At 47.2% G+C, this 144,179-nt stretch overlaps 1 protein-coding gene, 2 long non-coding RNA genes and 2 pseudogenes across 11 annotated transcripts; 3 read left to right on the top strand and 2 right to left on the bottom strand.

The window, feature by feature from the left end:
* Positions 1-28,967: 28,967 nt before the first annotated feature.
* Positions 28,968-37,023, bottom strand: LOC149327554 (uncharacterized). Its single transcript, XR_016286578.1, has 3 exons — positions 36,168-37,023; positions 29,579-29,747; positions 28,968-29,152 (listed from the first exon to the last, which is right to left on the bottom strand). It is a non-coding gene; the product is annotated as an uncharacterized LOC149327554 (long non-coding RNA).
* A 200-nt stretch (positions 37,024-37,223) lies between these two features.
* Positions 37,224-125,145, bottom strand: LOC149327550 (uncharacterized). Of its 5 annotated transcripts, none has more exons than XM_089562432.1 (5): positions 124,908-125,145; positions 112,577-112,752; positions 47,887-47,987; positions 47,731-47,786; positions 37,224-44,894 (listed from the first exon to the last, which is right to left on the bottom strand). In XM_089562432.1, the coding sequence occupies exons 4-5, from the start codon at positions 47,780-47,782 to the stop codon at positions 44,782-44,784; spliced, it is 165 nt and encodes a 54-aa protein (XP_089418558.1). In that variant the 5' UTR covers positions 47,783-47,786; positions 47,887-47,987; positions 112,577-112,752; positions 124,908-125,145; the 3' UTR covers positions 37,224-44,781. The 5 variants fall into 5 exon arrangements, 2 of the variants coding, with proteins under 2 accessions (XP_089418558.1, XP_089418557.1); XR_016285946.1 differs by having other exon boundaries at positions 37,231-39,665; positions 44,648-44,894; positions 47,731-47,987; XR_016285947.1 differs by lacking the exons at positions 112,577-112,752; positions 124,908-125,145 and adding an exon at positions 51,817-52,406 and having other exon boundaries at positions 47,731-47,987.
* LOC149327553 (uncharacterized) lies at positions 49,226-51,266 on the top strand. 5 transcript variants are annotated; one of them, XR_016285950.1, is made up of 4 exons: positions 49,226-49,241; positions 49,829-49,976; positions 50,355-50,519; positions 50,884-51,263. It is a non-coding gene; the product is annotated as an uncharacterized LOC149327553 (long non-coding RNA). The 5 variants fall into 5 exon arrangements; XR_016285951.1 differs by lacking the exon at positions 49,226-49,241 and adding an exon at positions 49,509-49,527; XR_016285953.1 differs by lacking the exon at positions 49,226-49,241 and adding an exon at positions 50,089-50,238 and having other exon boundaries at positions 49,576-49,976; positions 50,884-51,266.
* LOC149327552 (uncharacterized) lies at positions 99,353-99,958 on the top strand (annotated as a pseudogene).
* LOC149327551 (uncharacterized) lies at positions 101,126-102,185 on the top strand (annotated as a pseudogene).
* Positions 125,146-144,179: the final 19,034 nt, after the last annotated feature.

The raw sequence follows: 144,179 nt of genomic DNA, 5'->3' as shown, positions 1-144,179 counted from the left end.
TCGGCGAGAGGTCCCGAGCGGGAAATGAGCGGAGAGATCGCCACCGATTCGGGCAGCAGAAAGGTGCGTAGAGTTTGGCTCCCGGGTGCCCCGGCCTTTGCCGGGGGGCCCAAGAACGCGGGTGCTTTAACGTGCGCATCTAGTATGTATGCTTGAGTCCAGGCCCGAACCTCTGGAGTCGTGTAGCCCGCCTGTGCGGCTCCGACGCGCTCCGGATTCGGGAGGGCCTGATTTGGCTGGTTCTCCGTCATCGCCGGCCATTGCCGGTGACGACGCGCGATGAGCCATCGATGTGCGACCTGCGTCGTCAAGATGTTCTCCGCGTATACCCCCTCCTCCCTCGTGTTTCGTTGCGCGCGATTTAACCCTTTGGTTGGCCGCGCGGCATGCGATCGCCCTTAGCTGTGCTGTCCCGCGTGTATATAGTCTTTGCTTTGCGCGCGCGGCTCCGCGGGCCCGCTTTCGGGTGCTGCGGCGAGGCTATGGGTTGACTGAGGTCTGGGGATTAGTGCAGTGTTATGTAATGCAGCTTACTGTGTAATAAACACTTGTGCTCTCAAATAACTGCGCCTTCCTTCCTTCGGAGCGAGAGCGCAGGCGTGTACCAAACGCTGGCAGTGCCCTCAGCTTGCTCCGGCCCGAACCCGCGATATGTGGGCGAAGTGCTACCTAATTAGCACACCGTCACTCGGGTGCTGACAGATCCCACAAGAGTGAACCCTGCGCAAGGATATACAACAATTCTGGACAGAAGCATTTTGAAACGAGAAACCATTTAATTGCGTTTTTTTCCTATAACGTAAGATTTCACTATAACAATCAATATATTCGCAGGTCACCAGGCAGCAATCTTCCATGTCTTTTTACCGTTTCTATTCTCGTCAGTAGCGTTCTCCATTGGTTTGCTATTGAAATCAAACTTTTCGATGCGATCGATGGAAATATTGTAAAAGAAATGTCTTTCTACATATCAAAAGAAAGGACCACTACTTTAAATAATTCAATAAGAATACCTTGCCGTTTTCAAAAATTTTTATCCACCTTTGTTGTTCATACTACTATCCTGATTGACTTTCTGAATATTACTGTTCTCCTCTCGTATTTGCAGTTGACGCAGAGGAGCAGCATATATGACCATGTGTGCATGAACGCTCGTCCAGTGGCTGCCGTCGTTGGAGCCGTGGCTTGCCTACCACCCCGGCATTCTGCAAGATTGCCACATGCTGCTTCAACCACTGGTGTGGATGGCCGATCAGTAGCCAAACTGGTCCAATGGCTCCGATGATCCCGAAAAGCAGTAGCCAAACTGGTCCAATGGCTCCGATGATCCCGAAGAGCAGGAGTCAAACTGGTCCAATGTCTCCGATGATCTCGAAGAGCAGGAGCCAAACTGGTCCAATGGCTCCGATGATCCCGAAGAGCAGGAGCCAAACTGGTCCAATGGCTCCGATGATCCCGAAGAGCAGTAGCCAAACTGGTCCAATGGCTCCGATGATCCCGAAGAGCAGGAGCAAAACTGGTCCAGTGGCTCCGATGATCCCGAAGAGCAGTAGCCAAACTGGTCCAATGGCTCCGATGATCCCGAAGAGCAGTAGCCAAACTGGTCCAATGGCTCCGATGATCCCGAAGAGCAGTAGCCAAACTGGTCCAATGGCTCCGATGATCCCGAAGAGCAGTAGCCAAACTGGTCCAATGGCTCCGATGATCCCGAACAGCAGCAGCCAAAATGGTCCAATGGCTCCAATGATCCCGAAGAGCAGTAGCCAAACTGGTCCAATGGCTCCGTTGATCCCGAAGAGCAGTAGCCAAAATGGTCCAATGGTCCAATGATCCCGAAGAGCAGAAGCCAAACTGGTCCAATGGCTCCAATGATCCCGAAGAGCAGTAGCCAAACTGGTCCAATGGCTCCGATGATCCCGAAGAGCAGTAGCCAAACTGGTCCAATGGCTCCGTTGATCCCAAAGAGCAGTAGCCAAACTGGTCCAATGGCTCCAATGATCCCGAAGAGCAGCAGCCAAACTGGTCCAATGGCTCCGTTGATCCCGAAGAGCAGCAGCCAAAATGGCCCAATGGCTCCGTTCATCCCGAACAGCAGTAGCCAAACTGGTCCAATGGCTCCGTTGATCCCAAAGAGCAGTAGCCAAACTGGTCCAATGGCTCCGTTGATCCGGAAGAGCAGTAGCCAAACTGGTCCAATGGCTCCGATGATCCCGAAGAGCAGTAGCCAAACTGGTCCAATGGCTCCGTTGATCCCGAACAGCAGTAGCCAAACTGGTCCAATGGCTCCGTTGATCCCGAAGAGCAGTAGCCAAACTGGTCCAATGGCTCCGTTGATCCCGAAGAGCAGTAGCCAAACTGGTCCAATGGCTCCGTTGATCCCGAACAGCAGTAGCCAAACTGGTCCAATGGCTCCGTTGATCCCAAAGAGCAGCAGCCAAAATGGTCCAATGGCTCCGATGATCCCGAAGAGCAGTAGCCAAACTGGTCCAATGGCTCCGATGATCCCGAAGAGCAGTAGCCAAACTGGTCCAATGGCTCCGATGATCCCGAAGAGCAGTAGCCAAACTGGTCCAATGGCTCCGATGATCCCGAAGAGCAGTAGCCAAACTGGTCCAATGGCTCCGATGATCCCAAACAGCAGTAGCCAAACTGGTCCAATGGCTCCGGTGATCCCAAAGAGCAGCAGCCAAAATGGTCCAATGGCTCCGAGTGGCTCCGGAGCAAATGCTCAACTCCTGCGAATGCGCCTACCACACTCAGGGCTACAGATGCAGCCCGGAGTACGAGGCTTTGGAAGACGTATTGAATTACGGCGAGCCGTGTTGCTGTACATTGGTTTGTCTGCTCTCCTTCGACGACCAGGAGCCTGGCGACGGGGACAACCACAGAGGCGTTGACTAGGAAAGGCTTTCATTTCTTATAAATATATTTCGCTTTTTTGTTGTTGTTGTGTTTAATGGCACATAGGCAGCTAAGGCCATCATGCGCCAAACACAAGGTATAGGAACTGTTTTCTGTGAGATTTAATAAAAATGTGGAAGCTCTCACTGGTGTAAAGGGCCTAAAAATTTATCTACCTAGTAATAATGGGGAAAACGAGATTTAGGAATGGCTAATCGTAAAAGCGTTAAAAAGGTCAGTAGCCGCTGCGGCCATCCTTGGCTGGGCAAGGATGCCGAGGATCCTGACCAGTCAAATAAAAGCCTCAGCCCTTTCCTCACGAATGAGGAAGTGGCTGAGGGACATCATGTGAAGCTATAGGTCACGATTTATATTTTGTTGAGAAAACCTGCTTCAGTTAAAAACTTAAAAACACAAGATATGTCCACAATTGCATTTTCGCCTATGAGTAACGCGGGATGAAAGGGAATGGATTGATTATAAAACAGTGAAAGCACTTTTTCCTTAGTTTTCCGAGTTTGGAACATGAAAATAAAATGTGATTAACTGTAAGTTCACCTCCACATGCACAAACTGGTTTATCTTGTTTCGTGAGCAGAAAGTTGTGTGTAAGGTGCGTGTGACGTATACGAAGACAGCAGATAATTACTTCTTTAAAGCGTTCCTGGTGTACACATGACTTCCATTCTCCTAAAACTGGTTTTACCAAATGTAGTTTATTGTTTTTTTTCGCTGTTCCAAGCAGATTGCCATTTTTGCCTTGCTTTAAGATTTACTAAGTTTATGCAGTCTCGATACGGCACACGGACATTTTTAATTTGCTTGTCACGAGCTTGGGCTGCGCATAAATCTGCTCTCTCGTTACATTTTATCCCGACATGACTCGGGACCCAACATAGTTTTATGTTTTGTCCTTTAGCTGTGGATATAACTATGTTGTGTATGATGTCACCAAGTAGAGGAGTGACTGCATTTTTATGGTGGAGAGCTGTAAGTACGCTTAGGGAGTCTGTATAAATGATACTGTTCTTGAGGTTCTCGTTTACTATTTTTTCTATGGCAACACATACGGTTTAACATTCGGCAGTGAAAACAGATGCACACTGTGGAAGTCTTACTGTTACCTCCCAATTCTCCTGTACTACTGCGCTTCCTACATAAACATCTGTTTTCGAACCATCAGTATAAAATTCTGAAAAGCTATTGTATTTTTCTTTTAGTGCAAGAAATTCTTGTATGATATGTTGTTGTGGAGTTTTCTTTTTACGGAACTGTGTTAGTGTGAAGTCGCAAACTTCAGGAAAATTGTACCATGGAGGTAGTGGATCCCGTCTTTGGGCAATGTCAGGCAATGTGTCCTGTATATTGAGGTTCTGGCATATATCTTCGAAACGCAAGACCAGTGGCCGGATTGCATGAGGTTTGTTGGTGAATATTGTTCTAGAAGGACATCTCGTTACAACTGGATAGCAGATATGTTTTGGTAGAGATCTTACTTTAAAGACATATGCACACGTTAAAGAAGTTCTTCTGATTTCTAGTGAGGGTTCATTTGTTTCTGCATATAGGCTTGCTATGGGAGATGTCCTGTATGCGGCGCATGAGAGGCGTAGGCCTGAGTTATGTACTGGATCTAATTTTTTTAAGTATGATGGTCTTGCTGAGCCGTACACGATGCACCCATAATCGAAGGTGCAGAAGACATGTTCTATCAGAGCCCCAATGTTTCCTAGAGAGCACCTTGAGTATGTTTAGAGATTTGGAGGCTTTCTTTTTCAGTGTGTTGATGTGCGGCAGGAATGTCAGTCTTTTATCAAATGTTACGCCTAAAAATTTATGTTCTTGCTTTATTGGTATCATTGTTTCATTTAGGTGTAGGATGGGGTCATTCTGCAAGCCTCTTCTGAGTGAGAAAAGCACTGCTACTGCTTTTTGTGGGCAGAACTTAAACCCGTTTCTGTCTGCCCAAGCAGCTATTCTGTTTAATGTGAGTTGTATCTGTCTCTCACAGGTTGCTAAGCTGGATGAAATGCATGCAATTTGAAGGTCGTCCACATATACCGAGTACATCACGGTTGTAGGAATTATTTTTGCTATAGAATTCATTTTTGCTACAAAAAGCGTAGTACTTAAAATACACCCTTGTGGTACGCCATTCTCTTGAACGAATTTTTTAGAAAGTGTTGAACCCAGACGTACTTGAAATGAACAGTTAGATAGGAAATCTTTCAAGCAGTTAAGCATCCTTCCACGAATACCGAGGTCTGCTAGGTCGCGGAGAATCCCGAACCTCCAGGTAGTGTCGTAAGCCTTTTCCATGTCAAAGAAGACTGCCAGACAATTTTGTTTGTGTATGAATGCTTCGCGTACTGTATTTTCAAGACAGACGAGATGGTCAGTTGTTGAACATCCTTTTTTAAAGCCACATTGATGGACGTCAAGAAGTTCACGGGATTTGAGAATAAACATTAACCTAATATTCAAAACACTTTCGAAAGATTTGGCGAGGCAACTTGTGAGGGCTATGGGTCTGTAGCTACCAGCAGAGGTTGGGGGCTTTCCGGGTTTGAGGAATGGCACAATAACTGCGTCTTTCCAAGCATCTGGTATTTTTCCCAGTTTCCATATTTTGTTGAAGAAAGAAGGCTTCGGAAAGGTGTGACAGCATCTCGTAATGTATTTCATCAGGGCCGGGTGCTGTCTTTTTTCCGGCTGACAGTACTGCATGGATTTCTTCGAGTGTAATTAAGTTATTATACGGCTCATTCGAAGTGCCACTAGTTGGAAGTCTGTTTTTCAGCCATGTTTCTGTACTTCAAAAATGACTCCGTGTAATGCGCTGAACTAGAAATTGTAGAAAAATGTTCTGCTAGAACGTCTGCCTGCTCTTCAATACTTGTTTGTGTACCTGGGGCAGTGAGAAAAGGTATTGTGAAGGGGGAATAGCTGCCATTTATTTTGTGCACTTGCTCCCACATTTTCTTTGATGTGATAGAACTATTTATAGATGATACGTAGTCTTTCCATGATGCTTTTTCAGCGTTTCTATGGATATGCCTTGATTTGGCTCTTGCCTTTTTGAAATTTACAAGGTTTTCGTATGTTGGGTATCTACGGAAAATTCCCCATGCTTTATTTTGTTCTTTCTTTCCTGTTTTACATTCTTGTGAATACCATGTCTTATGATTCTGTCTCACTACGCCCGAGGACTGAGGAATAGATAACCGCGCTGCAGTAATTATACAGGTTGTAAACATATTATTCAGTTCGTCAACGCCCAGATCATCCGAAAAAAGTTTTTCTAGACTGGCATTTTCTCTGAACAGTGCCCAGTCAGCCAAGTGTAACTTCCAATGGCGAGGTTTGCTCGGGATGATTGATGGTGGAGATGACAGGCTGATTTCAACAGGCAGATGATCGCTCCCATAGGGGTTGTCTAAAACATCCCATTTAAAATCGCTAAAAACAGATGGAGAACTAAAAGACAAATCTAAAGCACTCATTTTTCCTGAGCTAGGACAGCAATAGGTGGGCTTACCGGTGTTTAGTAGGCAAATATTATTAGATAGTATAAAATCCTCAACGACATGACCCCTGCTATCGGTTTTATCACTGCCCCAAAAACAAGAGAGTGAGTTAAAATCTCCCACTACCACATATGGCTCCGGCAGCTGTTCTAAAAGGTTCTCTAATTCATGCTGTGTTACTTCGAGGTGTGGTTGAAGATATATGCAACATAATGTAATAGTTTTGTAAGCAACCACAGTGGCTGCTATGGCTTCAAACCTAGTTTTCAGTGTGAGCTCTCGAGCCGGACCTCCGGGTTGCACAATGATGGCTACGCCTCCTGAAAGTCTGCTCGCGCCCTCTCGGTCACGACGGAAGACAGTGTATATCTCTTTAGCAAATTTGTGTGACGAGGACCTAAATTGGTCTCTTGTAGACATAAGGCGATAGGAGCGTGTGCTGCTAGTATGTCTTTTATGTCACTGTAATTATTTAGAAATCCTCTACAGTTCCATTGTATTATGAAAGCCATCTTAGTTTTGTGTTTGTACTGATTAAAAAACTAGATCAAGTTGTTTATGGCCCCGTGACTCGGGGCCTGTCTTTTTTTTACCGATCCAGGGAGCTCCGCCGACCGTCCGACGTGGACGGCGAGGGGCTGCCCGGGGTCGTGTCCATCGCCTCTGTAGAGGCACTGGACGACCGTGCAGGAGGCACATTGATTTTTGAGTTTGACCTCGACCTGTGGGAAGAGGTCTTTGGGCCCGCCGACCCGGGGGTCTGCGTCCCCTCCTTTGGGGTAGGCGGAGTAGCGTGAGCTACTCCACCAGACGGCGCGGATGGCCCCGCCCCAAGCTCACTACATGTGACCTGGACGGGTGCGGAAGCCTGGTGTGGTGCGCCGCGCCCACGCACCACATCAGCGAAGTTTGTTTTTGCAGTGAAGGAGAATTTGTTTGTCTGTGAGTATCGTCTTCTTGCTTCTTTGAAAGAAATGTTTTCTGTAGTCTTGAGAGTAATGATTTCTTTCTCTTTCTTCCAGGACGGACAAGCCCTGGAGTAGGCAGCATGGTCCCCTTCACAGTTTGCACACCGTGGGTTAGCAACACATTCTTTGGATTGGTGGTCCTTCGAAGAGCATTTTGCGCAAGTTTTGCGGCCGCGACAACTCTGTGAGCCATGGCCAAATCTCTGGCAGTTGAAACATCTGCGTGGGTTGGGAATATACGGTCTTACATTTATTTTCAGGTAGCCTACTTCAATGGATTCAGACAATGTGCTCATGTTGAATGTCAAGATCTTCCGGATCTTGATCCGGTGGACATCTATCACTTCTTGGTCAGTAATTCCTTCGAGCATTTCCTTTTCAGAAAGGTGGACAAAATCTATTTCTGAGATGACGCCCCGTACAGTATTCAGAGACCGATGTGGGGTCACAGAGACAGGGATGTCCCCAATGGATACAATTGTTGCAACTTTTGAGTGTTGTATGCTGTCGCGCAGTTCAAGAAGTAAGTCGCCACTGGCCATTTTTGACACCTTGTAGCCAAGGCCTAAGGCATCCGTCAAGCGTTTTGAGACCTGGAATGGGGATATTATTCTTGCTTGCGTTTCTTCTGCTTTGCTATGAATGACGTGAAATTTTGGAAAGGATACTTTTCTTTTTTGAAAAAAGTCGTCTGCTTCGGTCCGCCCTCTCTTGAGAGAGCGATCAGGTTTTGAAAGGGGGGGAGCCATAAAAAATTGATGTTTTTCGGTCATGGTGCCAGCCACCCACCATGGAGTCCAACAAGGGGACGCGACAGGAACTTGAAAGAACGTCCTGCCCACGCCAGCTGTACACCTTAACTATAACCTAATATGACTCAACTCAGGGTAGTTTGTCACACACGGTTAACCCTCGCCGCCAGGAAAAAGAGGAAAAAAACGAAGAAGAGAGGAGGATACAGAAAAGTTGTAAGAAAGGAGATAGGACTGTGAAAGATGGAGAGGGGAACAGGAAAAGGCGACTGCCGATTTCCCCCGGTCGGGTCAGGCCGGAGGTGCCGTCTACAGGAAGCTGGGGCCAAAGTGGTGTGTTGCCTCCGCCGAGGGGCCTTAAGGGTCCAAACGCTCGGCATCGGCTCAACCACCAGGATCCCCTTTTCCCCGGACACGGCGATGCCACGCACGGCTAAGCGCGGATGCTCGGGTCCGTGGTGACGCATTGTTCACCATCATCCCCCTGCGGGGATGTCCCTGCGGATGCTCGGGTTAACCCTGTGGTGTCGCCACTCACCAACATCTGCATGCTGCAGACGCCCCCCTGCGGGGATATTTCGCTTTTTTGAATGGAAGTGGCTTTTGTCCTGTCTGAATTAACTGTGCAGTAAATTCCTGTGGCCGGTAAGCATTGTGGAGTCGCAAGCTCTCCACCCAGCGTCTGCGCAGTAGAATACACTGCGCCGCCAAAGGAAAAGGGTGTTTCTTTTGCAAGAAAGTTCGAATTTATTGACAGTGGTCTGATCTGCCTACGGCGGCCATTTCTAAGGGCCCTTGAGTTGAAGCGCCTCCGTCAATGTTTTTCCTACTGCTAAAGGGAAGCCGAAACAATTCTGAAGCAGCGGCTGAAATTGCATGGCATGCAGTATCATCTGCCATTCCAAAGCAGTGCCCATTGCAGTAAGCTCTCGGAACCCGGTGCCGGGAGTGTTGTAAACTTTGTCGCCTGCTTTATGATACAGGAGGGGTTGTTGATTGTGCGAATATGTGCGAGTCCAAGCTGTTCGACACTGCTAAAACAGTTGGCCATTTTCTAAATCGAGTTGTGAATCCGCCAGAAGCACTGCGCTACACAGCAAGAACGTCCACGAATGGCACCACAACGGTACCGGCAATAAGTGCCTTAATGAAGAGCAGCTTCCAATTGTTACAGCCCTCTCCGTCCATCACGTCTTCAGACGTCACTACAAACTGATCTGCTGTGCGATGCTTACAGGCGGGCACGGCGAACTAAAACAGCAAGCGATACTGGGCGAGCAAAAGTTGCTAGACTACTTTAAAGCGATTGGCAATGCCGGGAAGCAGGAAAAGACACCTGCAATACGGACCCCGTCTCCTCTACTTCCTCCCTCCGCACACCAAGCCCGAACAATGAACGAACCATTTGGAGAATACAAAATTCACGAAGTGAATAGAAAATCCGGCATGCAGAAAGAGTCAATATCTTGTGACTGCTATAGCGGTTGTCAATGGGCTCCAGCAACATCAGCAGGATGATCTAGGTCTCCTCCCCCTCCCTCCCACACACTCCTCCGCACCCCTAGCCCGAACGATCAACGAACTACAGCCGCATACAATTGAAGGATGAATCGCAAAATGCCCCCTCGAAGGTACCCCTCCAGCCAATGGCATCTATTTATTAGTCTTTTTGACCGATTCTCTAGCTTTGCTATCGTGAAATCGCAAGCGGTGGCAGAAGAACGGGGAGTACCCAACACAAAACCTCCTCAAAATCTCCCAAAAATAACCCATCGGGACATTTGGAATCTCCCCAGGAGGTGCTCATTTTTTCCGAACACATCCAAAAAACGTCCCCACAACTAGCGATGTCCAAAAAGTTGTGCGTCCCATGGAAAGCCCCAAAAGGTTAATGCTCGATTTCTCGGCTCTGGTTCAATAAAATTATTCCTCCTTTTTCATGCAGCCTGTAGGCATCCAAGCGCACATATTTGCCAAATTTCAGGCGCGTACTTACTTTACAGGTGATGTCATTCACCTGTCCACTTGTGTGAATGCGTGCTGGCTCGGCCGTTCCACACTGTGAAATGTCCTACCATTTTACACACAAAGGAAATATGAATTCAAAAAGCCACCCCATCTTGCCCATATAAGAACAAATAGCAGCACCACACAGAAGTCATTTCAGTTTACTAGCCGTATTCTTAGCACGACTTGTCAAGTGCGTCCACAGAAATTTTCCAGGGGGGGGGGGGGGGGGGGGCACCTGAAGTCCGGGGATGGGGGCGCCGGTAGGTTAGCACCAAAAAGAAACTAGTGCATAAATAATATCCGTAATTCCAGGGGGGGGGGGGGGCGACCGCCCCCCCTTGCCCCCCCTTCCGGACGCCCATGCGACTTGTAGCCTATTGTCCATACCGGCGACAGCACTATACACCACCACAATCGAAATGCAAGTCAAAGAAAAACAATACAGACGAATTGAAAGTCCGTGCTGAACAAGACTTCCAGTCAACGGCGCAAATTTGAATGAATACAAACAGCAGACGCAAACGTTTTAATACACAATTTGTACTACATAGCACTAAGGCGCCATGCATATAATGATGGCCCCTTTTTTCTCTAGCTGTGAGAAATCTGCAAAATGAAGAAAGTAAAACAGAACATGGGCTGGAAGTTGATGCACCTTAAACAAGTATTCTAAGGGCTACAAAAGCAGATATGCACACGCAAAAGCAAACGTACGTAAAGAGCAACTTGGATGACAAAACAAAAGGCGAGATGAGCGTACGCTGCAGACACGCAGTTTCAGGACATGGATTTTCTTCAAGTTGAAACCCCCCTCTTTCGGAACAAGCTTCAGCGACATGTTATCAAAACAGAAAAAAAATAGTTCTAGCAGGCGAAAAAAAAGAAAGTGCGAAAGGGCCCTGCAGTATGTTTAAATAAAAAAATAAAATAAACCAACATACCTTGACAACTTTGCCTACGGAAACCCAGGGATGAAATAGTAGGCTGCAACAGCTGAAACCATAAATTAAACGCAGCCTTCTGTCCTGCGCCTTCTCACAGCACAGCGAACGCTCAAACATACGCGTTACACCCTCGTAACGATCCTGGGAGTTTTATTTTCTTGTGACTAAGTGTGGGGATAAGACTGCTTGAAGCTAGGCGGGAGGGGGGACGTCTTGAGGCAGGTGCGGTGGCGCGCTGCATCCATGGTGCGGCAGACCGCGCATGCGGCACAGCCCGGCGTGGGAGTAGAGATCAAGGCACGATTAATCCGGTGCGGGAGTCAATATAGCCACGCGAACACTGCACAAACTACACCGCTGCGACAGGATGGCTGGGCGGTGGCGAAGTAGGTAGAGCAGGCTACTCCATGGGCACTCGCAGAAAGAGTGGTGGGTCTCCGAAGGTCGTTCCCGCCTATGATCGTAGTTGAGGGCCACGCTTCCACCACCAACGCGCTGCAGTCGTCGGAGGCGCTGAGGAATGCAGGCGCGTATGAGGAGTCGCCTATAGCCACGAACTCCGCCGCCTCGAACAGCGGCATCAGTAGGGCCGTGAAGCTGCGCAAATGACTTGCGATGCGCCGCCGCTGCATCAGTTCCAAAAGGAATGGTATGAGCACGCCGAGATGCGCGGGAAAACTGCCGTGAATCCGTAGCTACGAAGTCCACGACAGCCCAGTTGGCGTAGTGATAAGAGCAAGAACTGCCGCGCGCTGGGGCTTGTGCTCGAACGGCTGAGGCAGCGCGAATAACAGCGCGCAAAATGGCTTCCGTCCAGCGAGGAACCACGGCGTACTCGAGATCTCTCACAGTAGAGACATTTACAGCAGCTGAGACGTTGGGAAGAGTGGGCCGGTTGACAGACCTAGCGGGCACAGCTTTGTGGCCCGCTACTAAATCGCTCTGGAAAAAAAACCCACTTGACATTTCTCGCTTGAACTGTCCGCGGGCCGACAGCGCGCCCCGCATAGTAGTGACGTGCGAACAGACAGACGGCGCACCTCACAACCTGAGGCCCGAACTCAGAAAGCTTCCTTTCCTTCCTTACACAAGTCCTCTTTTCTATGAATTTCTGATCGAGGAAGCCAGCTTACTCTGAAAGCTGTCCTGACCTCTTCTCAAATAGGGGACGCATGTCGTGCGTCTGGGACTGAGGATTCCGTCACAACATTAGGCGAACGCCCTTATTCAATAAAAAAATAATTAATCGCACAAAAATTTATGGCTTTGAAAATGGCTTGATGTTGGATGTTGTCAAAAGCTTGCTCCACGTCGAGTCCCAGTAGTGCCTTGGTGTCTCGTGTGGGGCGATCCAATAGACTTTTCTTGATTCGTAGCATCGTCTTGCGTTGAGACCCGGCCTGTAGCCTATCATATTGTCGGAGAAGTACTCCTTTTCTTCTATGTATGTCGATAGTCTACTCAGGATGACGTGTTCGGCTAGCTTTCCTAGGCAGGACATTAGTGAGATCGGCCTTAGGTTCCCAACAAACGCAAAACCTCCTCAAAATCTCCCAAAAATGACCCATCGGGACATCTGGAATCTCCCCAGGAGGTGCTCATTTTTCCCGAACACATCTAAAAAACGTCCCCACAACTAGCAATGTCCAAAAAGTTGTGCGTCCCATGGAAAGCCCCAAAAGGTTAATGCTCGATTTCTCGGCTCTGGTTCAATAAAATTATTCCTCATTTTTCGTGCAGCCTGCAGGCATCCAAGCGCACATATGTGCCAAATTTCAGGTGCATACTTACGTTACAGGTGGTGTAATCCACCTTTCCACTCGTCTGAATGCGTGCTGGCTCGGCCGTTCTGCACTTATCCGTTTACGTGAAATGTCCTAGCATTTTGCACACAAAGGAAATATGAACTCAAAAAGTCACCCGATTTGGCTCATATAAGAGCAAATAGCAGCGCCATACAGAAGTAATTTCAGTTTACTAGGTGTGCTCTTAGCACGAATTGCATCCTGTCGTCCATGCCGGCGACCGCACCATACACCACCACAATCAAAATGCATTCATGTTTCAGTCAAAGAAAACAATACAGACCGAATTGAAAGTTCGTGCCGAAAAACTTACGTTCAACGGCGCAAATCTGAATGAATACAAACAGCAGACGCAAACGTTAATACACAGTGTACATAACACTACGGCGCCATGCATATGATGGCCACTTTTTTCTCCAGCCCTGAGAAATCTGCAATATGAAGCAAGTAAAACAGAATACAGGCTGAAAGTTGATGCACCTTAAACGAGCATTCTAAGGGCTTCAAAAGCAGATATGCACATGCAAAAGCAAACGTATGTAAAGAGCAACTTCGGTGACAAAAGAAAAGACGAGATGGGCGAACGCTGCAGACACGCAGTTTCAGGTCACGGATTTTCTTCAAGTTGAAACCCCCCTCACGCTTAGAGACTCGGAGCAAGCAGCAGCGACGTGTTATCAAAACAGAAAAAAATATTAGTTCTACTAAGCGAAAATAAAAAAAAATGCGAAAAGGGCCTGCAGTATGCTTAAATAAATAAATTAAATAAATAATTAAAATAAACCAACATACCTTGACGACGTTGCCTACGGAAACCCAGGGATGAAATACAAGGCTGCAACAGCTGAAACCATAAATTAAACGCAGGCTTCTGTCCTGCGCCTTCTCACAGCACAGCGAGCGCTCAAACTACGCGTTACACCCTCGTAACGATCCTGGGAGTTTTATTTTCTTGAGACTAAGTGTGCGGATAAGACTGCTTGGAGCCAGGCGGGAAGGTGAACGTGCTCAGGTACGTGCGATGGCGCGCTGCATCCATGGTGCGGCAGACCGCGCATGCGGCACAGTCCAGCGTGGGAGTCGAGATCAAGGCACGATTAATCCAGTGGGAGAGAGTCAATATAACCACGCGAACACTGCACAAACTATACCGCTGCGGCAGGATGGCTGCGCGGTGGCGAAGTTGGTAGAGCAGGCTAATCCATGGGCACTCGCAGAAAGAGAGTGGTGGGTCTCGGAAGGTCCTTCCCGCCTCAGACCGTAGTAGACGGCCACGCTGCCACCACCAACGTGCTGCAGTCGTCGGAGGCGCTGAGGAATGCAGGGTGCGTGCGAGGAGTCACCTATTGCCACGAACTCCGCTGCCACGAATGCCGCCTCGAACAGCGGCATCAGTAGGGCCGTGGAGCTGCGCAAAGGACTTGCGATGCGCAGCCGCGGCATCAGTTCCAAAAGGAATGGTGTGGGCACGCCGAGGTGCGCGGGAAAACTTCCGTGAATCCGTAGCTACGAAGTCCACGACAGCCCAGTTGGCGCAGTGACGAGAGCAAGAACTGCCGCGCGCTGGGGCTTGTGCTCGAACGTCTGGGGCAGCGCGATAAGCGTGCGCAAAATGGCGTCCGTCCAGCGAGGAAGCCGGGCGAGCGACGGGAGGCCATTACCGCACTTCAGCTAGACAGCGGCGCAGCGAGGAGTGCCGATAGTCGGAGACGCCTGGAGGGACCACCACACAATTTTCAAGTTGGGCGCAAGCTGGGAAAACGCTAGAAGACGGGAAAGATGTTGACCGCCGCTGCCGGCGGCGCGATGAAAATGCAGACCGCCGCCGCCTGCCTCCAGCATGGAGCCGACGGCCCACGTGCGAGAAACGCATGCACCGAGAGAGATGCGGGGTTAACCGCTTCCTTCGGCTGTTCGAATGAAACTGCCGTTTCATCTCTCAAAACGACGAGTGCAAGAGCAAAACCTTCTCTCTCCGCAGCTTGTGGCGCGAAGGAGAGAGAAAAGAGAGCGCGAGCAGTCGATTTTTATTTCTTGTTGAAAATCATTGGTCCCAAAACGTTATGCCCAGTTACATTTCTGGGACGAAAATGCATTAACTCGCTTTTGTTGCTGCTTAACACTCCAGAAAAAACGTTTCTAGACCTTTAGTGGGAGCACTGCCTTTTTGCTTGTGTTTCTATGTCGTGCCTCTATGGTCTGGAAACGTTTGATAAACGTTGTACTGGGACTGGGACATTCCATCCTTTTTTGGAGTTTCTGAGGAGGTTTTGTGTTTGTTGGGTTTGGGAAGCCCAGCGGCTTGCCCGGTTTTGGGATGAGGACCGTGTTGGCATGTTTCCACTCTGCAGATAAATGGCCAGTTTTACAGGCTTCGTTGATCTGTTCCGTTAGGAACGTGACCGAGTTGTCCTAAATTTCGGAGAGCCCAATTTGTGATACCATCGGGCCCTGCTGCGGAGTTACTGCTGAGTTCGTGAATTGCGAAGCGTACTTCGCTTTCTGTAAAGTCCGTATCTAGCTCTGAGTTTGGGGCACCGTCATAATTCTTCCTTTGTACTGGGTAGCCCCGATTTAAGCGGTAAGTACCGTTTGGAAAGGTCATCCACAAGGGCTTCGGCAGTAATGGCCGGTTTGCTTCGCGCGGTGTACTAATTTACTTAGCCTGGGACGCTAAAGACCCTGTGGCCGGTCGTCACGGAAATAAGAGTTTAGCGGTAATTGTACTGCATGAAGCGACCGCTTATTGCCCGAAGCCATCGCGCAGCGTGTCGCGTCTCCGTACTTGTGATCGAGATGCGATCAGCGTCACGGGGAGAGGAATTGGCGGAGAAACGGCTGGCTCTCGATCGTAACCTCAACGCGTCAGTGTCGCTGGAAAGCTTTACCTGACCGTGTCACTTCTTCAGGTGCATAGAATTTAACGCTACCCTTGGTTACGTTTGCAAGCGGCCGCGCACGAAACGCGACTGCGAATCGCGTCAAGTGCAACGCTATGAGCGGGTACATCATATTATCAAAAGCGTCAAATGCGAAAACAAAATAGGGTTTCCCGTCAGTACTTAAAGAAAAACAGGCAGCTAAAAGTCCACTGTCAACAGAAGCATGTATTTCACAGTGTTTGCATTTCACTTAATCTGAATAGGACATGGAACTCATCTTTTGCTTTGTGAACATTAACTAAGTCTGCCTGCAAGCAGACTTCACGGACTTTATATAAAAGCACCTCACGAATGCGTGGCATAGAGTGGCAGGTACATAATTTCATTCAAATAAAAAAAGGCTCTCAATAATGCTATTTGATTTCAATGTTTGAAAAGGCCCTCAATTTCGTTAATTCTGTCTAACAATGAGCACACAGCACTTACCAAGGGCATATAGGCAGCTACACCACTCGTGTGATGCAAGTACGCACCAAAATGTGAGAGGTGAAACAAAATTTGTCATGCCCATCCCTTTGCTGTAGGACAACAGTAATGCATCTTACAGCAGCACCAGGCAGCTCCTTTCAATGCAGCAACATTCCTTGTAGAGGGCAACGTGTGATGTCAAGAGAGGTGAAGTCGGCTGGAAAAAGATATCTTCATATATGCTACTCAACATTGGGGAACGGGACGAATATAGAGGGGGATAGTGAAGGTGAAGGGTGATGCCGCATTACAAACAGCTAATCCAGTGTGCAAGACACTTGCTTTATTTGCTTCATGCAAGTTATTGGTTTGGTTTATTGGGGTTTAACGTCCCAAAGCGACTCAGGCTATGAGGGACGCCGTAGTGAAGGGCTCCAGAAATTTCGACCACCTGGGGTTCTTTAACGGGCATGCAAGTTGTTATCATAGCATGCACATACACGTGCATTATCTATTGCACATGCCATATCAAGCCTGAACATGTCTCAGGGTGAGGTCAAGGAGCTGAAGGAGAATAAAAACAACGGTGAGTTAAGGAAGAACAGCAACACAAGAAAAGCACAAGCATGCACAGCAGCAAGATAACACACAAAGGGGGCAAGAAATGCAAGGCTAACATGGCCCATTGTATTTGAGGGAGGCAGCATCACAGACAAGCAGTGGTATTCTGGAAACAGGTCCATTAATGCAGCATGATAACACTGGATGATGTGGATTGGTTTTGGCAAGCCCTGCGCACTCCACGAGCAATCTACAAGAGGCCTCAGTCATGTTTCTAGCCTGATGTGCAAGTGCATGTCTTTTCCTCTGAGCACACTCCTGACCACATACATATCAGGGCCATTGTTGGTTCTCTTTGAGCAGTGGATCACAATGCCGTTAGGCAACATTTACACCATACACCGATGCAATAAAGACCCTGTGATGCCACTATTGTGCACTGCAGGAGAGTAATGCTCAATGAAATGCGTTCACTCTCAGTACTTTCCTTTACTGTGAACTAAAATAGACAACCCTCTATGTACACTCAAAATATGACATCTACAGTTCAGTGAAGGGCACCATACCAGATGTAGGTGCTGAAATGTCGGCAAATGTGTGAAAGGACACTGAGGACTAATCGAAGTTGCTCTGCAACAGTAGATTACCACATTCCAATAACAAAGGGCCTACTTGTACTGAGAACAAAGCTTGCATACAGCTCAGAGATTATTTGTTCAAAGAAGCAGTTCAAAATTACCGTGGTGAACAGCGTTGGCAGGAAGGCTATTACAGCCCTTGGTTGGTGATAACTTTATTAGTCCCACTTCAGTGGATCAGGTGAGGGTGGGTGAAGGGGTGTTGAACAGGTCGGTGACAGTCCTCAGGCAACTCTAGGTGACCAGGCACTGTTTGGCTGCGGTGACCTCCAAGGCCCAGCCCATGATGCAAAGCTGTAGCTCTGCCTGTGAGCTACGCAGAGCAGCCTCCCATCGCTCCTGTGATTCCATCCCTTGGAAAGGAGGTTTCGGTTTGTTTGGGCAAGCCTGATAGGTGCATTTAAAATCTGCTCTGGTGCTCGAGCATAAGTGACAGGTTGGAGATTTCTCCCCTCTATGTATCATTACACTCCACTGCATGAAAAAAAAAATAGAACACTTAAAATGCTTCAAAAGGGTGGAAATTTGGGCTGGTTGGTGCATGATCTATTCATCACCAATATAACAGAAGCTATTCATCACCAATATAATGATAGAACAGGTCGCAAAATGTTGATGAAATTGGAGTCATTGCAAGTGCCTGTGCATAAAATTTAAGCCACCTGAAACATTACATTGGGTGCCATGTGCAACCAGAAAAGAAAGGTATGGAAAGCCTGCACACACCACTGTCAAGGAGAGAGGCTGCAATTCAGCAGAAAACCCAGTGTTATCCAGCCGGCATTGTGTCAAAAAACAAGCTGCATGCGTGGATGTCCGCTGTGAAAGTCACTGAAAAGAGGATTTGTAATCTGAATCAAACGTCAGCACATGTCTGAAACCACTTCACGTTATAAAGTAATAGACTTTACGTACAGAAAATTAATAAATTTCTCTCTGCCTCGAAACCCATGACCCCTGGATCGCCAGCCAGGCACGCTACCAACTAGGCCGTGTAGGCACATTGACTTTGCTGAGGTACAAAGGGGGGGGGGGGTGATGTGTGGGTGCTGTTGGCTTAATTTGAAGCCTAGCAATGAAATTACTGCAGTGAACTAGAGATGTGCCAATTAGTGAGAAACTAATTACAGTAACATTATGTAGGTGAACTGCAGTGTGGAAGAGTTCAAAGACAAGAATTGTGAACCTGTGTTGAGGCAACTGTGATAAATGTGTGAACACGAATGAACAACAGTGACTGTGCGTGTGAAAAGAAACCGCTGCAGGGAGCCATGAACACTGTCGTGTCATACCCATGAATGCTGAGCTTAAGTGTGTCCCTACATTTCTGGGGAGCAAGACAAGTTGCATTGCCTCTTAGGTGTTGCAATTTGCTTAAAAAAGGTGAGGTGTCTTTTACATGCACAGTGAAAAGTTTGTGGAAGCCATTAATGGCAAAATAATTTATTTTCATCACTGAACTTCATGCATCCTAGAATTCATTATGCAGCCTAACTGCGAATCATTACGTAGTGCAACAATACATACTGACGAATATGTCTCATCTACAAAGATAAGAATTTTTTTGGGACAGACTCGTCTTTCATAAACGTTTGACAGTGATGTACATGCACATTAGTGTTGCCTAGTTTGCAAACTGAAGTAGCTAGCTGAAGTAGCCACCTTTGCTAAACGGAAAAATTGCAGCACGGACACTGATACGGTCCAGTCACACTAAGGGTGTAGAGGGTAAACAGGTTGTCTAGGATTTGTCTTAAAATGACCAAACAGCAACCCCAACTTATATGAATCAAAGTGCAAGGGGAGTCATGAAAATGGGATCTAACAGTTTCACTGGGAGGACAGGTGGGCAGTGACCTTCCATTCAAGGTTACATTCAAGGTTGATAGCGCAGCACAGAAAAAGATCCCGGACCCGGGAAGACTGCCTGCATAACCCAGAAAGATCAATAGCATTTACTACTACTACTACTACTATTATGATCCATTTCCAGCTAACTTATTGAACCGGATCATGCCCTTCCAGCTACAAAATGCCATTTGGAGTTCCAGAAGAGGGCAAATACGGGCTGGTTGGTACATGTTTCACGAATTGGAAAAACAGAGCAGTGAAAGACAACACAAGAGAAGGACAAAACACCAGCGCTTGGAGCTTTATTATTGAAACACAAATTATGTCCAGCTGCATAATTTATACTTCCAGTTACCTTCAACTGAATTAATGTACAATTTGTAGGTTTTCGTCAGGGGTACAAATTTGAGCTAGAAAATGGGAATGGGTACATGTGTCAGAACGCTGGCCAGGCCTTGCATTTTCATCTGGGAAATTGACCGTGAAACAATTGCGTGACTTTTCCTTCAGGAAAAATAGCTCACTGCTGTATAACTATGTGCAGCACGTGAAAGAAGCAGTCGAAAGCAAGCAGACAGAGGCAACCAAATGCCATGAGGCAAAGCATGTTGTGATGTTATCACACAAACAGTGCCACACAAGACGTGTTGCACCCTGAAGAAGAGATGTTGTAAATAACTAGAGACACAGCGACCATGCTGTATGTTGAACATGTTCTGGACTGCTGGCTCTCAACAAACACCAAAGCAAACAGAAATGCATTGGTGAAAGCATGTCCAGTCAACACCCTGGTGCTGGAAGGAAAACATTTTGGTGCCTTCCTGTCCTTCACTGAACTTAAGCACCAAATAAAATGTGCGTTGCGTACAAGCAGAACACATAGGGAGGCACCACACGAAGGGACGGCACTTCTTCACAATCACCAAAGCATGTGTTGAAGCACGCACTCAGCAAGTTGGCAGATGGTAGGCTGAAAACACTTGGGGCATTTCCTGACTCACACAAAACTGCAGCACCAGACAAAAATGATTTCTACTGTCATGGATACCACCAATATGGTCCTATTCAAAGAACAGCACCAAAATGATGAAAACTTCACCAGCTTCCTAGCAGTATGCTATCAAACTTGAAGCAGAGCAAATGTACACTGATTACTTGTGGCATAGCTACACGTGACAACCACGGCAGTGAGTTCAATTCTCGCAAGCAGCTGCTGATCATACACTTCCTGTCTGTCAGGTAGAATCCAAATGGTGCTGTGTCCTCCTCCTTGTTGTAGGTGTTGGTACTCCTGCTATTACCACCACTTGCCAGTGGTGTCATGGTCCTGCAGCTGAGTGTGGATGAATATGTTGTGTTGCACAGTGCAACCTCCGCCGACCTTCGCAGAGAACTCTTGACCATGGCGTACGATGACCATGACACCTTTGCAGACACATCATGTAATCGTTCAGGAACCCGGTATGGCCACCCAGCTAGGCAGCCAGTCCAGCCGAGGGGTGAGCGAAGATGAATCTGGCATCCCGGTTCCCAAGCACACGAGACCCCAAGGTGAGAATGGTCCGCCACATCTGCATAAGATGCAAACCATCACCTGCACGTTAATCAACGCTGTGCACTGAAATCTCCCAACGAGCTAGACATTGCGTTTCCAAATATGTGAAATTGTTGAAGCCGCAAGTTCAACTATATTCTAGTTTTGCGTACAAATGTAAAATACGCTGACTGCAAAATCAATCATTAGTATCAAAACGAAGTGTTGCCAAAGTACTTGATGGCACATTTCCCAAACTGATGGATACAAATAATTAATAAAGTCTTTTTATACTCAAGAAAACCACCACAGAATGCACTGCAAGGAAGGGCACAAGTTTAACTGTTTATGACTACCTTGAGTTGTTTAATATATGCATGCTTTTGCATTTTGCACCAATCGAAATGAGGCTACCTTGACATTGTGGTCACTGAGAGAAATTCAACGCCACAGAACAATACTGCGTGTCACGCACACCTATCTCCGCTGTCACCTGAAAAGTACAGACATGATTAATTTACATTATTTTCATATGTGGTCTATTTACACTGTTCTTGCTTGCTGCATACACTATATATAAATGCAATCAGATATCATTAGCCGTACGCAATCTTACTAAAGGCAAACACGTTACCCCTTAATGCTTGCCCCAACACACTAAGCACGTGCTCACCAGTTTGTGCGGGATCCATCGATGACCCGTTTGTGTGAAATCTCTATTCATGTGCTGCCCGCATGGAAATCGTCAGACTTCGTGTGAGCTGGAACCTTCACTGGCAGGAACAACACACCTGTAAATAAAGTGTACAAGAGTCATACATGTTTGTTTTTCGCGCGCCCTAAGAGAAATTATTTTTTTCACCCTCCTACGGTCATTTCCACGTGGCTGCTGTGTAACTGATGATGTAACACTGTTATGAAAATTTTTCTTTGAATCGAAATCACTTTTGTGTGCATGCTTCACTAATAATGCTTAAGCCAGGGTATAGTATTCCTTTAGAGTTTCACGCAATTTTTTTTTCACACTTCAGGAAACGACGCCTTCCAGCTGATTTCACCTATGCTGCCTTTCACATTCATCAACACCAAAAACAAAGAAATCGACCAACGTACTAGCATGCTAGACTTTGTTTTCTCAACTTGAGCTGTGTGCAAAAACTGAAAACAGTATGATGAAAAAAGCAACGCGAAATGCCGAATAAAAATTTCGGAATGAGAATGACGCTACACACACACGGATGTCTCGTCGAGAAGCCCGACACATTCCTGGAGTTTGTTGCTCGGCCGCGCGAACACCTGTCGTGTCATCTGCTCATCACGCGTGCAAAGCCCATCCGTTCTGCGATGTTTCACAGCTGGCGATCGCCCCTCAGAGCTCGACAGTTCGGCACTGCTTCTTGCCGCAATGCATCCTTGCAAAGCCACCACAACATATGCCTCGTCAGGTGATTGCACAGACGAGCTTTCTAGTCAGAGACAACTCGAAAGCATCGCAGTGACCTCGAAAGTCGCTCACCTTTCCCACTTCTAGGGTTTAACAAGCGACGAATGAATGCAAGGAGCAGCAAATCGCAGCGCCGGCACCGCCATTCGAGCAATTTTCGCGCTTCACTAACCGCACGGACAGATGATTTCTCACTTCGAGGGAAGGGTTTGCAACGGGAGAGCAGTTAGCGCCCCTATGCGGCTGTACGCTTAAGCCTTCACTATTAACGCTCTCAAGGGTTGCTTATTTCAGATGTGCTCTTATAACGCCACACCATTACATTGTGCAATCAAAACAAGACTTTTGTAAGCTTTGTTTTGTCTTGAAATAAATATCCGTTAAAGTGCGGCTACCTAACGCCGTATAAATCAGCTTTCACTAACTCATTTGCATGATTCGGGCACCTTTCGCCGGGCGAAATGATGGCGGCGAATTTCACCCATTTTTTGCAATGGCGGCACAACGAAAAAACGTGATGAAACGTCATTCTGACATCACTGCAACATGTGTGCCTATCACGTGATTTACGTGATATTGTTCCAACCAATCAGATTTTAGGAAGTTGCCATTTCCGGTGTGCAGCTATTTTCTCAAAATTGGCAAGTCGAGCGCAAGTGCTCTTGCACGGACCACTTGTAGCTTCTTTTCCCTTCACAATCACATATATGTACCATCCGGGCACCAAGAATAGCGCTACGAAAATGCATTTTCAATGCCACGTCAAATCGACGTCACCGCGAAAAGTGCTCGTGTCACCGACCCTGATTGACACGCCCATTGACGGCGACTGACACTTCTGACAGCCAATCAGAGAGGCAATATGGCGCCGACAGGCGAATGTGAATATCGAGAATCGGGCCCCTGCTGAAGCTGTTGCTTCTGAGAAAGCAAGATGAAGAAAAAAAGAGAAGGTTCTGGGTGCATCCAGTATGGCAAAAGAAGACTGAAGGGGAGTATCATACTGCGGCGAGTACATTCTTGCGTAGTTTTGACGTGTCTCTGCACAACCACACAGGCTGCGTGGGGCATGCCTCGATGCACTGTCTACCGACTTTTACGTTATATAGAGAACATTATATGTGCTGTGTGACACAATCGAGAGTTACAAAATGGTCCGCAGCGCGCGATTGAGGTCCGCAAGCAGGGAGCCCAGTGACCCATCACTTACAAATAACAAAGCTTAAAAGAGGTTTTCGTGAGAAAAAAAATGCAATCTAGAGCTCAAAAAAGTCTACTGTATATGAATAAGTGCCGAGAGAAATTACTAAGTTGTTTTAAACTTAATTGTTTTGCTCTCAGGCAGCATTAAAGTTTCAACAAATTCCAAACGGAGACAAGACCACAAGTTGCCCCACTGGTCTACCATGCTTTACCATAGTAATTTTGCGGAGGTTCACGGCATTAAGCTACCCTGACAACGATTATTTGGCACTGACATAATGTGCACTGTATCTGAGTTAGTTAGTTATATGGGGTTTTATGGCACATAAGCAACTATGGCTATCATGCGCCAAACACAAGGTTACCGTATTTTCCGGTGTATAAGACGCACCCGCCATATATGCAGGCTGTAATTGGAAAAGTTGGTATATAAGACGCACTGATGTATAAGACGCACCCCAATTTACTCTGTTAGGCTAGTAAGGATTAATTAAACATGCTTGTGCGACCATCGCCAAAATGCACCGTACCTGTGAGAGGTTATTAGGTTATTAAACAACGAAAAGTAATCGAAAAAAGGTAACACTCCCGCCATACCCACCCACGTTCTTGGAAAAAAAAAAAACGAAAGAACTCTCCTTATGCCCATAACAACATTACATTTTTACTTAAAACCTTCGAAGTCTTAATCTTCGGATGCGCTATCAAAAAGTCTGCCCATTTCTGGAGGCAACGCGCGTGAAACATTCTCTTCGCACTATGTACAACCTTTGTCAAAAGTTTAGAGCCCAATCGGGTTGCTTCTAAGCACTATTGTGGCGCTCCTGGAGCACTTGTGGAAGTCCTACGCATCGGAGGGAGCAGGACCAAAAATCTTCTTACCTTCAGCAGATCTGGGACGCTGAGGTCGCATTACGAGCAAAGCAATGCAGCCCAGAAGCAAACCCCCTGGGCTCTAAACTTTTGACAAAGGGTGTACGTACTACGTACACGCGGAGCAAAGAAAGTTGCAAAGGGTAAATAAAAAAAAACACCGGCTTGTCTTGACAAAGACGATAAGCACGATTGTCACCACCTTTTGGCATTTCATTTCTTTTGCTTGGGGCCTCCGAAATGGCCGCATATTTATGAACCTGGAAGTAGTCATCCTCGCCGTTTCACGATAAAGTTCACCTAAAAAGGTTCCACACCGCAGTCCCGGTATGGAAGTATTAACAGTGTTACAACCGCATCCATCATTGGTAGTGATATATTTCGGTGAAAAAAGCTTGCACGTGAACCTGAGTAACTTCTGAACTCACAAAAAAAAACAAAAAATTCGCATATAAGACGCACCCTTGTATAGGACACACCAGCAAGATTTTTGAAAAAAAGCCGCGTCTTATACACCGGAAAATACGGTAGATGATTTTAAGTGTATAGAGGTTGCATTATAATAGGTTTAAAACATTGGCTTTCTTTAGAAACTTACAAACAAGTGAAAACTCGACAAGTGTTTGCTCGCCTAAAAGCAATGCAGGATGAAATGGAATGTGTTCATTGTAAAATACCGTAAAAAATTTTTTTCTAAGTTGTTCGAGATGCGAACAAGAGATTAAAATGTCATTTACCATGAGCTCCTCACCACACATTTCACACAGGTTTGTCTTTTTTTGCTAATAAGAAGCTATGGGTGATGTGTGTGTGACCTATGCGTAAACGACATAAAATTACTTCGATAAAACGCTCTTTACGGCGGCTTGACTTCCATTCTTTTAAAATGGGCTTTAGAGTATGCAGCTTGTTGTTTCCTTCATTTTTCCAAGAAGCTTGCCATTTGGCTCTTAGTTTGCTACGTACTAACTTCATGTAATCCCTAGGAGGCAAATTCACATGTTTTATTTCTATGGTTCTGGCTTGTGCAGCACACATGTTGGCTCTCTCATTATCCCTAATACCAATGTGACTGGGAACCCAGCAGAATTTTATAACATGTTTTTGTGCTGTGACCTTTACTATATTGTGTATGATGCTCCCTATCAGTGGCTCTGTGGGATTTTTGGAGTTTAATGCTGTAAGGACGCTCAGTGAATCTGTATAAATGATGCTGTTTTCATTTGTTATTTTCTTTACTGCAACACAAATGGCATAATGTTCAGCGGTGAAAACTGTAGCACGTGAGGGCAGTCGTACTGCCTTTTTATTTTTTTCTTGTATTACTGCGCTTCCTACATGAGCATGAGTTTTTGACCCATCAGTATAAAATGCAGTATAATTTCTGTATTTTTCTTGTAGTGCTAGATATTCTTGTATTATATGGTCGTGTGGTGTACAGGTTTTCCTGAGGCGTGTTATTGTGACGTCACACACTGTGGGGAGAGTACCACGGTGGTAGCGCTTCGTGTCTTGGGGCAATATCTTTGATTTCATTTAGTATGTTCAGAGCTTGACATTTTTCTTCGAAGCGCAAGAGCAACGGCTTAATTGCATGGGGCTTGTTGTTGAAGAGTATTCGGGATGGGCATTTCGTGACAATTGGGTAACAGAGATGTTTGGGCTGAGAAAGGATTTTGAGGATGTATGTACAAGTTAGTGCAGTTCTTCGATCTTCTAAGGAAGGTTCATTCGTTTCCACATACAGACTTGCTATTGGAGAAGTTCTGTAAGCACCGTAAGACAACCTTAAACCAAGATTGTGGACAGAATCTAGTCGTTTTATGTAGGATGGTCTTGCTGAGCCATATACTATGGACCCATAGTCTAACTTAGAGCGAACCAGAGAACGATATATATGTAACAGGGAAGCCCTATCAGACCCCCAGCGTTTTCTTGATAGTATTTTCAGCACATTGAGGGCCTGGGAAGCTTTTTTCTTTAAGCTGTTTATATGTGGCAAGAAAGTGTTTTTTATCGAAAGTTATCCCTAGAAATTTACGCTCTTGTGTGAAAGGTAATAAGGGTTTGGTTTAAATAGAGTGTGGGGTCAGCCTGTAGGCCCCGTCTCAAAGAGAACAGAACCGCTACTGTTTTCTGAGGGGAAAATCTAAATCCGTTTCTATCTGCCCAGGTAGCCAGTTTATTTATTGTTATTTGTATTTGCCGCTCACAGGTAGGTACGCTGGAAGACGTGCATGGTATTTGGAGGTCGTCTACGTAAACTGAGTACATTACGGATTTTGGGATTACTTTTCCTATGGAGTTCATTTTGATGACAAATAAGGTCGTGCTGAGGATGCACCCTTGGGGTACACCAGTTTCTTGAAAAAAGTCTTGGAGAAGGTTGCACCTAGGCGGACTCTGAATGTGCGATTGGTCAGGAAGTCACTCAGACAGCTCAGCATCCTGCCGCGGCTACCTAGGTCCGCTAGGTCACGGAGGATACCGAACCTCCACGTGGTATCGTAAGCCTTCTCCAGGTCGAAGAAGACCCCGATACAGTGTTGGTTGTGGATGAACGCTTCCCGGACTGTTCTCGAAGCGGACAAGGTGATCGGTTGTGGAGGGGCTGCATAAGTTCAGCTGATCCTACTGACAACAGTCTTCGAGCGGTCGTTGGGCTGTTGATATTCTGAAGTTTCACATTGCACATTGTGCATATGTTTAGAGCATAAAGCTGCTGCATAAGCACAGGCTACACTTCTGTAACAAATACACTTGTAACAAATATATATTTGGTGCTTAGATAAAGCAGTCAGTGCCACGTAAACATAATGGCTTATTTTTTTCTTTCAGAAAACATTTTCTGTGGTGCTGATGGCCGTAGTTGATTGCAACTACAAATTCACAATGGTGGATGTCGGAGCACCAGGGCGCTTCAGTGACGGTGGTGTTTTCAAGGCTTTCACATTTGGGAAATGCCTTGGTGACGAAACACTAGGAATTCCTGGCCCTGCAAAGCTACCAAAAAGCACCAGTATGACGCCTCACGTTTGTAGGCGACGAAGCTTTTCAGCTCAGGCAAGATTTTATGCGCCCATTTCCAGGGAGAAATATGGACTCTGAACACAGGGTGTTCAACTACAGGCTGAGCAGAGCTAGGTAATTCAGACTTGAGTGCTTTCATATGGTTGAACTTTTTACATTCACTAACAGCGTTTTGCAATGAAGCCTATTGAGACTGCTGTTGCTTAGTCTTTATCTCTGGCATTGTGGACATTGACGAATCAATTAAATTTATCAGTTATGCCAATGATTGTTCCATACTTATGCCCAGTACATATGCAGATGTGTTGCGAGAGAAATGCCAAGACTTCCTTGTAAAGTTATCCTCGTGACCACAGTCAAACGGACTGATGGTCAATCCGTCGAATACAATGGCAATCACATTCTGAGTAAAAAATAAAGCATATCAACTAATCCATGCCATCAATTACAAAGGCCTGAATATCAAAATAGTTGAATAACAAATCCTAGCAGTTGTATTCCACCTAAGCCTAAGCTGGGACTAAGCGTGCTGGAAGATCAATGTTTTGTTAATACTGGCCTCGTGATAAATGGACTTAGAGTTGACATGTCTGCAGTGTGTTCCTTAATGATCCAACTACGGATGTTACGTTAGTATATATCTGAAGCTAAAATATTCAGTGCAACAATATTTCTGTGCCTTGTGCATGCATTTTCAAGTTGCAGACTTCATAGCTGGTTTTGTCTTTTTTCTGGTGTTTTTGTGGCTGTTATTTTCAGTATTGTGTAATACAAAAATTTCTTTTTTATTTGCAGACGCATTGTGGATAATGCTTTTGGCATTCTTGTTGCCCGTTGGAGGGTTCTCCTCAACCGCCTCAACCTTATTCCTCATAATGCAGAGTTGGCAGTGCTGGCATGCTGCGTACTACACAATTTCATGGCTGATACTTCAGAAACGTATGTACCAGCCGGCTATGTTGACACAGTCGACGAGTTTGGAAACATTGTCCCTGGCCAGTGGAGAGATGAGACAAAAAAAAATTATCTCATCGAGTTGGAACGAACCAAGAAAAACTTCTCACAAAGTGCATCAGATGCTCACATTTTTGTCCAGCACTTCATGCACGAAGGCTCTGTGCCATGGCAGTGGGCACATGCGGGGGTTCAGCCACCAGCAAACAAAGGATGATGTGGAACATGAAAGCTCAAGGAACAGCAATTTTCTTTTTGACGAGTAAAATTTGGTGTTTGCTTACATAGTGTCCGATCATTGAAGTTTTGCCTTCTGCTTCCCTCTCCGCTTCATCTACTACAGGCTAATGGTTGCTAGGTAAAGGAAACTTACTGTTCTTTACTTTTCACTAGAGACTAAAAAGTAGATGAACGGGTGGGTAAAAAGATTTAGCTCACTCAGACTGGTTGTTAGGCATCAAAAAATGACAGAACATGAACGCTACAATGTATCTTTTATTCTCTTGTTGTGTATTTCCTCAGTGATGCCAACAGGTCAATTTCTATATCTGGCCGCAAGCTTTTCGGGCATGCACGCATTCTTTTTGCGACTAGTTGTCCGAAAATTGCAGGTTCATCTTCATCTTGTTTTAGAAGGCTTTCTATCTTCTCAATTTCTTGAGCATTGCGACTTTTTTGTTCTTTTCTGTGGCCATGGAGTGTGCAAGTAGGCACATTCATTGGGAACAAGAGTTGAGCTCCTGCTGCTTATTTGTGGAGTGTCCACTACTTCCCGGGGAGTGTCTTCTGGAGAAATTGGCTGACAGTCTGTAAAGTGTGAAAAAAAATCAATATCACGCTTTTCTCTTAGCAATGTTCATTCATTAGTCATTGCAGAGATATATATTTATGCGATAGTTTATAGTGACTGTTCTATACGCTTGGACAATAAAAGTCTACTCCCCAGTGCCTTCGTTGTAGACTCCCATTAACCACTCTTCAGCGGTGGCTTCAGGCTTGTCGCTCCTGCGGAAGTTGCTTCTTGTGCTGATTTCAAGAAATAATGAAATATTACTTCTCAGTCTACATTCCTTCATTTAAAGCAAAGCTGTTTGCACTACATTGCTGTTTTCTGTCAACAGATGTGTGACAAAGAAATTAAGACTGTACAATGTCATTCGTTTCATTCACCTTACAGAACGTGCGGTTATTCAGTCATGCACATATACAGCTGTGTTGTCGAAAGTCACAAACCTGCCCATTTCCACTTGGTCCTTCAAGAACATCAGTGATTTAAAATATGTCCACTTGACCTCCGTGGATTCGCTTGCGCCAGAGCCACTTGGAGCCCCCACCCTCCATTTCCTGTATTATTTTGTGAATGTGTCCCTGAGGCCCTTAAATCGTGCCTGTGCACTTGAGCCTGAAAAAAATAAAAATTGAAGTCATATTTACAAGCATGCGGCTGTTGGTGGGTCACAATGTTTTGGCACCTGACACTGTGTCTGCCTTAAAGCTTATAAGGTGAGTAGTTGAAGTGATCAAGTTAATTAACGTGATAATTATCAAGGTAAGCATACAAATTAATGAGCATATCATGTTTTCAGACAGCTTCTTTGCAATTCCAAACGCGCTCGCACACAGTACGTTTATTCAGCTCGTTTGGTCTATACTGACGCTGAATTCAGATGACACACATGCATATCAGAGCCGCGTACACGCGCGGCTGGTTTTTAATAATTTGCAATGCGTACGCCCACGAAAACATCGTCCGTGACTTCACCACCTTTCGCCGCTTTATAATCCGTTTTGCAGTCTCAGATAGCTGCCCCGACTTACAATAAAGGACAGCATTGCAACCAAATATGTCCTCTGAGAAGTCTTAGTACAATTTGCGAAGAGCTTTCTCAAGCCCGACAGGGCACCGACAGTTTGCGACGATGTAAACACGCCGCACGTGTCGGCCAGCTAGGCGCCACAGAGGTAAATAATGTGTCAGGTGGCGACGAATTGGTTGGTTGGTTTATGGGGTTTAACGTCCAAAAGCGACTAAGGCTATAAGAGACGCCGTAGTGGAGGGCTCCGGAAATTTCGACCACCTGGGGTTCTTTAACGTGCACCGACATCGCACAGTACACGGGCCTATAGAATCTCTCCTCCAAAGAAATTCAACCGCCGCGGCCGGGATCGAACCCGCGTCTTTCGGGTCAGCAGCCGAGCACCATAACCACTAAGCCACCGCGGCGGCAGACGACGAATTGATTAGTTTGGCGCCTGCCATTAGATGAACGCTTTTTCGTTTCAAACTCCATAGAAAGGAATCACCGCGGCTCGACGTGAACGTAGAAAATTTACAGTCCACGCTGATCTGCTCATGTCAACGAAGGCGCCGTGAAATTTGACTTACCGTCAGGGTCAACTCCAATCGCTGCCTCAATCTCCGCCACATGATGGCTTTCTTCCGTGCATCTTTGTACTGCATGTCGCAGCAGTTCCATAATACTGGTCGCATTAGACGGCCGATTAATTTACCACTGTACTTGATGCGCACAAATTTGGACGCCATGTTGTCTGTGGTCGGTCGCAGAATCAAAAGCGGCAGGCGGAAGCTAGATGCGGGAGCAGAGCGCTCTCATTGGTTCGCGCTGACAGCTCGCATTCGCCGCTTCCGGTGAGCGGCTGACCACCACTGCTTGGTCGGCGGCCGCTTGCAGGTTTTTCGCGAGGAAATGGCTTCATGTGGGCCGGGCTTTACCGAGGCCCATCTCGCCCGGAAGCTAGATGCGGGAGCAGAGCGCTCTCATTGGTTCACGCTGACAGCTCGCATTCGCCGCTTCTGGTGAGCGGCTGACCGCCACTGCTTGGTCGGCGGCCGCTTGCAGGTTTTTCGCGAGGAAATGGCTTCATGTGGGCCGGGCTTTACCGAGGCCCATCTCGCCCCAATGGGACTTCGCTGCTCTTCTCGAAAATCCGAGCTGCTCATCTACCACCCCCCCAAAACCAGGGCGCCCGTCCAACGGCTGGCGCAGGCACCACACTCCATGCATAGAGTTACACGAAAGGGATGGAAATTGCATACTTACGGTTGGCAAAATACGAATTCTAGGACTAATCATCGAAAGTAACGGGTCCAACTGAGTGATGCTGGACAGCATCACGATCAAGATTGCAAACGCGATCCGAATGTTTCGGCGTATCATGAATAGGCACAGAAGATTGAGGGAGGACAACGCTATTAGAATGGTCCACGCTTTTGTACTCTGTCACACCACATACGTGGCTGCGATGCTCAACTGGAAAAAAGTACATCGGAAAAGGCTCGAAGTACACAAACACCGAGATTTCACGACAGCGTTGGGGCTCCCTGATAATGCCTCCACTGATCTACTCTTACAGCTAGGAGAGCACAATACCCTTGCTGAAATCATCGAGGCACAGCACACGGCACAGATTGTACGCCTATCAAGCACCAAAGCGGGCAGAGAGATTCTCGTCAAGCTCGGCCTGAACACCATAGCAGAAAGGGGCAACATCCTGCAGTTACCTAAAGTCATGCGAGAATCAACTAAAGTGTCCCCCTTCCCAAGAAACGTACACCCGATCCACAATCAAGGAAGAAGACTCGCCCGCGCCGAAGCCCTCGCTGCGCACGCGGCAAGGTTTCCAGACCAGACAGCTTTCATGGATGCAGTGTACATACCGGGAAAGCATGCCTACTCAGTAGCAGCAGTCGACGGACACGGGCGAACACATAACTCACTTGCACTTTGCACCAAGAAGCCAGAGGTAGCTGAACAAGCAGCGATACCACTAGCTCTCAGACTCGAGCTTCACAACTGTATACAGCGACTGTAGAGCAGCCATTCGAGCTTTCGCCAAGGGCGGGATAGACAAGATGACGCTATGGATCTTAGGCGGAAGTAACATCACCGATCACTACATTGTATGGTTCCCGGCACACATGGGCAGCTTAGGGGGCAGCCTGCGGAATCTCAACGAGATCACACAAGAGGCGGCAGGAGGACTTATCGACCGCGTCCCTCCGGTTTCCCCCGCTACTTCACATATCGAGTACAAGCTCACTAAGCACTTTTATCTAAGTAGATGAGCATTTCCCCTCCCGGATAAGAAATTAAGCAGCAGCTAGTCAGTCACGTTACGCTTGCTCCAAACGAACTCATACCCCAACCCTTGGCACACAAAGCACATCGACCCAGACTACGACGGACATGTGTGTGAACAGTACAGTGAACGTATAGACTTGAACCATATGCTGCGTGGTTGTGCATCAAGTGACACCTACGCCAAGAACAAGGAAAATTGGGACAAAGTGCTAAAAAGTGCTTCACTACACGACCAGCTTCGGGCTGTCCAGGAGGCCCGCGTGGCAGCGGAGAGCTTCGGGCTCTCTGCGCTGACGTGGGAGCTGCCCTCTGCACCTGGCGCCTAGCCGAGTGTCCTTCGGGACCCCTAGTGATAGCTCACATTTCGTTCCACAAAAGTCCTTACATGGTCAGCAATCGTAACACTGTCATATACTTGCTCATTGCAAGAGGTTTCACCGCTAATCAAATTTTCAGCTCTATTAGATGCAGGCTGAACTGTATGCTTTCACAACTGTACAGCCAGCCAACTCTTCAGTTAGCGTGTGCGATGGCCACTTTTTCTGCACTCCTGCACTTTATGATGAAGCGAACTTGCGGAACGCTCAATATTGAGCACAGGCTTAGTGAGCCTGTGCTTAGATTTGATATTTTCACAAGCTTGCTCTGTCATAAGCTGCAGGAACATGCAAAACCTGGCCGTCATACACACCAGCTAAAGATTTCGCCAGCTGTACAACTGTACAGCTTTGTTGATCACAGCTCCCTTGTACAGCTTTGTTGATTACTTATACCAAGGGTGTCAAGCACAGCAGAATGCTCGTCCTCAGTACCATTTGGAGCACAGTGCTCAACTCAGCGTTTTGTTTCTGGAGTCTTCTGGACTGCTGCAGCCGCTTGATCTGCTTTCGAGTCTTTACATCCTCTGAGGTAAACTTTGTTGCACGTGCTCTCAAGAAAGCTTTCTCCGGAGTGTCACTCAAAGCAGTACTAAAATATAGTCATCTTTTACAATTACAAGATGCTCGGGTCCAGCTTCGTGTACTTTCATCAATGGTGATATGTATGTGTGTCACCCCGCACCGCGAGGGTGACACACAAGTCACAAAACAGTGCCACTTGCCCCAGAGCAGTGACCTGAATGAAACAGGCATTTAGAGCCCACATGGCCTCTTCCTCCAGCCGACACCCCGCCAGGGCCTCGTTCAACTCTTTTACTGTCCAGGTTTCTCCTCGGGCGCAGGCGGTGACTGGACTGATCGACCTGGCGCCGCCGCAGAGCGACACTCCTTCTTTGATGATGCAAGAGACGAGAGCCCGACAGACGCCCGCTGCTGCGCCTCCGGCGTCTCGTCTCCGGTCGAGTTTCCCCAGTCGGCCAACCAGGAGGTGAGATTGGGGCCCGGCTTTCGATCCCCCTCGAGGGTCATGGTGTGGGGCCGCTCGAACGAGAAGAAACCGCCCGCTCTGGCTCCGGTGCCCGTGGTCAAGATGGACAACCAGGAAGTGCCGTCAGTGGAGGCAAACAACATCAGCCTCTCACGTGTGTCAGCATCCATAATCGCCATCCACATGGTGGACATGGTGGTGTATACAGGGTACAGTACCCGGGAGTCCCCGGGCCCGGACTGCCACCAGTCTCGGGAGCGAGGGATGCGGTGCGGAGCATTGCCCGGTCTGGGTGCCAGGGCGGGTAGCAGAGATCCAGAGTAGTAGCTGAGTTGGTAGCATGCCCAAAAATGTATAAGTCGGTCCTCCCACCATTCTTCCTCCATGAGACTGGCTCCATCGTTGGAAGCCACTCGGGTGGTGGCGCTTGCCTCGGCCAGATATGGTCCGTCCTGGCCAGGAGGAGGGCTCAGCTTTGGTCCCTGCAGGAGCTGGATGGCCGAGGTCCCCTCCACAGTGCGGCCTGTGACCACGAAAGGCGCGGCGTCTTGGCACGGATGAGAGCCACACGTACAGATTTGAGTCCGGCATGGGGGTCGGCAGGACGTATTCAGTCACAGGCTTGTAGTCAACACTGACGACCTGACTCTCCCAGTAGGTTGGTGTGATCTGGTACGACAGGTAGATGACTCCCGTAGGTCCCATTAGGACCGACGCGGCCGAACACTGTTCAAGGTGTGTCTTCGGGATGCCAACTAGTCTGCGCACTCCTCGCACGCGAATGCCAAACACTCCCTGGAAGAGCGAGATGTCACCAGAGCCCGTGTCGCCTTCTGCAATGCTGATCAGCTGCTGGACTGACAAGCGAAGAAAAGTGTGCACCAAATTCCAGGCGCAAAATCTCCTCTCGCCAGCCGCAAAGACAGATGCCTGCAGGTAGTCGCCGCCCGGATAGTGTTCTTCGGCCCGGCCGTTGCTGTGTCCCTCATAGGCCAGGAAACCCAGTGCGATGCTGTTGATGGTCGACATGCGTGTGCCCGTGCGTGTGGCATAAAACTAACACCACGTTTTACGCCGCGCAGCACACTCAGCGTCACAAATAAATAAATAATAAATGTGTTAAGTGTGTTAGCAAGAATCGTGGGTGCAAAATCAAGATGGTCCAGTCAGTCATGGCCCCTCACCACATGCGCTGTCATTAGGTTACAGTAATAAGCGCATGCCAGAAATAAGCCATTGATACACAGACACACATGCAAAAGCTTCGGTGTTGTATGTTATTTTCAGAGTAACCTTGCCTGCCTGTCTTACACTTTCTTGCTGTTCAAACAGAACTTGCAGTTTGTGGGCGCAGCATTGTCTGGACAAATTGATGTTCCAAGGACATTATATATGCTGCGCCATATTAAGAGAAGTATAAGGCATACAGGCAGATTATTTGTAGTGGCAGCTTCTAATTTTACTCACATCGTGTCCATTGTCCGAAGATTGATACACATTCCTCTAATGTTGGCACACTAAAGCCGACCTTGTGGGAATCCTGGTTTCCCGCCGTTGCCTTTGCGCGGCTGTTGCCGTCTTCCCGCGTTGTTTCTCCTCTTTCCCTTGCTCCCACCTCAGGCGGTGGAGAGGCGGCTAAGTGACTAATCACTGTCATTTGGCCACAGCTCCGCCCCGGCTTCCCAAGGGTCTTTGCCACTGGCGCCTTTTGATGGGATTTCGGGACCTGCTTGGGCGGCCGCGCGCCGTGCGACTGTCCGAGCGGAGCCCAGAGAGAGATCCCTCCGAGACAGCATAAGGTGCGTACGGTACTGTTTGGCCGTGCCGGCCTTTTGCGTTCGGACCAGTGCATACTAGAGCTCGCCAGCACGGGTCCTCTCACCTGCAGCGGCTCGAGCCTGTCCAGTGGGGTCCAGCAACCTCCGACAGGCGTACCTTGCGTTGATTGCCCACTCTCTCTCGCAACCGGCCCAACGGTCGACACGAGAGAGAGATCACAGCACTGCCGCAGGGACATTCTCCTGCAGCAGCGTGCTAGTGGCGCGCATTGCTCTAGTCGCCTCATGCGAGCAGCGGAGCGTTGCTCCTCGCGCGCCCTCGGGACGGGGTGACTTTTGAGTGCGTGTGTGCCTGCTGGAGGACGACGTGAATAAACGTATCCTGTGTGAAAAAAAAAAGCAACGCCAACACAGACGCATATTGACTATGTACACCTCGGAACGTTGGAACGAAAACAGAACGAACACACAGGAAACAAAAGAGGCTAAAAGGTGATTAAAACAAACTAATAAATAAATAGATAAACACACAAGGCTGGAACTGAGCGTGCAGAAAAATATAAAGGAACACACCGTGCTTCACCTGCGTAGGGCCCGGCGTGAAAGCTCGCCAGCTATCTGCTCCCGACGTTCAGCTGAATTGTAGGAAACCTCCCAGGTGAAAAAATTCTAACTGGTTCGAGCTGGTTTCAACTGGAATCGGCTGGTTCCAGCTGGTCCTAACAGGTACCAGTGCAGCCTGGAAATGGAGCCAGCCGGAACAAGTTGGCCTGCAAATGGTACCAGATTGAACCAGTCATTCTGGAAATGGTACTAGCAGGAACCAGTTGGTCTGAAATTAAAACCAGCTGATCGGAAACCTTGTAGTCTGTAAATGGAATCAGACTGCGAAACAGAGTAGACTGGGACTCGAGCGTGGGATTTATGTGTGGTTCACATGAGTTGATACCCATATGAGGTGCTGGTTCTTTATAGAAATGACCTCTGTCCAGGTGGTATCCGACCGAGTGTGCAAGCCTGTGAATCATACAAACTGATGCTTACTGTGGAAGCCCTGAGTGCTTTGGCAGAACAAAGCAAAGCAAAAGCTCACAGTGATAGCTCACATTTCATTCCACAAAAGTCCTTATAGTTAGCAATCGTTGCACTGCCATATACTTCCTTACTGCAAGAGGTTTCATTGCTAATCAAAATTTTCAGCTCTGCTATTAGATGCAGGCTGAACTGTAGCTTTGACAACTGTACAGCCAGCCAACTCTTTAGTTAGCATGTGCAATGGCCACTTTTCCTGCGCTCCTGCACTTTATGATGAAGCAAACTTGCAGAACGCTCAATATTGAGCACAGGCTTAGTGAGCCTGTGCTTAGATTTCATATTTTCACAAGCTTGCTCTGTCATAAGCTGCAGGAACAAGCAAAACCTGGCCGAAATACACGCCAGCTAAAAATTTGGTCAGCTGTACAACTGACACATTCACAATGTGCTTGTGAAAAGATTTCACTGATGAACTGAATTGTGCTATGTTTTGAATACTAGTTTCAACACAGATGCATTCATTTTTGCTGATTGTGCAGTGTGGAAAAGAAAAGTGATTAACATTTGCATGTGTAAAAGATGCAGAACAGCCATGAAATGCATATTGTTTCTTCATGGAGGAATGAACATTCAAACTGTCAAATCATAAAACCATAAATATGCAGTTTATTTCAAGGCAAAGAACGGAGATGAAATACTGATATAAAGACATTTTTTTAATGAATGCACATGAATTGCATGTAACCATAAACAAGCACTGTTTAGAGACACTGAAGACAACTTTGTCGTTTCTGCTTTTTGAAAAGATCAATTCTGTGGTTATTTCTGGCTATGCCGATTTTTTTTTTCCAGCAAAGATGTGTTGCTGAGAAAATATTAATTTAAAAATTTTCCGGCCACATCTTTCAAAGTCACGATTTCAAAGCTGGAAAAGGCTTCATGATCATTGCTTGGAAGTGAGTTGACGTGAACCTATAGGATTTATGGCCTGAAAACTGTTTTGGGGCATCATACTTTGCTTGTGAATTGGCCAGTAATTGAGAGATCTGTATTTCATTTTACCTTTTTTTTGCTTAAGAAAGCTTCGTTTTCAGTGCAAATAGCGTCTTTGCCACTGGGATGGCCGATAAAGGCCAACATGAATTTGTCCTCAGTGTCCCTCCAAAAGGAGATGTGCAGATACCATCCAACAAAACTGCAATCACTCACATCAATGACCAGTCACTGCAACTATGTCTATTTTTAAGAAGCATGTGTTCAGAGGAAGTTTGCCACTACCTCACTAGCGTGAAAAACTTTTCAAATCCTGAAGCTACACACAGCAGCCAATGGGAGAAACAGCAGATGGTTTCAGATCTATTTCCATGACAAGGGTTGTGCAACTTGAGTGTGCACCACAAAGCATGCAAAGCTCCCACAAATACTAGCAAGCATGTGTTCAGTGGAAAGTAACTTCGGACACTGTGCTAGTTGCTCTATGTTGGTGCAACGGAAGTGAATTTCTTGTGCACTTGCATATTATTATAGTCAATGCTACTTTACAGCACTGTACATCAGCAAACCACAGTGGTGGCCGAGTGGTTGAGCATCTGCCTCGCATACGGGAGGTGTGGGGTTTGATACCCAGTGCCGCCGGGTGCCCACCGGTGATACAATGGGTACAAGCTTCCCCTGGCCTGGTGCTAGGCTTAATTGGGGTGAAATGCTTGGGAAATGGGTCGTTCACCCCACTTTCAGAAGACGAAAAATACGTTGCGTCATGGCGCTCTTTGGCCGCAGATGCCCTTGCGCCATAAAAATTCACTATCATCATCACATCAGCAATCACTGGCTCTTACATAGGGCCTTAAATTTAAGTGGTATGAAAACATATGATGCACTTCCTTCCATGAAAACACGTGGTATGACACCAGGCTTTATTTCTGTAATATGTTCATGTTACGTCAGTTCAGCCCTGAGCATATGCATAGTCTTGTAGGCTGGAGTGGTAAAGAACTTGTGTGCTATCACAAATGTTTTATAATCTCCAGCCACATCACTGAAGCAAATTATATGCTTGATTTTGATGCAGGCTCCCGATTCCAGCATTGCCGTAGTGGAGTCAGTCATGTACGGCCTTTTGTACTGCTCGCTGTGGAACACACACTGAGATACTGCAACCCAGTCATGTTCCACAACAGGACCGCATATAATATGACCAATCTGGCCTTCAACACACTGCAAAACTTCTTGAGAAGCCTGTCTCGGCTTGCCAAGTAGCTGAACAAGCTTTTGGCTCAAGGCATATCCTTTCGTAAAAACTCTTGCATCTCTGTACTAGCCAGCACTTTTAGATTGTTTAAAGAAGTGGTCATCATGAGTCGTTCAACAATCTGCAGTGGCACACTCTTGGATGATGTCACCAGCTCTTTCAGTTACCGAATATTCGACTCAAAGGCAAAACATGAATGTGCCCAGAGTGGCCTCTCGGCCACCACACTCTTGGGCAAATGCAGAAGCTGGTGGACATTGAATGTCAGTTTTTTCACCATAAATTGTGTCTCCACGACAAATTTAACTAGACACTGCGTGCTGTGGGTGACACCATCACGTTACCTTGTCTTGGAGCAGAAGTGAGACTCCCCTTAGCAGTAGGGCAAAATGCCTCAGAAATTTTGACCTCAAAATGCCATCTAGACATGGAAGGGAAAAGCAAAGCAGCCACTGATGACACTCAATCGCTTTCCAGTACTTACGTACTGTGAGCGAATGCTGCAGTCTGTAAAAACACAGAAGTTTCAAGCCGCGAAGCTTTCTGTGCAGAACCTCAGCAAGTGCCAGTTCACCAATGTAATATTCTCCTGGATTTGACAGCCGAAGGTCTGTAAACTGGGGTAAACACAGAGATTACATCAGAATGCGGCAAGTTAAGCGAAGCTGTTGGTCCCTTTACGCCTTTCACAACCATATTTTTTGCTGCTGCCTCCTTCATCTGTTCGATGGTCTCATCTGCAGTCCTATCAGGCACTGGGTCACCAACAGTATACTTGACTGTCCCTGTTTCCAAAAGCAAGAACAGAATAACAGGCACAAAGAGAAATTGGAAAAGAGCTTGATCAGTATTTCAAAGTCTATGCAGAAGTTCAAACAACTATGTGGGAAAAGAAGCAGTTGTGGTAGCTAAAAAAAATCACCAAAATAAATTTCAAAAAGAATGGACTGCCGTTCAACAAACCTAGGCCTGTGGGCAAAATGTTCTCACGCGCATTCTTTGGTGCACTAGCTTTTCAGTGCCGTCGTCTAGAGAGGTAGAATAATCTTAGCGCTTTGCAACATGAAAAACGTGATACTGAGAATTGAAATTACATTCTCCATTACCATTAATGAACTGAATGCAGCAGTATGAAATAAAACCTGGGGGTCATGGGGACCACTTGGTAAATGGGGTCTTACACTGAATCTCTGCAATGAGTCAAACTGTTGTGTAGGGCTATGGAATAATTTAGACACCTAGAGATTTTTTAGATGTCTAGAACTGCAAAGCACGCAAATGTTTTTGCATTTACTCTCAATGATGTGCAGTCACCACAGCCAAGAGCAAATCAACAACACTGAGATAGGTGTCGGGTGACCTAAGGAAACAAATTAGCGCACACAAGAATGTGAAGATGCAATAGAATGGCCACGACTACTGAAGCAAAATGCAGTTATCGTACCAGCTTTTCCTTCAGTAGTCGTAAAGCCAAGCAAACAATGTATGCCAATATCTTGGATAAGCATCTGAACGATGCTCACTGCAAAAAAAAGGCTTATGCAAAACGAGGAGCAGAAAGTAGGTAGAAGTTCATCATTTCTTATGGCACAAAAGGGAGAAAGTATTTTATGTGTTTATCATTTCTATGCTTCAAGACAAAAAGAGGCACCTCTCCACATCTAGCTCGTCAGGGGACGACAAATCGCTATGTTCATTGTCGGAGCTGCGGCAGGCAGTTGCCAGCAAAATATATTGAGAAGACGGCCCGGAAACTGGAGGCAAACAAAGAATTCTTGAAAAAGCAGGTTGACTCTCTGCTGCGATGCCTCGAGAGCAAAGGGGATTAAATGAAAGGGCTAAGTTATGCCCTTTAAACTTTCACCATAGTGTGATTAGCAAGCTGGCAGATTGAAAAATGAACACCCATAATTTACAGTGCCTGTCAGTTGTTTAAAACTTATATGAAAGACTGGGTTAATTGCTTGAATTTATCTTATGGTATGGAGTTCACTCGGAATTCCTTGTATCTCATCACCCGCACAATCTTATATTATCTTTGATGTACAAGATCAGCCTGGACTTGTGTAAATGAAAGTGTACTTGTGAACTTTTTCTGTATGGCATTTTTAATTTTATTGAAGCATGACCAAAAGTGAAGTCATTTCACACTAAAGCTCATGGTCATCGCAGAATGATTCAAATTTAATCGGCGGTGCCAGCAAGAGGGGAGTCCATAGCAGCATATGCAATGAAGTTGAGGCGATTGGCAGCTTCATGTGAATTCGGGGAATTCCGCGATGAGGCTCTGCGAGACCGCTTTGCAGAGGGCCTCTGCGACAGCGCATCACAAGCCGAGTTGCTGAAGAGAAGCGAGTTGGCGTTTTTGGATGCCTGCGACATCGCGAAAAGCATCGAGCTAGAGCGGAAGGAAAGTCTGGAATTTCAACCGACGGGTGTGCAAAGTACAGTCGACGCCGTACGTCATAAGCCAGGTGGTGGGAAATGGCCACAGCAGCGTGCAACTTTATCCGGTGCAGGACTAGCAAGGGACCGAGTGTCTGAACCGCCGGAATGTTTCCGGTATGGCAGCGCACGAAGCATCGAACCGCAAATTTTGCAAGTATCGCTGTCGTGCCTGAAAGCATTACAGACACTTGGCGAAAATGTACAAGTTCAAGTGTAGAGACTCAGCAAATGCGGTGCATTTGCCGAGTCTAGCTCAGGAGGAGGCGGATTGTGACCAAGTGTTGTTGTACAACGTCTATTCTAGTGCAGAACGCCCAGCGCATTATGAAATCTGCCTTAAGTTAGCCAATAAGAATGTTAACAGACAAATAGACACGGGTGCATCTGTTTTCATTGTGCCAGAAACACTATACAGGAAATTCTGGCCCAGTCTACCTAAAGAGCCTTGCCACATAAAGCTGACGACATACGGAGGGTCGCCGCTAACAGTCACAGGGAAGTTGACAGTTCTAGTCGAACATAATGGTCAACACAATCGACTTCCGCTCATTGTTGTTCAAACCCACAACAGTAGCGACACTGCATTGTTAGAACGTGACTGGCTGGAGGCTCTTAAGCTAGATTGGTCAAGTGTGAATGGTGTGTGTTTAGACAAAGTTGCGACGCTACTTGAGAAGTACGTAAAAGTGTCTGAGCCCACTCTGGGGCTGATCAAAAGTAGTCCAGTCAGGCCGGTTTTGAAGGAGGGGAGCAACCCCATATTTTGCAAGGTGCGACAGGTGCCATTTTCTTTGACGGAAGCTGTGTCACTTCAATTGCAGTCTCTTGTAGACAGGGGAGTGTTAGCTCCTGTACAGAAAAGTGACTGGGCGACAGATGCTACCAGACAAAAGAGAAAGCTAACGAGAGAAGGCGGTCATGCAGATCATTTGAGGAAGGTGACCATGTGCTCATGCAAGGACTACGTCCAGGGGAGGCAAAGTGGTTGCGGGGCATTGTAGAACAGCGGTACAGTGCATCCACCTACAATGTTAGAATAGGGCAGCAAGAGGTTTGTGCATGCCGACAACCTACGTCCGCGTTCGTTTCAAAGTGTTGAAGCCGGGCCGACTGAGTATCCTTCTGTGCCTAGTTCAATGTCCGATTCTGTACCGGAAGGGTCATCTGCTGCGAACCCTTCCTTGGCTATGCCTGAGCCACAAGATTCATCAGCACCACAGCCTGTCCAAACATCTACGTTGCCGGGACAGAACGCCAGTTCGCCTGCATGGTCCACGCTGCCTGCACCACTGCTCCGGGAGCATGTGCCGTCTCCGAACACGCTACTTCTTCGGCGCAGTGCTCATTCTCGGAAGCCTCCTGATCGTCATACCCCATACAGCTTGTGTAAAACAGTTAGGGGGGAGGAAATGAAGTGTCATGTGATCGCATTGTGAGCGACTAGAATGTAGTGTCGCGTGCTCCACTGTGATGTGTGATGATGCAATGCTGAGGGGTGCGTTGCTCTCTTGTTAAAAAGGCCAGTGAGCAGATTGCTCGGTGTTAGTCTTCATCTGTACGGTCCAGCGTGCCGAATAAACATGTTGCTTAGTCGTTCTGCCGCCGCTTCGCTCACCGCAGCTACAACAGTTAGCGTTCCTAAATGTACCTGTTCTTTAATAAATGTTAGTCTCTATGTGTATTCCTCTGCTATCTTGCTTATTCTGTCAAAAGTAAAGTGCTTTAAGGTGTCCTTGAAAACGACGAGACCCTTGCCAACTGCACTCTGTTTGAAGCTGTGTACCTATGCCACCTTCTGAAATTTTGCCTGCAGAGCAATTACTTCATTTTTAATGAGGAGTTCAACAGGCAGGTGTTTGGAACCGCCATGGGCGCTTCAATTTCGGGTACTTGCGCCAACCTTGCCTTGGAAACCATCGAGGCACTCGCCCTTGCTTCTTTTCCTCATCGCCCAAAAATATTTTTGCGCTATGTAGACGACTGCTTTTGCGTGTTGAACCAGGAAGACGCACCTGCACTACTACATCATCTGAACTCCATCCAGCCAACCATCCAGTTTACGATGGAAGAGGAGAGTTCCGGTCGCACTGCCTTTCTCGATGTTTTAGTACCGCGCACAACGAACAGCCTCGTGACAATGGTCTACGGGAAAGCCACACATATAGGCCAATACCTGAACTTTGCCTCTGCGCATCCGGTTGGACAAAAGCCCTCCGTGGCATCAGCGCTCTTCACACACGCGCAACGCCGATGCTCATCCCCACAAGTGCGAAGGAAAGAAGAAAAAAGGACAAAAGAAGAACTCTAGAAATGGCTACCCAAGGCAAATTCTAAACTCGCAGCAACGCCGATCTTCAAATCCACCCCTGGCACCGAAGAAAGAGTGGAAGCGAGCCGCCATTCCCTATGCGGTTGGCGTGTGCGAAACACTGGCAAGAATCTTCAGTGATTACGATGTTCAAATCTGCCACGTGCCTACAAACAAGCTCAGACAGCAACATGTGCAAGTGAAAGACAAGTTAGAAAGCACTAGATATACCAGGGTTGTATACAAGATTCCTTGCCAGGATTGCAACGCAGCCTACATCGGCAAAACTGGGGATTACAGGAGATGGTTCAGGGAGCATAAAAATGACGTTGCCAAGGGGCGCACCGAGGAAAATGCCTTGGCAGATCACCATAAATGCACCGGTCACATTATCACCTGGGATGCAGCCAGTATCATTTGCACCAAGAAATCATTATCATCCCGCCTACTCCTAGAGTCATTCCATATCCAATCAACTTCGTAAACACTTAATCGGACACATGGGCCCATGCCTGCAACATACGCATGCTCATTAAAGTGACCTTCACTCGTATAAACACGGCCAATCTATTTTTCGTTTTCATATGTGTACAAGGGATCCGTAGGGGTCCCGAAATATCATTTATTTTTACCCTATTGTTCTTCAATGTCTTGGTGAGGGTTAGATTTTTCAGAATGATTTCTCTGTCATATATAAGGAGTTCAAAGGAAATATATAAAATAGCTGCTCAAACGAGTTACTTAAGCTCCTTATGTAATTAATAAAAAAATTGAAAGCTTTTTTCATGTCGTAATGAACATGAAGGCCACTGTAATCGAACAATGAACATGCATACACTACACACGTGCACAATTGGCAAATTAATTTTCAGACTTTGAAGATCGCATCTGCATACCTAAGAAACAGGTAAATTTAAGCACCTTGTTTCGCTTTCACTGCACACATTTTATGAAAATAAAAGCATGTAGTAATCATGCTTCATTTGGAAAAGTGGGGTGGGTCTAATTTACCTGCATGCTGAAGACGTGCTGTTGATATTTCCATCATCAGCAAAGAGTAGACTCCTTCAATCAACAGAGTTGCGTGTTTAAAAAATCGTAGCCACAAAACTCCTAGGCAGTAGAATAGTAGCCAATGTTTCCATTCAGTGGCCTTCCAGAAACACCGGTCGACCAGGGATCTCGGAAGCCGTGTGAAGCTGTGAGGTGGCCGGATGCTCAAAAGTCTCTTGTCCAGCGGCTACAGTTGATGCAGCAGCTGCAAAAAATAGCGAACAATATGCAACTACGAGCAAGCCATATAATTAAGCATAAACCATCGCATTAGGAAAAACTACATTACAGTGTGCTGTAACACAAAGTACGTGCTGCTGACAGTGATGTGGCATTTTAAGGTCTCGGCTTCACATAATCTGTATGTTGCATACAACATTGCTTCTTTTGATCGACACAAAAGGTGCTAATGGGGCATGGCAATGACAGGCTAACTGTCACGCGCAGTACAGCTAGGTGCCGGCCTGAGAGTCGATCCCTCCGGGCATGCTCTTCTCATAACTGTGTATACACTACGATACTGTAGTATCATGAAAACAGCTTGAAAAGAAATAAAACATGCTAGCAAATGGTGCTGTGATACCGTCCAATCGTGAATAGACCTTTCCACAAATTGCAGCGCCGCGCCATCCCCTAGCGGATCCGCGCAAAGCATGATGGGAGAAAGGAGCGGTCGCCGCTCGCGTTGTCTGCTGTCAAGCGTGTTACTGTGCTGTGCCGCCATGTTCAGGCGTTGTGCGTCTTCTCGTGCGCGTTGTAAATGTTGCAGCGCACTGCTGTGCTGGTTATCTCTTAGTCTTTCTACAATTATGTGGGGATTTTTTTAGACATTCGACATGTCTGCAGATTAGAATCGCGGTGGCGGTCAAAGGTGCTGCGTGCCCGGCTGTAGTAACAAAACGAGAAAGGACATCAACATTTCATACCACGTATTCCCCAAGGACAAGAAGCTGAAGCTAGAATGGGTGCGCAGGATAAATCGACAAGGTTCGCAAGGGCGATTTACTCTGTGGAAGTCTTCGAAACACCACAAAATATGTGGTACGCATTTCAACACTAGCGGGCGAAGGGATACATGGATCGTCTCTCCACGATCTTTCCACACCGAATGTGTGCGGAACGGACGCCTGCTGTGATTACGCAGAGCAATGGGCACATGCGAATCTCCAACTTCGGCTGGTGACCGGGGCAGAGGGCGTCGCGACTAGGTACGGCCAGGACGCCACAACCGGCAGCCTGAAGGCCGCCCGCAATGCTGCTGCATAATTTTCGTTTTTTTTTTTTTGGGGGGGGGGGGGGGCTTTTATGAATAATGTTATTCACCACCACCATGGGCACATGAGCGGCGAGGGCTCTGTGTATACATGCATTGGGAGAACGCCGGTCTGCGTCTGCTGGTGCTCGGCTGGTAATCCGTGGCCGCGGAATGCAACATCCGACTGTGTCACGCTTACTGTGTCAACCAACTGTGTCATGTTTAGCAAATAGCTCGTGTTCTGTCTAAGGGAGTGCTTGAAGCTTATATATTACAGCAGTGAACATTTACCGCGTCAGCATGAAATTTCCCCAGGAGTGCGCCGATGAGGACAACTGCACTCATACTGTTGTTTACATCGCTGCGTACGAACAGTTAGTATTCGTTTTTATGACATAAAACGCAATCGGCGCTTTAGTTCTATTAAGCAACCTGTTTTCTTTTTTACCGGCTGTAGCCGTGCTTGTTTACGCAGTGCGATAATGTGTGGGAAGCGATGGTGCGATCGCACGCCTGAGAAACACTTAACAACCGCGGGCTGTTGACATCGCGCAGGACCGGCGCTTCTCGTTTTTTGTCCCGGCTTCCTCCGACGTGACCAGTACTTTATTTTAAACTACTTTATCCAGAAGTATGTTTGGCGACCGTTCGCTTTAACTGAAACGGCCTAATTTGTCATCCACAAGCTAGCGACGGCGACGACTGCTGCTGGCCGTAAAGCACGGCTCGGCAGTCTGGGTCACACCGGCGTTTCACGTTCATCATATGCGTGCCCAGCGATGAAAGCAATAATTAATTTCAGGTCACTATTGCCAAAACTACACTCGGTGACCATTTTCATTCGCTAAAGCTAGTGATTCGCTCATCACAACCGCCGCAATCACAGATCATATCCCACGGACCCGCTATAGGCCTAGTGGTCGCGGAAGGGAAGGGAGTCGTCGTCGACTGAAATTAATTTGGCAAGCGCTTATCGCTGGTGACTGTTCAGGTGTGCACATGTGAAATATGGCCGTTCGTTTCGCTCATTTAGAAGCGCGAACATATTTGCACTGCCGCCCGATCACCGTGCTTTCGCTCAGCCGCCGATCGGATTCGTCGGTGTCGTTGGCCTGAAAAACGTGTCCCACTGCAATCATATTATAGTAAACTAGATATTTCACTATAATCACATGCTGCTGTTGACCGTGATAGTGTCGTTGTCGGAGCAGTGTGACCACCGCCGTCGTCATCGTTGTACAGTCAGGCCGGAATGAAACGCGAACAGAGCATGTCTAGAAAACAGAATATTTTACCTCCCTACTTTCAGCTGAAGTGTACAACTAGCCTGATTCATGTGTCTGGGCAAAGGGCCTACTGAAACGCATAATCGAAAATAGGTTGTAAAGGAATATCTCTCTGCAAAGCAGAAATGTATGACATATGCGTGTTCGCGTTTCATTCCGGCCTGACTGTACACTGAAAACGAGCTGAGGCTTTCGAATGCGCTTGGAAGGTTTCGTGTAGCACCGCGCGCGTCCGTCGAGTCCGAATGTCATTCCAGTTTTCGAATGTCATTCGACTCAGATGTCATTCGAACGTTCCCGTGTAGCCCAGGTATAAGAAACAGCGATGGCGACGAGATGGCAGAGGAAGGCTTTCCGGTGATCAGGCGCAGTCGGAGAGACGGAACGAAAACACGCGAGCGCCGCGGCGCTCCGTTTTCCCAGAGTGCTTTGCGCGGCCACTTGGTGGCGCGGCGGAATTTGTGGAAAGGTCTATTGAGGTTGGTAAGTGGAATACTCACCGATGTAGAAAAGCTCATGAGAATTCGTCGAGTCCAGCCAATACTCTATCATCTACCTGGCAACGGCAAGCAAGACACAATGCATGTATTCCACTGACAGGCCATTGACAACGTCAAAATTTTCCAAGTTGACCAGAGGCGACATCCCCTTCAGACCATTCACGTGTACACCATGTTCCAGGGCCCGGTCCACATCTTCAAGCATACCGGCTGCCGTCCTTGGGTTCTTTATGCTGACCTCACGGTAACACCGGCACCTGAAGAAAATTTGAAAGTAAAAACTGAAAGAAAAATGAGGAGATATGCATACCTTGACGTAAAATGAAGCCATCATTGTAAATGGTTATGGCTAACAAGTTCAGTTACCTTAATGATTCCAACAAAATCAAAGCGAACTCTTGATGTGGCATCCCACGAAACACATAACGTCTTACGATCGTCTCGGAACAGCTTCAAATGACTACAAACGTCTTGCGCTGTGTTCAAACGTCTCATAGATGTCGACAAGAAGAAGTTTCCTCTGCGACGTCTCTTAAACATCTGCAGTCAGACGTTCGCTGTGAAACTTCTGTGAAACATCTGTAGTCAGATGTTTTCAGGACTTGTTTCTAACACGTGGAACTTGAGACCACGTCAAGGAGATGCGCCAGCAATCAGCAGAGAGTTGCCACCGTGGATTAAACATGCTGTAAACCACGGCACATAAATTAGATGGCTCTCCTGCTTGACGTTTCGAAGAACAGGCGCGCCGGTGCAAAGACCGCTCTTAGTATTGAACACAGAAAGCGCGTTTTCTCCTACGGAGCCCGAATCACGTTCCACATCGAGTGCAGCTAACCCGCCACTCGTAAGGCTGGATTTAGGTAACATATAATGGCCCTGAAAGCCGACGGTAGTTACGCGAGCGAAAAAATTTGCTTCATGCATCGAACGCCTCTGTTACGCCTCGGCTAACTGGCGGCAGCATGCGGATTGACAGGCCCAGCGCACGCTGCCTTCGCCGCCTTCCCGCCGCCTACGCCGAGCTCACTCGCGCGGTTTATCGCGCAGATCGACCGCGCGCTATCTTTTCGTGGCGGCGTATCTTGGAGGCAATCTTTCTTGAGTCACGCTGTCACGCCGCAGCTTGCTGTTCGCTGTTTGGTGTCGCTCCGCAGGGTGGCGATGCAGGATAGTTTGCCAAAGTGGTTTTAACCGTTTAAAGCAGAAAAAAATCTTAGTGGAAGCTGCAAGTGCTTAGTTTTACTTGAAAGTATTAGATTCAATTTGTTTTTTGGTTCTTTGATGATTTGTTTACTTTTACGTTTAGAAATTTAGTACTTCATTTGGTCATTTGGCGTTGCAGAGGCTAGCGATAGCTACGCACGCGAAGCGGTTGCTGCGCACGTTGTAGCATGTTTCGCTGCGCACTTCTTTCCGCGCTGGTTGGCACTTCACGCCGCTGCAGTTTGCATTTTCCCCCTTTTCTGCGGTATCGTTTACTACCACTGTTGCACTCGTTTTCCGCAAAAGTAAGTAACGTTCCATTTCTCTTCTGTGGTGAAAGCGTCGGCTTTGCCGGCTAAGCCACTAACGCGCCTGATTGAACCTTTGGTTTACAAATCACAAAACAGTATCTGCCAGTGTTTTACATACCAAAGTGCAGCGTTGAATGTATTAAAACAGGGCATTTGCATGTATTTGAGCTTTTGTTAAGTAGATACTGCTAGGCTGCTCTCGCATGCGAGTTGCTTTCTTTATCAAGGCGGTGACAAGGTGAACGTGACAAAGCTTCAAACCAACCAGCTTTGTTTAAGCGTAGGTTGATAAGGCGCGGATTTTTTCCCACACATTGATTAAAGTCTGTGCTCTATTGCGTTCTGGCAGGGTTTTATTCTTGCCAAGGACTCTCATCTGGCCACCTGTGTGCTCCAATTCTCCTTGCTGTGATTGCCGTCAGTGAAACTCGCGTTAAAAAGGCTTTGGTTATCTTAACTGCGTCAAGCTTTTATTTCGTTGCGATTGAGAGCCCCAGCACAAAGGTAGTTTACTCAGTGGTGCTGCTCTGTATGTGTGCAGGCTGTTTGACAGTGCAGTGAAGTACTACGGCTCTGTGCAGGCATGGCAGCTTTTATTTTTTGGAAAACCATTGCACCGTGCACAGCTGGCGTTGTCCCTACTTCACTGTGTACATTTCGTTTTGGGTACAGGCTGTTCAACAGTGGTTTTCAGAGGACCTCCTTGCCTGCTCAACTTCTCAAGTTTTGGTAAGCACGCTTTGCAGCTGACACCTTTTCTTTCACTTCATGATTTCTTGTATAGGTCTAGGCTCTTTGCTAATGTTCATTCCACAAGCCCCATTATTTGTTTGACCTTTAGAACTCCAACTGTTTGCCGGAGGAGCAAGGACCTGGTCTAGTTTCACGCAAATTAATAGCAGCACCTTGTACTTGGTTGTTCAGACGACTTGGCCGGGAGATTGTTTCAGTTCTGAGGTGGGAATCTGGACTAATGCTCTTGTGCAGTGGTGTAAGTAATCTCTTGCCTACTGTTCGAGCTTCATCGTACAGATTAGAAAGGGCTTCTTTGGCAATGCAGTGTTAGGAACCTTATACACACACACTTTTATTTGCCTTATCTTTCAGATGTGCCCTGTGTGGCTGTCAAGTTAAGGTCCAAGATTTAACACATCTCTGGTGTATACTGAAGTGATGCAGGCATTACCAGGACAGCAGCATCTCTGCTATGTTTTCATGCGACGGTGCAAGATGTCAAACATCAACCACTTTTGATTCAGCCACATCTTGCAGGTAAGAGAAAGCCTGTTTGCAAGATGCAGCTTAGGAGGTTCTATGAGTACAGTGTGCATCACAGTAAGGCAGTGCACTTGCTATTGACTGCTTGGCTTTCAGTGTCCATGCATGCTCTTTGGATTTCGCTTCTGTTAAAGGCCTCCACAGTGATTGACTTCTTGAGTTTATGGTGAGCCGTAGCACTCTGCTGAAATGCCGCTTGCAGTGGCATCATATGCATCTATGTTTTTAATTAGCTTATTTTATTGCCTGTGCTGTCACTCCTTGCCATTTCCTGGTCTTATTTGCTTCCGACTCCTCATTGGCCATTCTACATGCACCTGACTCTAATATTTTACTCTAATATTTTTCACTTCTGCAGGCTGCTGAACAGAGCTGGATTTGACTTCCCCTTGTTACCGTCTAGTTGGCATCCTCCTTGCAAGAAAAGCGATTTTTGGAACACCTAGCGAGCTCTTCAGTGCCATCCACATCACAGCAACTTGCTCATCAACGCATCCGTTGTGAACAAGGCCTGGGGCCGAATGAATTTTTGATTTAACAATTGGTTGCTGCTCGACACTTTCCCGCCATCCAAGTGCTTACTGTTGTAACGTCAGCCAAACCAGTGAAGCTACCTCCTCCGTGGCTACTAACATTAATTTCCTGATCCTTTTCTTTTTTTGTGTGTGGGTATGCACTGGATTCAATAAAGAGTAACGCAGTGACTGAAAAGTGTGCTAGCACATGCATTTATGCCTCATTACTACAGCCATACATCCCTTGTAATGTGGGCTCATTGCAAATCAGCTTTTTCTTTTTTTGACTGGTGTATACCAGAAAAATGAACTATAACATTTTTAAAGCTTTAGAGGGTTTAAACGCAGCACTGAAATCAGTATTGAAATACGTAAAATAATCCAGGCACCCATTTCGAAAAAAAAAGGAACGTCTAAAAAAATTCTATAAAAGTTCTACCTCAGAAGTTTTCTAGCCGTATACAAGCGTAGCGTTAGCAGAGCTAATAGAGGGCTAGTAAACGTCTAAGTCTAAAAAACTGCTTAGCTGAAACTTCTTTTAGATGTCAAGCTTTTCTTTCCAAGACTTTTTTTAGACGTCTATTAGCGCTTTTTGTGTTTCGTGGGATATTACGGTTTTGCTGCCACATATGCATGTTTGTTTTGTCCTTAGAGCGTTTCCTAAAAGCGCTTGTGTATCACTATAAGTGGGCGCCTGCATGGTTGATGTTTAGACAGTGATGCGTGATATCATGCTAGTAAGATCTCTCATCATAGTCAAACAACGGAAATCATACCTTGAACCATTTCTCCGCATGCTTCTCACCATGGGCAACCAAACCTTCCGTTGAACTGGACGTAGTTGGCCACTGCAGCCCAAGCAGGAGCACCAGCGTGCAGAAATCACGTGGGCAGTTGACCTTATGGTTTCTTGGCCACATGTCCACAAAACCGTCCCAACGCATGCAACAGCTTCTACACATTTGTCAATGAAGACACCCATATTTAGATGCTACAGGCCGAACCAGACTAGGCAGGACTGGAGATTTTTGGCGACGCTTTGGAGAGTTGCAAGGCAAGAGGTTAAAAAAAGCAAGGCAATAGGTTAAAATTTATAGTTTATCGAAAAAACCAGCTTCTCTTAAAAAAGCTAAAAACGAAACTTTTATCTAGAAGCTTTGGAGGAAGCTCACTGATAATAAGCTGTATCGGCCGTACGAACGTCTTTGAGGACTTGTACATCGGGCTCCCATCAGTATTAATGGTTGTGGGTTCCTACGTGGACACAGGCCACCACCCACCGCGGGTTCGAGCTTCGCGCGAGCCAAGGGCCCCGATCAGCCGTCACCACACACACACTGGGACACCGATGCGGCGCACTCAACCTCCGCTGGGAGGAGAGCGATTCGCCGCAAAGAAATAGGCCTCCAAGTTCACAAAGGAGACGATTATTCACGTCGTCCTCCAGCAGATACACACACACTCAATCGTCACCCCGTCCCGGGGGCGCGCGAGGAGCAAGGCTCCGCTGCGCGCACGAAGTGACTCGAGTAATGCACGCCGCTAGCACGCCGCTGCAGGAGAATGTCTCCGCGGCAGTGCTGTGATCTCGCTCTCGTGTCGGCCGTTGGGCCGGTTGCGAGAGAGAGTGGGCAAACAACGCAAGGTACGCCTGTCGGAGGTCGCTGGACCCCGCTAGACAGGCTCGAGCCGCTGCAGGTCAGAGGACACGTGCGGGCGAGCTCGAGTATGCACTGGTCCGAACGGCAGAGGCCGGCACGGACAAACACAGTAACGTACGCACCTTACGCTGTCTCGGAGGGATCCCTCCCTCTGGGCCCCGCTCGGACGGTCGCGCAGTGCGCGGCCACCAAAGCGGGTCCCGGAATTCCCGCCAAAAGGCGCCAATGGCAAAGGCCATTGGGGAGCCGGGGCGGAGCTGTGGCCAAATGCCAGTGATTAGTCACCTAGCCGCCTCTCCACCGCCTGAGGCGGGAGCAAGGGAAAGAGGAGAAACAACGCGGGAAGTCGGCACAGCCGCGCAACGGCAACGGCGGAAAGCCAGGATTCCCACATCCCCCTCTCCTTAAATGCCCTCCTACCCATCGGCAAAGCACGCGGCCAAAATAAAGAAATCAATACAGAAAAAAAAACTACACTTCAGTTCCAAAATAAAGAAATGAATACAGAAAAAAAAAACTAGCTACACTTCAGTTCCAAAATAAAGAAATGAATACACAAAAAAAAACTAGCTACACTTCAGTTCCAGCCAGAATAAAACAAAAACACACAAACAAAGGAAAAACAAAGGCAAACAACACTTGCATACGCTTCAGTAAATCAAAACAGCTTGCAGATTATATACACGGTACACAAGGCGATGTGAATTCAACTGTACAACTATGTGACAGGTGGATGCAGCCTCAAAGTTCGATGGCGCGGCCCAATGGGCCGGTCGGCGACTCACCGCTCGCAGACTTCAAGTTGAACGGGTTGGGAGGGCCGACGACTGATGGCGGTCTTCTTTCCGTTGATGTAGGGTGCGTTGATGACGACGGGGCCGCGGCAGAGCACTGACCTCGCGCCCTTGGACACGACATCACGTTCGGGCACAAAACAGTTAGTGCACCCCCTTCACGCCGGCTTAAACGGGCGCGGATGTTCGGCGGCGTCCTGATGTGTAACCTTGGCCACAGCGAGGGGTCCTTCTCATCCTCGCGCTCACGCAGAAGCACACAACGGCACAACTCACAGGCGTCGCCTTGGCTCATGGTTACGCGCGCACACAGTCACAGCCATAACCACGCATACACCGGCAAGTGCGCGGACGCTGGTTGGCGACAACGATCCCCTCATCAGAAGCGTCCAGAGGCGCCGCGGCGAGGGTCAAAGGGTGCACTTTCCGCCCCCCATCGCCCCAAACGCCCCGCCAATTTCCCCTCCATACGGGCCGCACAAAACTCGCACCGCGACACACGGCTCCTTAACGAGCCAACCACCCACAGTCGGGCCAGAAATGAGAAAAGGCGCGCTGTACAAACGACACCGCTCTAGTCCAAACAGTATGTTGATGAGCTGTAGCAAGTCATCAACGGCGTCCCATGGCAGCCCATGTGCAACCATGAAGGCTAAAATTAAAATCATCATGATGGCGGCCGCTTTTGTTGTTGAGGAACCGGGAAGAGTGTCATCTCCATATTCATCTAGAGTAGCACTGAGAGTTTCTTCATAGTGCATGGATTCCAGCTCATTTAAACGTACTTCCCCTACTCCGGCACTACAAGCGCTTTCGTTGTCTTCGTCAAGCAGCACTGAAAACGTGCCACCATCGCACGGACACGGTGACCACCGGTAACAGCGCTAGAGGCTACAGAAGCTTCGGCAGTATCTTCGTCTGTTGTTGGTTTGGTTTATTGGGGTTTAACGTCCCAAAGCGACTAAGGCTATGAGGGACGCCGTAGAGAAGTGCTCCGGAAATTTAGACCACCTGCGGTTCTCTAACGTGCACTGACATCGCACAGCACATGGGCCTCTAGAATTTCGCCTCCATCGAAATTCAGCCGCCGCGGCCGGGATCGAACCCGCGTCTTTCGGGTCAGCAGCCGAGTGCCGTAACCACTGAGCCACCGCAGCGACTCTTCATCTGATGCGGCTGCTTCATTACGACCTCTAGCCACTGCCTGTAGCGATGCGTCGATGCAGGCACAGCAAATTCGTGATCCTCGTGCAGGTGTTCTTTTCGCCTCTTCCTCTCCGAGCGCTCGCACATTGTGTAGAGTTAAAAAAAACACCAAAAGTCAAAGCGCAACTTGTTCAAGTGAAGATAACATGAACCATCGATAACGGCAAACCCTACAACAAAAGGTACAAATCAGAAATCGACCGGAATCTTACTATCGAGGCACGACAGGCTAATTAAACGAAGCCAGCACTTTGAAGTTTGCTGGGCTACCGAGACAGAGTGCACGAGATGTGATACAGCGACACGCACCAGCGCCGAGTTGCAACTGAACATTAAAGGAGTATAGAAAAATAAATTTTGGGTGCATGTTTTCGTATTTGTAATGATGTGTAAGGCATTAATATACACCGGTTACCACTTGGTATTCTCCCTGCTCTCTCCCTGTCTCATGCTGCTTCTCATTTGTCGTCATTGCTCTTTGTCTGCTCAGCCACCTCAGGCCTCGCCTGCATTGTTTTTGCCGCATAGCTGTGTTTGCAAAGTTGTGTTCGCATTTCATCGAAATCAGCCCATGGTCGAAGATGACAACATCGTCATACACGTACCTTGAGTGCAAGGACGGCGGAAAAGCTATCGTGCATGTTTCAATGGTGACGGACTTCGCACCAAAAGACGTGTGTGAAGTGACGAGCAACAGGAAGATTTACTGGCGGCCAGGCGATGGCGGCCACGATGGCGAAGAAGGGTTCTACGACGGCGATGTTGTGATTCTAGGATGTAAGTACACATTTGAAATGTCGGTTTTCTTATACCACTACCTTACTATTTCAGCCAGCTCAGGCCTCGCCCGCGTTGTGTTTGCCGCATAGTTGTGTTCGCATTTCATCAAAATCAGTCCATGGTCGAAGATGACATCGTCATACGCGTACCTTGAGTACAAGGACGGCGGAAAAGCTATCGTGCATGTTTCAATGGTGACGGACTTCGCACTAAACGACGTGTGTGAAGTGATGAGCAACAAGATTTACTGGCGGCCGGGTGGTGGCAGCCACGACGGCGATGTTGTGATTCTAGGACGTAAGTACACATTTGAAATGTCCATTTTCTTATACCACTACCTCACTAGCTATTTCAGCCAGCTCAGGCCTCGCCCGCATTGTTTTTGCCGCATAGTTCTGTTCGCATTTCATCGAAATCAGCCCATGGTCGAAGATGACAACATCGTCATACGCGTACCTTGAGTACAAGGACGGCGGAAAAGCTATTGTGCATGTTTCAATGGTGATGGACTTCGCACCAAAAGACGTGTGTGAAGTGACGAGCAACAGGAAGATTTACTGGCGGCCGGGCGATGGCGGCCACGACGGCGAAGGAGGGTTCTACAATTGTGATGTGATTCTAGGATGTAAGTACACATTTGAAATGTCCATTTTCTTATACCACTGCCTCACTAGCTATTTCAGCCAGCTCAGGCCTCGCCCGCATTGTTTTTGCCGCATAGTTCTGTTCGCATTTCATCGAAATCAGTCCATGGTCGAAGATGACAACATCGTCATACGCGTACCTTGAGTACAAGGACGGCGGAAAAGCTATCGTGCATGTTTCAATGGTGACGGACTTTGCACCAAAAGACGTGTGTGAAATGACGAGCAACAAGAAGATTTACTGGCGGCCGGGCGATGGCAGCCACGACGGCGAAGGAGGGTTCTACAATTGTGATGTTGTCATTCTAGGATGTAAGTACACATTTGAAATGTCCATTTTCTTATACCACTGCCTCACTAGCTATTTCAGCCACCTCAGGCCTCGCCCGCGTTGTTCTTGCCGCATAGTTGTGTTCGCATTTCATCGAAATCAGCCCATGGTCGAAGATGACAACATCGTCATACACGTACCTTGAGCACAAGGACGGCGGAAAAGCTATCGTGCATGTTTCAATGGTGACGGACTTCGTACCAAAAGACGTGTGTGAAGTGACGAGCAACAGGAAGATTTACTGGCGGCCGGGCGGTGGCGGCCACGATGGCGAAGAAGGGTTCTACGACGGCGATGTTGTGATTCTAGGATGTAAGTACACATTTGAAATGTTGGTTTTCTTATACCACTACCTCACTATTTCAGCCAGCTCAGGCCTCGCCCGCGTTGTGTTTGCCGCATAGTTGTGTTTGCATTTCATCGAAATCAGTCCATGGTCGAAGATGACAACATCGTCATACGCGTACCTTGAGTACAAGGACGGCGGAAAAGCTATCGTCATGTTTCAATGGTGACGGACTTCGCACTAAACGACGTGTGTGAAGTGACGAGCAACAAGATTTACTGGCAGCCGGGTGGTGGCAGCCACGACGGCGATGTTGTGATTCTAGGACGTAAGTACACATTTGAAATGTCCATTTTCTCATACAACTGCCTCACTAGCTATTTCAGCCAGCTCAGGCCTCGCCTGCATTGTTTTTGCCGCATAGTTCTGTTCGCATTTCATCGAAATCAGTCCATGGTCGAAGATGACAACATCGTCATACGCGTACCTTGAGTACAAGGACGGCGGAAAAGCTATCGTGCATGTTTCAATGGTGACGGACTTCGCACCAAAAGACGTGTGTGAAGTGACGAGCATCAGGAAGATTTACTGGCGGCCAGGCGATGGCGGCCACGACGGCGAAGAAGGGTTCTACGACGGCGATGTTGTGATTCTAGGATGTAAGTACACATTTGAAATGTCGGTTTTTTTATACCACTACCTCACTAGCTATTTCAGCCAGCTCAGGCCTCGCCTGCGTTTTTGCCGCATAGTTCTGTTCGCATTTCATCGAAATCAGTCCATGGTCGATGATGACAACATCGTCATACGCGTACCTTGAGTACAAGGACGGCGGAAAAGCTATCGTGCATGTTTCAATGGTGACGGACTACTTCGCACCAAAAGATGTGTGTGAAGTGACGAGCAACAAAATTTACTGGCGGCCGGGCGGTGGCGGCCACGACAGCGATGTTGTGATTCTAGGACGTAAGTACACATTTGAAATGTCCATTTTCTTATACCACTACCTCACTAGCTATTTCAGCCAGCTCAGGCCTCGCCCGCATTGTTTTTGCTGCATAGTTGTGTACGCATTTCATCGAAATCAGTCATGGTCGAAGATGACAACATCGTCATACGCGTACCTTGAGTGCAAGGACGGCGGAAAAGCCATCGTGCATGTTTCAATAGTGACGGACTTCGCACCAAAAGACGTGTGTGAAATGACGAGCAACAAGAAGATTTACTGGCGGCCGGGCGATGGTGGCCACGACGGCGAAGGAGGGTTCTACAATGGTGATGTTGCGATTCTTGGACCTAAGTGTGCATTTGAAATGTCGATTTTGTTATACCACTATCTCACTAGCTAATATAATATCATTCAAACTGAATAGTGTTAGCATCAAATATCATTAATGAGCTGGCACATGGAAACATTGAATTTGCTGGGTTAAATGATGTCACAAATTGAGGTAGTTAAGTGGTCAATCGCATTCGATCTCGTACTTCAATCATGTCTCGAGACGTCATGTACGCAACAGAAACAAGGAAGGAGAAAGATAATGCGCACACCACCAATGTTTCAATTTCTTTTGTCCACTTCTGCTAAAAAATGTTAATTTTGGCAATGGCAATGGTTTTAGTTAATTTTCACAATGTAGGTAGTCAGTCGTGGATAGCCATTCCTCTCGATCCCGGCAGCGGCCGAGAACAAAGCACGGCCCTGCCAGCGAGCGTCGGTCATTCTGGGTTCTGTTTTCCTTGTTGGCCGACGTTCCGCGTACGTTTAGCTCGATAGCGATGTTGCTCGAAATTGTAATTTAGCTCCTCACATTTAGGATGTCAGCTGCACGTTTCGTGTTTCTTCACGATAGACTGTGTTAGCCATACTACATGTATCTTATAGTGCCTAGAATATTAAGCACCATATCGTTTGTTTACATTTATTGAATATTTTGTGTACTCACTGCCATTGCTTTTGATGGACAAAGTGCAGCAGCGTGATCGTGTAGCTGCTGGCTGCGCCCCCGTATATAATGGGCACGAATTTAAAAATTTTAACCAGCCATAGGTATTTTGCAGAGCGGCGAAAGGCGATGGTGGAGAGGGGGAGCTGAAAATCCCAAGGCTGCACCTTATAGCTATCAGAGACCACAACAGAAGGTACCAATCAAGTACATACATCTGGAAGTATTCATGTGATGTCATGGATATTATTTGGTGCCCAACTCCCAGCTTAAGAGCGCAGGTTGACGGAGGAAGGGCTAAGCCAATTACACACACACTGTAGCCTCTTGACGTGCTTCATGGACACCAAAGGTATTGTTCCTGGAAGGAGGTGCTTGTTGAGATGCCAGCTGAACAGTAGCACTGCTAAGGAAACTGAGCCTCTCCCTCACTCCTCCTTAGATACCTGCCTGCCGCAAATTTTTTTCAACTACCCAGAGCCTTCAGCGTCCCCTGACATCTCACGGCACACAGGCGTTTTCACTTGTCTTCACAAAAATGCAGCTGCCGCGGTTTGAATCAAAAATTAGTCTGTAGTGGTTTGCTTTGATAGAAGGGCACCCTGTTGTCTCAGCTAGGCTGGATGAAAATTAAAAAAAAAAAGAAAATCCAAGCATTCTTTTTGAATTGGGATCAAGTGAACATTGTAGGGAGTAGAGTATCTGTCAGTGTTTTCTTGTAATTCCTATTTTATGAATTAGTAGATCCTAGGCCCAATCCCCGCCATTGCAGCCGCGCGATTCAATGGGAGCGAAGTGCACAGTGATGAATGAGCATGTGACGTTGAAAAACCCCAAATTGTATAAATTATTCTCCGGCGGGATAAATTACTCCGTAGCCCGCCACTGCGGCGTTTTGAAGCCCACCTGGCGTTTGGGACGTTAAGCCCCAAAATTCACTTTATGGATTAGTTGATAATAATTCACTCTTCTAATATGGGCCCCGCCGCGGTGGCTCAGTGGCTACGGCGCTCGACTGCTGACCCGAAAGACGCGGGTTCGATCCCGGCCGCGGCGGCTGAATTTCTATGAAGGCGAAATTCTACAGGCCCGTGTGCTGTGCAATGTCAGTGCACGTTAAAGAACCCCAGGTGGTCGAAATTTCCGGAGCCCTCCACTACGGCATCCCTCATAGCCTAAGTTGCTTCGGTACATTAAACCCCAATAAACTAAACTAACTCTTCTAATATGGGTTTGAAGAATTAGACCAAAAATTTTTGCTTCCGTGTTCTGTTCTTTCAGATGATGCGCTAGACGTTAGTATACATGAATTACATTGTGGTGTTCGGCTACAACCACTAAACGATTTATAATTGGATTTCTTCTTTATGCTGTTTCGGTTTTGCTCTCATCAGCCATTTGATTGCTGCGACATGTTTCAGTCATGTGAGGCATGAAAAAAAAAGGCAATATAACTGCTGATGCATCGTACCAGCTGTTGAAGCAGGCTTGTTTAAGTGTTTTAGAAATTAAAACAACAAATAAGGGATATTCAAAATTCCGCAAGTGCGCTTTCCCACATAACTATGTTGCCCCAAACAAGATGGCCGACTTCGCTATAAAGGAACTATGTGGGCTACAGGACAGGAGCTAAAGGTGTGCATAGAACGCAAGAAACGTATTTTGGAAGAATCAAACAAAAAACCAGTCTTTCTTGCTTTGTTTCAGCTGGAAACGCATGGTCAGCCATCTTGTTTGGGACAAGATTGTTATGCGGAAAAGCGCACTTGCGGAATTTTGAATATCCCCTATTAAGGATTATACCTTAGTTTTTTAGCAGCTATCATTACCTAAACACACACTGTTACTTGTCATTTTCTGGGTTTGGTTTCATCAACCAAACGATAGCAAAGCATCAAGAAGAAATTGAATTATAAATAATTTAGTGGTAGTGGTCAAATACCACATTGTGAACCATCTGTATTTTAAAGGCAACACATCCTTTGCAAGAAGAAAACATGCGACTGAAATTTGTGTCTATGGTCCTATAAATGCTCAATTAAGATTTGCAAAGTTGTTGAGCACCATGATAATGGTGTGGAATAGATGCTTCTGAAAACTACCCTCTGCGTTGTGTTGGGTTTAATGACACATAGGCGGCTAAGGCCATCATGCGCCAAGCACAAGGTATTGGAAATGCTGCATAGCATAGAAATAAAAGCCAGTGAAAATTTAGAAGAATTATGGGACAGTTTGCTCCATGTGCCCAGATTCGCTGCGCCTGCAGCACTCCTATCTTCGACTTCATAAAGGGGCACTTGTGTATCCCTTCTGCACTGCACACAACAAGGCTTCGCATTGCTGGTGGTTTCGAGCTATGTGCTAGCAGCCGTTGGTGGTCAACATATTTCGTCAGAGGTCAGACTACCTCAGAAGCAGACAGTTACCACTCACTGCTGCTGCTTTTGACTGTTGTCAATGGCGAGTAGATTCCAAAGTTCTGCTAGCCAAAAAAGGCCGTGAAAGTTGCACTGAGTGGCTTTCACTTCACGCTATGTAGCTGCCAATAGCAATGTTGTGTTCCTTTAGCGTTACAAGGGTTTTAATTCACACTGGTTACATTCTTACATCAATCAATGGCCACACACACCACAGCTCGGCAGCACCACTGTCAGTTCACACAAATGCACACGTAACCATTGCTACTGGGTCGGTGGCTCCATCTGCCGTAATGTGCATGACACATATGCATACACAACAGGCAGAATCAGGATGACAACAATTGGTGGCTCTACTTTGATGTAACAAATCAGTAGCTGCTACGCTGCTTTAACCCTTTCAATGCCAAGTTTTTTTACTCACAGCTGCACACACTCTGCCGGTTTTTTTTTGCAGGTTACTTTCCTGGAAATATTTTGCTAGCAACGCACTAAAATGCTCTGCAGGACATGTAGACATGTTTATTTACGATAATCTTATAGATATTAGTTGTACTGAATCAAATCTTCCAGCACCAATCGTGCCTGTCTGATTTCCTCTTACGTGGATTTTTCGGTGGCGGGGGTCTTCATCGCTGTCATCACTCGACAAGGCACTTAGGTGGGCTCCTTCCTCGTTTGGACACTGAATTCATAAGCAGTTTTGAATTTCTTCCTCCGTCAAAGCGCGGACGAGTCTGGCACACTGCCTCACATGGCTGCTGTGCTGAAACCAAAACGAAGCTAGGTACTCGGATGTGGAGACATGCGCGCCATCTGTAGTGTAAAATTTACCCTACAAGATTTATAAATTTATGGGGCTTCTTCATAGATGACGCTACATGTAAGCATCTTTTTTTACACGAGTCATGTGGCAGGCTGCTGTATGTTTTATGCACGTCATGCTCTGATGAAAAAGCACACAGCAAGTTTGAGTAAACAGTTGCATCTACAAAACAGCGGCCAATTTCTGTTACCTCTTGCTCTTTATTTCCATCTTTCTTAGTTGGCGTGGTCATGCCCGGAAAAGCGGGTGTTTTTCATCGCAAAAGGAAAATGTACTTGCAAAGCTAGTATCACGGCTCGATGCAAGCACGCTCCTGCGGTGTGCTTTCATGTAAATGAAGAAGTTCATTCATGCACAAGACAGCCCCAGAAATGGGGCAAGCCAACTGGACCAGGATGTGTTGCATCTCTTCCCTTGTGAGTTAACAAAGCCTTCATGCCTCCGAAAGCATCACTAAATGCATCGATGCTGAATACTTTGGAGATTCTTTCCAGGCAGCAGCAGTATTGTTCACCTCTTTTTAATACTGAATATCCAAAGTGCCACACCTTGACACTGCACTTTGATTTTTGATTCTCTTCTTTATTTATTAAAGTCCCTCTCTCTTTGATTTTTGAGTAAAACATTAAGCTGCTCACCCGTTTTTCTTATCTTCCATAACAGGTCTAGACACAGAGGTTGCTAATGCACAACCTGCAGATCCCAGCATTCTGCTCAATTACCCCAACATTGTGTACCCTCTGAAAGAAATACTGCAACTGCAGAATTCAAATGCTGACATGATCTGCAGTGACGTGCTCAACGGCATTGTGGAAACAGTGTTGACAACACTGGAAAAAGAAGTTTTGAAGGACTTACTCGACCCAATGTTGAAAAGACCTGTAAACAGGTACCTCGATATTATCAATGAAAAAGAAACTCAAGTGCGAGATTTTCTACAGAGTTGAGCCCCGAAAAGGCTCAAACCTACATTAAAAAGGTGGTCATTGAAGGTACCTCAATTGACTTATGCCTGCTCACACTGGGTGAGGCAAATTGTTCACGGTAATTAAATTATAGGTACCTCAATTGACTTATGCCTGCTCACACTGGGTGAGGCAAATTGTTCATGGTAATTAAATTATAGTACAAGATGGCAAGCACATCTTCCATACATTAGATGGCTTTATGTTTGCACCTCTAACATTTTGCAGATGGCATGAAGAGCGCTCGGTTCACGTCAGCAGCACAAAGGTCCACACGATCAAGTCTAAAAACAGTAATGATGGTATGAAAAAGAGCTGCTCGACAACTGGTCAAAACATCATCTCACAGAAGCGCTGCAATACACTACGTAATATACTCAAACAGCACTGAACGTTTAAACAAAATACATACGCAGTAATTTCATCAGTCACAAAGTTGCACCGCGCAAACATGCTGAAATTCAAACCTCACCTTTGTAATTTATTTGCACTAAGGTTGAGCATGCAAGTATATTTCACCAGGCATCAAGACAGAAGCGATAGGATATAAAGAGCTTCAAAAAAAAGCTCAGTGTACGTATTGCACAGGTAAGTTATATTGTTTAAGATGGCATGAGCTATTCCTTGTGTGCCCAGTTTCCTATTATGCGGCCATTTCAACTCAAGTGCCGATTCCAATTCCTCATTTATCTAGACTGGAGGACTTGTGCTCCAAAAGCAGCCATGGCTGTGCTGCAGCCCAGATAGACGTGAAAATTGATGGATAAATTGTGCTAACTAAAATTAAATGCACGCATGAGTACAGAGACAAACCGTTTATAAGCTATGAAGAAAAGTGCAGCTACCTTCATTATTTGACATTCGTTGAGGATGTTACTTAACTAAAAAAGACGTGTGCATACTACACACAAATTCAAGTAGAATTGTATATTCTCAATCTCCGAAAGGCCCTACTCATGTATACACCCCAAAGCATTCCGTGTTGATTAAGGTGAATTGAGACGAGGTCTTCCTCTGGAATCTAATCCCTAAAATGGAGTATTTTTATTTCAAGCTTCTAATTAATTCTTTGTTCTAGAGTACAGTGATTTGTGTATTTGCCTTGTTTTGTTTCCTTGCTTTACATATCTTCCTTTTTATAAGGTTTTGCATACGTGCTTTACATTTCTGCGCTGTTCAAGTCGAATGACATGTAGACTGTGATAGTTGTTCATATTAAGGTACTTCGTACTTTATTTTTATTTCAACAGAATTTGTGTTGTAAATAATTGCAGCTGTATCTGGCCTATGACTATGACGAAGTGTTGCACTGCACAGCTGCTAGTCTGTGTGGTCTAAGTGACCTCATCTACTTTAATAGTTAATCTATCGAGTGTCATGGTAGACCTCATCGCCTCATAGAGTCGGCAAGATACAGCCAAGCCCTTGCGTGCCTTCCAGAGGAACTTTGAGGGGCAAAGGAAGACAACATTTACAATTTTCATTATTTCATTTCATGGTTGTGGTGTACTATATGACATGCATTTGACTGACGGCATGCAGAAATGTGCGGTAGCTGCTGCTTGGAACTAGACTTTTAGAAGCAACTCTGATTAGTTTAAAGGATGAAAAAGTAGACATCTTGCAGTCTCCCTTTGCCCTTTAAGGCAGTACTCACACTTGTTCCTCGTCTAGCTGAAGTACAAATTTTTCATTCTTGTCCCATGCAAGCATCACATAAAACCAAAGTGACGAAAATGCCCAACTGGTAAACTTAATGACTGCTGAGGGATAAAGAATCGCCTTTGACTTTTTTACTCCTTCAGGCATTTAGCGCTGTGATATTGAGCACTTGTGTCAGATGAATCTGCCACATTTTGTTATATGAGCCCTCAATTCCACTGATAAAGATAGATCTCTGCTTCTTTGGCTATTGTAACAGATGTTGAACACATTCATCTGAAGAACTTTTTGTGCTTTGATGGATGCAAGATTGTCAAGTGCATGGTTCTGGCACTCAATATCTGTTGGCTAGTTGTGGGAAACATTTCATCTGCTTAAAGCGGTACCAGCTAGCACCAATACCTGTACAAATGCACAGTATGATATCACCACCTTTCGTCATGGTAGACTTATTTCAGAAAAACATAAGCGAAATAAGCGATAAAAGTTAATGACAAGGTTCATGTTCAAGCCCCATCAACTCGCTCACTACTCAGCTCAGAGTTTTGAGCTTGGTTTTCTTGACACAAACAGACTGTGATAAAGATTCCTGCCCTCTGTAATACGCCTTTCATTTTTGTGCGAACATGCAGAAAAATAATGAATTCCTGAAAATACTGCTACACTGGCAGTTTCTGGCTTTGGCCAAGGCCTCATAGACAGGCAGAATTGTCTTTATGCAGAAAGTACAGCTCTCTTCTCCGGTAGCAGACCGTAAGTACCCTACCCATGTCAGCGTTACTAGAACTACGGTGGCTAGATGAGTTGGTGTGCCGACCGCCAAGGGAGCGAAGTTCCGCGCGCCTCCACTTCATGACAAGCGCTGCTGTTCTCTGCCCGGTGCTTGGGTGTGGATCGTCTACTGCTCGTCGCGTTTGCACTTGGCTTTTCTCTCACCCCTATTTTGGCTCACAACGTTACTTTTTGTGTTCACTATCACTAGGCAATAGGGCTGAAGCAGATATTTACTATTTGGCAATGAAAAGGTAAGAGAAAGCAGGTATTTTATTCTCGTTTCCACCGGCTCTAGCACAATGCAGTTCATAACAGACCCAGTGCTTTATGATAAAAAAGAGGAAAAGCAGCTTACAGCCAGCTTAAAACTGGCAAAGAAGAGGCCTAAATTTTCATTGCTTTTGTGCCGTGGTGTCCCAAATGGTTTAAAAAATGCGAGTTCTCCACTACGTCTGCTGGTAAACAATTAGGTACAGCACTCCGCCTTGCATGTGAATGCAACTTCAAGAAGCAGATCATCGAACAGAACTACACATTTGCCAATGAGGGTAATACTTTTACACTATCAAAATCATGTCCTCCATAGCACATGATATGCAGCGCAAATGCTATGGGTAGTGCTACCGTATTTTGGGAGCCGGCGCACCTGTTCAAGCTGTGCCCGTGGCCACATGCCAGCCTGCGTGAAAATGGGAAGCTTTTCACCACCTGTTGCTTTGGACAGCTTCGCGATTTCTTGCACATTATCTCACTCAATAAATGTGGCAAAGAATAGGCGAGTTTGCCTGACTGCTTGGCTTTTTCCCGCAGCGAGGGATTACCCAAGGAATTGAAATTAGGGGGGGGGGGGGGGGGTGGAAGTACAACAGAAGTGGTAGTCATTTTTATTTTCGCATTTTAATGAAGTATACACTTCAAATTCACTTAGTTCAGATTCCCCAAATGTTATGGGATGCATCGACGGGACTTACACCGAGATAAGGTGCCCAGCTGGGGAGGATAGCCTCGACATATATAAATAGACACTACAAAAAGTCGTATGGGGCAAGCTTTCTGCAGTGCTGAAGTTCATTGACGTGTTTCTTGGCCACAAAGGTAAAATGCAAGATGCAGGAGCATTTTAGTGTTGTTTTGCTTTGGGAAAACCTCCTGAAGTTTGTGGAAACAGATTTTCATATACTTGGCGATGCTGCGTACCCTCTAAGGAAGCACTTGTTTTTGACCCCATTCAGGGATACAACTTGTGCCTAAGTTAAACATGTGTACGCATCGAAAATGCATTTGGTCTTTAGAAAGGCCATTCCAGACAGCTTATGCTTCTGGAGTTCTGGTCTTGCCTGCTGTGTTCTACATAAGCAGTTCAAGCAGTGTTCAAGCAGGAGATCATGGCCATGATTATGAAGAACGTTCTGTTACAAATGCGAGTAAGCCAGACCCCAGATCAGTGCTGGCCTCTATAGACACAAAAGCTGGGGGAACAGAAATGAAACCAAATTGTTCGGTACCTGCAGACCATTCAGTAGGTCAGAGAATAATACTGCATCTGCCTTCCATTTTTAATGATACTCTACTAAGGTTGCCAACATCAGTACTGGAAACAGATCTTGAATTTCCCTGCTTTCCTTGTTGCCACTTTTTTTGCACTGCCTTTGTCTGAATTCTTGTAAGTGCATTGTGTGTATAAGTATGTTGTTGCATATAACTGATCAGGTAGACAACCAGAAGATGACTGCCTACTACTGCCCACACGGATTGTCGCCGCCATGTGTCCCCCAGCCCTGTAGACGGCCGCTCTGACGATCTGAGGGAAGGCCATCAGACAGTGACTGCCACCAGCGAATTCCCCGCTCTGTGCTGCGGCCGCTGCCACCAGTTGGCCCAGGCATATAAGGGCCCCTGCCAGCAGACTCATAACAGTCCAGGAGGAGATCTGCCTGTTTTGGGGCGTGGTCTGTGTAGTGTGTGTGAGTTCTGCAAGGTGGCACAACTGCTTCCCCGGGTTCAATAAAGCCTGAGGGGTCTTCGGCTTGCTGAGCGGTGGTGTGTCTCGCTCGGCATTCGTGCTTACAGAAGCACATCCCGCTACAGTCTGCAGCAATCGATGCCTGGACCTTCTCCTGGCCAAGAGGGGTCTGCTTTGACTCCAAAGTCCCCCTCACACACCATATTTTAAGTCGATTTTATTAAACTGACCATGCATGCGTGCACTGGGCCCAGATAGTGACTGCCACCGCTTTTTTATACATGCCGAGAAAACAAGCAATTAAATATCATTACCTATTTCGCATGAGATTGCGAGCTTTTTTTAGCGTGAATCGTGATTTCCATCTTTTTCGAAGAAGAGTTTTCAGGGACTTTCAAGGGTTACAAAAACTCAAGGACATTCAAGGGCCTTGAAAATTGGGTTTTCAAATTCAAGGGTTTTAAGGACCTCTACGCATCCTGTGTCTATAACAGGGGCGCTGTTCTTCTGAAGCCGACGATTTCGTTGGCTTTTTTGCCGCCCTCCTAGCACTATGATATGGTGCTGAATAAATTGAATTCAAAAAAAGACTCAGTGCCAAAAAACAATCGCACGGAGAGACGGTTCTCTTTCTGTGTGATGTTCTTTTGACGCTGAGTTTTTGTGCTTTTGTTGTCAACACCTCCTCTTTATTGTAGCATCATACTACATAAGACGCATATCGATTATTGTGTGATGGACATATCGTATTACTTTATCCATGTTTTTCTGGCTTCAGTTTGCATATTTTTTATATATGAACAGGTAATTTTGGTATTGTAGCATTTTAAGGAAGTAATCGTTTAAAATTCACTTACTTCAGATTTCCCAAATGTTCTGGGATGCATCGACAGAACTTACACCGAGACAAGGTGCCCAGCTGGGAAGATAGCCTCGACGTACATAAATAGGCACTACAAAAAGTCGTATGGGGCAAGCTTTCTGCAGTGCCAAAGTTCATTGACGTGTTTCTTGGCCACACCGGCAAAATGCAAGATGCAGGAGCATTTTAGTGTTGTTTTGGTTGGGAAAAACTTCCTGAAATTTGTGGAAACAGATTTCATGTACTTGGCGATGTTGCGTACCCTCTAAAGGAGTACCTGTTGACCCTATTCAGGGATACAACTTGTACCTAAGCTAAACATGCGTACGCATCGAAAATGCATTTGGTCTTTTGAAAGGCCATTCCAGAGAGCTTATGCTTCCGGAGTTCTAGTCGGTAAAGAAGGCAACATTGTTTATTCTTGCCTGCTGTGTTCTACACAATCAGTTCAACCAGTGTTCAAGCAGGAGATGATGGCTATAATTATGAAGGACGTTCTGTTACAAATGCGACTATGCCAGACCCCAGATCAGTGCTGGCCTCTCTATACACAAAAGCAGAAAAAATAATCATCAAACAGCTGGTGGAACAGAAACGAAACCAAAGTGTTCGGTACCTGCAGACCATTCAGTAGGCCAGAGAATAATACTGCATCTGCCTTCCATTTATAATGATACTCTAATAAGGTTGTCAACATCAGTACTGGAAACAGATGTTCAACTGCCTTGCTTTCCTTGTTGCCACTTTTTTTGCACTGCCTTTGTCCGAATGTTGTAAGTGCATTGTGTGTATAAGTATGTTGTTGCATATAACTGATCGGGAAGATAGCCAGAAGATGACTGCCTACTGCCCACAAGGACTGCCACCGTCACGCATTACCCGGCCCAGTAGACGGCCGCTGTGTATAAGTATGTTGTTGCATATAACTGATCGGGAAGATAGCCAGAAGATGACTGCCTACTGCCCACAGGGACTGCCACCGTCACGCATTACCCGGCCCAGTAGACGGCCGCTGTGTATAAGTATGTTGTTGCATATAACTGATCGGGAAGATAGCCAGAAGATGACTGCCTACTGCCCACAAGGACTGCCACCGTCACGCATTACCCGGCCCAGTAGACGGCCGCTGTGTATAAGTATGTTGTTGCATATAACTGATCGGGAAGATAGCCAGAAGATGACTGCCTACTGCCCACAAGGACTGCCACCGTCACGCATTACCCGGCCCAGTAGACGGCCGCTGTGTATAATTATGTTGTTGCATATAACTGATCGGGAAGATAGCCAGAAGTTGACTGCCTACTGCCCACAAGGACTGCCACCGTCACGCATTACCCGGCCCAGTAGAAGGCCGCTGTGTATAAGTATGTTGTTGCATATAACTGATCGGGAAGATAGCCAGAAGATGACTGCCTACTGCCCACAGGGACTGCCACCGTCACGCATTACCAGGCCCAGTAGACGGTCGCTGTGTATAAGTATGTTATTGCATATAACTGATCGGGAAGATAGCCAGAAGATGACTGCCTACTGCCCACAGGGACTGCCACCGTCACGCATTACCCGGCCCAGTAGACGGTCGCTCAGACGATCCCAGAGAAGGCCATCAGAAGGTGACTTCTACCAGCAAATTCCCCGCTCTGTAGTGCGGGCGCCGCCACCGGTTGGCCCAGGCTTATAAGGGGCCTAGCCAGCAGACTCGTAACAGTCCGGGAGGAGATCTGCTTGTTTCGGGGCGTGGCCCGTGTAGTGTGTGTGAGTTCCACTAGGTGGCACCACTGCTTCCCCGGCTATATATCTGGGTTCAATAAAGCCTGAGGGGTCTTTGGCCTGCAGAGCGGCGGTGTGTCTCGTTTGGCATTCGTCCTTACAGAAGCACACCTGCTACATGGTGTCAGAAGTGGGATTGCGAAGCTACTGATTTGGCACTCTTCGGCTCTTCACCATGAACGATGCCGCCACAGCCTCACTCAGGGCAGTGCTTCGGCCACCATCGCTGTTCGACTTTGACAGCCCAGGTACCTGGCTGACATGGCTGCTGCAGTTCAAGGACTTTTGTTGAGCAACGGGACTATGTACCGCTGCACAGGAAGTACAGGTGCGTTCCATACTGTACTGCATGGGGCCGCAAGCAAGAACGGTTTTTGCATCAACGACGCTAACAGAGGCCAACGCCAATGATATAGCAGCGTCAAAAAGCCGTTCACTGACCATTTCGTCCACATGCTCAACAAGTTGTACAAGTCTGCCCGTTTTCATCGCCGGACGCAGCAACCGGGTGAGACCATTGATTCATTTTTCAACGCGATCCGTACCACGGTAAAGCACTGCACCTACTCGTCGTCAGCTACTGAAGATAGGCTTGTGCGCGACCGTTTCGTTGCCGGTTTGTTGGACCACGAGCTTTCAGACATACTTTGTCGAAGCCCAAAGTTCAGTTTGCAAGAAGCATTAACTCAAGCATGTCAGCACGAAGACGCTGATAACAAACGCAGAATTCATGACTCAGTAGAATCGCCTTCACTCGCTGTCGACGCAACGCGCATGCGAAAAGGGAAGCTATCATGACCAACTCCTAATGACCAACCCCTCAGGGTCCGACAGCCCTGCCGAACCTGTCGCCAGAGAGGAGCCACCCGAAATGAAGCCATCCGGTAGCAGGTCTACTACTGCAGGGTCCACCACCTCAACTTCGTCTGCTTCATTCCTGTGTCCCGGTTTGGAAGAACGATACGGAGGCCGAAAAAACTGGACTTGCGAGGGCTTGTGTTGTGCATACTGTTCCTTCTTAAACAAGGGGCGATGTAGTGTGTGTGTGTGCTCCACTAGGTGGCACCACTGCTTCCCCGGCTATATATCTGGGTTCAATAAATCCTGAGGGGTCTTTGGCCTGCTGAGCAGCGGTGTGTCTCGTTCGGCATTCCCGGTTACAGAAGCACATCCCGCTACAGTCCACAGCAATCGATGCCTGGACCTCCTCCTGGCCAAGAGGGGTCTGCATCGACTCCGAAGTCTGCCTCACCCACCATATTTTAAGTTGATTTTATTAAACTGACCCTGCATGCGAGCACTTGGCCCAGACGGCCGCCTCGACGATCCGGGGGAAGGCCATTAGATGGCCACTGCCACCGTTTATTTTTTTAATTTTCAGAAAGCATTTGATCTTGTTAATCACCAACTACTTTGTTTTAAGCTCGGTAAACTGAACATCAACCCAAACATTCTTTCATGGATCGAAAGTTTTTTGCGTAACAGAACTCAATTCGTCACTGCAAATAACGCTGATTCCTCACTATGCTCTGTTACCTCCGGCGTGCCTCAATGTTCTTTACTCGGGCCGCTATTGTTTCTAATATACATTAACGACCTGCCAATTTCTATTAACTCCACAATTAGGCTCTTCGCAGATGATTGCGTTATTTATCGAGTAATCAAATCCGCTTAAGACTCATCCATACTTCAAAGTGACCTAAATAAGGTATCTAATTGGTGTAATAGTTGGCTTATGAGACTGAATACTAACAAGTGTAAGGTCATGCGTATTTCACACCGATCTGCTAACGAAAATCTTATTCCCTACAATATTTCAGGTTCTCTCTTTGAGCAAGTTACCGCATATAAATATTTAGGGGTTCATATAACTTCTAACCTTTCATGGCAGGCACATGTCGATTATGTTGTTAACAATGCTAACCGCATGCTTGGCTACTTGCGTCGTAATTTTTCCTTGCTCCATCTTTCTTCTTTAAAGCTACTACTCTATAAAACCTTAGTTAGATCGAAATTAGAATTCTGTTTGAACAGCAAGAAAGAGTAAGACAGGCAGGCAAGGTTAATCTGAAAATAACATACAACACCGAAGCTTTTGCGTGTCTATATGTGTATCAATGGCTTATTTCTGGCATGCGCTTATTACTGTAACCTAATGACAGCGCATGTGGTGAGGGGTCATGACTGACTGGACCATCTTGATTTTGCACCCACGATTCTTACTAACACACTTAACACATTTATTATTTATTTATTTGTGACGCTGAGTGTGCCGCACGGCATAAAATGTGGTGTTAGTTTTATGCCACACGCGTGTGCCACACGCACGGGCACACGCATGTCGACCATCAACAGCATCGCACTGGGTTTCCTGGCCTATGAGGGACACAGCAACGGCCGGGCCGAAGAACACTATCCGGGCGGCGACTACCTGCAGGCATCTGTCTTTGCGGCTGGCGAGAGGAGATTTTGCGCCTGGAATTTGGTGCACACTTTTCTTCGCTTGTCAGTCCAGCAGCTGATCAGCATTGCAGAAGGCGACACGGGCTCTGGTGACATCTCGCTCTTCCAGGGAGTGTTTGGCATTGGCGTGCGAGGAGTGCGCAGACTAGTTGGCATCCCGAAGACACACCTTGAACAGTGTTCGGCCGCGTCGGTCCTAACGGGACCTATGGGAGTCATCTACCTGTCACACCAACCTACTGGGAGAGTCAGGTCATCAGTGTTGACTACAAGCCTGTGACTGACTACGTCCTGCCGACCCCCATGCCGGACTCAAATCTGTACGTGTGGCTCTCATCCGTGCCAGGAGACGCCGTGCCTTTCGTGGTCACAGGCCGCACTGTGGAGGGGACCTCGGCCATCCAGCTCCCGCAGGGACCAAAGCTGAGCCCTCCTCCTGGCCAGGACGGACCATATCTGGCCGAGGCAAGCGCCACCACCCGAGTGGCTTCCAACGATGCAGCCAGTCTCATGGAGGAAGAATGGTGGGAGGACCGACTTATGCATTTTCGGGCATGCTACCAACTCAGCTACTACTCTGGATCTCTGCTACCCGCCCCCGCACCCGGACCGGGCAATGCTCCGCGCCGCATCCCTCGCTCCCGAGACTGGTGGCAGTGCGGGCCCGGGGACTCCTGGGTACTGTACCCTGTCTACACCCCCATGTCCACCATGTGGATGGCGATTATGGATGCTGACACACGTGAGAGGCTGATGTTTGCCTCCACTGACGGCACTTCCTGGTTGTCCATCTTGACCACGGGCACCGGAGCCAGAGCGGGCGGTTTCTTCTTCTCGTTCGAGCGGCCCCACACCATGACCGTCGAGGGGGATCGAAAGCCGGGCCCCAATCTCACCTCCTGGTTGGCCGACTGGGGAAACTCGACCGGAGACGAGACGCCGGAGGTGCAGCAGCGGTCGTCTGTGGGCTCTCGTCTCTTGCATCATCAAAGAAGGAATGTCCCGCTGCGGCGGCGCCAAGTGGATCAGTCGAGTCACCGCCTGCGCCCGAGAAGAAACCCGAACAGTAAAAGAGTTGAACGAGGCCCTGGCGGGGTGTCGGCTGGAGGAAGAGGCCATGTGGGCTCTAAATGCCTGTTTCATTGAGATCACTGCTCTGGGGCAAGTGGCGCTGTTTTGTGACTTGTGTGTCACCCTCGCGGTGCGGGGCTACCATTATACGCCTGGCTTCGTTGCGGCCGTCCTCGCTGGAGCGGGCCTGTGGGGCCGACTGCCTCCCCCATGTCTCGAGAACCTGTACAGGAAGAACACATCTCTCCGGCCACCGCAGCGGATGAACGCGTTGTCTGTCAGTGAAGTGTGTGCGCGTGTGCGTCGTGAGGTGCGTCCTGAAACAGAACTGATACCATCGCGTCCTGACGACTGGGAAGATCATCTCGACCTACTTCTGGCAGATCCTTCAGACGACAGACTTGCCATTGCCGCGTTTCCCCCCCGCACCAAGAACGACCTAGGCATCGGAACATCAGGCTTGCCGACATGATCTTCTTTTATATAGAGTTCCCGGAGTATGGAGACATCCAGACCCTGCTCCAACAGCTGAAGTACTTTGACTACGTGATGGTGTGCAACTTGCTCTTGGGACGAATTGTATTCCATGGCACCCGTTGGTGGGAAGTGTTGAAAGACTCCGGCTGCCTGGACGCTGGCTCTGAGCATTTCAGACTCGCAGGGAAGACTCTTTCTGACATCGTGAAAAAAGAAACTGTCGACATGGGGCCCAGCGAGCGTGTGAGGTTCTACGAGGTTGCCAGCTTGCATGGTGCCATGTCACCTCCCGTGCCAACCTGGGACCCCATCGAGGAGACAAGAGAACTTGCTGAGTCCAGGAAGAACAGACACGGACTGTACGGACACAATGAATTCGGCCAGGATGCCATCCTGAACTACATCCACCGCCTCGCCCATATCGCAGGACCCAAGATTGAAGAGTTTTAAAGAATGGATCGCCAGCGGCTGCTGGGAACGTGCGGGCTCGTCCTCTGTGGGTGCGGTGGAATATGAGGTGGATGGCAAGGCCGAGAAGTACCACTTCAAGGCTAGAAAGAATCTAGTCCTGGACATCATTCCCGTTGAGGACCTCTACCAGGAGGCGCTGACATGCAAAAGCCAGGAAAATACTGCACTCATAAAGTATGAGTCTGCAAAATTCGTATAGCTGTCTTCCCCCTTGCTTGTTTATTTGGGACAGGCATGGCTGTACAGCCTGGCCGGAACATATTATAAAGCATGGCCTGGCAACACACTGGAAGAGGCACCAAACGAGGAAGCTCACCGTAATGAAGACACTTACCACAGGCTGCGTCAGGGGTGGTTCGCACTGCCCTACGACTTCAGTCGCTTTGACCACCAACCTACTACTTCGGAGGTGCTGGCCTTTCATGATGTACTGGTGACACGTGCACTCATGGAGGCAAGACCAGAAGACAGAGACCATGTGCGGCAAATCACCTCGAACCAGAAAGAAGGATACCGCAACGCCACCCTGAGATCCCTACCCGGCGTAGGCAACCAACAGACGTTCAAGGTCACCGGCGGCCTAATGTCAGGACTGCATTCTACCTCCAGCGTGGGCTCCGATTGGAACCTGGCCCTGGGCAAGACAGGCGAGCGCCTGCTGAACTCTTTACGCCGTGACGATGCCAAGGTGAAGACGAAGCTCTACGTCAGAGGGGACGACACTCAGGTCTTGTCTCAAAATTGCCGCGACGTGCTGGGCACCAAGCTGGCATGCAACGCTCTGGGGGCTGAGGCGAACGAGTCGAAATTTACATAGCCGCCGTGGACGCTCGGAATTCCTGCGGATCGAAACGTCAGATGGGGCTCGGGGATATCCCTGCCGCACAGTCCCTTTAGCCGTTCAAAGCCGACCTTGGAACGCCAGGCCATTGGGCCCGGAGGCGGTGGTGGGCCATGTTGCCAAAGTACTTGCCACCCTGGCCAGAAGACTGGAAGATCCAAAACATCTGCTGAGGTTCAGAGAGTTCTATGTCCAACGACTTCTGAGACTTAACACATTTGTATACGTTTTTTTTATCAATAAAGCAATGAATTTTTAAGCGTGTGAGTGTCCTCCATGCCAAGCTGAGGGAGCTGCTGTCAGATCTCTTGGCTTTGAACTTGGGTTGCCAGCAACACATTGCTGGGGTGATGGGCTCACCCTCATCAACGAAGATCGCGTGCTGGAGACAGCGTGAAGCTGGTGCTCTTCCAGCGCTTCGCCCACTGGGGCGCGCTGGGGGGTGCTCTCTTTCTCGAGGCCCGCTTCCAGGTATCCCTGAAGCGCATCAAGCACGTCCTGCCCGCCATCCACAATCTCTATGAGCTCCTTGATGTGGCACTGGTCAGCGGGGTCCAGCTGGAACAGGGGCGCCATCTCACTCATGGGACTGCAGCTGGCAGCACAGAAAGCCAGGGCTAAAAGGGCCAGCACGGCACCCACTACCAGGGTCACTGCTGTGCCCACCCTTTGCGCCATCTCCGTGCGTGAGAAAATGTGCCAGCAGCAACCCGTGGAGGTCACAGAGGAGCTTCTCAATAATGGTGGACGCCTGTCTTGGGTCCACATTCTCGGAATTGACTCAGGAGTCCAGGGAGGAGAGCTGGTGAAGGAGCTGCAGGCCAACCTGCAAGTCAGAGATGGTGGCCGGCACCTTGATGTGGTAGCAGGCCAGCGTGGCGGAAGCCGGGAGGTCGATGGAAGGCTCTTCCGGGCACGGCGAGACCCCGTGGCTGCTCCCAAAGTTAAGAGTCTTTTGATCCCAACGGCGGGTCTGGAGGAAGTCGCCACCCCCGAGTGCTCCGTGTGTGCTCTTCGCAGCGGCGGACCGAGGCGACCAGGCGCTTGGCGAATTCGGTGACTGGAGGCTGCCCAGCAACGTCCCCGTCTGATTACGAAGCAGAAGAAAACAAAGAGTCCCTCGCGTTCTTGCCAGCAATGGTGAGTCCAAGACAATTTTCTTGCTACACATAAGTGCAACTCCTACATATCACCATTGATGAAAGTACATGAAGCTGGACCCGAGCATCTTGTAATTGTAAAAGATGACTATATTTTGGTACTGCTTTATGAGTGAGACTCCGGAGAAAGCTTTCTTGAGAGCACGTGCAACAAAGTTTACCTCAGAGGATGTAAAAACTCGAAAGCAGATCAAGCGGCTGCAGCAGTCTAGCAGAAGACTCCAGAAACAAAACGCTGAGTTGAACGCTGTGCTCCAAATGGTACTCAGGAAGAGCATTCTGCTGTGCTTGACACCCTTGGTACAGCTAATCAACACCTCCTCAAAAGACAGATATCCAAGTGCTCTGGCAGGGATGCGCTGAGGCAATTTTCACCTGACCTCAGTGCATTTGCACTGACAGTCAATTTCTACTCGCCATGAGCATACAATTATGTGAGAGAGGTCTTCGACACCTGCTTGCCGCACCAAAGAACACTGCAGAAGTGGTATCAGACCGTAGATGGCAATGCTGGCTTTTCAACTGAGGCATTTCAACTAAGGCTCTGAAAATGAAATGCACCGAGATGAGCAGCCGAGGCCACCAAACTGTACGCAGTCTGATGATTGATGAAATGTCAATCAAGCAGCAGGTTCAATCGAACAGGGGCAATTCTGAGAGGTTCACTGACATGGGCACAGGAGTTGATGGTAACTACGTGCCACAGGCAAAAGCTGTTCTTGTTGTAACGGCAGTGGCCATAAACGAAGGGTGGAAGCTGCCCCTCGGATACTTTTTTTGTAGATGGTCTGGTCGGCAAGCAGTGCGCTAACTTAGTTACACAGAGCCTGCTTCTTGCCCATGATGCTGGGGCAATGGTTGTAGCTCTAACATGCAATGGAGCTCCAGCAAATATAGCCATGTTGCAGGAGCATGGATGCAGCTTCAGGAATGTAGACCAAATGAGGACAACATTCTGTCATCCTGCCACCCAAGGACCACAGGCAGCATTTCTTGACTCTTGCCATATGTTAAAACTTGTCGGAAATGCTCATGCACACAAAACAACTTTCACTGACAACAATATGAAGACAGTGGCATGGCAGCATATTGAGTGGCTACACACACTGCAACAGAAAGAAGGGCTTCACCTCGCCAACAAGCTGCGCAGAGCACATAAAGATTGGGAGAGGCAGCCTATGAGGATCAGGCTAATGGCCCAAACTATGAGCATATCCGTGGCCAGAGCCCTAGCTGAACATTGAGTGCTCCAGGTAGAAGGTTTTGCTAACTCTCGGCCATCTGAAGATTTTTGGGGTGCATCAAGAATACTTTCAATGCGTTAAATTCAAGGAGCATACACCAAAAGGGCTTCAAGAAAGCTTTAAATGAGTGAAATTTCCAAGATGTTTAGGCTAAGTTTAAAGTCTCCATCATTTATCTTTCATCACTGAGGGAGTCTACCAGTGGCCACAGGATGATCGAGGCTGCACGAAAGACAGGATTTTTAGGTTTTGTAGCAGGTGTGAAAAGCTTACTCACACTCCATAATTTCACTGTCATGGAAAAGAAAGACTTCAAATACATACCAGTCCAGAAAATTTGTCAATACCACATGTAACTTTTTTCCAGACTCATTAGATCACACGGAGGACATGACAACCCAACTACTATACAGTTTCATGCTGCTTTCAAAAAAATAGTAGTTCATAATGAGCTCGCTGATGCAGCAACAGGGAACTGCTTACCTCTGGAAACTACAGCAATTTTTGTCCAGCGGTAGTGCTGTTACTGATTCAACAAGTGGGACAATAAATACGTCAACAGACAGGAGGCGCATTTTGGATGCTGACACTGCTACGCAGCACCCGGAAGCCAGCGATCACAGCGATATCTCACATCTGGAGCATATCACTGAATGGGGAGACAGTAGTAGCATACATGGCTGGGTACGTTTCACACACGTTTCATACTAAGCTGATGTGTGAACAGTGCACAGAAGCACTGCTTGCATATTCGCCAAAGGGTAACACACATTCTTTCTACATAGCCTCTTTTTTTCAACTTTAAGATATTGTTACCTAGTCTGGGGCACCACAACTGCTACTAACCTTGCTAAAACACACAGGCTGCAAAAGAAAGCTGTGCGCATAATCTCAAATGCTGCTTATGATGCCCACACCAAGCCCATTTTTGAAAACTTGAACCTAATCTCATTACCAAATCTTTATAATTCAGTGCTTGCATCACGCTATCAGACCTCGATGAAAAATAATGATTTTTATCTCAAGGAACTTGCAGAAATGAAATTACGGCACGCTGCTTATAACACAAGGAGCACAGAACAGTGGCAGTTACCATATACACGAACCAATTACGGTCGCCAGATGCTGCGCTACACCTTACCAAGTGTATTAAATGCTGCCCATATCGCTCACTCGTAATCAATGTGCTCTGAAACTTCTCACCACACTTCTGGGATTTTTATTTCTATATGTATTTTTTGCGAGTTTTTCAAATTTCCTAGCTATGCCTTGCCTTGTAACTAGTCTTTTTCGCCTTTCTTGTATCTTGTATTCTTGCATTGTATTTTTTGTATTGTATTTTTGTATCTTGCATTCTTGTATTTTCCGCCTTTCTTGTATCTTTGCTACTTGCACTGTAATTCCTGCCTTGATGTATCTTTGTTTCTTCTTTTTGTTGTACATGAAACAAGAATGTACTTGCCTTTCTTTTCTTATCATGTCGGTTTCTGCGTCGCTCCGCCATCTGCAACGGGTGCAGGCCCTGTCAAGCCTTTTTCAGGCTTTTTGCTTGCCCCCCCTTAACGTCACACCTGTCTAGCGGACGTTTGATGTTGAAAATAAATTTGACTGACTTTCATTCAGAGAATAAGTATAGGAGGGCTGACCTACTCATCAGAGAGTAATTAAAATCTGTCACAAATCTGAGTCTCTTGTTAGATTGGCACTGCACATTAAAAACCTGTCATCAAAAACTTTGTTAAATGATCTTGTGCATGAAGTTTTGGATTCATTCCAGTGAACAGAGCTGTTCCTGGAGTTTCATGACCACATGTTTGGTAGGTCTCCACTTGAAAATCATTGTCCTTCTAGTGCAGAGCGTTGCAGTTTTTTAAACATGAAGCTGTATCATGCAAGCAAGCAGGTTGCAGAAAGCTTCCAGGATAGCCACGTGCGACAAATTTTTAGGAAGCTTACAGGGTTTGAAGAGACACTGAGGAGACCTGTATCAATATTTTTTTGTTAGGCAAATCCGATAGGTTGGCATTTCATGGCTTTGCTATCGCTGGTGCGGCAGCGAAAGATGCATTTATTTCTAAGAGATTTGAATTAGAAGTTGAACAAGTTTTTCCCGCCACTCTGATTCAAACCCGCAACCGTCTGATGACGACATACGACAAAGTGACGTGAAACATTATGTAAACGCAGCCTTCGTGACTTCTGGCAGCTAGCAGTGCGGTCTAGCAGCAGCCGAAGTGAATGCTATCTATCGGCTGTCGCTACCATTGCTTCGTTCACGTTTATACTGCCGTTTTGCCAGCGTCATGATGGATCCCGTTCCCAAACCCAACAACAAAGTTCTCACAAAGAACTCCGGCCTGCACTTCAGCAACCTCAGCCCCACAGAGCGTACAATGCTTTTGAGGGCTGAAGCGGCTGGTGTGGTCAGGTATCAAGAATGTCCAAGCGCTGAGGACCCGGCATTGTCGGCAGCACCTGTCATCAACCGGCATTGTCGTCAAAAAGCGCGGTGACACACACCATGGCTGCTCTGGCTTGTCGTATGTAGCGTGCAATACTTTTACTGAAACATAACATGGTGTCAGAAGTGAAAGTCAACGCCTAGTCTCCGCAACGACTCCGCAACAAGCAGCACAACATGGCAGGCGTATTTCTGCAGCAACCGCCACCGTTTGAGCCGACAGACGACCCAGCGACGACCTGGGAAGAATGGCGTTCGTCGTACAGCATATATGAGCAAGCTTGTGAGTGCGCAGCTAAGCCAAACGCAGCTAGGAAAGTCTTACTTCTGCACGTTCTTGGTTCACAAGCACGACGAATATATCAAACGTTCCTGCCACCTCCAACGCAACTAGACGGACAACCGGTGGATAAAGTTGAGTACGTTCTTAACAAGTTCGGCGCCCTTTATAAGCCTTACAGGAGTGCTACTCAAGCCACCGCCATTTTCAACTCCATGACCCAGCAGGTGGGACAGTCAATTGACGACTTCGTAGTTGAACTGCGAATTCAAGCCAAGCGCTGCAATTTCGGCAGCGTAGCGGATCGACTTCCAGGGCATTCCCGGGCATTCATTCCCGAATGTTATTTTGACACTAGATCATAGTGTCAAAATGTCAAAAGTGTCTTCCCGGCAGCCGAAACCCTCATAGCGAGGCTCTTGGCATAGACCGTACAGTAGCAAAGAGCCCCGGTCTCCTCCATACAAGAAACGAGCTCCCATGGCGAATGGGGAATGTTGACAGTGCACGCCACTCTTTCATTGCCCTCCAGCTTTGCTTTCTGGCGGCGGCTGGGAAGACCGGTAGCGGGGCAAGCTTTATAAGAGAGGCCAACAGTTGCTTCGCTCTCTTTCGGCTGACCCTTCACCCTGAAGGGCATGTTGGCACACTAGAACGAGTACCCACAGAACTGTGAGCCCAATAAATCCCTTTGCATCTATGCTTGCTGCAGGTCTGTGTGACCACAGGCAACGGAATCGTTCCTAATGCATAAGCGCGAACACAAACCGCCAAGGTTCAGTGCATGTGAGAGATGCAGCCGTGTGGAAAGGGTCATGCCTGCTGTGCCAGGACCGGCTTCGGAGTCGCCGCCTCGCTTGTGACCGAGGAACAGGAACATGCACCTTCACCACAGGCCGCAATATTGTTACCAGTGAACTGGTTACTGTATAAGTGGACTCGACTCGTGCATGATTCGTGAACGACGAAGTGGCGGTGCGCTGGACGACAACGACGCTGACAGTGTGAAGCTGGGCCCTTGGAGTCTCTGAGCTGAGTGCTGGCCATCGCAGCGCAGCCATCAATACAGACTTCCCCGTAACATCCCCGTAACAATATGAGCCTGTTTCACACGAAGAGGGAAACTGGCAGAGTGTGACCTCCATGTTTTTGACAACCGCTGCCGACGAGATCCTGTGAGAATGGCCGGTACCAGACGCATGCTTGGAAAGAGCAGCAGGCCGTGCTTATTGTGTATGTGCCATTACTGCCGATTCTCCGCAGCTGTCGGCGGCAGTGCATCACGAAGCCTTTATAGACTGGAAGAGCAGGAAGGAGAATGTCGAGCCACACGATTGGCCAGCTTGCAAACACACCAATGGAGAAATAGCAGGAAACTGCATGGGCCATGCCAATGGGGTGAGCACTGCCGTACATATGTGGGCAGACTGAGCCGTATATTGTTTTTTCGTTGCCTTGAGTGATGATATGTGGGGTTTAATGTCCCGAAGCTGCACATCAATCAAGAAAGACACCATAACAAGGGGGGGGGGGGGGGGGGGGGCAGATTGACCAATTACAATGAATTGTTTGTTAAGTTCCTGCTCACACTGATGCGACTTCAGGCAAAATGCATAAAAAAATAAATTGCAGAAGGGGTTTATTCAGTGAAGCTGCCTTCAGTAGCACACTATTCTGGCAAAGTAGCATGAAGACGGTGTTCAGATGCTGCAGATATTCCACGTGAAAACAAAAAAAAATAATTGGTAGGTTTTGAGGCCAGCGGAGTGAAGGTGATGAGTGGTCATCATTGTGTCGCATCGTTGCCCAAGGTAGACATTCCAGGCCTCTCCAGGGCTCGCTAGCGATTGGGAGTGTTTCTCCAATGCTCCCGCCATCTCCCGCACCTCGATGCCCTTCACTCGCTTGCTATTCACCACCAGAGTGGTTTTCCCATGGCCATTAAAACAAGTGTCCAGCTTCTGGACAACAAAATGTTGGGCTATGTGCACCTGGGAATTGAAACCACACATGACAGCTCACCAGAAGCCACAAATACTTGTTTTTATGCTTGTGGTGATGAATACGAGGTTAAAGGTTCAACCACAAACCAGCTGGGTCGCTGGCCTAATAACGGACCATGCTAGCAAAAGCAGCACTGGGTGTGCATCTGTCACCTCTGCACTGACACAATGAAAAAGGCTGCTTGCAGTGGCATTCACCTATGAAGCAGTCGTCTTACCGTGCTCACTGCTATAGCGATGTGAAGTGTGGTGTGCTTAGTGTGCACAGACCATGATAACACTGATAAAGCTATGAATTTGCGTGAACGTGATTTATCTGATGTGAGGAGTGCAGTTCAGGCCTGTGCAGTAGCCACCGCTCAAATGCGAATCCCCAGAATGGACCCCGACCAGTCTGCAGACTGCTCCCACAGGATCGATCATGTGTTGCAGACCCTGTAAAAGCACCCACACATCAGTTCAACAGAGGAGAAGATGACAGAGTGAGCCCGGTGGGGATGCACTCTCCACCTCGTGGTTCCATAGTCTGTTCACAGCCCGATGTTTTCAGGTTATTCAACATAATGGAAACCAAATGAAGGCTGGTTCTATTCACAATGAAGAAGATTTGTGTTGTCCAAAATGGCGATCGTGGCAGAAAGATTGGATATACCAAAAAGATTGAGCCTTCAAAATAAGCTCTACAAGAAGCTGGAGTTCGACATGGTTGAGTACCACTGACTTCTGCACGTCTTCTGGGAGCAACTTGCGTATGCATCTCCTGTCGTGCATCGGACCAACGATTTTGCAACGGAAAACTGTGATGCACTCGCCCATTTCACCAACAAGACTGCAGATCAGTCTATATTGCTTTGCACCCAGTTAGTCATGTGGGGTACAATGCTTGGAAAATGCTTGGAATGCTTGGAAATCTGGGGTACAATGCTTGGAAAATGGGTCTTTGACCCTACCCTGTGTAGAAGAAAATGCTATGGCGGCTGTAGGGGGGAATAGTAACGGGCAGGGGTATGCAGGAGAGAGCGAAACGTGATGAAAATATCACGGAGCCGCTAGAGACGCTGCACTGCAGCAGGCGTGCTACGGCACAACATGCAGCCAGGACAGGCGCAGCTGCATTCGCTTGCTTTTGTACCCATGTGGATTGTGGGTGGTGCTCCTCGCCTTTCTGTGGTGCTGGAATTTTGTGTGTGATCAGAGAGTGATGTAGCATACAGGAAGAGCTCGTTATGGCATAATGGGGTGTAAAGTGGATACAGATCCTGCTCACTGAAGGCTTCTCTTTTTTAAGCACCGATTGCAGCAGCACGACTCAAAATATATATTATCCGTGGCTGAAGGATAGATGGTTTAGAAGAACATCAATTTGGGCTAGATAGCGAATTATTTGGCTTTTGGAGCTTTTGGAAGCATTCCACATTAAGAAGAGGGGATTAGATTGCGTGAGTGACACTTTGGTCTGCCTTTTCAAGACTGAGATATCATACCTTGAACGGTTTTGTTGATGCCTGTTGTACCGTTTTTTTTTTGCGCATACCTTAAATTTTCTATATATTTGCTGGCTTTGCAGTAAATAAACTCAGATGAAGTTAGCTCATGACCTGTGTCAGTCTTTCTTGTGTATGTCTTGCTGTAGCGCTGTTACCATTTCTGTCTCAACTGAAGGATAGAGCGTACCGCCTGTCAGCTTATGCGCTCTATCCTTCAGCCACGGATAATATATCAGGCACAATTTTAACGTCTCACCCGCACAGTGGAACTCCCTTGAAGCTATATCAATCGTAAGGCTATGCGCACCATAACATATTTGCCCCATTTAACACCCATACTTGTGCTTCAGGAGTTCGCCAAACTTAATACTCTCAGTGAACTCATCGACCAGTGGGTGGCAAACAGAGCTCGCAAATAGTTTCTACAACTTCATCGCTTAGACCATGGTCCATGGTCGTACTGCCAGCTCACAGACAATCGCCCCACTGTTTCCCCGTTGGTATCAGCCGCATATCTGCCTGAAGGGTGCATATTGTACACCAATGCATCACATACTGCAGAGCGAGGAATTACTGCTGTATACAGTCCCTCCCATCCCCATCTCAACTCTCGTGTGACATACATCGCAGATAAATGCACCCCCCTTGCACTGGAAATTCAAGCCATATACAATGCCGTTGCTTCCCTTCCGCTCATTCCCACATTCAATGCAGTTCATCTTTACACCAACTCCCTCGCCACCCTTAAGCAGCTAAAGGCTGTTCGACGCACATTCCAGATTACACAATCAATTCATCTCCTTTGCGCAAAGTACCCACGTCCTGTACGCATACACTGGATTCGCGGCCATGCTCACGATCCACATAACATTCAAGCAGATGCTATGACTCACACTGACACATCTGACATTCCGCCACCTTCCCCTCTTCCCCCCCGATCCATTCCTGTCTCATGTCTCCGATTCTCAAGCTCTGCGCCAGCGAGCACGCGCTCTAATTCCTCCGTGTTCGCACCCTCTCCCCCGTAGTATTACTCAGCAGGAGGAGGTATCCGTGCGCCGGATTCGGGCAGGGGCGGCTCTGACCCCATCTGCCTGTCATCGGTGGGGTGATAAATATCTGCCAGCAACTGACAGGTGCCCTCACTGCGGCGCTGCACCGGACATTTGTGATGTGCGGCACCTTTCGTGGACTTGCCCAGCGACGACCCCTGTTAGAAAACGGCTCCTCAGGAAGGTGGGCCTGCGGTGGAACCGCAAAGGAGACTATGTGAAGTGGACTATGGACAATCAGTTCACCAGCAGCCTATGCAACTACCTGCCGAAACTGGTCTCCACCCCTTCTTTTAACTTTCTATACCCTTCATTCCACTCCCCCTTTCTCAACTTATGCCTCAAGGCAGACTTCTCGAATAAAAAGAAAAAAATATCAAGAGGGCCGACAAACAGCTCACTTCAGATTATGTTGTGTATGAGCACCACATCAAAGAGAAGTTTATCGGGAGGACTTTTCGACATGTGATCGGCAGAAAAGTGGTCAAAATTCCACACGATCAGCCCCATCTGAAGGACGACGCTGCTCCCACAGTATTCCCTGATGCCCCCAAGTACTTTACAAAGAAAGCCTTGACCAAACGTACAGAAAGAAACCTGCACGAAAAAAAAAAAAACACCTTCAAAACGATAGAAAGTGCACACGGCAGCCAATGCGCAACTGCCAAACCAGCACGATGCCGATTCTATCGTGGCCTTTTCAACTGCACAGGACGACGATTCGCAGGAAGCAATTTGTATTTATTCAATTTGTATTTTATGCTTTTTATTTCTTTCTCCTAGCTGTTATATTTTTCGTTTATACTTGTTTAATTTGTTTAATTATTTTCAATTTCACTCGTTCTTTCTCCTTGCTTCTGTACCTGCCTTTTTGTCATTTATCCTGGTTCACAGTGGTGGTCAAGCCATTTCAAGCTCTGGAGCAATTTTCGGAGCGGAAAAATACCCATTCTGGAGCACCTTTGTATCAGAACGATAGCCCTGGAGCAACATGAAAGGAATAAAGGAGCCACAAAGAAGAGTTTGTTCCTAATGAGATAAAGTTGAGCCATGCGCAGCTAGTAAGAAAAAAAAAAGAGGAAGGTGTTCACGAAAAACAGTGACAAAACATTTTATTAATGCTGACACTGCCTTGCATGGAAGTTCAGCCAAGCGTGCTTGACTAAAAGTCCAAAGAACACGTTTACTAGAATCACACTTTTTTTCATGTTGGCTCTACAGTAAAACCTGGTCATAACGAAATTTTTAAAAAAGTCAGATTTTTCTTTACATCCAGGTTTTCGTTACATGCAGTTTTCGTGAAATGAGTCAAAAGGACACTGCAGAACGGGAACCAAATAAGAAATAAAAGTAGGTGCAATCACTTTGAAAACGTTTACAGAAAGCAGCGTTCCTCGAAAGTCGGAAACGTGGAGAAACATTTCGCGATTGCGCTGATAGCGCAACTGTGGTAGCAGCCGCTGCCACCTCCACTGCTACCTACGCAACGCAACGCATCACGACCGACCTCAAGGGGAATGCGTGCGGCCGCCGTAGACCGACCGTGGAGGTTCTTCCCGCATGTTCCTTCGCTTGGCCTTCCCATCGATGTCGCCCGAGGAAACGGACCCCTCACCTTGCTTCGCTGGAGCTCTCCACCGTCCACCCTCCTGACCAACACCCTCTAGACTAGCTAAGGCCCTCTCCGTATCCTCCTCTCTTTTGTGACTACGTCATCACACTACGACTACAGTGCCCAGAATATACTAGGCACTATACTACAACGGACCAGCTCTCGGCGCTTTCAAGGAGCGGCCGTCGTGCCCCCAGTTTCTCCGACCGGTCTCCGTGATCTTGGTTACAGTGCACTAGAAGGGGGCAGTGGGTTTAAATGCCGGCCAATGCTATGCGGAGTGGTAGCGCTGCGGTCGACGATTGTGTCGCCGAGTGGCGGCGCTTGTGTTGGCTTCAATGTAACAGCAATGGCCTGCGCGCGCATTTGCCTCAGCTACCTCAGCTCCGCACAGCAGCGTTTATTTGCTGTGGATGTAGGCGCGTGGGTTTTTTCGTGCAGTGTTTTTATCGCGCGCAGCATGAAGATATAAGTGTGCTTTTGCAGGGACTGAGCTATGCTGCGACATCGACAAAACCACTGTTACTCGTCCGGGTGCCAAACGAGCTATGTTCATGTGAAGGGTGGACCGAAACTGCCCTTGTTTGGCGTCACGAAGGATGAAAACAGGCGGCAAGAGTGGTAGAAGAACCTCCACAGAGCTGACAGACCCCTGGACGACACGAGCGCAGTAGGTGAGCTCCATTTCGAGCCGCGTTATGTGCTCAGGGATTATGTGCACGTAATCCAAGGCAAAGAGGTGAGGATAGCACGTGGGAAGCAGATTCCCCGCGCCGATGCCGTGCCAACCATTCTTCCTAATTTGCCGACCTACCTTACAAAGAACCCGACACAAGAGAGGACCGCTCGAAAGAGTAAAAGGTCAGAAACGCCCATCGGGCAACCAAAGCCCGCTTTCTCCCATTCGATAATGCTGTGGCCATGCCGTCTTCTCGCACTGAGGACGCAGTTGATACGCAGGAAAACCGCATCGATCACCAATTCCTTTCGCGAACAAGCCGTCCAAAGTGCCCACCAGCGTGTACATCTTTCACTTGCGATGATTTAAATCAGTTTTATTTCAATTTGGAAATGCCATCAGTATAGTGGAGCAAACATAGTTTTCCCGGCCACGCCGGTGTCGTATACTGCACGGCCGTGTTGACCTATAACACAGAAGTGCTCTCCGAGAAGGTAGTGATGTTTTTTGAGTCTCAGTCCACCACATGCTGCAAAGTGCTTGCTAGAGGCGTTTTGATAAAGGAAGGCCCAGTGCAGAGCAAAACGGAGGCAGAGGACGTGTTGACAAAGACTGCCTCGATGCAGCTGTGTGTGGGCGCAATGAAACATGAAGACTATGATGAAGGTCTCTTCACAACCAAGCTAAAGGACCATGTGCTGAAGCGCCAAGGACTGTACTACAGCAGGAACTGCCTAGGCCAGGTGCCTAAACAAGGCACTAATCATCTCTTTATTCATGAATAATGACACATAATGCAGCCATTGCACACGTAGTTGTGCCTTACCATGCTTTCATGCTTTTCCAGGTATCTCATGTGTCTCCTCCCGGTACCCGAGGCGAGCTTTGCTCACACGGTGATCCCGAGCCCAGTGTAAGATCACAAAGACACACCACAGCGTTGCTCATAAACTGAAAACTGCAGTAAGAAAGAAAAAGAGACTTTCCACCCATCTTGCTGATATAAGAGAAAGCATTGTGAAAATGCAAAAGCCTCATCACCATCAGACTGACTACACTCACTGCAGGGCAAAGGCCTCTCCCATGTCTCTCCAATTAACCCTGACCTTCGCCAGTTGCTGCCACCGTATCCCCGCAAACTTCTTAATCTCCTCCGCCCACCTAACTTTCAACCGCCCCCTGCTACGCTTGCCTTCTCTTGGAATCCACTCCATTACCCTCGAGGACCAGCGGTTATCTTGCCTTCGCATTACATGCCCTGCTCAAGCCCATTTCTTCCTCTTCCCTGGGTCTCTGGTGTTCGCAATGCAAGAGCAAGTTGCAGCAAAAAAAGCAGATGTTCTTCAGGAGCAGATTGAGAGCCTTACACCCCGGCAGCAAGAAGCTGTTAAACACTGCTTTTCAGCAGCTAAAGTCAAACCAAATGGCCTTCGGTACAGCAAAAGCTGGCTACTTGACTGCATCATAACGAAGATGAAGAGTCCCCGCTGATATGAGCACTTGAGAAAAAAACAAAATCCTTGCCCTACCAAGCAAATCAACACAAACATTATGTATCCATTTACCGTACACTTTCTGGCTTCAGTGAGAAAATCCTGAAGAAATTGAAATGTAAGACATCGAGCTCGACATCATTGCTCATTGACGAGCTCAAACTTTCTGAGAATTTGTCCGCGAGGAGCACTGGTGCAATTGAAGGCAGGACTTGGGGCCGCTTACCACACAAAAGGACAAGAGCACACCATCTGACCATGACATGGTAGTCCCTCTTGTGCCATTTCAAGGAAAATGGAGTCAGGTCATTGGCTGCTTCGCGAAGAACGGCAACAAAGCAGACATCCTCGCCAAAGTCATAATGCAAGCCACAATACTGGCAGAAAAAAGTGGACCCTTTGTCAATTTTATTACAACTGACGGTGCAAGCTGGAACCAGAAAGTGGGGAGGATGATGGGAATGTGTGCAACAGCCACTTCAGTTAACTGCAATAGTAAACTAGTTGTGAGTGGCGCTCTGTCCCGTTCTCGTCTTGTGTGTGTGTGTGGTTTTTGGCGCCTTTACTTTGCAATGAATTACCAACTAGCCCAGCAAGAAGTGAAACAACCTAGGTGAAACAAGGAAATATTTAAGCCATATATGCAATTTCATTTTGGCAAAGGAATTGCAGAAACCTCATAGCATGCCTGCATTTTTTTACCAGACATAATCCTCACACAAAATTATTTTGGGTTAGTACAACATAGGAAACGGTATATTTGGTCACCAACGCTATAATTCAAGATTTTTTACTATGTATTTTTTTAACGGTTGCTTGATAATTCGGAACATTTTAAGGCCCTTTCTGCATAAGCAAAATCCGTCAACGACGATTTATTTAGTTAAAATGCCTTGCGGTTAGGATAAGCAGCAAGTCACTGGAGTTGCCCTTGCCCTTTGACGCAAGGTACTAAGGCGGAAAATATCGTGTGGCCTTAAAAATGTGCTGACTGCTAAAGAAATGTAAACACTCTCAAGTGTTTTAAAATTAAAGCCAACAAGTCTGCGGACGGCTTCGAACTGAAATAAACTGAACCGCCAGGAAATGAAAGCTCCAGGCAAAATTTGCATTGAAGTTGGCTGTGGCGCCACCTCTGGGATGTGACGCTGACTGCGTCAGAGGAGCGGGTGAGTAAGCCCCCTTCTAGTGCACTGCATCTTGGTGCAACAATGCGTGTGTGGAGAACTACCAGCCGAAGTATCGAATTTAAGAAAACATTTTGATGCTTTTATTCCTGCTTTGCTGCAAAAATAAAAATGTTATTTTGTAAAAATTTATACTTTTTGTTGAACAGCTTATTTTGGAAGGTAGCATTGTTTTTTGTATGTGGTTTTGTTATACTTTTTCGTATACGTACAGAGTGCTCGACTGGAAAATGTGTTCGCACTGTGGTAAACATCAGCGGTTCCTTCATTTCATGAATGTGGTAGCATGTGTTCGCAGTTCTGAGTTTCTTTTTTTTTTTTCGCGCAGCGTGTCGCTAAACTTAATGCTGTTTCAGAGTTGGTACCGGTACGGTAACGACGAGGAAGTACGTCGGTGCCGGAAGGTGTGTGTCCAATGTGCAGGCTGTAATAATGCCTGGGCACTGCTGTGTACCGCGGTGCCACGGGAGCTATGATGATGGTGAGCGTGTGCGTGTCTGCACCTTCCCTTCGGACCAAGCAAGAAGGGCTCAATAGAGTAAAGCTACCGTATTTACACGATTGTAAGTCGACCTGTTTATTTAAATTTAAAAATCTGAAGTGGGGGGGAGGGTCGACTTACAATTGTAATCAAGCTGCCAATAAAAGTAAGAAAAACGATGCATCGTGGACGCTACGGCGGGGTTACAAGTTTGCGTTTGCTATACGACTCTAGGCGTTGCATTCGGCAATTCTGGGTGCTTCTTTACCAGAATTTTCCATTTTTTTAACTCTCAATCCGTGCACCATGCTCATAAATCTCTTCTATCTGTGCCACACTGACGGGAGTGTCGATAGTTGATGGAACAGGCCGGCTCTTCCATCAACCATCGACACTCCCCAGAAGAGCCGGCGCGATTGGAACAGCGGCTTTTTTTTTCGGAGAGTGTTGATGGTTGACGGAAGAGCCGGCTGATCACGTTGTGTTGAAGCGTTAGGCATCATTCGTTCGGTCGCTTTGGTTCTTTGTGTTTCTGACTTCAGTGCCGGCCACAAGCTGCATCATCATGAGCTCTCAAGCTCCGAAAAGCATTCGGTGCTCTTTCATGGCAGCGTTCAAGAGGGTGGTGATTATTTACACAGAAGAAACCAACAACTGCGCGGTGGGCCAAAACTTCAACGTATCTGAACGGGTGGTGCGGGAGTGGCGACGGCAGCGAGACAAGATTTTCAGCTGTGACGCTAAGCGAAGAGGTTTCCGCGGGCCGAAGTCGGGACGTTTTCCGGAGCTGGAGGCCAAGCATGCAGCTTATGTCACTCAGATACGGGATCGCTCTCTTCCAGTGACATGCAAAATGATCGCAGAACAAGCCCGTGTCTTCGTTGCGGAATTGGGAATTCCGAGAACAGAATTCAAAGCCAGCAGGCCTTGGGCATCTAAATTTATGAAAAGGGCTGGTTTCTCTCTTCGTCGGCGTACAAGCGTGTGCCAGAAGCTGCCTGCTGCATATGAGGAGAAAGTCCTTGCCTTCCATAGGCACTTCCTCAAACTTAGCGACTCGTGACGATACTTGCTCAGCCAGATCGGCAATGCTGATCAAACCCCGGTATACTTCGATACGACGAACAACACGACGGTGAACACAAAGAGAGCTCGCAAAGTGAAACTCCTCACAACAGGAAATGAGAAGTTTCGGTTCACTCTCACGCTGTCATGTTTGGCGGATGGCACGAAGCTCCGTCCATACATCGTGTTCAAAAGAAAGACTATGCCATCAGAAGCATTCCCGAAAGGTGTCGTCGTACGCGTGAACGAGGAGGGCTTCATACCGACAACATGGTGGTGGAGTGGTACCGTCTGGTGTGGCTTCTGAGGCCTGGGGCATCACTTAGAAGTCACATTCCCAATCTTCTTGTGCTGGATTCCTTCTGAGGCCATCTTACCGACAAGGTGAAAGCAGCACACAGACATCCTCGTGATTCCCGGCGGTTTCACAGAGCAGCTGCAGCCCCTAGATGCTGGCGTCAACAAGCCGTTCAAGGATGTGCTCCGCCGTGAGTACAACGAGTGGCTGGCAGCGGAAGGCCGCGAACTTACACCAACTGGGCGTGTCAAAAAAGCCTCCTTGGTGGCTGTGTCCGGGTGGGTACTATCAACATGGGCGGCTGTATCATGCGATGTCGTGATGCAGTCATTTGCAAAGTGTGGAATTTCACCTTAAGACGATGTTCTGTGGGACCGCAGCAGTGACGATGACAACCGCACATCCAGTGAGGACAATGATAACAGTGGGGATCAGTAGTCCTGCTACTAGGCAAGGCAGTAAATTTTCATTTTGTAATGCCAGTATGACTTTTTTTTTTCAGACTTCCTGATATAGAGGGGTCGACTTACATTCGATTCACAATCGTGTAAATACGGTATCCACCGTGTGGACTTCACTCCAGGAAAGCGGTCGGCGGTAAGGAAACATTCCTTTAACTGTCGTCGTTACGCCTCCCTCAGTTGCACTGAAAATGCTGCAGGCAGCATGTTGCGAGAAAATTCCGTAGCCCTGCCTCTTTTGGACCGGGTAAACCTGTAAAGGCGTAGCGAAATAGTATTGCTGACATTCAGTTCACATGAAATTTATAGAAATTTCTCTCGTACTGTCATGCACCTGTCTGATTTTTAAACTTCAGGTTCTATAGGTTTTACTGTCTTTGTTTTTTTCTTATACCAGGTCTGCGAGCGCCACTTTAAACCGTCCGACATCGTAAATAGAACAAGTTACATGGATACAAACACTGGCAAAGTAACTGAAGTGACGCTGAAGCTCATACGATTACAACCTGATGCTGTTCCAAGCATATTTCCCGACTGCCCGGCATATCTTTCTGCCCCGAATGCAAGCACGTCTCGAGAGGCCCTCGATGAAAACAGGACGCGCCGAGAGGCAGCTGCGTTACAAGATGCCATCAACTTGTCTTATCTTCAGGGGCATCTTCTGGAGTGGTGGGACCGCTGCTGCTGACTCCCTTGTGTATTGGTGTTCCAGTGTTGTGGAATGTCCCGGAATCCCACACAGTGTGGGGTGTGCATGCCGTCAGTCTGGGACCATGTGTTAGGTGTAGCAGTCTTGGGGTTTGTGCCTCGCCGGGCGAGACAGCTCGGTTGGGATGTCAGCCGCGACACCCGGGGTTTGTGTAGGAGTGGCTCACCGGTTGGGCCATGACATGGACCCTATAAGGAGGGTCCAGCTTGATGCTGGGGGCTACCTTTTCCATTTGCCCTGGTTGGTGTAGATTGCTGGTCCCATGTCGGTGGAAGTCCGAACCCTTCCACTGCGTGGCTGCCGGTCATGAGCCCATGGGTTGAGGGCACTGGATTCCCGCGGAGTACTAAATGTACGAGCAGCCTAGGGAAGCTCGGCAACCAAAGACGGAACCCCTCCTGCCCCTGATGAAGATAGCAAAAATCCCTTGGATACACGCTGGTCTCCTGTCTATCTGGTGTCTGCTGCTGTGGTCCTGCGTCTTCGGGAGTTGTTCCTGACCCTTCTGGTACTGCTGCCATGTGTACAGCAGGAATACGGGCCTCCAAGATTGGCACCAATGCCAAAATAAAGCGACGATGTTGCGGCGCAGTGGGACACTTAACTCTTTCCCTACCATGGGGAAAATGACCTTTTTTAGGGGGTCTCAGTAGTTTTTTTTTTTTGTGCAAAAGCTATTGGACCTAAAATTCTACACAATACACGAAAAGAAAGCAGAATGAATGCTCTTCTTAGACACATAATTTTTAACAGCGAGTTCTGGCTTGCAACACAAAATTTTTTTGCAACACAAACAAAGCTCGTAAATATACACTTATATCTGAGAAGAAAAAAATATTAAAAATTTTCCAAAATATACAAAATAGTTGGCATTCTATTGGCCACCATCAGTAAAAAAAATTAAAGATCTAAGTTGAAAAGTAGTCTTTTTACATAAGGATAACTCGAAGCCCTACAGCTTGGCATGCCATGCAGCAAAGCAGTTCCTGGTAGTGAAGCACAAAGGAACGTTGCAAGTTTTGCAGAACACTCTTGTTTTCTGCTGAATTTTGGCCTCATTATAACATTTCTTGCAGTTTCTGTATGTTTTCATTTCTTCTGGCTGGTGCTGAATGCCTTGAGGTGGTGGTGGAGCCCGAACTCTTCGTGCATCTTCAAGTTCGAGAAGCTGCTTGACTAGTTCAGTTCTGCATGCCAGCTGATCATAGCGGGCGATTCTGGCAAGCTCTGCAATCTCGGAATGCATCCGCCTATGTTCCTGAAAAATTCTGAAACTGTTTACACAAGCTATGTCGATGCAGTGAAAAAATAGTCTTCCACCACCGCACGCACTTTTGGAGGACATTGTAAGATGCAATCAACTGGTCAGATTTATCGACCCGAACATGCCCGCGTTGTAGGCGTCAATAAGCTGTGGTTTTTTGATTGAAATCTGCTGCCATTTCCCGTCTTTTTTTCCCCTTCTTTTGGCAAGGACATGCTTGTTTGCTGTGTGCGCGGTTGACATCTTGTGGACGATGCGTCGATCTTTCCACTGAAGGTAGAGAACTTCCTTGTCCCGGAGCCAGCGCACATCACCTCGCTTCGCCTTTTTTTCCCAGCTGGTTTCTTTTAGTTCCTTTAGAAATCCGCGGCGGTCTTTTCGGGTTGTGCCACAAGCCAGTGTCGTCCTTTCAAGCAAACTCCGAAATAGGTTGGTTGATGCGTAAAAATTATCCATATATATACAGTAGCCCTGGTCCAAATATTGATCGCACAGGCGGGTTACAACATCATACGCTAAGCCATGGGCACTTGGCTTTTCTCGCTTGCCTGTGTAGACTATGAACTGTATGGTGTAGCCCGTTTGTGGGTCTGCGAGAACCCACAATTTGTATCCCCATTTGGCAACCTTATCTCGAATGTATTGCCTAATTCTGGAGCGGCCTTTTGATTTTACCATTCTTTCATCAACTGAAAGTTCGCGGTGCAGTTGAAGAAAATTGCCCGATCATTCATTGATGTGCTGCAGTAGCCATGAAACTCTGTCCAATTTTGCTGTGATTTCCAGATCAGGGTCGGACACGTGCAGCATTCCCAACAGAGCCCAGAAACGCTTTCGGGGCATGAGCTGTGGTGGAACCATTCCAGCAAAAAAGTCTTGATGTGTTCCAATAAAGATGGAGCCGCGGTAATTCAACAACCCCCATGTAGAGGAGGAGGCCAATGAACGTCGTCATCTCTGCAGGGGTGGCCTCTTTCCAGGACCCACCCGCTTCACTGTAGGTCGGCTTCACTAGGATCATCATTCAGGCGTATTTGTTTGTGTTTTCACATATCTTTCCAATCACTTCCGCAGTAAAAAAGAGGCGGAAAACATCAATAGCGCGGAGCAGTCGACGAGGGCCGCTGCGGAGCGTCAAGCCGAAGTGAATGCCTGGTTCTCTTCTTGGGCAGAACGTCACTCTCTGCTGTGCAGGAGGCAAGGAATCTTGCCCAAATGACGTGGACGTCCTGAGGATTAGATAAATGACACCGACAACAGAAATAAAACTTTCGGAGAAAATGTGGAGACACAGAAAATGGCCCAAACGATGAAAACTGAAACTAACCGGAGCGAAGGCGCCGATGTTCCAGGCTGGTTTGCGTCGTCATCGCTGTCAGAACTAAATTCTGAAGAAAATGCAGCACCTTCCGACTCACTGCTGCTTGTGTCATCAATAAAATCAATCTCAGACAAAGCGGAGTCGCGAGATTTGCGACGTTTTGGAGCGCGCAACGTGCTTGCGGAGGCGTCCATTCTCGGTTTCGACACAGACGCTCCCTCGTTTTCAGAGCGTGTTTAAAAATAGCCGCCTCGCGGTAAAAAAAAGAACGTCATTGAAAACGAAACTCTAGTTGTTAGACTACACGACAGATGGCGCAGCGTGCCTGTAAACAACGCGGAGCGGTCCGAAGTCGGCGCTTGCATTTATCGTTAGCGGGCTAACGATGCTCTATGGGCGCGGTAGGGAAAGAGTTAATGTCCCACCGGCACGAGGTGGGGAGGACCGAAAAATAAAAATATACATAGTTTTCACCGACATCACAGCGGCCGCCATCTCTGGGTCCCGAAAGGGCAGCGAAAGCGTCGGCGTTTCATTAAACCTCCCATCACCAACCGGTTCCCATGTACACCGTGGAAGCTAGCCACAGCACCCAAAGATGGCGCCCATGACGTCACATGAAAACTATCTATTGAAACACACCAGGCGGAAGAGGACAGAAACAAAATTAACAACTTTCAGGCGCTGTTGAAATGCATACCATGTGTCAAGGTCTCCAAATTCTGGACGGTTGTTTCCCAGCATGACTTTATACTCTCCCTCAATCTGACTGTCGATGGTGCCTCAGCAATCAAAAAGCCAGTTAAAGGCAATGAGGACTTCTCTCTAAAGCTGTATTTTCATGATGTCGAGGTCACCAAACTGGAGTCACCAAAATGGCGTGGAGATCAATCCAAAAACTGTGAATGACATTCGGTGCTTGACAGGTCTGTTGGATGCTGTTGATAGCTCTGATAAGATTCCTGCCTTCCGCAAACCTGAAGACAAGACAGGTGGCATACTGAAGTTTGTGCTATCTCTTCTTGAAGACGCAACAAATCAAGACAAAGAGCGGCAAGATGCTTTGACATTTTTAAAGGAACAAGTCTTTCTCCTTTTAAGCAAGTCAACCCACTACAGTCAAATCCCGTTACAACGAACACCACATTAACGAACATTTCAGATTAACGAACTTTTAAGAAATCCCACGCCGACTGCTTATAGTTTCAAATGTAAAAATATTTCACTACTACGAACTTCAGAATAACGAACATTTCAGAATAACGATCGTTATTTAATTTCCATGTCATCTTAACAACACCTCAGTACTACGAACTCATATCCCAAAATGCGAGGATTCTTAGATTTCAGTGTATCCGTCACGGCAGCCGGAGCTCCAAGCTAGCAGACGACGCAGCGCGAAGAGCAGGCGCCTTGCAACTTGCTTCCCGCAAAAACCTGAGACGGCGCGGGAGGAGAAACATGCGGGCGGAGACTTTTTTTTTTCCTTCTCCGTTGCGGTACGCATCGCGTTTTTCTTGCTTGTTTTTTCAGTTGTTCGCATGCTGTCACCCGTGTCAGGCCTGTCCATCTTGTTTTTCTTCTGGTTTTTATTGTGTTCGAAGCGCGTGCGGGCGATCGCGTTGCCATGAGCTCAACAACTCCAACCACGCGGAAGAAGCGAAAGCAGTTTTCTTTGAGTGAGAAAGTAGGCATTCTTCGCGAGATAGAAGACGGGAAGAAGCAATCCGTCGTGGCTAAAGAACGTGGAGTGGCGCGGTCGACGATCGCCACGATTCTCAAAGATAAAAAGAAAATCTTTAGGCACCAGCAAGAATCTCAGCTTACCCCATCAAGGAAGCGACTGCGGCTTGGCGATTTCCAGAATATTGACGCAGCAGTGCTGACTTGGTTTAAAGACGTGAGAGCACAGAATGTGCCCGTGTCAGGCCCAATGCTGCAGGAGAAGGCGCGGCAGTTCGCTGCAATTCTTGAGGTTACCGGCTTCGAAGCGTCTTCTGGCTGGCTCCACCGTTTTCGCCAACGAAACGGCGTAACCTGGCAGTCTGTGTCTGGCGAGGAGAAGGCAGCAGATGAAGCAGCAGCAGCCACGTGGAGGGAGGAAAGCTTCCACGAACTGGTCAAGTCTTACGCAGCAGCTAATGTTTTTAATGCAGACGAGACAGCCTGCTTTTATCAGCTGCTCCCAGACAAGACAATGCATTTTAAAGGAGAACAGTGCAGAGGCGGCAAAAAGTCGAAGCTTCGCGTCACCGTGCTGTATTGCTGGTTTGGTTTATTGGTTTGGTTTATGGGGTTTAACGTCCCAAAGCGACTAAGGCTATGAGAGACGCCGTAGTGGAGGGCTCCGGAAATTTCGACCACCTGGGGTTCTTTAACGTGCACTGACATCGCACAGTACACGGGCCTCTAGAATTTCTCCTCCAAAGAAATTCAACCGCCGCGGCCGGGATCGAACCCGCGTCTTTCGGGACAGCAGCCGAGCACCATAGCCACTGAGCCACCGCGGCGGCCCCGTGCTGTATTGCTGCAATGCAGATGGCACTGAAAAGTTGAAGCCTCTGGTGATCGGGAGGTTTTCGAAGCCGCGCTGCATGAAAAATGTAGTGTCGCTGCCGTGCCATTATAGGGCGAATCAGCGTGCGTGGATGACCCGCGAGCTCTTTTCCGAGTGGCTGCTGACGGTAAACGAGAAGATGAGGAAGGAGGGGAGGCACATTTTGATGATTGTCGACAATTGCTCGGCGCACATTGTCAACATACGGCTCACGAATGTGCGTCTCGAGTATCTGCCGCCGAACTGCACGTCAGTACTTCAGCCACTGGACCAAGGAATAATAAGGAACGTGAAGTCGCACTTCCGGAAGCGCCTTGTTCAGCGGCTGCTCATCAACCTGCGCCTGCAGCGCTCGACAGCCATCAACGTCCTACAGGCTGCGGAAATGCTGACAGGCGCATGGTGGAGCGTCACGTCCACCACCATCCAAAACTGCTGGAAGAAGGCCGGCCTGACGATCACAGATGGCCAACCACAAACCGATGAACCGGCAGTGGAGGACAGTTCGAGCGAGCTTTGGAGCGAGGTGGCCGAGCAGCTAGCCGTCGATCCTTCAGTCACATTTGACGACTATGTCCAGTGTGACGAGGCGACGTGGACCTCAGCGGAGCTTACCACTGGTGACATACTGCAGAGCGTCCAGGGCACGGTGACTCAAGATGAGGAATGCAGCGACGACATGGACGATGACGTTACGGCAGCACCCGAAGACCGCGACGAGTCCGTGTCGGCCACAGATGCGTTGGACTACTTGCGAAAACTCCGCATATTTATAGCCAAAAGCGGCACAGCGACCGAAGGCGTGCATAAGAATGCGGACGGTCTGGAATCGTTCGTTCTGCAGAGTCTCTGCTGCACCCGTCAGAAGACGATCACGGACTATTTCAAATAAATGTGCCTTGTCCGACGATCACGTGTGCATTGTGTGAGAAACGAGTTCAAGGAGGTACCGTTTCAAAGGTAGGACGTTTGCGTTACTGTAATGCTATTGTTATGGCTAATTTTTGGGCTTTCACTATAACGACCTTTCAGAATAACGAACGTTATCCCGCGGTCCCCTGAAGTTCGTTGTAACGGGGTTTGACTGTACTCTTCAGAGCTGTTGGTATTTTCCGGTCTCCTATTTACCATCTCTCCTCATGCTTATAGGTACTTGCGTAACTACGGAGGTCTCACATTGCCGCATCAGCCCACGATCAGGAGTGTATGCAACGCATATGTCATAAATCCAGCAGCTGAGCAGCAGGATGCTTCTTACCTGCTTTATGCGAAGAAGCTCGCGAGTGCAATGATGGATCATGAGAAGTCAGTGGTTCTCATGATGGGTGAGATCCATCTACAGGCATATTTTGATTATAAGGGTAGCACGATTGTCGGCGCTGCCGCAAAACTTCAAACGCAGCAAAGACAGCTCATGTCTTTATGATTCAAAGCCTCCTGTCATCACAAAAAAGTGTTGTTCACATTTTGCCAGTAGAACAAATCAATGCCCAACAGCAGAACACTGTGCTCCACTTGAAATGAGCTTGAAAAGGTTGGGCTTCGCATCATTGCAGTCATCACAGATAACTCTATCAATCGCAAAACAAGGTCCCTCTTTGGATTGTCATCAAAAGTCAGCAGCTCCTATCGTCACCCATCAGATCCCACTCGTCCTCTTTTTTTGTCGTTATTGACCCTGTTCACTTCTTCAAATGTATTCGGAACAATTGGATCAACCAAAAGAACCATGGAACCTGCATGTTTTTTCCTTCACTTATGAATTTGAACTTCAACCGAAAAATGATCACTGCTTCGTTCAAGACCCTCCATGATCTCCACCCTCCATGACCGCCTTATCAAGGCTGCTCCAACACTGTCAGTAAAGGCCCTCAACACATCTAATATAGTGTAGATACGCACTCGTCTCCTGTGGTTCGCTTTCCCGCAATGCACCCTCCTTAGTTGTGTTACTTTAACTAACAGGGGAGGGTGCTCGAGTCACAGCGACATGAGCGCCACGAATGGCGTGTTTGCTGCGCGCGCGCCGGGGAGAGATGGTCCTCTTGTGTTTGGGGCCGGGGAAGCGCGGACATTCACACGAGGCTCCGCTCTTCGCCGGCTGGCGCGTACCGTCGTGGGGAGGAACGTTCACCCCGCACCTCGTTCTGCCCGGCCTCGGAGTATCTCCCCTGCCCTACCACGGGCGAACATTCGCTCATAACTGTGCTGGTGAGTTGGACGCCCTCGATTCCTCAGTGTATTTTGTTGCTAGCTGGCATTATTGTTGTTATAGCAATAAATGCCTTGTTTGCGTCAGCCAGTGTGTCGTTCCTCTGTTCCCTCAGAGCAAGGCCTGCCGTGGTCGGCGTGTGCTCGGTAGCGTACGCGATCACGGGTGCGGTCCGGTGGTTTTGAACTGTGTCAGCTGGGGTTAAACGAGAAAAATGTATTTGTCTCCCCAATCTAATAAATACCTATCTATCTAATAAATAAAGACCTAAATAAATAAAGACCTATCTAATAAATAAAGTTGAATCTCTTCAAAACAAATCTGCCCGGTTCATGGTAAAGAACTACTCATGCACAGCAAGCGTATCTGAAATGAAAAGGTCTCTTAACTTATCTCTGCTTGAGAAACGCCGGTTGCTTCAGCTCATATCCTTCTTTCACAAACTTTACCATAGTCGTTCATCCTTTTCTGCACTACACGTAGTACCAGCTAACCAAGTATTTCCACGACTGGATCACCAACACAAAGTACAGCCCATTTTCGCCCGCACAAATCTGTTTTTTCAGTCACCGCTTCTTTTTGCCATTCGCAACTGGAATCAGCTCCCGGAAAACATGGCGTCCATCACTGACCACGTCACATTTGTCGACAGTCTGAAGTGCTTCCTGGGGCTGTGAATGTTGTATGAGCCGCATATATCTACCTGCAATGATGTATTTGCTTCATGTTCAAATTTTGTGTGCACTCGCCTGTTTGTGTATTTCCTCCGTATTCTAAACTTTTATTGTAACCCCCCCCCTATTTAATGCCCACACGGGCCTTTAGGGTAACTGAATAAAAAACCCCACAATGGAAAGGCAAAATGTGAAGCTTGCACTAAAAGCGTTCAACCTATCAACCATGGCTGCTCTAGAAACAATTGCTGTGCACTGCAGCATGCAGCTGGAACAGCGGAATTTTTAAAGGTTGTCGAAACCTGGTGGATGATTGTTAATGTGAAGTCGCTCAGCAAAGGACGCCGGCTTCGTGATGACCTGCAGACTCCCATTGCAGAAAAGCTGTGTCCACAAGTTAACCATCACGCGGTGGCTTGACCTCTGGGAGAGTTTGAAGTTTGACTATGGAATTCTCACTCGGGAGACCCACAGTGCCTTGCGTCTCACTATGGAAGCCTTGGTCAAGATAACAAACTATTGCCTTGAAGACCTTGGATTTGACTATGTACTTCTGGGGAAGTTCCAGACAGACTGCTTGGAGGAAAGATTCGGCAAGTATAGGCAGCTTTCTGGGTCGCAGTACCACGTGTCCATCAGAGAAGTGTTCGAATCCGAACGCAAGCTTCGCCTACAAAGAGCCCTGGCGCATCCAGACATGGATTCAGGGGCACCTCCTGTCAGCATTGATGAGACGATTCTACAGAGGTTCAATACTGAAGTAAATGACAAGGACTTCGAAACGAAGGTACAAAATCTTCCAGCTATAAAGTACGTGGCTGGATACTGCGCCCATGCGGCACTTAAAAAGCTTGCATGCACTGCTTGCCAAGCTAATTTGGTAGAAGAAGGAGATAACTGAGAATGCAGAAATTATAGCAACCATGAATCGCGGAGGGCTCAAGTTCCCCCAACCTCCACTTGTGAATGCTGTAATGACTGCTGAAATCGTCCTGGACAAGCTGCGAAGTGGAAAGTATGCTGTGCACTTTCACTCTCTAGCGAACCAAAGGCAGGCCCTTTTCACTCTGGCTACCAACCTGATAAAAGACGGTGACAGTTTCGACAAATGTGAAAGTGGTCATAGTCCTCACTTGGTCATGCATCACATTCTTAGAGCTCCAACAAACATTCTGCTGAAAAGCCTGCAAGCAAAAGTTGCTCAAAAACGGAAGCTTAACACTTTGAAATCTTGACTGTTCTGACTCCTTTTGTGTGGAATACATCTGAAAGTTTTCTGAATACGTGTACTCTGTAATAAACATATCCTTTGTACCTATTCACCGCGGACTGTGTACCGGAAATGACATCACACATATATGCCAGCATTAAACCATGGGGCCAAAACCTTCAAAGAATGATTTCACGTAGCGCTGCAGTTACACAATCACCATGCAGTTACACAACCTTTACATAAATCTTACCAAACGCGCGCAGTCTCTCCTCTACATTCTCAATGTATACAGTCCACCTAAAGACAACAGCACGAAAATAGCTACCCTCCTCCACAGGGCGCATTCAAAATGGAACTGAAAGTTGGAGACTTTAACGCACCCCATGCAGACCTTACTTATTGACCCCGACAAACCTATGCGGATTGGCAACAGTGCAACCAGGGATACATGCCCCGACCTTACCTTTGCAAGAAATATATCTCCGATGTGAAACGGGAGAATCTTATCATCAACATAGGAAGCGATCACTATGTGCTATGTACCACTTTCCGAGCAGCGCACTGTAGAAGCGTCGCCGGGAAGTGACGCACACAAATTGGGATGCCTTCAGATATGTCCGCTCGCAAAGCCGGACGAAGGGGCTAGTAGATTTACAACAGTGGACAGAGCGTTTGCTTCGACACGCCGCCAACACCTCGAAAACTGTGACGCAGGAGGAAAGCGGTCCCAGTCCGGACGCTCAGCTAGTGCACATGATGACGCACAATGAAGTGTGTTCACCGGCTAAACTGGAACTCCTAGTTATCAGGAACAAACAAGCCTCACAGGCAGCACCCGACCCTCGGGAACCCGAAAGAGAGACTACAGAAGCATTCTGCCACCGAATGTTCAGCTGTGGGATTATGTCGCAATCTACAGTAATGTTGCCATTGCCGGCCATCTCAGCAACAGTGAAATCGTGGAAGAAGCTTTAGGGGGTGAACACCCGAGTTCCGAAGATGACGACGAAGCGTATGATGAAATGCCGCACCACACTGTGGTGGAGGCTGCTGAGGCCCTTAGTGCTCACGAAGACATATGTGCAGGTTCTACAGAGAGCGTGCGCGCACTGCGTCATTTGTTTATTCAATACTGCCAGCAACCTTTTGGCTGCCAAGGAAGGAGTGGTTAAGAGGCAAAACAAATGAACAAAATGCTGTTTGTTACAAATCACTGTCGTACTATGACGAAAAAAAAACAGTTTGTGCTTGGTATGCACATCTGTGGATCTCTATGCCCCTGAACTTGTTCTATGAACATTTCTCACAGCAGCTCACTGCTTGCATGAACAGATTTTACTGCAATGTTCAACATTGCTAAATACATTGCCATGGTTTCGGTGAAAAAACAGGACCTGCCCCGAAGGCTGCACAATGGATGCATTTGGTCATCTGATAATATCTTTGATGGTCCAATGTGCAGTCTGAAAAGGTGAAAAGGTGTTTGAATAGGTCTGAAAAGGTGAGTTTGTGGTGAGGATAGAATGAAATTTAAATAGTAGAAGGTGCAAAAAAAAAAAAAAAAAAAACTCGAAGGTAGACAACAGGACGAAGCGCCACTCCCAACTACAGCAGACTCCCGTTAAGACTAACTCGCTTAAGATGAACTCTCAGTTAAGATGAACAGTGGGGGTCGTTTGTTTGGTTTCAAATAGAGTCAATGCAAAAACAATCCGCTTAAGATGAACACTGCGCATGCGCTAATCGGTTAAGATGAACTTTTACGACCAGCCGCGCCCAAGCCATGCAGCTTTAATCAACCATTCGAGCAGTATTTCAGCGGAAAGGGAAAAAAAAAGTGGAAAAAAAAGAAAGCTTTTTTTCGTGGCCGACCATCTGTGCGACGCGGGGAGGCACAGCGGCCTAACCGCGTCTCCATTGAAAAGGGGATTCTGTGAAAGCAGAACTGCCGCTGCTCCTCCCCGCCCTACTCCTTGCACCCCCTCCCCCACCCCCTGCAGCAACTCCTAACAATAACCTGTCCTCTTTATCGCGCCAGTAGATTCCCGTCACGTTCGCAGAGTTCTTGGAACTTGCAGACTCCTCCTATGAGCTCGGGCAGGGAGGAAACGGGGCGCAGAGAAAGAGAGAGAAAGATGATGCGCAGCCCAGCCAGAAAAGCCAGCAAAGCTCGAGAATAAAAAAAGGCGAAGAGAAAAAAAGAGAAGAAAAAGCAGCCAATGCTGTCTCCCAACAGTGATCACATGACAGTGTCATCATCACGTCGTCACCAGCCGTGCAAACTTGGATTAGATTGGATTGGATGTGGGGCTTATCCCTTTATAAAGGGTGGACATTACACCTGAGCCTGTGCAGTACGCCTATCGATTGTTCATGGTATGCATGTGCTCCGTGACCTTGCCGTGTTCCGCAATCTCCCACCAGTGTGTACACCGTCACATCATGGTGTCCGTTGCTTGTTTTAGTTCGTGCCGTGTTCGTCGTGTTGCCAGTATGGCTGATCAGCCAAAAGCTCGGAAAAAGCCGCTTGAGCTTCGTGAGAAGATCGAAGTTTTGACTGAAGTTCACGCCGGCCGGCTTTCAAAGACCGAAATAGCACGTAAGTTCGGCATCGCGAAAAGTATCGTGAGCGGTATTGTGAAAGACAAAGAGCGGATTACTAATGCTTTGCAAGATGGTGATTGGTTTGGCTTATGGGGTTTAACGTCCCAAAGCAACTCAGGCTATGAGGGATGCCGTAGTGGAGGGCTCCGGAAATTTCGACCACCTGGGGTTCTTTAACGTGCACTGACATCGCACAGTACACGGGCCTCTAGATTATGTAACTTTTTGCCTACAGCTTTCAATAACTTTTGCTGCAGGAAGCTTGCTGGACGCAAGCCATTAGCTTGTCTTGACATCAAACTATGCAATAAGGGCAAAATTATTACCCTGCCTATCATAGAAGTTGAGTTACAGGGTTTTGAATTTGCCACATCGCAGATGGGAAGAAATTGATGATTTCAAAATCCTACAACTCACCTTCTATAACAGGTAGGTTAATAATTTTACCCTTATTGCTAGCCCTGACGCCAAGAGAAACCAATGGCATGCAATCTAACAAGTTCCCTGCAGTAGAATTTCTTTCACTCTCTCGGCAAAAGTTACCTAACATATTGCATAAGTGCACAAGGACTTGTTGTACACAAGATTAAATTACATATCTGGAATCAGCATGCACAAATGCTTGTTCTCTGAAGATTTCATAGTTGTGACTTCATTGATAAAAATTTATTTCTAAGACCCTCTTCCCCCCTTAAAGGGGCTGCGAAACACTGCTTGGCGGGATACCGGCTATACTTTACGTGGATTCTTTATGTCACACAGATGCTGACTTAAAAATAATGATAGTAATCGATGCACAGGAACGGGAGTTATTCAATGAAGGAATTTCAAAATACAAGCAAACAAAACGCTGCCCTCAACTCGATCTTGGCGGGGCTTCCCACTCCTATTTCGCTCTCCCAATGACGGCACCTGGCGCAACCAATCAAAACAGTCAGCCAGAGCACGACGCGGAAGTTTGCACTCCATGGTTGCCTGCTCTCTGCAACTCGTTCTTGCTGAGACTGGCAGCGTCGTTTCCGTGCCAGAGCCCCTGGTGGTGTATTTTTATTTTACTTGCTTTGCAGGGCTTTTATCTAAGACAAACAAGTTGTTTTCTTCATCTAATATAAAACGCAGACAGGTGACAAAATGTGTCTCTATTTATTCACACAACTTGCAGTATATTTACTGTTTGTCCAATCATCAAGCTCGTGCCAGGTGATGTCATATCCGCTGCTAAAACCCGCCACTGTGTGGGGACAATATCAGAGCCATGAATTTGTTTTTGTGAGGGCATTAAAATATAAAAAAACGGAATATACGCAGTATTACCGACGCTAATAGCACCATTATAACTCACTGTATGCGATCAACAGGCAAAACAGTCAACTAAGATTGTGTTTCTGGGCCCCTTTAAGCTGCTGTTTTAGTTGAACACGGGTAAGTAACCAGTCCAAGCCTTCCCTTCCGCGAATGATGTCTGCCAAGATCTGTTTTCTGCTGTACACGAGATGTCAGTGGCACTTGCTGATGACACTAGTAATCCAGTCGGCCTTTAGAATTAATTTCCATCAAATATGGCACCAAAGTGTCTTGACAGGGGGCTCTAGCATCGCAAGAAAATAGGTTAGGCTGAAAAGCAGATTTTTATCAGCTTAGCACATCTTATTCATAGTGCAATCATTACATGATCTGTGGTGGGAATGTCGTGCCCAATGTGCCAACCTGCCATTTCATTAAACCTGTACCATGCTGCTACAAATCGGTGGTTTTTCTGAAAGTGCGCAAACGCTGCGCCAAAACGCCACTCCTGCAACCGAGAATCGTGACGAATCCGAGGCGTTGCCAACTGACCCTCAATGTGCACAGGCATGACTCTGGTTTCTTCCCTCGATGTGCAACGAGAAAGATGACTTACAGAGCCCAATCCCACCTTGTTTCAGCTGCTAGCCTTTAGAGCACATTTTGCACATCTGCCTTGATGATGCTGCCTTGCCTTGACATCAAAAAACATGGTGAAGGCACATGTAAAAAAAAAAAAGTTGCTTTCGAACCGCCTTATATACAGTGGATGCGCACTAAACGAAACTCGCATAAACGAAAATGCCTCTTAAATGAAACAATTTCAAAACACTTATTTTATTTCCTTTAATATCTGTACTAAGTCAAGCTCGACAATCGAAACTCCATTTTGCGAGCAACACGGATAAACGAAACGGAAACCGAAGATGCGCTGTATCGACATCGCCAGTCTCTCGTCGTTGCGGACCGATACACAGAATCCAATCGAATCCAATCCCGCACAAATTTTTTTTCCTCTGACGACATTTTGCACTTTGCGCTTGTTACTCAGTTCATTGCTCAACGTTATTTGCTTTTCACGTTCGTGGTTATGGAGTCGACTACGAAAAAGCATCCCCCATAATGCATTGTCTTTAAACACTAAAATGAAGGTTCTCCAAGACTTGAAGCGTGGCAAAGAACCGAAAACTTCAATCGCAAAACGGCACGGGATTCCGAAATGCACAGTTTCGAGGATTCTCAAGGATCGGGAGAAGATTGAGACAGCATTTGATAGCGGCGCATTCACCTCCAACAGAAAAAGAATGTGCCAGGCCGACCACGGGCAGCTCGAGAAGGCACTTTTCCTGTGGTTTAAGCGGGCCCGAAGCTCGAACATTCCGGTAGGCGGGCCTATTTTGGAGGAGAAGGCGAGAGAGATCGCACTCCAAATGGAAATTGAAGATTTCAGATTCAGTGACGGCTGGCTAAGTCGTTTCAAGAAGCGCCATGGCCTTGTTTTTCACACTGCAGCAGGTGAGAGTGCCGCGGTAAACAAGGATGTTTGCAGAGACTGGCAGAAGCAGAAGCTCCAAGACGTCCTCGCAAATTATGATCCCAAAGACATTTTCAGCGTGGATGAAATGGCGCTTTTTTATAAGCTCCTTCCCAACAAGTCTCTGAGCTTCAAAGGTGAGAAGTGCACTGGGGAAAAACACAGCAAAGATCGTGTCACTGTGCTGCTTGGAGCCAACATGATCATGGAAGACAGTTGGGCTAGTTGGTGTGTATTTGGGCTAGTTGGCCGCACATTGCCGCAAAATGCAAAGTAAAACCAACAGGCGGTAATGAAGAAAAATGCGTTCCACTCTTTAGCCACACGAGAGTGCTGAGGCGGCTTCATAGGCAGGGTGATAGGGAGATATTTGAAGCATTTTGTATTGATAAGGCAGGGGACAAGTGCGTGAGCACACCCTCAGTAGCCCTCACGAAAAAAGAGATAATCTATCTGTCGAAAAACTTGCACGTCAATTTGGTTTAAATGTTTACTCTTTTACATGACAACCTGCTTCGTGACAAAGAGAAGGGGGCGGGGGTACAGTCTCCTGAGCATGCGCCGAATACAAGAGTAAAAATCTGTTCTGTGTGCATTAAAAGGTCAGTTGAAGTCTAGCGTGCTGCCCCGTCGGTTCCTTTTGTCGCTGTCCTTGTGCTTTCCACGCTAGTTGCCATGTCGCAGTCACTAACGAGCCAACATGGACGGCTCCAAAAAACTGAAGCTTTTGGTTATCAGGAAAGCAAAGAGCTTTTAAGGGTGTGAAAGAACTGCCCGTGCCAATACCAAGGCGTGGATGACTCAGGCCATTTTCGAGACCTGGTTGAGGCAGAGGAGTTCGCAAGGAAAGGCAGGAAGGTAGTGTGTTATTGTGGACAACTGCCCGGCGCATGGGGAATTGAGAGAACTAAATTCTATTCAGCTATAGTTCCTCCCTGTCAACACGAAAGCCCATGGATCAGGGTGTCATTCGCAACCTGAAAGTGCTATTTCATCGCCACGTCCTGAGAAGGACATGGTTCTGTGTATGGACAGAGACGAGGTCTACAGCATAGACCTTCTTTCTGCCATTCACATTGTGGCTCATGCATGGGGCGAAGTTACCGCAACTACCATCCAGCGATGCTTCAATCATGCGGGCTTCTCCACAGAAGCAGTGGCCATGGATGAAGAAACCACTGGTGTTGCCAAAGTGGAAGCCGCTTTCAGTCTTCTGGCTCCCGCGTGCAGCACTGGCATGCTATCTGTGCAGGCATATGAGGCTATTGATGATGACGTCATTACCTGCCATGAGGACACTTTATCCGACATCGTGAAAGAAGTTGAAGAAGCATCCCGTGATAAAAAAGAGGAAGAGGTCGGTCACGACGACAGCCAGGACTGCCCAGTGTCAGTCAACAAGGCAAGCCAGGCAGTAGAGGTGCTTCAGCGGTTCTTTCAAAAAGAAGGACGCTTAGAGCCCACGTGCAGCCTAAGCAGGATGGATGCATACTTGGTAAAGAAGCGGCACACCAGCCTGAAGCAAACCACCTTGCACAGCTTCTTTGGGGGGTCACAGCCCTTAAACGAAACTACCAATACATCAAACATATTTCCTTGTCCCCATCCACTGTAGTAGTCCCCATCCACTGTAGTCCACTGTAGTATTAAATTTTAGTCACGCTAGATTTATCAGGCATGAACAACACCATCACCTGTACCACAGGGTAGATGGATGACCAATGGCAAGGTTGCACATGAATTACAGCCGATAGCTTCATTTCCTCGCTTTAACCCTGGACCAGGATGAATTTTTCTTCAACTACGAGGTTTCTGTGAAATCAGTTTTGGCGCTCTTTCGTAGCCATCTGGTTGCTTTTGGGTGGTTGCTAATCACTAATTACTCCCTTGGAGGCGTCGCCAATTCCAAGCTTCTGGTCTGTTCGCAGAGTAGAACCATACAATTTGAACTTGCAGGGTAGAGAGTTGGTTCATATAAATAGGAGTTGAAATTGAAGTACTCAGTGACGAGGTTGGCATACAGTGGACAAACGGTGCACACCTGATCTCGAGCTTGTGTTCTTGCCAAATGTCCTCTCCAATGCGAGCTTGTGTATTATAAACCCACCGTGATGGCTCAGTGGTTGGGGGGGCGCTCGGTTACTGCACTGGCGTATCCAGGTTCAATCCTCGCCACGGTGGCCACGTTTCAATGAATGCGAAATGTGAAAGGCACCCGTGTGCTGTGGGATGTCAGGAAATGTTAAGGGGAGACACTGGTCTTAGATCTATTTTTCTTGTTTTTAGCCCAATCCTAGTGAAACTGCACCACCTTGCTCAGTTTTTTTATACTGATTTCAACAATGAAATTACGTTTCTCATAAATTGGTTATGGTGCTCGGCTGCTGACCCGAAAGACGCGGGTTCGAACCCGGTCGCGGCGGTTGAATTTCTTTGGAGGAGAAATTCTAGAGGCCCGTGTACTGTGCGATTTCAGTGCATGTTAAAGAACCCCAGGTGGTCGAAATTTCCGGAGCCCTCCACTACGGCGTCTCTCATAGCCTTAGTTGCTTTGGGACGTTAAACCCCATAAACCAAACCTAAACCAAGCCGTTTCTCATAAATTAGTCAGTTTCCAAGATAATCAGCTTTAATTAGTCATTCATTAGTACCTCCATGCAAAAAAAACTGCTCAATAAAGAGCCATTTTTAATCCATGGCTATATAGTATGGTGAGTACAGAGTGCAATAATCAAAACCATTTTTCCATTTTACCCTCATTAGTAATTTTACAGCACTTGGAATATCAGTATTCAAGGTGTGAATGTCATGCATCTATAAACTTTGCAAAATTATAAATTTTTGAAGTGCGATTGAACAGATCTGCTTCGATTATTGCACACACTGTGCCTTCAGCTTCCCTTAGCAAACAGTATGACATCTCTGTCTGTCCTGGATGTTCAGATATCGACATACTAAGACAGCCAGAGGCCCAAAATTTTCATGCCATTAAACTGTCTGCTGCATAAATTCAGGTCACACGATGATCTGAATTTAATATTATGGTAAAAATGCAGATTTCTTGAAGGAAAAAACTGGTACAGTTGGAAAATAATATCTGTAGATTCCACAAATGTCATTTTTGAAAATGATTTTTTGGTCATATTTTGGTCCCAGACCAGTGTCCCGCCTTAAGGAACCCTCGGTGGTCTGGATTAGCCCGGAGCCCTCCACTACAGCATTCCTCATAGCCTATATGTTGCTTTCGGACGTTAAGCCCCACAATGTACAATTTGATTCATAGTCACTATGCAAAAAAATAATCTGAACAGAGCCTCTTCACAGAAAAAAGTTATGACAATGAGGACAACCGTATCATTATTTTTGTTCTCAGTAAAAATCTATTCTATTGCATTTTTCTGGGTGTGTCAATGTTCATACAACAGCAGGTCATGCGTTTATAACTGGGAAAATTGCGTTTGTGTGTTTTTCCACCACTCGATTCAAACTCATCACGTCTACACCAAAATAACTCGTCAATGCTGGTGCTTCCTTACCTCTGGGATCTATGCCCAAAAAACTATGTTGATGCACAGTTTACTAGTGAAATTGTCCTGTGGTGGCTACACCTGTTTCCACTTTTTTTTTCCTTTTCTAGCTTATAAGAGCTCCGTTTTCAGTGAAAGCCTTTGTCATTAGAATAAGGCAGTCTATTGATACAGGTCAACTTCAACCTGTCATCAGTGTCTGTTTAATTAAATAAGAAGAAACAAAGTGCGCAGTAAACATGTGGCAAGGCCAAGACCATAAGCAAAAGAAAATGGCATTGCTCTTTAAGGCAAGTACCACACATGCGCCACAATTTGCTTCGTCGAGAGAGGCATGGCCATACTGGAACTGGACTGCAAGAAATTATCTGTGCAACATGGCATGGTTACGGTGGCTATGGTAGTTACCTGGACCGATCGCTGTGACCCATGCTGTGACCGGTAACCTGTTTATCCATCGTGGCTTTCCCTACCCAACCTCCTCTAATCGGAGCAGGTTTTAGGGTGGGGTACCAATTAGCATCGCGATCTGGGAGCGCACAGTCACCTGGCGGCTTTATAATCTTGCAGGCTTTGTACAAAACTTAAAGGGATAGCAAACAAAAAGTCTGCTGCGGAGATATCCGGTCCAAATGATAGCTATGGCACTGACAGCAGCCAAAACAACACTCTCTTGAAACATAAATGGGCAGAAAGTAGTTATGCTAACAAATATTTCTGAAACGTCTGGCTCCTGCCTTTTCTTTCTTTGAATTCCCTGCATATGGTGGGAGGGGTCGACCAATGCATGGAGTGCCTTTCAGGCAGTTGTGTGGCAACTTTGCTTTCGCTTTTATTTTGTTTCTTTTAGGCTTCCGGGAATAAATAGGTCTAGTCAGAGACTGCACAGCTGCAAATTAGGCCCACGGAAATAAAAATACGCGTGGACTCTTTGCTTTCGCTGATCACTACGTATCACTCCACCGATGGCAGAGCGGCAAGCCGCCACGGGACTGGGTGAAAGGTTGGTCAACTCTTCCCACCGTTTGCGGGGAATTAAAAAAAAAAGGTGGGAGCACGACGTTAATCCGATTTAAATTAGGGAAATCGGCCGCACAGGGCAATAATTTGAAGTTTCCAAGAATGCTCGCAACGTGTAGATCGAGTTCCAGCGATAAAAATACAAGTTCAGATTCCTCTTCAGTGAATAATCTCAATTACCGGCATTCTCGTTTAGTTTCTTTTTTACCAGGCTGGGGATGCTATTGGTGAGCAAATCGGTGTGGTTGGCATGGTTCCATCAACTGCCCATTTGCTTTGTACTGGTACAATCGCAGGACGTGGTACCTGCCTCGCTCCCCTTTACAGCTTACAAGCCTGGCCTCTGCCTCTACATTCAAACAATGTGAAACCAGCTGCTCATCGTCACTGCTAAGCACCATCTTAGCGCAAGCAAGACAGAGGCCTGAAGTGAGAAGCACTTACCTCGGCTTCTACAAGCAATGCAATGCTCCATATACGGAGCACAACGTTGAGAATATAACTTGCATGCTGGTGCTTCCTCAGTGCTGAAGGCCTCTGTGCAGCTGCGAACACCTCCTGCGAAGCCTGTCCGCCCACAAGTGGCCCTCCGGACAGGAACACTTCTATTACAACTGCAGCTGCGAAAAAAAAACAAACGTGTCAGGTTGCTTGTCTTCCTTCGTTAATGTGAGCTCAGAAACTCCAACCCGAATCGGGCCAAAGCACGCTTAGAATGAGAAAAAAACGTAAGGAGACATGCGCAACTCAATCAACAAGTGTCGCAGCGCTATCTCTACAGCAGTCAAGCAGTAGACATTAGCTGCCACTCGACACCAGGGTTCAGAATCCTAGCTTGGATGAGTGAAAGGTACGTGGCTTCCCACAGGAAAGAGCAGAAAGGAGGAATGCACACATCCATTCTGGGGCCCTGCATGGCTTTCAGGTGCAGGCTAGAGTACTTCCGTACACCTCCAGCAATACTGCTAGCAAAGTGGAAAAAAAAGGGGGGGCTACGATTTAGTGCGGTTAGGCCAAATGCGGGTTGTCACTGACATTGCCAGCTGACACAGTACGCTGAAACAGCCGCTCTACAATCCAGTGCGCTTCTGAAGCCACCGACTTCTTCCTCCGTGCAATCATCACGCGCCGTGGTGCTCCCCATACGCTGGTTTACGATCGTGGGAAGACATTTCTTTCGCAAATACTTGGGAAGGTACTTTGCGCAGCCAACGCCAACCACAAGACATCCTCCAGATATCATCCTCAAACCAATGACCTAATCGAGCATTTTCACTGCACGTTGTCCGACATGATATCCACATACATCAGTCCTGACCACAGGAAACAGGACAACATTTTGACCTTCGTCACCTTTGCATATAATTCCACAATTCAGCGCACCAATGGCTGCACCCTTTCATGGTTTACGGCCACCAACCTTCTTTTCTATTCAACACCACCTTCTTCTCCGTCCCAGTCTCTCCACGTTGCTGGGCGAACAGTTTGCTTCTCATATAGCCCACTGTCGTCACCTTGCGCGCGTGAACACTGAGGTCGCCCAGCAAGAACGAAAATGCGGTTTCAACTAGCACCACTGTACTGTCTCCTTTCAAGGCGGTGATGAAGTTCTCCTCTGGACACCTGTCCGCACCCCTATTATTCGCAATCATCATCACCATCAGCCTGACTACTCCCACTGCAGGGCAAAGGCCTCTCCCATGTCTCTCCAATTAACCCTGTCCTTCGCCAGTTGTGGCCACGGTATTCCCGCAAACTTCTTAATCTCATCCACCCACCTAACTTTCTGCCGCCCCCTGCTACGCTTGCCTTCTCTTGGAATCCACTCAGTTACCCTTGAGGACCAGCGGTTATCCTGCCTTCGCATCACATGCCCTGCCCAAGCCCACTTCTTCCTCTTGATTCCAACTAGGATGTCATTAACCCGCGTTTGTTCTCCCACCCACTCCGCCCGCTTCCAATCTCTTAACGCTACACCTATCATCTTTCTTTTCCGTACCTAGCTGCGTTGTCCTTAACTTAAGCTGAACCCTCTTTGTCAGCCTCCATGTTTCTGCCCCATAGGTGAGTACCGGTAAGATACAGCTGTTGTAGACTTCTCTCTTGAAGGATATTGGTAAACTGCCATTCATGATCTGAGAGAGAACCGGCCATATGCGCTCCACCCCATTCTTGTTCTTCTAGTCATTTCCCTCTCATGATCTGGATCAGCTGTCACTACCTGCCCTAAGTAGACATATCCTCTTGCTGCCACTCGACACCAGGGTCCAAAGTCAACTGGCCTACCTTGGATGAGTGAAAAATACGTGGCTTCCCACAGGAAAGAGCAGAAAGGAGGAATGCACACATCCATTCTGGGGCCCTGCATGGCTTTCAGGTGCAGGCTAGAGTACTTCCGTACACCTCCAGCAATACTGCTAGCAAAGTGGAAAAAAAAAAGCTATGATTTAACGTGGTTAGGCCAAATGCGAATTACATGTGCTTGCACTTCAGTTTTCACTTCAGTTTCGGTTCAAGGCTCGGTTTGAGTGGGAAATGTGATAGCGGCGTGTCCTGGATCAACTGCACACAGATGGAAGTTGATGACGACATCAAAGCACAGCATGAGACTGGCAGTTAAGGGGAGATGTGGGTTTTAAGATCAAAATTTTAGGGATATTACAGAAAATCTTAGTAATTCACCTACACCTCCATACAAACACCAGACGAATCAAGAAGGCTCTGAGCCCGGAGAGTATCTGCACGCTTGTCTCCTGGAGATGGGCAAACTTTTTGCCGCTTTTAACGCGATGGCGTTAAGGCTCCTGTTTATGCAGAAAATCTGGAGTCATTGGAGGCATGAGCGAGAAAGCAGGTGGACCACCTGCTACCAAGGTAATCACATCCTGCCCACCGGATTTTGAACAAACCGCCCGCTGTGGCAGTTAATGACCGATCGGAAGGGGTTGCTCGGGAAGAGCAATGTGTGTCTCACAAGCCCCACCAATGGCTGTGTGAGAAACAACCATTTGGCAGGGCAGTGGCGCATCGCTCAATTGCTGCACGACTGTGCCAGGAGTGGTATGGGGACTCCCCGCGCGCAAAGTAGAGGATGGCCAATTACGCATGCATGTGCACTAATCCATTAACGCTATCATGTCATACCCTTGACCCTTTCCGGGCTTTTACGCAATTGCGCAAGCGGAAAACTTTGATTTTTCCAGGAAACCGCAGGACTTAACTGTGATTTCATTATTTCAGTGAAATTGAGCACTCTTCTTGTTGCAGATGTTGTTGTTGCTTTTTTGTACCATGTAGCGAATGCCGTAAATAATATTTCACATAAGAGAATAGGTTTTAGGCGCAAAAAACAGACACACATAGGCAGGTAACAGGACGAAGCGCCATGTGTTGGCGCTTGTTGGCGCTTCGTCCTGTTACCTGCCTATGTGTCTGTCTGTTTTTTGCGCCTAAAACCTATTCAAATATGAACCAAAACCAACTAGCCCAGCAGTAAGTGCTCTTAAGCCCGAGTCACACTGCGGGAACACAACAGCGACATGAACCAAACATGTTCGCAAGCGAGCCGTCAACAAGTCGCCCAACCAACTTGTCCCACAACTTCTTGTCACACTGCACGAACGGCAGGGAAACGAGACAGGTTTCTGGGGTGTTCCCTCGGTATGACAGCTTCCGGGAACCGGAACAACAAACAAACAGCGTTCGTGGACACGGTTGGCGCTGTTCGCCGGCCGGGCGAATTTCCTGGCGACACCGCACGAACAAACCAAGCCCTTTGCGGTGATTCACCGCTTTTGTGCCTTTCGTGCTTGGAAACTTCGTTTGCAAAGTGCAAAAAAAGAGCGCTTCCTATCGTGGTAATGCTGTCTGCTGCGGTACGGCGTCTTGCAGGCGGGTGCATACAGACGGGAAGGCTGCCCTGGCCACCGTCGGCTGGCAGGTGCGGCCGCCGTGGAGAAGCACGTTCTCTCCCCGTCGCATTCTTGTGAGCAAGCGTACACTTCTGACGAACGCGGTTCTGTAGGGAGCCAAAAGGAATGTCCTGTTCCAGGGACTGCCTCGGCTGCGGGTTCCAGAAGTTTCTTGACGGGTTTGTGCGCTAGAACCACCCGAGCAGGAGCCGGCATACGAGCGTGCCAGTTGCTCGCGTGAACATGCTGCCGTCGTACTCGTGCCGCCGGGAAAGTGACCTGATCGGAATGATTGAAGAGAGGTGTTTTCCATGGGATATAACAGACCCAAAATATCAACGGTGTGATCTGAAGGAATCTGTGTTTCAAGAGATTGCTAGTTGGGACTGTATTTCACAGGTGAGCGCGAGTTACCAGTTACCTGTCCTGCTATTTTTGAACTTGAGATGAAGAAGAAAGCAGTGCTGCATTTTTTTCTTTGAGATAGCAATCAGAATAACTTTACTGGGTTCCCATTTGATTGCAAGAATGATGCGTACAATTATATCTTTTTTTTTAGTACTCTCAGAGCCTGGAACAAACTCGATGAATCTGCCGAAATTGTGGCGTGATTTGTAGTGACCGGCCGGGTTGATAATGCATTGTGGAACAGCAGCGCAAAACACAAAATGTGTAGAAGTAGACACAGGGCACAGAAAGTAGACGCATGTAGTCCGTGTTTAATTCTTTCGCATGAAGTTTTCGAAAACGCCTTTCTCAGGCGCCCTTCTCAGCCAGTCGATCATCCAGCGCGGTTTCTCTGCGGTGGCGGCTGGTCGTCCGAGTCAGAATCGAGCAAGGCTGCACCTCAGCCGCCGCGCACGATCATAGTTCGTTCGATATTCTGCAAAACCGCCAGTAGCTACGACAGCGCAAGGTGTCTCCAGTTTCCGCGGTTGTGCACACGCACGGAGGAGAGCGCGCGAGCAAAGGCAGAGAAGCGCCGGGGAACGCGATTGAGGTGGTTTTTCCGGTGTGACAGAGAGTTTGTGAACAAGCGGCGCACATGTGGCCAACACAGGCTGGCGGGAGACAGCGACATGTTTACCCTCTGTTCGTGTTGACGCGGTGTGACAGGATCGCCAACCCGACGAAAACACTGTTTTGTCGGACGGGTTGGCGGACTGTTTCCTCAGTGTGACTCGGCCATTAGACTATGATTCACATAAGAGTGAGCTAGGTAGCACTTTGTCCGCCATTTCTGTGCAGACAGATTTTGCCGCGAGTGAGAGCATCGATGGTTTTTGCTCAATTTCGAGCGTAATGTGAATCTTCGAAACACAAAGCGATTCCATGACCCCTAGGGTGTTTACCTGACACACGAGAAATTAAATTAAATTGGTTTTTGAGGAAAGCAAATTGCGCAGTATCTGTCTCACATATCTCAGCGGACACCTGAAGCACGCCTTAAGGGAAGGAAGGAACATCTCAATGTTATTATTTCTAACAAATCTGACACTTTGTACGGAATCCTCCACATCGTTGTAAAAACTTACCTGTTTGTCTTTCACATTCGAAAACTAACGAATTCCCTTTCTTGAGGCCTGAATACACTACTCAGGTGAAAAAATAATCGATTTCAGTCAAAACAAAATATGGCGCCTGAAAGGGTTAAGGTGGAGCTGACGTGTACCCTGCAGTTTTTTTTTCTTTTCAACTACAGATATGTTCAGCATCAAGTATGGTGCATGCAGCACCTGGTGCAAGAGACACCGCAGCAGAGGGCACCCGATTAATTTTAGCCACGTGGGATTGTCCACCGTGCACTGTAGTCAGATACGCCTCAAAAACGAAGCGGCACGTGCCCCTTAAACGAGGGTCTCCAGCCAATGGCGTCGCGCCTTATCCCCTTAGACCTACTAACATGAAATCACAAGAGAAAACAGATGAAAAGGGATCAACCACAGTTTAATCGCATTAACCGCGGCATCATGAAAATCAGTCAACGCCCAGAGGGCCTCTTTTAAGAAGCATCTGCTACTTCTTTCTTGAGTTGTACGTCTAACAATGCACCGACAGTTCGCAGTTGGTAGCCAGGTGCTGGAAGTAGTAAGAGAATATGTCTACTCAGGGCAGGTAGTGACTGCAGATCCGGTTCATGAGAGGGAAATAACTAGAAGAATAAGAATGGGGTGGACGGCATATGGCAGGTTCTCTCTCGGATCATGAATGGCCGTTTGCCGATATCCCTCAAGAGAAAAGTATATAACAGCTGTATCCTACCGTTACTCACCCATGGGGCAGAAACGTGGAGGCTAACAAAGAGGGTCCGGCTTAAGTTAAGGACAACGCAGTGAGCTATGGAAAGAAAAATGATAGGTGTAACGTTAAAGAGATCGGAAGCGGGCGGAGTGGGTGAGGGAACAAACGCTGGTTAATGACATCCTAGTTGAAATCAGGAATAAGAAGTGGGCTTGGGCAGGGCATGTAATGCGAAGGCAAGATAACCGCTGGTCCTTAAGGGTAATGGAGTGGGTTCCAAGAGAAGGCAAACACAGCAGGGGATGGCAGAAAGTTAGGTGGGCGGATGAGTTCAAGAAGTTTGCGGGGATACGGTGGCTGCAACTGGCAAAGGACAGGGTTAATTGGAGAGACATGGGAGAGGCCTTTGCCCTGTAGTGAGTGTAGTCAGTCTGATGGTGGTGATGGTGAACAATGCACAAAGCACGGGTATTTTCACATTTCACCCCTCCTGAAATGCAGTCACCGTGTCCAGGATCAACCACCGCAACCTGGGGATGAACAGGTGAACTCCACAGCCACTGAACCACCACTGCTGATGCACTGCTGATCGAGTGCTGATGCACTGCATGAACCCCGTGCACTTTTCCCCCAGAAATGCAGCCTTCTGACAAAGCCATCACCTCTCCTGACAAATACTCGGCCCCAGTTGACTGACCAGACTGATAGAAACTGCATCTAAAACTGCTGCAGTGTATTTTGGTATTTCTTTGCCTACTTGCCAGTTCATTCCCATTAACAATCTAAGAGTGCCACATTGCCACTTTGAAATGACTTCTTTAATGTGGTTTGCTTGTTTCCTTTCACCTGCAAGCTGATGAGGTTCCAGGAATTTTCCACCCCCTTTCGCCTTCCTCGCATACTTTGGGCACCTATCCGACAATCACTTTCTTGCTTCAACTGTTTATGCAAATTAATCAATCAATCATTTTATTTCAGCTTTTTTTACAAAAACTGAGGGCGGCAAGAAAAAAGCAGTCATTACGACCGCTTGACAAGCCTCGCCACCCCTACAAAGAGGCAGTTTGGTAGCGACTATGATGGTTACTTCATACACTGGTAACAACGCAAGGTAGACGGAGAGACAAGGCATGTAAATATATGCATAAAAGGAAACATTTTTTTTTAAATACGTGCATAAAAAGAAACTTTTTTTAAATAAATGCATGAAAGGAAACTGTTTTCATTTTGCATGGACAAGTAGTATTTCCGCACAACAGAATAAAATTTTTACACAACATTTACGGTTCAATGCAATAGAATTCTATACATGGGTACGCATACCGTGGGATCTAGCTTGCAAACACATTTCGAATAGCCGAGACAGACATGCTGAGCAACATGTCGTAAAAGGGCGTGTTCAAGTATTTGGGAAGAATGTATTTTAGTGTGGAAAAGCCATAGTTTGTTCTGCATCGTGGTAATGAATAGATGATACGCTGTCGTGTCATATACGGTATCCGATGTGGTGTAAGTGTCACAATGCTAGAAAGAAATGTGTCGTCTTCGGCTATTATTTTTTTATAGAAGGATGCAAACCTGTAATCGAACATTCTTGTTACGGGTATCATTCTGTATTGCTGGTAGATAGGACGTGTCGGAGCATCATACGGTACATTAGCAATTACGCGAAGTATTCTTTTTTGCAGTACTAGAAGCTTCTGGATGTTAGATGCTGTGGTTTGTCCCCATACAAGGAAGCAATACGATACATAAGAATAAAAGAACGCATAGTACAGATTCAGCTTAGTTTTGGCGGGTAAAATATGCTTATTTCGCGAAATTATCCCAATATATCTGGAAAGGGATAGGCACACTTTGCTTACATGAGCGTCCCACGACATAGTAGCAGTAAATACCACTCCGAGTAATGTGAAGGTTTCCACGTACTCAATGGGGGCGTTGTCGAAATAGAGTGGTGGCACACTGCCTATATGCTGCCCCTTCGGATGGAACAATAAAGCTTTAGTTTTTAGTTTGTTTATTTTTAATGAGTTCAAAGATGACCACTCAGATAATGATGACAAAACTGTATTTGCGGTGCTAGTTAGTTCTTTGATGTCAGGTGAGGACAAAAATAGACTGGTGTCGTCAGCATATATGATGTATTTAACTAAGTTACTGATGTTGCATACGTCATTAATATATATGTTGAATAGGAGCGGCCCCAGAAGGCTGCCCTGGGGCACGCCGTTTGTTATTGCTAACAAGTCCGAAGAGCAGTGATTTAAAGCAACATACTGGCGACGAGCACTGAAATACGATTGAATGAGGCAGAGGGCGTGGCCACGTATACCGTAGTGGTCGAGTTTTTTAAACAGAGTTTCGTGATTCAGTGTATCGAATGCTTTGCTAAAGTCTACAAAGACGCCTAAGGTGAGGTGTTGAGCTTCGAAGTTATTTAATATGTATTCTTTTTGATCAAGCAGAGCATGCTCAGTTGATCTATGCTTTGTGAATCCATACTGACAGTTGGCTATTACACAGTGCTTCTGTAGGAAATTGTAGTAACGTCGATGCATTATTCGCTCTAGCCCCTTGGAGAAAAAAGGTAGTACAGATATTAACCTGTAATTTCCTAGAACGTTTTTATCACCTTTTTTATAAATAACCACAACTTTGGCCACCTGCATGGCAGCGGGAAAACGTCCTGTGCGAAGCGCGGTATTGTAAACATGTGTAAGGCATGGCACGATCAAAGGTAGTACGTATTTTACAGGTAAACTTTGAATATTACTTGGGTCAAGACTTGTCGTGTTCTTTAAACTTTTGCACACCGAGTAAACCTCAGCTTCGTCGGTTGGTTCAAGAAACATCGATTCGTTTAGCCTGTTGCCCAAAAATCTAGACATACCTGGATTGTACTGACTGCATCCAACTTCAGTGAAATATTGGTTGAAGGCATTTGCAAGGGACGGCCCAGCGATTTCCTTGCCATGCATAACTAGGCTCGCGAGGTCCTGATGTTGGTTATTTCGATTTAGCAGAATATTTAGGCGTCTCCACTTTTCTTTCGGGCGGTCTGAGAGATGCGCATTAAACAAGTTATTATAGTAGGCAGTCCTAGATGATTTAATTTCGCTGTTTAAGCGGTTCCTTAGCGACTTATAAGTGGCTAACACTGCGGGGGCTCTACTTTTTATGAAAGTCGCGAAGAGCTTGTGTTTCTTTTTTACCAGTCGTACCAAGCGAGCAGTCATCCATGGCTTTCGTGCTTTTTTTGAAGGTTTTATCTCAACGATAGGGAAACACTCATTATAAATTGGGAGAAAGAGCCGAAGGAGCTCACTGTATGATTCATCGGGTGTTGTGTGCTGGAAAACAGGATTCCAGTTCACAAGTGAAATACTGTTCCTGAAATGGTCAAGGCGGCTTTGGGAAAGTAGCTGTCGACGGACTTTCAAGGCTGTCTTTGCGGAAGGTTCTTTTTGAAGACGGACGAAGATAGGAAGATGGTCGCTAATGTCTATCGCAATACGACCGGCAAATGACGCATCCTCGCGATTGGTGATTAGTAAATCCAAAGAAGAAGAAGAATGTGAGGTAACACGTGTAGGTCCGCGGATTTCATTTTGGAAGCCAGCTGTTTGTATGGTGACTAACATGCGCTCTTGCACTGAACTGCTTGTGTTCATATCTATGTTGAAATCGCCCCCGATGCACGCCAAGAAGTTTTCAGAAAGAAAAGATAACTCGTGTTCGAAGCTGCCAAAAAAATTGGCTGTATTGCCATGTGGGGGACGATAAACAACGCAAAAAGCTTGACCGCCACACCTAACTGTCAGCATTTCTATGTCATCGTTACTTAAGCAGTGATCAGATAAAATGTCACAGGAATAGTTTTCTTTGATCAACATTGCTACGCCTCCGCCCCGCTTCGTAGTACGATTAAGAAAAAATGATCTGTACCCCGGAAGATGGATGACGTCAACGTCTGAGCGATACCATGTTTCTGTCAATAGAATGGCATCGAAGGGACAGGTTAAGCTGTATAAAAAGTTTGTTAGTTGGTCAGCTTTATTTACGGCCGATTGCATATTCAAATGTATGATTTGGCAGCATTTGTCTTTGTTTTGGGAAAAATATGCGTTGAGCTGTGAAGGTGTGAAAAGTGGCGATTCCTCCATTGGCAATGTTAGAAGAGCCATTTCCACGTGTGCTGCTTTACGGCGTCCCTAATTCATCTTCGATAAGTCTGCTTGTGAGTAAATGTGAACCACCGAAGAATCGTCAGTTTGGCGGGCTAGAATAGTGCCGTTCCTCGTCCACACATGTTTCCACGAGACCTCCTTCTTTCTCGCAATCGCAGCGCCTAGAAGCCTTTTGTTGTCTGGTGTCAAGTGTTCATTGACATAAATCGGTGGTGAAGTTGGCAAAGAACAATCTACACTGATGTCCTCATTTGTCAGACGTACTTTTTTCGCCTTTTCCAGCACTGCGTCCCTTTTTACACGGGATTTAAATTGAACAACAATGTTTGAATTATTAGGGTCACGAGTGGGCACTCGGTGGCAACACGCTACGTCCGACTCAGTGATAGGTTCATGAATAGCATCTCCAAGGTTTGTAACAAGATTAAGAACATTTTCCTCGTCTTGCTTCAGGACACCTTTAATTTCAATGTTCGACCTTCGTGAATACTGTTCCGCATGATTAAGCTTTCTCTCAAGCTCCTTTGTCTGCTTTTCCAGAGCAGCACACGCCACGCTCAATTCGTTGGTTACTTGCTCCAACTTGGCGTTCTTTTCCTTTTCATTTTTTAGTTCCCTTTTTAGGTCCTCAATTTCAGCATGCGCGTGGTCAATGCTCTTAATCATCTCAGTTTGCTCATTGCGAACTATTCGGATTTCATTGCGCAGGTTTCGTTCGACAGATTCTCGTGAAGCTTTCAGTTCCTGCTTTATCTCTTCTTTCAACTTTGACAGATCGGCTCGCATTTCATCCTTTACTTTTGCCGCGTCTTTCGACATTTTCAGAACAACAGGGCACACACCAGTTGGCAGCAGCGGCGACGGACAAGAAATGCAAAATTTCTATGTGTAAATGCCAAGCACTAACCTGCGGAACCGGGCAAACGGAGCGTTAGGCGTTGTTTTCCGTGCGTCGTCACTACTGCCAAGTGATGAAGGTAGCCAGCGATAGCGGTTTTATATCCGGGTCGCGGTACGTCACTGCTGCTGGTGATAGCAGACGCCCCTCGTCGGTGACGATTACGTCCCCTGGTGCCGGTTGTCCGGTAAAGGGCAGCGCGTCCAAGCGGAGGGAATGCTCGGTCGGCTAGAAACTGTCGATGCAAAGGGGCGGGAACGACCTGCGGAACCGGGCAAACGGAGCGTTAGGCGTTGTTTTCCGTGCGTCGTCACTACTGCCAAGTGATGAAGGTAGCCAGCGATAGCGGTTTTATATCCGGGTCGCGGTACGTCACTGCTGCTGGTGATAGCAGACGCCCCTCGTCGGTGACGATTACGTCCCCTGGTGCCGGTTGTCCGGTAAAGGGCAGCGCGTCCAAGCGGAGGGAATGCTCGGTCGGCTAGAAACTGTCGATGCAAAGGGGCGGGAACGACCTGCGGAACCGGGCAAACGGAGCGTTAGGCGTTGTTTTCCGTGCGTCGTCACTACTGCCAAGTGATGAAGGTAGCCAGCGATAGCGGTTTTATATCCGGGTCGCGGTACGTCACTGCTGCTGGTGATAGCAGACGCCCCTCGTCGGTGACGATTACGTCCCCTGGTGCCGGTTGTCCGGTAAAGGGCAGCGCGTCCAAGCGGAGGGAATGCTCGGTCGGCTAGAAACTGTCGATGCAAAGGGGCGGGAACGACCTGCGGAACCGGGCAAACGGAGCGTTAGGCGTTGTTTTCCGTGCGTCGTCGCTACTGCCAAGTAGCGACGACGCACGGAAAAGGTGAAGTTGACAAAATTTTTTGTCAACTTCACCTTATAAGCGCTCCACGTTTTTCGCACCTTTGCGCTTTCTCGAGACGTGCACCGCTGTTCGGCGACCTCCTTCACTCTCTCACTCCGCCAGCTATGTGGTGTTTTTTTTTTTTTTTTTTTTTTTCACGCGTTCCCCTGTTCTGCTTGCTTCACACTCGAGTTACCCCCTCCCGTTCAATGTCACCCCCCACCCCGTTTTCCTGACGGTTCTACTCTCAAAACGTTTGCTCACATTCCTTTCAGTCAAGAGCGTCACCTTGCATTGAGATATGCGGGGCCAAAGCGCAAGGGGCACATTTTGTGTAGCTAGCACAGTAAGTAATCATCGAGGTTGAGTCCCTGCCTAATGCTACGTTTCGGAATTTAACTATTATTATCATAATGTTTAAGCATGGTTCCTGCACGACGCTTCCATCAGTAGAAGACACTACCTGTGCACAATGTTACAAGAATGAACAACTGACGAGGTGTTCAGCCAACAGTTAGCCAACAAGCAAAGCATAGTTGTTTACCGTCCGCCGGCGAGACGTACAGCCTGTATTTCACGAAGCAAACAGGGTCACGCTGAGCGGCACTACAGTTCCACATATCCCGTCTTTGCTGAACAACAACAAAACACAACAGAGGACGAATGAAGCTGAAAGGGTCTCACATGCTGCAGACGTGGGTTGGGATTTGGGCGATGATGTCCGTCAGTGTCGGTGGCATACAGTAATGTCACGGGTGCAAAATGACAACTAAGCGAATAACTCCTAATGCACCGGTCAGGCAGAGCTACCTCATCACGCACGCTTTGTTGTTTCGAGCTGTCACAACATCAAATTTGAATAAACTGCTGACAACGAAGGTAGCGTGACAAAAGCAAGCGCACTAACGTGCTCTTCCTGGCGCCATACTCGACTCGGCTTTTTCTGCCGCGGCTTGGCTTGACCAGCGCCCCCACTATTTTTGGAATGCCCGTCCGTCAGACAGGGAGCTTAGGAGACGCTGCGCTTCGCTCGCTGACCGCAGGATGGCGCTGTCTAATGTCGCAGTGCATTACAATAATTGAAATAGACGAAGAGGGGACGTCCAGCCTAAAAAGTGATCATAAACGTATGATAAACGTATTAGTCTACAGTTGGGAGCCGTAGACAAAAGAGAAGTGCAGCGAAGTCAAAAAGGCAACGCAAAATTAAACGGTGAACAAATAGCGCTAATATCAGCCGATATAGAAGAAGTAATCGAGAAACGCCCCATGGAAAAGTGGGATTATAATTAGTTAGAACTGCTCATCGCTACAAAAATGAAACAAGTGAAAGAGGAAGCCACGAAGCTGGTAGTAGTAGTGGTTTTTATTGGTACATTTAATATGGAAGGTAAAAGAATGTTTGCAGCCGCGGCATCTGCTATCGCAGCTGGAAGCACCTGAGCTGGGGCAGCGAAATAAAGGATAGCAGGTAGTGTGTAGAAGTGAAAGGAAGGAAGGACAGGGGGAGGGGTACACTGTCAATAAATCTATTTACATATCTACATGATAAATATATACATATATATACAGGTCGCACGCGCGTGAAGATCTGGTAGGTCACAGTACAATCTATGGTAGCGTAGGCTGCATAGAAGCCCATACCAACGTTACTAGTTGGTTCTACAGGGTCTTGAATATTTGGGGGCCGGGTTTTAAAAAATTCCTATGTAAAATCTACTGCCCCATTCGAGCTGAAATAACGTTCACAAAGCAGCAAAATGTGGTCTACGTTATCTGATAAGTGATTCAACAACGGTAGTTGCCTAGATTTTCCGGAATGGACAGAAAACTGCTCTCGGCGGCGTGCAGAATTTTCGCAGAAGCGAGTCGAGAAGCTGCGTTGACATGGTGCGCCATCTGTCGAGCGGCGAGGCAACCGCCATCTCCGGCAAGGACGTTGGCGCGCTCGCGCTTGCTTCGAAGGCGCAGATCGTCTGCTCGACAGATGGCGCACCATGCCAACGCAGCTTCTCGACTCGCTTCTGCGAAAATTGTGCACGCCGCCGAGAGCAGTTTTCCATCCATTCCAGAAAATCTAGGCAACTACCGATGTTGAATCACTTATCAGATAACGTAGACCACATTTTGCTGCTTTGTGAACGTTATTTAATCTCGAATGGGGTAGTAGATTTTGCACAGGAATTTTTTAAAACCCGGCCCCCAAATATTCAAGACCCTGTAGTAACGTTGGCCCATACGTTCAAAACATGGCGGCTCATGGTGTGCAGCCAGCGCCGTCTTCGAAATACGTGGACAACTAAAAAGTGACGTCATAAAACAAAAACGCGACGTTAAAGTCGCGTGTTTTAGTGACGTCATATTTGTGACGTCAGGGTTACGTACTGCTTGGCGGGAAATATAAACTGCTGCACGCCGCGACGCTTCAGCGCGACACCCGACACGAGAACGAAGAAAGAAGACACGACGAGTGCTGACCACCAACGCTATTTTTAGGTAGTCAGTTCTCGTTGTGCCTTTTTCCTTCGTCCTCGCCTCAGGTGTCGCGCTGAATGTCGCAGGTGTAGCGCTGAAGCGATGAAATGTGACGCCGCCAGACAGGTTATCGCTCGACATCGTGCAACCGCACACCTCTTTTTTGCGTACGGGGGCCCCATGGCCACAGACGATGCCCTTTTGGGGCAAAAGCGACAGAACCGCACACAACCGAACGAACCTACACAGAAGCGCTGGCAAAAGGGAAAAGCGGAAACTGTACACGAACGATGCACACCAAGAACTCGAGCAACAAGCAACGAGGAAAAAGTAGGGCTAGCAGAATCGAGTTTCAAACAAAAGCAAGCAGAATGGTCAAAAGATATGACAAGGGTATGACATCAGAGCACCGTCAATGACCGTCAACCTTGGCATCGTCCCTCTGCTATTGCCGCTGCTCTGAGCGAACTCTGTCATAAAAATTTTTACAAAGCAAGCGCTATACAACTAAAACATTTTAAAAAGGAATCACTGCAATTGTTTTCGAATTCTCTTGAAACACAAAATATGTCCTAATTATTTTCCTCTTCTAGTCGTGTTTGTCTACTCATTTCATTTTGGCGCTTTAGTTCCACCACTAACTTGATGTCGCTAGCACTTGGTTCTGGACCCAGTAAAAAAAAACCATTGGAACCAATTGGATTTCCAATGGGTTCCAATTGGCTCCAAATGGACGAGTTCAGTTTTCAATTGGTTCCAATTCGAATGGTGTTCCAATTGGATGGTCCAAATGGACTAACCAATTGAACCATTTGGGTTTCCAATTGGTTCCAATTGGAATGGTGTTCCAATTGGATGGTCCAAATGGACTAACCAATTGGACCATTTGGGTTTCCAATTGGTGAGCCCAATTGGTCTTACCCATTGCATGCAATTGGTCTGCCGAACTGCACCCAATTTATCCAATGAATGTTTGCATGTTTGACGAAAAAGGTAGAACTAATATGGTACTTACAATAAGAGCTATCAGCAGCTTAGCCTAATAAATTGTACTCATCACCTTTACCACCACTGGAACTGAAATTAAATTAAATATCTTCGCTTAGTGGGCAAGCGCCACTGCCCCCAGCATGGGAGCCTAATAAATTGGGTATATAAGTTGGAGCAGAAAAGTGTTCTCTGGATGTACATATTGAGCTAATGTATGCTACTAGTGCCTGAATGTGCAGTGTTGCTTGTGTGTGATGCATGTGTGTCTGTTGGCTTTGATTTCCATAAAAGCATGTTAATTTCAATTCCGTAGAAAAATGTTGATTGGTACTAGGCACAGTGTCTCCTTGCAGTCCTCATATATCATTTTTCCTTTTGCACATTTTAATATGTTAAGTTGTAGAAATATTCATCCAAGATCCTAGAGCATATTATTCAAACATTTAGCTACCTTTCTGAATGAACGTAGCATATTTTGTGAATATTTTCTGGGTCAAATAACTGCCTGGCCTAATGGGTCCAATTGGCTAGTCCAGTTGCATCCAATTGATCGGGGGCTAAAAACACAACCGGAACCATTTGGTTCCAATTGGGAAATCCAATTGGAAGCAATGGGAATGTCCATTTAGTTCCAATTGGAATGTCCAATTGGTTCCAATGGTTTTTTTTTTTTGACTGGGGACCGCATTCAGGCTCCGGCTTCGCGACCTATTTCAATTGACCTTGGTACAATCACATGTACGCGCACGACACAAAGCACAAAAAACAGCTGGAGTGGGGGCGTCCAGCTGTTCATCGTCAGAGGTAGCAACGCGGAGCGTTCGGTCGCTGCACGTAACTACTTGGCACGAAGCTGGTGGAATATGGAAATTAAGGAGGCCATCGAACAACGACGGGCGGCGTCAAGGGAACACAGAGAAGGGAAGAGGGCGCGATTATCTGAAGAGGAAATAGGCGAAAAATGGGAATCTTATCGACAAAAGACACAGAAAGTTCAGGTCCTAGTACAGGCTAAAATGAAGCAGTCCTCTGATAAATGGCTGGCTGAAGTTCGCGAGGCAAATAAAGGGAGGCCAAGAAAATTCTGGAACTAAGCTGGTTGTGAAAAACAAATCAAAGAACGCAGGAACAGGTTATAGATGCTGAGGGAACATGTTTAGAGGGAGACGATGCTGTGAACTACATTACGTCATTTATAGCTGCGTCTTTTAGCAACGACAATGGGGTAATCTCCCCAAGAGAGGCGGCAACACAGGACAGCCCAATAGAGAACAGCTTACAACTGACTAGTCTAAGCTGGGACAAGGCGGACGCGAATATTCCTAGAACCACATCCGCAGGGATAGACGAAATTCCAATTAAGCTGATTAATGAACTTGGCCCAAGAAGCAAGGAAGTGCTGCCAAGTAAAAAGAACCATTAGAACCAATTGGACATTCCAGTTGGGACTAAATGGACATTCCCATTGCTTCCAATTGGGTTTCCCAATTGGAACCATGTGGTTCCAGTTGTGTTTTTAGCCCCCGACCAATAGGTTCCAACTGGACTAGCCAATTGGACCCATTAGGCCATGCAGTTATTTCATCCAGAAAATATTCACAAAATATGTTTCGTTCATTGAGAAAGGTAGCTAAATGTTTGAATATGCTCTAGGATCTTGGATAAATATTTCTACAACTTAACACATTGTAATGAGCAAAAGGAAAACTGATTTATGAGGACTGCAGGGAGACACTCTGCCTAATGCCAATCAACATATTTCTACAGAATTGAAATTAACATGCTTTTATGGAAATCAAAGCCAACAGACACACATGCATCACACACAAGCAACACTGCACATTCAGGCACTAGTAGCATACATTAGCTCAATATGTACATCCAGAGAACACACTTCTGCTCCAACTTATATACCCAATTTATTAGGCTCTCATGCTGGGGCCAGTGGCGCTTGCCCACTGAGCGCAGTTATTTAATTTAATTTCAGCTCCAGAGGTGGTGTAGGTGATGAGTACAATTTATTAGGCTAAGCTGCTGATAGCTCTTATTGTAAGTACCATATAAGTTCTACCTTTTAAGTCAAACGTGCAAACATTCATTGGATAAATTGGGTGAAGTTGGGCGGACCAATTGGATGCAAAGGGTAAGACCAATTGGGCTCACCAATTGGAAACCCAAATGGTCCAATTGGATAGTCCATCTGGACCATCCAATTGGAACACCATTCCAATTGGTACCAATTGGAAACTAAACTCGTCCAATTAGAACCAATTGGAACCCTTTGGAAATCCAATTGGTTCCAATGGTTTTTTTTGACTGGGTGATAAAAGCATTGCAGACAGTCATAACAAATAAGCAAATTCCTCACAGCTGGAGACAGATCGAGTAAAATAAATTTGATTTATAAAGAGAAAGGAGATAAGATGAACATAAAATACTTCCGTCCGATTACGATAACATCTGTTATGCACAGGCGGGCAATGCAGGCGGTGAAATTAAAAATGCAGTCATGGGTAGAAGGTAATCGGATACTCAGAATGGGTTCAGAAGGGGTAGGCGCTTAGATGATAGCCTGTTAATTCGTGCTTACCCAATGCATAGAAATAGCTAAGGCGGAAAACAGACCTCTATATTTAGCCTTTATGGATATAAGCGGTGCATACGATAACGTGAACAGGGAACTCCTGTGGAGCATATTAAAAGATTTAGGTATACCGGTCATGAGGTAATAGATTTTCTACAGTAAATCTACTGCGATAATGAAGTTGAAATTACATAGCAAGGAAAAAAAAAGTACCACAGCTGTGGGGGTACACAAAGGATTAAGGCAAGGTTGTCCTCTGTCACCGCTGCTGTTCATGCTTTACGTGATAAATGTGGAAAGAAGGCTAGAAGAAAGTAATCTAGGTTATAATCTGTCGTACAGATTATAACCTACGCCGGGATAATGAAATATAGGGCTTTATGGGGGTACAACAAATATGAAGTAGTATTTGGAAAGGAATAATGGTGCCGGGACTTACTTTCGGCAATGCGGTTCTGTGCATAAGGGCAGAAGTTCAGTCGAGATTAGACGTAAATCAGAGAGCTGTTGGAAAATTAGCACTAGGTGCCCACGGCAAAACCACAAACGAGACAGTACAAGGGGATATGGGCTGGGCATCGTTCGAAGCACGGGAAGCTAAGAGTAAAATACTATATGAAGAACGCCTGAGGAAATTGTACGATAACAGGTGGGCAGCTAAGGTATTTAAATATTTATACAGAAAGAGCGTTGACTCACAGTGGCGGAAATGAACGACAAAACTAACTAGTAAGTATGCCGGTCATGAGGACGGAGAAAGAAAGAGCATTAAACGACAGGTTAAAAACGCGGAAATTAAAAATTGGATTAATTCAATGGAAAAGAAAGTCAGCGCATGTGTCTGTCTTGCCTTCTTCCGTCCCGTACGTCAGCGCTGTTTTGCCGTACCATTCAACATGAACCAACCAGCCCGACTCAGCCCTCTCCTTGAAAGAATTTTTGTATGATAACTCAAGAGGCAGTGCCCTACTTTTTGAAGCTAGGTCAGGGTGTCTTAGAGCGCGCAGCTACAAAAATAAATTTAACGAAGAAGATGACACATGTGCAGTGTGTGGTAGATCTGTGGAAACAATTGAACACCTCATAATCAAATGTGACGGTATCCATCCGGATGTCGATGCAGGCGCAGTCACTCTTCCCGAGGCCCTAGGGTTTAAAGATAACAATGGTCATGTAAATAAATCTGCAGTGGAAGTTCGGAAAAAGCGATTGAGGATTGGTGGCTGAAAAGCAGACATGTGGCATAAGGCTAGAAGTGTAGGAAACCGTAGGTAAAAATGATGGCGAATCTTAATGAGAATTGACAGCACAGTTACAAAAAAAAATAAAGAAAAGCTGAGCATGGTGGCCATTGCCACCACTCCGTTTCAAAGGGGGCGCTCCCATCCATCCGTCCATCCATCCATCCATCCGTCCGTCCGTCCGTCCGTCCGTCCGTCCGTCCGTCCGTCCGTCCGTCCGTCCATCCATCCATCCATCCATCCATCCATCCACTCACGCGGGGTATTGTAGTTCAGGGCAACGTTTGTTCAGGGTGTAGGCAAAAACGTAGCATGCCCACTACGCGCCAAGCGATGCTGCCTTCGAAACCAACTCGCGTACTACGCGAATATTTCAAAGCGTACGCGTCGCTTCTCGTCAGAAACAAACATTTCTGTTGGTGACCGGAGAGCAGTACAGCACTTTTTCAACCTATTCGCCAGACGGAATTACCTGGCGAAGCGCTGCGAGGAAACATGAGGTATACAGGGAAATTAATCGTCTGCAGTCTCAACTTCTTGGCCGATAGAGCATACCCGATCGCTAAGTGCAAGAAGAAGGACGACGGGATGCACGACGCGAGGCAGCTTTCTCACATGACGTACAGCTGCAACGGAAAAAGATTAGCACAAGTGACTCATGACCGGAGCGGAAAAATTGCGAGACGCGGCGCTATTGTAGCCGTACGCGCAGATAGCGAGAGTGCCTGGCACATTCCACTTTCCAATGTGGGGGTGGCCGATAGAAAGCAGCGCCTCCGAAAGCAGGCACTGCCACACATTACTTTTGACAGTGCATCGCCACTTTTTACAGTGCATCCCCAGCACATTTTTAAAGGAAAATGGTGATAAAGATAAAAATTATCGCCACGCCAGCGTGAAAAAAATAAATAAAACGAGATTATGTGCTCAGCCACCTTAGCACATGGTTTGGCTGATAAGAGATCTACAGGCGTTCGTTTAAGATGTTACATTTCAAATGGGCGAATGTCTAGGTGGGCTGCTTTCTGCCGGCCACCCCCGCTTTAGGAAATGGAATGTTCCTGGCACTCTCGCTATCGGTGCACTCGGCAACAATAGCGCCGCGTGTCGCGATTTTTTCGCTCCGGTCATGATCCACTTGTGCCATTCTTTTTCCGTTTCAGCTGTACCTTTGCGATGTGCGTGCTCTCGTCGAGCCACTTCAGTGCGGAGAACACCGAACACTACGAAACACTGAAGTCATGCAGTTACCTTGAATGAGTTAGTCAAATGCGATCTTTCCGTTCTTTGATACTTTGTCGAGTGCGCAGCGAACTTAAATGCTTTATTCTGCTTGATGAAATAGGCATTCACTCTAGGGACTAGTCGAGGTCTCGCTTCACTGGTAATGTTTGAAAAAATGCTCTTTTTGTTCGTTTCGCTTTAAGAGAGGTGCACAGGAGAATGGATAGAAGTTTACCTCGAGCTGCAACGAAGTTACGTTTGCTCTGCATAGCTAAATATTTTAAGCCATTCTGCTTGCAGGCTTTATTTGCGAAATAACACTGCATGATTTTGCCGATATCTTAGCGGCGTTTAATCGTTTTAGGATAGGTGGTGAAAAAACGTACATGTTGAAGGTCGTGGTAGTGAAAATAGAGAAAAAACTACGCGTCCTATATTCCTACTACGAGACTACAGTGCTGCTTGAAACGTCGCGCTTAGTGGCCCGATGAATGCTGACGCGACTGACAGCAGCTGTCAAGAGATGCCCGGGACGTAGTCCGGGTGATTGCCACCTGCAAACGGTCCCCTGCGTTAAGTAACTAATATTTCCGACCAAAAACCCCTTCAGGATGATCTTAACTGCATTAAAAAATGGTGCGATGATTGGCTAATGACTCTTAACCCTAACAAATGCAAGCTTATTTCGTTTCACCGCAGACTTAATCCGTTGTCCTTTTCCTATAGAATTTCTAACAATCCAATAGAGCACATTCATTCATATAAATACTTAGTTATCACTGTAAGTCATGATTTAGCTGGGCGTGAACATGTTACTAACGTTATTTCATCTGCAAACAGAGCCTTCGGATATTTGATGCGCCATTTACGTCATGCAACAAAAGAGGTCAAATTACTCGCTTACACATCATTGGCAAGGTGAAAACTAGAATACGCATCCCCCATTTGGAGCCCCCATCAAGCACATCTAATCGATGCACTTGAAGCCGCGCAAAATCGCGCCGCCCGTTTCATTCACTCGCAATATTCATACGAAGTCAGTGTGTCATCCTTGAAATCACTGTCCAACTTACGGAGTCTTTCTTTCCGTCATCGCATCGCAACCCTATCTCTTTTTCATAAATTTTATTACAGCTCACTCGGCCAAGAACCATACATCTGCGCACCTCCGCCGCGCATATCGCATCGCACTGGTCACCCCCTTCAAGTTACTCGTCCACACGCCCGTACCGTAACCTTTTCCACCTCCTTCTTTCCACTAGCAGCGTCAGACTGGAATGGCCTCTCCCACTCCGTTGCTGCTATCACCTGCCCATCTTCCTTCAACGCCAACATTGAACTTTATATGTCATCGTGAAAAAATGTAACAAAATGTTTGATTACCCCATCCCTTATGTAAAGCCCTGAAAGGGGCCTTTAAGGTAAATAAATGAAATAAATTAAAAATTTACGGCCACACCCACACGGAATGTCGCGTCCAGACTTTTCAGAATGAGAGCCCGACCAGCGCCTCCTCTACAGAACGCGAACGACCTGCCGACGTTCATTCTTGCACTGTTCGCCGCGCGACTGAAGAGCAACCATGCGGATTAAGAGATGCAAACTATCATATTTCGAAACAGAAATGCAATACTAGCCGCGCAGCCGATCCGTCGCCGAGCTTTACCCGCCCCACGGCCGCTGCGCATCGCTTAAGTTGGCCCATCTAAATGCGATAAACTTGCGGAAACTTGTGCCACTGCCTTTCTTCGGCATTGCGGTTCAACAACCCTCACCACTCGCCGGAATACGGCGAAATGCATTCAAAAACGCGTAAGAGTGGCATACTCAAGGCACACGGTACCGCCTTTTGCCTAGATAACGAAAGTCACTGCTGACTCCAGCGCCGCCGCATCTCCGTAACGTTACAGCTTGAATACTTGCAGCTCCCCAACCATCTTTTTTTTGTTCACGGCTTGATCTTCTTTCAGTTGCCTCGCGAGGGGGAGTGAGCCCAGGGACTCCGGAAAGTTTTTGGGAGGGGGGAGGGCAATTATTGTCTTTGCTTCATCATCATCATCATCATCAGCCGGACTAGAGTCACTGCAGGGCAAAGGCCAATCCCATATTCCTCCAATTAACCCGGTCCTGTGCTAGCTCCATCCACTTGACTCCTGAAAACTTCTTATGCTTATTAATTGTGAATGTTCTAATTCATTGTAGCCGTTTCAATTTTACATAATAGACGATATGCGAAATGCGCAGCGCCATCTCTCGGCGCTCCGAGAACTAAGTCCTCCATGTTGGTACGGTACAGAAAACGAAACCGCGGCTATGGTAGCCACCATACCGCGGCCCTGCGTTGGGTTAAAACGGCTGCGCTTCGATTGAAAAGTGGAATGACGATGCGCTCTTACGCTATGCTGTCCACTATGCAAAGAAACTACGATGCGTGCCAGAACTAGGTGCGCTCCAGCTTTTCGCTTTTCTATTTTTTCTTTACTCTGTCCCAACGTTTTAGTAACAGCAAATGCCATGTGAGGTATCGTGTGTCAGCAAGCCATTCAGTGCACAGCTTGCGCTTTCTGCGCTGATTTTTCACAAAGCTTTCTAGGTGATTTGCGTTTACATTAAGATACGACCACATCCTTTGTTGCCTCTGATCAAAATTAGAAGACGATTTAGTGCATTTATTAACTCTCCGGTTGGGCGTGAATATATGTAGACGCATACTTGAGCAACGTAATAGAGAAGGTAATTTTTTTGAGCGAGCCTACGCCTGTGTTCCTCAAGCGTGTATTCCAGTAGCGAAGAAGCACGTTCATTAATGTGCAGGTAAATCGCGGCCATGGGCACACAGTGCGCTCCATCTAAAAACCTCGATTGCTCATGCCGTGGCATACACGCACATTACGGCTTTTGTTACGTGTTCAATTAAGTTTTTCCCGTGTTCTATTAGTTTTGGAAGGGCTAGCAATCTCTCTGGACCATGGGGTTGTTGCAAGATCCCACACATTGTTTTCTTATAATGTCGTACGTGATCGCGCCCGCATATGTTATGCGCGTTAACGCGTCTTTGTGAGGCAATACATCCTACGTATAAAAACTGAGGTGCGAATGCATTAATTTTTGAGGATTCCTATACATTCGATATATCCAGCGGCGAAAGTCTGAAAAAAAAAGCTACTTTATTGTGAAGGCGGGACGCATTTCCAAGCTAGAAAGTACGTGCAACGTTGTACTGAAAACTCTTCAGGCCATCAGATTTTATCGTGGCAAGCTGCAACAGCTTGCTTCGCAATAAAGAAATTAGTGTAGGTTTGGGAGGAAGCGAATTAAGTGTCGGAGGCAACCGAACATGCGAATTTCACCCCCACATACACAGCTTGACCAGCGTATCGAGTCCGTGCAGGGAACTGCAGCTGTACGCTCTTTCTCTAATAAAGCCGCCGCGGTAGCTCAGTGCTTATCTGAAAAAGAAAAAAAAACTGCGTCTTTGCTTACAATATTTTGAATTATATGTGCCCACTTTGATCTTGTTAATATCGACTGACAACATCGCAATACTCGCTTCAACTGCGTCTTAAGCAAGACGCAGTTTCAACGAATTGCGGCGAAAACCAGCCGGCGCCGGGCTCTGAAACGGTGACGTTGAAAACCGCGGATGTGCATTGTACATTGCACTAAAGGAATCACATTACGCAGCTGGTCGAGGGTCCTGTGTGAATATACTGCAATGCACGAAGCTCCTGGCGTCGGCGCGAACGAAAGTTCACACTGTCACAGAAGTTTGTCAAGACATCTGTGCACTCAGCGCAAAATAACCGCTCGCTACCCCACCAGATGAAATCGCGTCCACCTGGGAATGAAATAGCCGTGATAACGCGTGATGCTTGAACCGGTGCTTTAATGCGCGAATTAAAATGACAGTGGCGCAGAGTTAGACTTGCCAACACACTTCCCAGTGCCGATTCTGGCTATCATCAACGCCAGACTTCAAGCGAAGCTCAGGACGCGGTAGGAGGAAGTTGGCGCTTACTGAAAGTACCTACATTTGGTAAAAGATCAGCAGTGAAAACAACGCAGCAGCTGAAGCTTGCCTGTTGAAATTTCGCACGCAAGATTCATGACAGCTATACCGATATCAAGAATGTACGTACGCATAGCAAACGATGCACCAACTCAACGAGCACGCCCGAATCAAGATGGAAACCGGACGTTGTGCGCGCGGTGTTGCCAGACCACCAAGCAATTTCGCATATCGTCTATTGCATCCGCGCTTATTCTACATTGGTATATACACTTTAAAAATGGTTGAGCGACGCTTGCAATGAACATGACCGCTGGTTCGACACGTGCGCGTCTTCGGAACCTTCCTCCTTTCCCACTGAAGGATGCTTCCGCCGCTAGGTCCCAGTCGAGACACCTGTTGTGTGGGCGTGTCAGATTTCTCTCTGGGGCCAGCTTCTCTTGCCGTTCGTACGAGATGCAGTATTAAACCTTGTTCTTGTTAGACGATGCCATCGTCCTTTGCCGGAACCTGCCGATGCTCTCCTCGGGACACCGGGCCGCCAGATCAACGCTACCCTTGGGGCTAGCGTGCGACAGCGGTGGGATGTCGCAGACAAGCCTCATATAACAACCGGTATAAGTCTACGTTTGGTACGTCTATCTGCTTAGACCGAAGCGGCGAGCACCGCCGATCGGGCGAACCGCATCAGCTATCGGAAAAAATCCAGGGGGGGGGGGGGCGCTGCCCCCCCCTCCCCTAAAAAAAGTTGGGGGGGGGGGGCGCCCCCCCTGCCTTTCCTGTTCCGGAGTCCCTGAGCGAGCCAGCACCAGGAGCATGGAGATGCATGCCTTTTTTCGACGTCCATCGCGGTGCGGTGCTGGTGGGTGGTGGTGAAGACATTTTTTTAGGAAGGGACAGAAGTTATGTTTGTATCAGCTGATAAGGGACCGATAAGGGCTAGTTGGTTCATAGTGGCGGTGGCTGCCGCAAGGGATCGCCCGACTAAGGCTTGTTGGGCTCCATCCTGTAAGTGTAAGTCGTAAGGCCTGTAAGTCGGGGCAGCCGAGCAGGGTCACCTCCCAGTCCTCCCGGGTTGGGTTTAGGATGGGGGGAACAGCCGGGTTGGAGGGGCAAGCGCACACCATGTGATAGGTGTCCGAAGACACTGCTCTACAGTGCGGGCAGCTGCCGTTAAAGGAGGGGTCAAAATGTTTTAGTGCTGCCAGGCACAGCAGTGTATTGGTGAGAAGACGGAGAAGGAGCCGCTCATCCGCCTTCTTGAGCGCACAGCTAGGTGCTCCGCACGTACCGAGGAAGTGCTAACCGAGTTGCCGCTTCGTCTTCTGGGTGGATATTGCGTTTTGGCAAAGGAATCTGACAAAGCGCAAGCTACACACAAGGTGTGATCGCGTCTAGTTATCACCATAAAATGCCACCCATAGTTAGAAACATGACAATAGAGGACGACAGAACACAGCGCTCACTCCCAACTGAAGCCTTTATTGGCAAACCAGTCGGTATAAATACCTCGCTGGCGGCCAGAATTGGAAACGAGAAGATACAGTTCATGCATACGAAACAACGACCTTCAAAAAGCTACTGGCACGTTTCAACTTTCACATTCACGATAGGCTCTTTCTTTCTCTGGCAAAGCTATCGAAGGCGCGTTAATACATTCCTTGAGAAGCCGTGCTATCATCACTGCTTCGGTGATTTCTCTCGCCAAAGCATCACGGTTCTTCCTATCGCAGTGCAGTCCTGATATAGGGGCTCGCAATGACTGTCTTCACCGTCATTTTTATATTTCTTGCAGTCTCTGCAGTGCTTTGCCACGTAACGAGTGAAGGCGGGCTAATTGGTGGTTGACAATGGAATGCATATTGCAACCGCGCAAAACGATGAGGGACGAAGAGAGGAAAGCACATGACAAGACGCGGACGTCTTGAGACGTCATATTCGTGTTCTTGTAATCTTTCATCAAGGCACCGGCCAGTTTGGGCGATGTGCTTCTTCCCACAGGACACTGGCAAGGAATAAATCACTCCTGGCAAGAGACGAAACGTGTAGCGTGCCTCTTCGAGCAGCCTTGAGGTTCGCTGTTCGAGGAATTCACTTTCCGGACTAAACTAGACAGGCTGCCAGATTCAAGCCCCTCAATAGACTATACTCCGTTTCATACATAGCAGGCAACGCTGCGGAGGTTGCTGAAGTAGTGCGTCGGGGAAACCATATTACTTCGCCACGTATCATTCGTTCTGCTCGAAACTCCGGTCAGTGTTTGGACGAAAATAAAGAGCAGTATAAAACGATGTAGTAGCATTGAAAATCACGGTCGAAGCTGTCAGGCACTCAATGTGCGGGCTCGCTGGCCATAATTTTCACTGAGTGTGAACTACTTTTTGGGCGCGGATGAGTAGGAGCGATTTGCCCTACCAACCGCGTATCATACCGCCACGTGTACTTTTTGCTTCTCGAAATCTCGACGAGTCGCAGGACGAAAATGTGGCAGGACGTAAACAGAATACAGGAGGTGCCAGTCGCGGCGCGTAAGATTTGTCGCAACGAAATATGCTTGTGTTCTCTTTGGTTTTATGGCGAACTATTTTTTGTGCGCAGACTTAGTCTGCGCGTACAGTCGCACTAGATTTGGTAGCGTTGCTTGCTATTTATGAAACGGAGTATAGTCAGCAGAGAAGGGATTGGAAAGAGGTTCTCGTTATGATATATGTGACGGAAACCAACACTTATCGAAACCAAGGAGCACAGGAGATGTCTTTTTTTAATGTGCAGTTTTCATCAATGAGAGATTAATAACATAAGGATGTCGCTTGAGGGAAGAGTAAACAGGCATGTCCTGCTGCAAAGAAAAACACCCACTGAACGAGTTTAGAAACTGACAAAAGTACCACAAACGCTATTTCGTCGCTTGAGCTCGTGGTCCAGCCTGCTTAATTTGCACGCGTGTTTGCACACGATGTCACGTAAGGAGATCCTAAGCAAAGGCTGAGCGTACAGATAACAAAAAGGTCCGAAATAATAATTATGCTGATTCACGTTGGTTATGAAAAAATGCAGTAACGCACAACCAAAGTTCATGCTCTGCCCATTAAAAAAAAAAGGACGTCCCGGTGTATTTCTTGTAATGAGCAGCCCACGAGTTGTTTGGGAAGGATAAAGAATTGTATGCGATACGAACCGCCTGCCCGCAATGGAATCACGATTTCCTGCGAGGAACTGTCTTGAAATGAACTCCTGCCCGCTGTCTCTTAAGTGCCTTAGTTTAGCTTTGAACTTGCTTTTTTTTTCGTTTCTTCCCTTTCATGTGTTTCATAGGTGTTTTGGGGACGTTGCGTTTGGGATGGAGCCTTGCGCATAATGCCGGTGCTGTAGTTTCCATCATTTTCCGTCATACTGTCAAGGACAGGGCATCTATACCTGCACGGATGTCAGCGCCGTCAGGCTTGACGTCTAAGCTATGCGACGACGCATCGGAGATCTTATATAATCATGACCGGTTACTTCGGAAACGAGCGAAACGCAAGCAACGCAGTGCCTTGCCGATGGTGTCAGAAGAGTTTAAGTCAAAGACAGATAACAGTGCGAAGGTAACTGCTGAACAAGTTTTCTTTCTTCACGCACTAAACGCAAACCTTATTCGTGACACTCATGCAGCACGCTGGTCAATGGCACCAGGTTGCGGATTAGTGTTTTTTCGTTACCCGTCACCCTCACAGCAGCGATTTATTCGCAGAGGTTTCTTGTACCAAGCATTGCAGATGACTGATGCTACCGGAACGAGGAGATTTTATGAAAAATCATGCTAAATTTTCCTTGTTTATCAAGGGAAATTGAAAAGAAAGCGAGAGCTAAATGAAACAAGTCTAAGCTCGAATTGTTAACACTTCGTTAGAATATATGGTTTCATTGCATTTTACTTACCAAAGCAACGCTTAGAGCAGTAAGTCAGGTCAAATAGACGAATGGATGGATGGATGGATAGGAGCGCCCCCTTTGAAAAGGGGTGGTGGCAATTGCCACCATGCTCAGCTTTTCTTTATTATTTTTTTTTGTTTACTGTGTTGACAATACTCATTAAGATTCTCCATCACCTTTGCCTACGGTTTCCTACAATTCTAACCTTATGCCACATCTCTGCTTTTCAGCCACCAATCCTCCAATCGCTTTTTGCTGACTTCCACTGCAGATTTATTTACATGACCATTGTTATCTTTAAACCATAGGGCCTCAGAAAGAGTGACTGTGCCTGCATCGACATCCGGATGGATACCATCACATTTGATTATGAGGTGTTCAGTTGTTTCCACAGATCTACCACATACTGCACATGTGTCATCTTCTTCGTTAAATTTCTTTTTGTAGCTGCGCGTTCTAAGACACCCTGATCTAGCTTCAAAAAGTAGGGCACTGCCTCTTGAGTTATCATAGAAAAATTCTTTCCTGATCTGCCTTTTCCAGAATCGATATAGTTCTACACTATGTTTCTTTTCCATTGAATTCATCCAATTTTTAACTTGCGCGTTTTTAACCTGTCGTTTAATGTTTTTTTTTTTCTCCGTCCTCATGACCGGCATACTTACTGGTTAGTTTTCTAGTTCTTTTCCGCCACTGTGAGTCAACGTTCTTTCTGTATAAATATTTAAATACCTTAGCTGCCCATCTGTTATCGTCCAATTTCCTCAGGCGTTCTTCATATAGTATTTTACTCTTAGCTTCCCGTGCCTCGAACGATGCCCAGCCCATATCCCTTTGTACTGCCTCGTTTGTGGTTTTACCGTGGGCACCTAGTGCTAATCTTCCAACAGCTCTCTGATTTACGTCTAATCTCGACTTAACTTCTGCCCTTAAGCACAGAACCGCATTGCTGAAAGTAAGACCCGGCACCATTATTCCTTTCCAAATACCTCTTAGTACTTCATATTTGTTGTACCCCCATAATGCCCTATGTTTCATTATCCCGGCGTCTCTACGTCCTTTTGCCCTAAGAGCCTGTTCATGCTTTTCCGTGTATATCTGCCCTTCGTTTAGCCATAACCCGAGGTATTTGTATTCGGCCACTTTGGGTATTTCGTGGCCTTGTATTTTAAGCACCTAATCAGTTGTATCGTTAAAAATCATCACACCTGATTTAGTTGCTCTAAAACTGAATCTTAGAGCGTCTCCTTCGTCTCCACAGCAATTAACCAAAGTTTGTAAATCTTCCTGGCTATCTGCTAACAGTACAATATCGTCCGCATACATTAAACCCGGGAGTCGCTGCTCAACTACATTTCCGCCTAATCTGTATGACAGATTACAACCTAGATTACTTTCTTCTAGCCTTCTTTCCATATTTATCACGTAAAGCATGAACAGCAGCGGTGACAGAGGACAACCTTGCCTTAATCCTTTGTGTACCCCCACAGTTGTGGTACTTTTTTTTCCTTGCTATGTAATTTCAACTTCATTATCTCGGTAGATTTCCTGTAGAAAATCAATTACCTCATCACCAATACCTAAATCTTTCAATATGCTGCACAGGAGTTCCCTGTTCACGTTATCGTATGCACCGCTTATGTCCAGAAAGGCTAAAAACAGAGGTCTATTTTCCGCCTTAGCTATTTCTATGCATTGGGTAAGCACGAACAGGCTATCATCTAACCGCCTACCCCTTCTGAACCCATTCTGAAGTTCTCCGAGTATCCTATTCCCTTCTACCCATGACTGCATTTTTAATTTTACCGCCTGCATTGCCAGCCTGTACATAACAGATGTTATCGTAATCGGACGGAAGGATTTTATGTTATATGCGAAATGCGCAGCGCCATCTCTCGGCGCTCCGAGAACTAAGTCCTCCATGTTGGCACGGTACAGAAAACGAAACCGCTGCCCAGCGTTGGGTTAAAACGGCTGCGCTTCGTTTGAAAAGTAAAATGCCGATGCAGTGTTGCGCTACCCTCTCCACTGTGAAAAGACACTACGATGCGTGCCAGAACTAGGTGCGTTCAAGGTTTTTACTTTTCTATTTTTTTACTCCGTCCCAACGTTTTAGTAACACAAAACGCCATGCGAGGTATCATGTGTCAGCACGCGGATCAGTGCGCAGCTTTCGCTTTCTGCGCTGATTTTTGACAAATCTCTCGAGGTGATTTGCGTTTAAATTAAGAAGGACCACAGCCTTTGTTGTCTCTGATCAAAATTAGAAGCCGATTTCGTGCATATATCAACTCTCCGGTCGGGCGTGAATATATATAGACGCATACTTGAACAACGTAATAGAGAAGGTAATTTTTTTGAGGGGGCCAATCGCTTGTGCCGTGGCGAAATAAGTTCACTCGAAGAACCATATGCCGATTACTGCTTAGTTTGCTACGTGTTCAGCTAAGTTTTTGCCGTGTTCAATTAGTTTTAGAAGGGCGAGCAAACTCTCTGGATCATATACGCATATGTTATGCGCGTTAAGGAGTCTTTGTGAAGCAATACACCCTACGTATAAAAACTGAGGTGCGAATGGTTTATTTCTTGAGGATTCCAATACCTTCGATATCTGCGGCGACGAAAATCTAAAAAAAAAGAAGCGGATAATATAGCTACTTTATTATGAAGGAGGGACGCATGTCTAAGCTAGAAATTACGTGCAACAGTGTTCTGAAAACGCTTCAGGCCATCAGATTTTATTATCGTTGTGGCAAGCTCCAACAGCTTGCTTCGTAACAAAGCCATTTGTCCAAGTTTGGGAGTAAGCTAATTAAGTTTCGGAAGCAACCGAACATGCTAATTTCGCCCCTGCACACACAGCTTGACCAGCGTATCGAGTCCGTGCATGCACCTACAGCTGTAACATCTTTCTCTAATCAAGCCGCCGCGGTGGCTCGGTGCTTATCTGAAAAAAAAAAGCTGCGTCTTTGCTTACAATATTTTGAATTATATGTGCATGCCTAGTTTCCTCTTGTTAATGTCGACTGACTGCGTCTTAAGCAGGACGCGGTTTCAACGAATTGTGGCGAAAATCAACCGACGCCGGGCTCTGAAACGGTGACGTTGAAAACCGCGGATGCGCATTGCACATTACAGTAAAGGAATCGAATTACGCAGCTGGTCGAGGGTCTTGTGTGATTATACTGCAATGCACGAAGCTCCTGGCGTCGGCGCTAACGAAAGTTCGCACTGTCACAGAAGTTTGTCAACACACGTGCGCACTCACCGCAAAATAACCGCTCGCTACCCTACCAGATGAATTCGCGTCCACCTGGGAATAAAATAGCCATGATAATGCGTGATGCTTGAACTGGTGCTTTAATGCGAGCATTAAAACGACAACAGCACACGGTCACGGTTCGACTTTCCAACCCACTTTCGAGTACGGATTATTGCGATCAGGGTTGCCGTTGGTGGCTACTTTGCGCCAAATTGGCTACTTTTCGACCCCGTCTGGCGATGAAAATTTCACGCTG

This window comes from Amblyomma mixtum, chromosome 10 (assembly GCF_055824585.1).
Source record: "Amblyomma mixtum isolate Tamu chromosome 10, ASM5582458v1, whole genome shotgun sequence".
Classification (NCBI taxonomy): domain Eukaryota; kingdom Metazoa; phylum Arthropoda; class Arachnida; order Ixodida; family Ixodidae; genus Amblyomma; species Amblyomma mixtum.
Note: the sequence above shows the minus strand (reverse complement) of the source record. Positions and strands in the feature narration are given on the sequence as shown.

Coding starts and splice junctions, on each gene's coding strand:
- LOC149327550 (XM_089562431.1), bottom strand. CDS start 76,018: ATGTGGACCCAAGACAGGCGTCCACCATTATTGAGAAGCTCCTCTGTG.